Here is a 142,161-nt window from a genome sequence, read left to right as displayed (position 1 = left end):
CCTGAAATTTTGTCTCATATGAGGGGAGATGTATATTGACCATTCTGTATAAAATGATCTTCCAGGGTGGTTGTGAAGTAAAGTTATGCCACAATCAATGTGCCTAATATGGGCACTTTTATAACAACGAGTGCTTGTGTTGGAACTGGTGCTGAGTGGTTCTGGTTGGTCCATTTACCCTGAAATTGTGTGTCATATGAGGGGAGATGTATATTGACCATTTTCTATAAAATAATCTTCCAGGGAGGTTCTGGGTGGATGTTAGGCAAGAATAAGTGCCCAAATTGGGGTAAATTGCGTCAAAAATAGTGGTTGTCTTGGAACTGGTCTTGGGTGGTTCTGGTTGGTCCATTTACCCTGAAATTTTGTCTTTTATGAGGGTAGACGTATATTGACCATTTTGTATAAAATAATCTTCCAGGGTGGTCGTGAAGTAAAGTTATGCCACAATCAATGTACCTAATATGGGCACCTTTATGACAACGAGTGCTTGTATTGGAACTGGTCCTGGGTGGTTCTGGTTGGTCCATTTACCCAGGAATTGTGTCTTATTTGTGGGTAGATGTATTATTGACAAATTTGTGTAAAATTAGTCTTCCAGGGAGGTTCTGGAGGGATGTTAGGCCAGAAATAGTGCCCAAATTGGGGTAAATTTCGTTAAAAATAGTGGTTGCATTGGAACTGGTCCTGGGTGGTTCTGGTTGGTCCATTTACCCTGAAATTGTGTCTCATATGAGGGGAGATGTATATTGACCATTTTCTATAAAATAATCTTCCAGGGAGGTTCTGGGTAGATGTTAGGCAAGAATAAGTGCCCAAATTGGGGTAAATTGCGTCAAAAATAGTGGTGGTCTTGGAACTTGTCTTGGGTGGTTCTGGTTGGTCCATTTACCCTGAAACTTTGTCTCATATGAGGGGAGATGTATATTGACCATTCTGTATAAAATGATCTTCCAGGGTGGTTGTGAAGTAAAGTTATGCCACAATCAATGTGCCTAATATGGGCACTTTTATGACAACGAGTGCTTGTGTTGGAACTGGTCCTGAGTGGTTCTGGTTGGTCCATTTACCCTGAAATTGTGTCTCATATGAGGGGAGATGTATATTGACCATTTTCTATAAAATAATCTTCCAGGGAGGTTCTGGGTGGATGTTAGGCAAGAATAAGTGCCCAAATTGGGGTAAATTGCGTCAAAAATAGTGGTTGTCTTGGAACTTGTCTTGGGTGGTTCTGGTTGGTCCATTTACCCTGAAATTGTGTCTCATATGAGGGGAGATGTATATTGACCATAATGTATAAAACAATCTTCCAGGGTGGTTGTGAAGTAAAGTTATGCCACAATCAATGTGCCTAATATGGGCACTTTTATGACAACGAGTGCTTGTGTTGGAACTGGTCCTGAGTGGTTCTGGTTGGTCCATTTACCCTGAAATTGTGTCTCTTATGAGGGGAGATGTATATTGACCATTTTCTATAAAATAATCTTCCAGGGAGGTTCTGGGTGGATGTTAGGCAAGAATAAGTGCCCAAATTGGGGTAAATTGCGTCAAAAATAGTGGTTGTCTTGGAACTTGTCTTGGTTGGTTCTGGTTTGTCCATTTACCCTGAAATTTTGTCTCATATGAGGGTAGATGTATATTGACCATTTTGTATAAAATAATCTTCCAAGGATGTTGTGAAGTAAAGTTATGCCACAATCAATGTACCTAATATGGGCACTTTTATGACAACGAGTGCTTGTATTGGAACTGGTCCTGGGTGGTTCTGGTTGGTCCATTTACCCAGGAATTGTGTCTTATTTGTGGGTAGATGTATTATTGACAAATTTGTGTAAAATTAGTCTTCCAGGGAGGTTCTGGAGGGATGTTAGGCCAGAAATAGTGCCCAAATTGGGGTAAATTTTGTTAAAAATAGTGGTTGCATTGGAAGTGGTCTTGGGTGGTTCTGGTTGGTCCATTTACTTTGAAATTTTGTCTAATATGAGGGTAGATGTATATTGACCATTTTGTATAAAATAATCTTCCAGGGATGCTGTGAAGTAAAGTTATGCCACAATCAGTGTACCTAATATGGACACTTTTATGACAACGAGTGCTTGTATTGGAACTGGTCCTGAGCGGTTCTGGTTGGTCCATTTACCCAGAAATTGTGTCTCATTTGCGGGTAGATGTATAATTCACCATTTTGTATAAAATTAGTCTTCCAGGGAGGTTCTGGGGGGATGTTAGGCAAGAAATAGTGCCCAAAATGGGGTAATTTTCGTTAAAAATAGTGGTTGTCTTGGAACTTGTCTTGGGTGGTTCTGGTTGGTCCATTTACCCTGAAATTGTGTCTCATATGAGGGGAGATGTATATTGACCATAATGTATAAAATAATCTTCCAGGGTGGTTGTGAAGTAAAGTTATGCCACAATCAATGTGCCTAATATGGGCACTTTTATGACAACGAGTGCTTGTGTTGGAACTTTTCCTGAGTGGTTCTGGTTGGTCCATTTACCCTGAAATTGTGTCTCTTATGAGGGGAGATGTATATTGACCATTTTCTTTAAAATAATCTTCCAGGGAGGTTCTGGGTAGATGTTAGGCAAGAATAAGTGCCCAAATTGGGGTAAATTGCGTCAAAATTAGTGGTTGTCTTGGAACTGGTCTTGGGTGGTTCTGGTTGGTCCATTTACCCTGAAATTTTGTCTCATATGAGGGTAGACGTATATTGACCATTTTGTATAAAATAATCTTCCAGGGTGGTCGTGAAGTAAAGTTATGCCACAATCAATGTACCTAATATGGGCACTTTTATGACAACGAGTGCTTGTATTGGAACTGGTCCTGAGCGGTTCTGGTTGGTCCATTTACCCGGGAATTGTGTCTCATTTGTGGGTAGATGTATAATTCACAATTTTGTGTAAAATTGGTCTTCCAGGGAGGTTCTGGGGGGATGTTAGGCCAGAAATAGTGCCCAAATTGGGGTAAATTGCGTCAAAAATAGTGGTTGCATTGTAACTGGTCCTGGGTGGTTCTGGTTGGTCCATTTACCCTGAAATTTTGTCTCATATGAGGGTAGACGTATATTGACCATTTTGTATAAAATAATCTTCCAGGGTGGTTGTGAAGTAAAGTTATGCCACAATCAATGTGCCTAATATGGGCACTTTTATGACAACGAGTGCTTGTGTTGGAACTGGTCCTGAGTGGTTCTGGTTGGTCCATTTACCCTGAAATTGTGTCTCATATGAGGGGAGATGTATATTGACCATTTTCTATAAAATAATCTTCCAGGGAGGTTCTGGGTGGATGTTAGGCAAGAATAAGTGCCCAAATTGGGGTAAATTGCGTCAAAAATAGTGGTGGTCTTGGAACTTGTCTTGGGTGGTTCTGGTTGGTCCATTTACCCTGAAATTTTGTCTCCTATGAGGGGAGATGTATATTGACCATTCTGTATAAAATGATCTTCCAGGGTGGTTGTGAAGTAAAGTTATGCCACAATCAATGTGCCTAATATGGGCACTTTTATGACAACGAGTGCTTGTGTTGGAACTGGTCCTGAGTGGTTCTGGTTGGTCCATTTACCCTGAAATTGTGTCTCATATGAGGGGAGATGTATATTGACCATTTTCTATAAAATAATCTTCCAGGGAGGTTCTGGGTGGATGTTAGGCAAGAATAAGTGCCCAAATTGGGGTAAATTGCGTCAAAAATAGTGGTGGTCTTGGAACTTGTCTTGGGTGGTTCTGGTTGGTCCATTTACCCTGAAATTTTGTCTCATATGAGGGGAGATGTATATTGACCATTCTGTATAAAATGATCTTCCAGGGTGGTTGTGAAGTAAAGTTATGCCACAATCAATGTGCCTAATATGGGCACTTTTATAACAACGAGTGCTTGTGTTGGAACTGGTGCTGAGTGGTTCTGGTTGGTCCATTTACCCTGAAATTGTGTGTCATATGAGGGGAGATGTATATTGACCATTTTCTATAAAATAATCTTCCAGGGAGGTTCTGGGTGGATGTTAGGCAAGAATAAGTGCCCAAATTGGGGTAAATTGCGTCAAAAATAGTGGTTGTCTTGGAACTGGTCTTGGGTGGTTCTGGTTGGTCCATTTACCCTGAAATTTTGTCTTTTATGAGGGTAGACGTATATTGACCATTTTGTATAAAATAATCTTCCAGGGTGGTCGTGAAGTAAAGTTATGCCACAATCAATGTACCTAATATGGGCACTTTTATGACAACAAGTGCTTGTATTGGAACTGGTCCTGAGCGGTTCTGGTTGGTCCATTTACCCGGGAATTGTGTCTTATTTGTGGGTAGATGTATAATTCACAATTTTGTGTAAAATTGGTCTTCCAGGGAGGTTCTGGGGGGATGTTAGGCCAGAAATAGTGCCCAAATTGGGGTAAATTGCGTCAAAAATAGTGGTTGCATTGTAACTGGTCCTGGGTGGTTCTGGTTGGTCCATTTACCCTGAAATTTTGTCTCATATGAGAGTAGACGTATATTGACCATTTTGTATAAAATAATCTTCCAGGGTGGTTGTGAAGTAAAGTTATGCCACAATCAATGTGCCTAATATGGGCACTTTTATGACAACGAGTGCTTGTGTTGGAACTGGTCCTGAGTGGTTCTGGTTGGTCCATTTACCCTGAAATTGTGTCTCATATGAGGGGAGATGTATATTGACCATTTTCTATAAAATAATCTTCCAGGGAGGTTCTGGGTGGATGTTAGGCAAGAATAAGTGCCCAAATTGGGGTAAATTGCGTCAAAAATAGTGGTTGTCTTGGAACTGGTCTTGGGTGGTTCTGGTTGGTCCATTTACCCTAAAATTTTGTCTCATATGAGGGGAGATGTATATTGACCATTCTGTATAAAATGATCTTCCAGGGTGGTTGTGAAGTAAAGTTATGCCACAATCAATGTGCCTAATATGGGCACTTTTATGACAACGAGTGCTTGTGTTGGAACTGGTCCTGGGTGGTTCTGGTTGGTCCATTTACCCTGAAATTTTGTCTCATATGAGGGTAGACGTATATTGACCATTTTGTATAAAATAATCTTCCAGGGTGGTCGTGAAGTAAAGTTATGCCACAATCAATGTACCTAATATGGGCACTTTTATGACAATGAGTGCTTGTATTGGAACTGGTCCTGAGCGGTTCTGATTGGTCCATTTACCCAGGAATTGTGTCTCATATCTGGGTAAATGTATTATTGACAAATGTGTGTAAAATTAGTCTTCCAGGGAGATTCTGGGGGGATGTTAGGCAAGAAATAGTGCCCAAAATTGGGTAATTTTCGTTAAAAATAGTGGTTGTCTTGGAACTGGTCTTGGGTGGTTCTGGTTGGTCCATTTACCTTGAAATTTTGTCTCCTATGAGGGTAGATGTATATTGACCATTTTGTATAAAATAATCTTCCAGGGTGGTCGTGAAGTAAAGTTATGCCACAATCAATGTACCTAATATGGGCACTTTTGTGACAACGAGTGCTTGTATTGGAACTGGTCCTGAGCGGTTCTGGTTGGTCCATTTACCCGGGAATTGTGTCTTATTTGTGGGTAGATGTATAATTCACAATTTTGTGTAAAATTGGTCTTCCAGGGAGGTTCTGGGGGGATGTTAGGCCAGAAATAGTGCCCAAATTGGGGTAAATTGCGTCAAAAATAGTGGTTGCATTGTAACTGGTCCTGGGTGGTTCTGGTTGGTCCATTTACCCTGAAATTTTGTCTCATATGAGGGTAGACGTATATTGACCATTTTGTATAAAATAATCTTCCAAGGATGTTGTGAAGTAAAGTTATGCCACAATCAATGTACCTAATATGGGCACTTTTATGACAACGAGTGCTTGTATTGGAACTGGTCCTGAGCGGTTCTGGTTGGTCCATTTACCCGGGAATTGTGTCTTATTTGTGGGTAGATGTATAATTCACAATTTTGTGTAAAATTAGTCTTCCAGGGAGGTTCTGGGGGGATGTTAGGCCAGAAATAGTGCCCAAATTGGGGTAAATTGCGTCAAAAATAGTGGTTGCATTGTAACTGGTCCTGGGTGGTTCTGGTTGGTCCATTTACCCTGAAATTTTGTCTCATATGAGGGTAGACGTATATTGACCATTTTGTATAAAATAATCTTCCAGGGTGGTTGTGAAGTAAAGTTATGCCACAATCAATGTGCCTAATATGGGCACTTTTATGACAACGAGTGCTTGTGTTGGAACTGGTCCTGAGTGGTTCTGGTTGGTCCATTTACCCTGAAATTGTGTCTCATATGAGGGGAGATGTATATTGACCATTTTCTATAAAATAATCTTCCAGGGAGGTTCTGGGTGGATGTTAGGCAAGAATAAGTGCCCAAATTGGGGTAAATTTTGTTAAAAATAGTGGTGGTCTTGGAACTGGTCTTGGGTGGTTCTGGTTGGTCCATTTACCCTGAAATTTTGTCTCATATGAGGGTAGACGTATATTGACCATTCTGTATAAAATGATCTTCCAGGGTGGTTGTGAAGTAAAGTTATGCCACAATCAATGTGCCTAATATGGGCACTTTTATGACAACGAGTGCTTGTGTTGGAACTGGTCCTGAGTGGTTCTGGTTGGTCCATTTACCCTGAAATTGTGTCTCATATGAGGGGAGATGTATATTGACCATTTTCTATAAAATAATCTTCCAGGGAGGTTCTGGGTGGATGTTAGGCAAGAATAAGTGCCCAAATTGGGGTAAATTGCGTCAAAAATAGTGGTTGTCTTGGAACTTGTCTTGGGTGGTTCTGGTTGGTCCATTTACCCTGAAATTGTGTCTCATATGAGGGGAGATGTATATTGACCATAATATATAAAATAATCTTCCAGGGTGGTTGTGAAGTAAAGTTATGCCACAATCAATGTGCCTAATATGGGCACTTTTATGACAACGAGTGCTTGTGTTGGAACTGGTCCTGAGTGGTTCTGGTTGGTCCATTTACCCTGAAATTGTGTCTCATATGAGGGGAGATGTATATTGACCATTTTCTATAAAATAATCTTCCAGGAAGGTTCTGGGTGGATGTTAGGCAAGAATAAGTGCCCAAATTGGGGTAAATTGCGTCAAAAATAGTGGTTGTCTTGGAACTGGTCTTGGGTGGTTCTGGTTGGTCCATTTACCCTAAAATTTTGTCTCATATGAGGGGAGATGTATATTGACCATTCTGTATAAAATGATCTTCCAGGGTGGTTGTGAAGTAAAGTTATGCCACAATCAATGTGCCTAATATGGGCACTTTTATGACAACGAGTGCTTGTGTTGGAACTGGTCCTGGGTGGTTCTGGTTGGTCCATTTACCCTGAAATTTTGTCTCATATGAGGGTAGACGTATATTGACCATTTTGTATAAAATAATCTTCCAGTGTGGTCGTGAAGTAAAGTTATGCCACAATCAATGTACCTAATATGGGCACTTTTATGACAATGAGTGCTTGTATTGGAACTGGTCCTGAGCGGTTCTGATTGGTCCATTTACCCAGGAATTGTGTCTCATATCTGGGTAAATGTATTATTGACAAATTTGTGTAAAATTAGTCTTCCAGGGAGATTCTGGGGGGATGTTAGGCAAGAAATAGTGCCCAAAATTGGGTAATTTTCGTTAAAAATAGTGGTTGTCTTGGAACTGGTCTTGGGTGGTTCTGGTTGGTCCATTTACCTTGAAATTTTGTCTCCTATGAGGGTAGATGTATATTGACCATTTTGTATAAAATAATCTTCCAGGGTGGTCGTGAAGTAAAGTTATGCCACAATCAATGTACCTAATATGGGCACTTTTATGACAACGAGTGCTTGTATTGGAACTGGTCCTGAGCGGTTCTGGTTGGTCCATTTACCCAGAAATTGTGTTTCATTTGCGGGTAGATGTATATTGACCATTTTCTATAAAATAATCTTCCAGGGAGGTTCTGGGTGGATGTTAGGCAAGAATAAGTGCCCAAATTGGGGTAAATTTTGTTAAAAATAGTGGTTGTCTTGGAACTGGTCTTGGGTGGTTCTGGTTGGTCCATTTACCCTGAAATTTTGTCTCATATGAGGGTAGACGTATATTGACCATTTTGTATAAAATAATCTTCCAGGGTCGTCGTGAAGTAAAGTTATGCTACAATCAATGTACCTAATATGGGCACTTTTATGACAACGAGTGCTTGTAGTGGAACTGGTCCTGAGCGGTTCTGGTTGGTCCATTTACCCGGGAATTGTGTCTCATTTGTGGGTAGATGTATTATTGACAAATTTGTGTAAAATTAGTCTTCCAGGGAGGTTCTGGAGGGATGTTAGGCCAGAAATAGTGCCCAAATTGGGGTAAATTTCGTTAAAAATAGTGGTTGCATTGGAACTGGTCCTGGGTGGTTCTGGTTGGTCCATTTACCCTGAAATTTTGTCTCATATGAGAGTAGACGTATATTGACCATTTTGTATAAAATAATCTTCCAGGGTGGTTGTGAAGTAAAGTTATGCCACAATCAATGTGCCTAATATGGGCACTTTTATGACAACGAGTGCTTGTGTTGGAACTGGTCCTGAGTGGTTCTGGTTGGTCCATTTACCCTGAAATTGTGTCTCATATGAGGGGAGATGTATATTGACCATTTTCTATAAAAAAATCTTCCAGCGAGGTTCTGGGTGGATGTTAGGCAAGAATAAGTGCCCAAATTGGGGTAAATTTTGTTAAAAATAGTGGTTGTCTTTGAACTGGTCTTGGGTGGTTCTGGTTGGTCCATTTACCCTGAAATTTTGTCTCATATGAGGGTAGACGTATATTGACCATTTTGTATAAAATAATCTTCCAGGGTCGTCGTGAAGTAAAGTTATGCTACAATCAATGTACCTAATATGGGCACTTTTATGACAACGAGTGCTTGTAGTGGAACTGGTCCTGAGCGGTTCTGGTTGGTCCATTTACCCGGGAATTGTGTCTCATTTGTGGGTAGATGTATAATTCACAATTTTGTGTAAAATTGGTCTTCCAGGGAGGTTCTGGGGGGATGTTAGGCCAGAAATAGTGCCCAAATTGGGGTAAATTGCGTCAAAAATAGTGGTTGCATTGTAACTGGTCCTGGGTGGTTCTGGTTGGTCCATTAACCCTGAAATTTTGTCTCATATGAGGGTAGACGTATATTGACCATTTTGTATAAAATAATCTTCCAGGGTGGTCGTGAAGTAAAGTTATGCCACAATTAATGTACCTAATATGGGCACTTTTATGACAACGAGTGCTTGTATTGGAACTGGTCCTGAGCGGTTCTGATTGGTCCATTTACCCAGGAATTGTGTCTCATATCTGGGTAAATGTATTATTGACAAATTTGTGTAAAATTAGTCTTCCAGGGAGATTCTGGGGGGATGTTAGGCCAGAAATAGTGCCCAAATTGGGGTAAATTGCGTCAAAAATAGTGGTTGCATTGTAACTGGTCCTGGGTGGTTCTGGTTGGTCCATTTACCCTGAAATTTTGTCTCATATGAGGGTAGACGTATATTGACCATTTTGTATAAAATAATCTTCCAAGGATGTTGTGAAGTAAAGTTATGCCACAATCAATGTACCTAATATGGGCACCTTTATGACAACGAGTGCTTGTATTGGAACTGGTCCTGGGTGGTTCTGGTTGGTCCATTTACCCAGGAATTGTGTCTTATTTGTGGGTAGATGTATTATTGACAAATTTGTGTAAAATTAGTCTTCCAGGGAGGTTCTGGAGGGATGTTAGGCCAGAAATAGTGCCCAAATTGGGGTAAATTTCGTTAAAAATAGTGGTTGCATTGGAACTGGTCCTGGGTGGTTCTGGTTGGTCCATTTACCCTGAAATTTTGTCTCATATGAGAGTAGACGTATATTGACCATTTTGTATAAAATAATCTTCCAGGGTGGTTGTGAAGTAAAGTTATGCCACAATCAATGTGCCTAATATGGGCACTTTTATGACAACGAGTGCTTGTGTTGGAACTGGTCCTGAGTGGTTCTGGTTGGTCCATTTACCCTGAAATTGTGTCTCATATGAGGGGAGATGTATATTGACCATTTTCTATAAAATAATCTTCCAGGGAGGTTCTGGGTGGATGTTAGGCAAGAATAAGTGCCCAAATTGGGGTAAATTTTGTTAAAAATAGTGGTTGTCTTGGAACTGGTCTTGGGTGGTTCTGGTTGGTCCATTTACCCTGAAATTTTGTCTCATATGAGGGTAGACGTATATTGACCATTTTGTATAAAATAATCTTCCAGGGTCGTCGTGAAGTAAAGTTATGCTACAATCAATGTACCTAATATGGGCACTTTTATGACAACGAGTGCTTGTAGTGGAACTGGTCCTGAGCGGTTCTGGTTGGTCCATTTACCCGGGAATTGTGTCTCATTTGTGGGTAGATGTATAATTCACAATTTTGTGTAAAATTGGTCTTCCAGGGACGTTCTGGGGGGATGTTAGGCCAGAAATAGTGCCCAAATTGGGGTAAATTGCGTCAAAAATAGTGGTTGCATTGTAACTGGTCCTGGGTGGTTCTGGTTGGTCCATTTACCCTGAAATTTTGTCTCATATGAGGGTAGACGTATATTGACCATTTTGTATAAAATAATCTTCCAAGGATGTTGTGAAGTAAAGTTATGCCACAATCAATGTACCTAATATGGGCACCTTTATGACAACGAGTGCTTGTATTGGAACTGGTCCTGGGTGGTTCTGGTTGGTCCATTTACCCAGGAATTGTGTCTTATTTGTGGGTAGATGTATTATTGACAAATTTGTGTAAAATTAGTCTTCCAGGGAGGTTCTGGAGGGATGTTAGGCCAGAAATAGTGCCCAAATTGGGGTAAATTTCGTTAAAAATAGTGGTTGCATTGGAACTGGTCCTGGGTGGTTCTGGTTGGTCCATTTACCCTGAAATTTTGTCTCATATGAGAGTAGACGTATATTGACCATTTTGTATAAAATAATCTTCCAGGGTGGTTGTGAAGTAAAGTTATGCCACAATCAATGTGCCTAATATGGGCACTTTTATGACAACGAGTGCTTGTGTTGGAACTGGTCCTGAGTGGTTCTGGTTGGTCCATTTACCCTGAAATTGTGTCTCATATGAGGGGAGATGTATATTGACCATTTTCTATAAAATAATCTTCCAGGGAGGTTCTGGGTGGATGTTAGGCAAGAATAAGTGCCCAAATTGGGGTAAATTTTGTTAAAAATAGTGGTTGTCTTGGAACTGGTCTTGGGTGGTTCTGGTTGGTCCATTTACCCTGAAATTTTGTCTCATATGAGGGTAGACGTATATTGACCATTTTGTATAAAATAATCTTCCAGGGTCGTCGTGAAGTAAAGTTATGCTACAATCAATGTACCTAATATGGGCACTTTTATGACAACGAGTGCTTGTAGTGGAACTGGTCCTGAGCGGTTCTGGTTGGTCCATTTACCCGGGAATTGTGTCTCATTTGTGGGTAGATGTATAATTCACAATTTTGTGTAAAATTGGTCTTCCAGGGACGTTCTGGGGGGATGTTAGGCCAGAAATAGTGCCCAAATTGGGGTAAATTGCGTCAAAAATAGTGGTTGCATTGTAACTGGTCCTGGGTGGTTCTGGTTGGTCCATTTACCCTGAAATTTTGTCTCATATGAGGGTAGACGTATATTGACCATTTTGTATAAAATAATCTTCCAGGGTGGTCGTGAAGTAAAGTTATGCCACAATTAATGTACCTAATATGGGCACTTTTATGACAACGAGTGCTTGTATTGGAACTGGTCCTGAGCGGTTCTGATTGGTCCATTTACCCAGGAATTGTGTCTCATATCTGGGTAAATGTATTATTGACAAATTTGTGTAAAATTAGTCTTCCAGGGAGATTCTGGGGGGATGTTAGGCCAGAAATAGTGCCCAAATTGGGGTAAATTGCGTCAAAAATAGTGGTTGCATTGTAACTGGTCCTGGGTGGTTCTGGTTGGTCCATTTACCCTGAAATTTTGTCTCATATGAGGGTAGACGTATATTGACCATTTTGTATAAAATAATCTTCCAAGGATGTTGTGAAGTAAAGTTATGCCACAATCAATGTACCTAATATGGGCACCTTTATGACAACGAGTGCTTGTATTGGAACTGGTCCTGGGTGGTTCTGGTTGGTCCATTTACCCAGGAATTGTGTCTTATTTGTGGGTAGATGTATTATTGACAAATTTGTGTAAAATTAGTCTTCCAGGGAGGTTCTGGAGGGTAGTTAGGCCAGAAATAGTGCCCAAATTGGGGTAAATTTCGTTTAAAATAGTGGTTGCATTGGAACTGGTCCTGGGTGGTTCTGGTTGGTCCATTTACCCTGAAATTTTGTCTCATATGAGGGTAGACGTATATTGACCATTTTGTATAAAATAATCTTCCAGGGTGTTTGTGAAGTAAAGTTATGCCACAATCAATGTGCCTAATATGGGCACTTTTATGACAACGAGTGCTTGTGTTGGAACTGGTCCTGAGTGGTTCTGGTTGGTCCATTTACCCTGAAATTGTGTCTCATATGAGGGGAGATGTATATTGACCATTTTCTATAAAATAATCTTCCAGGGAGGTTCTGGGTGGATGTTAGGCAAGAATAAGTGCCCAAATTGGGGTAAATTGCGTCAAAAATAGTGGTTGTCTTGGAACTTGTCTTGGGTGGTTCTGGTTGGTCCATTTACCCTGAAATTGTGTCTCATATGAGGGGAGATGTATATTGACCATAATATATAAAACAATCTTCCAGGGTGGTTGTGAAGTAAAGTTATGCCACAATCAATGTGCCTAATATGGGCACTTTTATGACAACGAGTGCTTGTGTTGGAACTGGTCCTGAGTGGTTCTGGTTGGTCCATTTACCCTGAAATTGTGTCTCTTATGAGTGGAGATGTATATTGACCATTTTCTATAAAATAATCTTCCAGGGAGGTTCTGGGTGGATGTTAGGCAAGAATAAGTGCCCAAATTGGGGTAAATTGCGTCAAAAATAGTGGTTGTCTTGGAACTTGTCTTGGTTGGTTCTGGTTTGTCCATTTACCCTGAAATTTTGTCTCATATGAGGGTAGATGTATATTGACCATTTTGTATAAAATAATCTTCCAAGGATGTTGTGAAGTAAAGTTATGCCACAATCAATGTACCTAATATGGGCACTTTTATGACAACGAGTGCTTGTATTGGAACTGGTCCTGGGTGGTTCTGGTTGGTCCATTTACCCAGGAATTGTGACTTATTTGTGGGTAGATGTATTATTGACAAATTTGTGTAAAATTAGTCTTCCAGGGAGGTTCTGGAGGGATGTTAGGCCAGAAATAGTGCCCAAATTGGGGTAAATTTCGTTAAAAATAGTGGTTGCATTGGAACTGGTCCTGGGTGGTTCTGGTTGGTCCATTTACCCTGAAATTTTGTCTCATATGAGAGTAGACGTATATTGACCATTTTGTATAAAATAATCTTCCAGGGTGGTTGTGAAGTAAAGTTATGCCACAATCAATGTGCCTAATATGGGCACTTTTATGACAACGAGTGCTTGTGTTGGAACTGGTCCTGAGTGGTTCTGGTTGGTCCATTTACCCTGAAATTGTGTCTCATATGAGGGGAGATGTATATTGACCATTTTCTATAAAATAATCTTCCAGGGAGGTTCTGGGTGGATGTTAGGCAAGAATAAGTGCCCAAATTGGGGTAAATTTTGTTAAAAATAGTGGTTGTCTTGGAACTGGTCTTGGGTGGTTCTGGTTGGTCCATTTACCCTGAAATTTTGTCTCATATGAGGGTAGACGTATATTGACCATTTTGTATAAAATAATCTTCCAGGGTCGTCGTGAAGTAAAGTTATGCTACAATCAATGTACCTAATATGGGCACTTTTATGACAACGAGTGCTTGTAGTGGAACTGGTCCTGAGCGGTTCTGGTTGGTCCATTTACCCGGGAATTGTGTCTCATTTGTGGGTAGATGTATAATTCACAATTTTGTGTAAAATTGGTCTTCCAGGGAGGTTCTGGGGGGATGTTAGGCCAGAAATAGTGCCCAAATTGGGGTAAATTGCGTCAAAAATAGTGGTTGCATTGTAACTGGTCCTGGGTGGTTCTGGTTGGTCCATTTACCCTGAAATTTTGTCTCATGTGAGGGTAGACGTATATTGACCATTTTGTATAAAATAATCTTCCAGGGTGGTCGTGAAGTAAAGTTATGCCACAATTAATGTACCTAATATGGGCACTTTTATGACAACGAGTGCTTGTATTGGAACTGGTCCTGAGCGGTTCTGATTGGTCCATTTACCCAGGAATTGTGTCTCATATCTGGGTAAATGTATTATTGACAAATTTGTGTAAAATTAGTCTTCCAGGGAGATTCTGGGGGGATGTTAGGCCAGAAATAGTGCCCAAATTGGGGTAAATTGCGTCAAAAATAGTGGTTGCATTGTAACTGGTCCTGGGTGGTTCTGGTTGGTCCATTTACCCTGAAATTTTGTCTCATATGAGGGTAGACGTATATTGACCATTTTTTATAAAATAATCTTCCAAGGATGTTGTGAAGTAAAGTTATGCCACAATCAATGTACCTAATATGGGCACCTTTATGACAACGAGTGCTTGTATTGGAACTGGTCCTGGGTGGTTCTGGTTGGTCCATTTACCCAGGAATTGTGTCTCATTTGTGGGTAGATGTATAATTCACAATTTTGTGTAAAATTGGTCTTCCAGGGAGGTTCTGGGGGGATGTTAGGCCAGAAATAGTGCCCAAATTGGGGTAAATTTCGTCAAAAATAGTGGTTGCATTGTAACTGGTCCTGGGTGGTTCTGGTTGGTCCATTTACCCTGAAATTTTGTCACATATGAGGGTAGACGTATATTGACCATTTTGTATAAAATAATCTTCCAGGGTGGTCGTGAAGTAAAGTTATGCCACAATCAATGTACCTAATATGGGCACTTTTATGACAACGAGTGCTTGTATTGGAACTGGTCCTGAGCGGTTCTGATTGGTCCATTTACCCAGGAATTGTGTCTCATATCTGGGTAAATGTATTATTGACAAATTTGTGTAAAATTAGTCTTCCAGGGAGATTCTGGGGGGATGTTAGGCAAGAAATAGTGCCCAAAATTGGGTAATTTTCGTTAAAAATAGTTTGTTGTCTTGGAACTGGTCTTGGGTGGTTCTGGTTGGTCCATTTACCTTGAAATTTTGTCTCCTATGAGGGTAGATGTATATTGACCATTTTGTATAAAATAATCATCCAGGGTGGTTGTGAAGTAAAGTTATGCCACAATCAGTGTGCCTAATATGGACACTTTTATGACAACGAGTGCTTGTATTGGAACTGGTCCTGAGTGGTTCTGGTTGGTCCATTTACCCTGAAATTGTGTCTCATATGAGGGGAGATGTATATTGACCATTTTCTATAAAATAATCTTCCAGGGAGGTTCTGGGTGGATGTTAGGCAAGAATAAGTGTCCAAATTGGGGTAAATTGCGTCAAAAATAGTGGTGGTCTTGGAACTTGTCTTGGGTGGTTCTGGTTGGTCCATTTACCCTGAAATTTTGTCTCCTATGAGGGGAGATGTATATTGACCATTCTGTATAAAATGATCTTCCAGGGTGGTTGTGAAGTAAAGTTATGCCACAATCAATGTGCCTAATATGGGCACTTTTATGACAACGAGTGCTTGTGTTGGAACTGGTCCTGAGTGGTTCTGGTTGGTCCATTTACCCTGAAATTGTGTCTCATATGAGGGGAGATGTATATTGACCATTTTCTATAAAATAATCTTACAGGAAGGTTCTGGGTGGATGTTAGGCAAGAATAAGTGCCCAAATTGGGGTAAATTGCGTCAAAAATAGTGGTTGTCTTGGAACTGGTCTTGGGTGGTTCTGGTTGGTCCATTTACCCTAAAATTTTGTCTCATATGAGGGGAGATGTATATTGACCATTCTGTATAAAATGATCTTCCAGGGTGGTTGTGAAGTAAAGTTATGCCACAATCAATGTGCCTAATATGGGCACTTTTATGACAACGAGTGCTTGTGTTGGAACTGGTCCTGGGTGGTTCTGGTTGGTCCATTTACCCTGAAATTTTGTCTCATATGAGGGTAGACGTATATTGACCATTTTGTATAAAATAATCTTCCAGGGTGGTCGTGAAGTAAAGTTATGCCACAATCAATGTACCTAATATGGGCACTTTTATGACAATGAGTGCTTGTATTGGAACTGGTCCTGAGCGGTTCTGATTGGTCCATTTACCCAGGAATTGTGTCTCATATCTGGGTAAATGTATTATTGACAAATTTGTGTAAAATTAGTCTTCCAGGGAGATTCTGGGGGGATGTTAGGCAAGAAATAGTGCCCAAAATTGGGTAATTTTCGTTAAAAATAGTGGTTGTCTTGGAACTGGTCTTGGGTGGTTCTGGTTGGTCCATTTACCTTGAAATTTTGTCTCCTATGAGGGTAGATGTATATTGACCATTTTGTATAAAATAATCTTCCAGGGTGGTCGTGAAGTAAAGTTATGCCACAATCAATGTACCTAATATGGGCACTTTTATGACAACGAGTGCTTGTATTGGAACTGGTCCTGAGCGGTTCTGGTTGGTCCATTTACCCGGGAATTGTGTCTCATTTGTGGGTAGATGTATAATTCACAATTTTGTGTAAAATTGGTCTTCCAGGGAGGTTCTGGGGGGATGTTAGGCCAGAAATAGTGCCCAAATAGGGGTAAATTGCGTCAAAAATAGTGGTTGCATTGTAACTGGTCCTGGGTGGTTCTGGTTGGTCCATTTACCCTGAAATTTTGTCTCATATGAGGGTAGACGTATATTGACCATTTTGTATAAAATAATCTTCCAAGGATGTTGTGAAGTAAAGTTATGCCACAATCAATGTACCTAATATGGGCACCTTTATGACAACGAGTGCTTGTATTGGAACTGGTCCTGGGTGGTTCTGGTTGGTCCATTTACCCAGGAATTGTATCTTATTTGTGGGTAGATGTATTATTGACAAATTTGTGTAAAATGAGTCTTCCAGGGAGGTTCTGGAGGGATGTTAGGCCAGAAATAGTGCCCAAATTGGGGTAAATTTCGTTAAAAATAGTGGTTGCATTGGAACTGGTCCTGGGTGGTTCTGGTTGGTCCATTTACCCTGAAATTTTGTCTCATATGAGAGTAGACGTATATTGACCATTTTGTATAAAATAATCTTCCAGGGTGGTTGTGAAGTAAAGTTATGCCACAAACAGTGTGCCTTATATGGGCACTTTTATGACAACGAGTGCTTGTATTGGAACTGGTCCTGAGCGGTTCTGGTTGGTCCATTTACCCAGAAATTGTGTTTCATTTGCGGGTAGATGTATATTGACCATTTTCTATAAAATAATCTTCCAGGGAGGTTCTGGGTGGATGTTAGGCAAGAATAAGTGCCCAAATTGGGGTAAATTTTGTTAAAAATAGTGGTTGTCTTGGAACTGGTCTTGGGTGGTTCTGGTTGGTCCATTTACCCTGAAATTTTGTCTCATATGAGGGTAGACGTATATTGACCATTTTGTATAAAATAATCTTCCAGGGTCGTCGTGAAGTAAAGTTATGCTACAATCAATGTACCTAATATGGGCACTTTTATGACAACGAGTGCTTGTAGTGGAACTGGTCCTGAGCGGTTCTGGTTGGTCCATTTACCCGGGAATTGTGTCTCATTTGTGGGTAGATGTATTATTGACAAATTTGTGTAAAATTAGTCTTCCAGGGAGGTTCTGGAGGGATGTTAGGCCAGAAATAGTGCCCAAATTGGGGTAAATTTCGTTAAAAATAGTGGTTGCATTGGAACTGGTCCTGGGTGGTTCTGGTTGGTCCATTTACCCTGAAATTTTGTCTCATATGAGAGTAGACGTATATTGACCATTTTGTATAAAATAATCTTCCAGGGTGGTTGTGAAGTAAAGTTATGCCACAATCAATGTGCCTAATATGGGCACTTTTATGACAACGAGTGCTTGTGTTGGAACTGGTCCTGAGTGGTTCTGGTTGGTCCATTTACCCTGAAATTGTGTCTCATATGAGGGGAGATGTATATTGACCATTTTCTATAAAAAAATCTTCCAGCGAGGTTCTGGGTGGATGTTAGGCAAGAATAAGTGCCCAAATTGGGGTAAATTTTGTTAAAAATAGTGGTTGTCTTTGAACTGGTCTTGGGTGGTTCTGGTTGGTCCATTTACCCTGAAATTTTGTCTCATATGAGGGTAGACGTATATTGACCATTTTGTATAAAATAATCTTCCAGGGTCGTCGTGAAGTAAAGTTATGCTACAATCAATGTACCTAATATGGGCACTTTTATGACAACGAGTGCTTGTAGTGGAACTGGTCCTGAGCGGTTCTGGTTGGTCCATTTACCCGGGAATTGTGTCTCATTTGTGGGTAGATGTATAATTCACAATTTTGTGTAAAATTGGTCTTCCAGGGAGGTTCTGGGGGGATGTTAGGCCAGAAATAGTGCCCAAATTGGGGTAAATTGCGTCAAAAATAGTGGTTGCATTGTAACTGGTCCTGGGTGGTTCTGGTTGGTCCATTAACCCTGAAATTTTGTCTCATATGAGGGTAGACGTATATTGACCATTTTGTATAAAATAATCTTCCAGGGTGGTCGTGAAGTAAAGTTATGCCACAATTAATGTACCTAATATGGGCACTTTTATGACAACGAGTGCTTGTATTGGAACTGGTCCTGAGCGGTTCTGATTGGTCCATTTACCCAGGAATTGTGTCTCATATCTGGGTAAATGTATTATTGACAAATTTGTGTAAAATTAGTCTTCCAGGGAGATTCTGGGGGGATGTTAGGCCAGAAATAGTGCCCAAATTGGGGTAAATTGCGTCAAAAATAGTGGTTGCATTGTAACTGGTCCTGGGTGGTTCTGGTTGGTCCATTTACCCTGAAATTTTGTCTCATATGAGGGTAGACGTATATTGACCATTTTGTATAAAATAATCTTCCAAGGATGTTGTGAAGTAAAGTTATGCCACAATCAATGTACCTAATATGGGCACCTTTATGACAACGAGTGCTTGTATTGGAACTGGTCCTGGGTGGTTCTGGTTGGTCCATTTACCCAGGAATTGTGTCTTATTTGTGGGTAGATGTATTATTGACAAATTTGTGTAAAATTAGTCTTCCAGGGAGGTTCTGGAGGGATGTTAGGCCAGAAATAGTGCCCAAATTGGGGTAAATTTCGTTAAAAATAGTGGTTGCATTGGAACTGGTCCTGGGTGGTTCTGGTTGGTCCATTTACCCTGAAATTTTGTCTCATATGAGAGTAGACGTATATTGACCATTTTGTATAAAATAATCTTCCAGGGTGGTTGTGAAGTAAAGTTATGCCACAATCAATGTGCCTAATATGGGCACTTTTATGACAACGAGTGCTTGTGTTGGAACTGGTCCTGAGTGGTTCTGGTTGGTCCATTTACCCTGAAATTGTGTCTCATATGAGGGGAGATGTATATTGACCATTTTCTATAAAATAATCTTCCAGGGAGGTTCTGGGTGGATGTTAGGCAAGAATAAGTGCCCAAATTGGGGTAAATTTTGTTAAAAATAGTGGTTGTCTTGGAACTGGTCTTGGGTGGTTCTGGTTGGTCCATTTACCCTGAAATTTTGTCTCATATGAGGGTAGACGTATATTGACCATTTTGTATAAAATAATCTTCCAGGGTCGTCGTGAAGTAAAGTTATGCTACAATCAATGTACCTAATATGGGCACTTTTATGACAACGAGTGCTTGTAGTGGAACTGGTCCTGAGCGGTTCTGGTTGGTCCATTTACCCGGGAATTGTGTCTCATTTGTGGGTAGATGTATAATTCACAATTTTGTGTAAAATTGGTCTTCCAGGGACGTTCTGGGGGGATGTTAGGCCAGAAATAGTGCCCAAATTGGGGTAAATTGCGTCAAAAATAGTGGTTGCATTGTAACTGGTCCTGGGTGGTTCTGGTTGGTCCATTTACCCTGAAATTTTGTCTCATATGAGGGTAGACGTATATTGACCATTTTGTATAAAATAATCTTCCAAGGATGTTGTGAAGTAAAGTTATGCCACAATCAATGTACCTAATATGGGCACCTTTATGACAACGAGTGCTTGTATTGGAACTGGTCCTGGGTGGTTCTGGTTGGTCCATTTACCCAGGAATTGTGTCTTATTTGTGGGTAGATGTATTATTGACAAATTTGTGTAAAATTAGTCTTCCAGGGAGGTTCTGGAGGGATGTTAGGCCAGAAATAGTGCCCAAATTGGGGTAAATTTCGTTAAAAATAGTGGTTGCATTGGAACTGGTCCTGGGTGGTTCTGGTTGGTCCATTTACCCTGAAATTTTGTCTCATATGAGAGTAGACGTATATTGACCATTTTGTATAAAATAATCTTCCAGGGTGGTTGTGAAGTAAAGTTATGCCACAATCAATGTGCCTAATATGGGCACTTTTATGACAACGAGTGCTTGTGTTGGAACTGGTCCTGAGTGGTTCTGGTTGGTCCATTTACCCTGAAATTGTGTCTCATATGAGGGGAGATGTATATTGACCATTTTCTATAAAATAATCTTCCAGGGAGGTTCTGGGTGGATGTTAGGCAAGAATAAGTGCCCAAATTGGGGTAAATTTTGTTAAAAATAGTGGTTGTCTTGGAACTGGTCTTGGGTGGTTCTGGTTGGTCCATTTACCCTGAAATTTTGTCTCATATGAGGGTAGACGTATATTGACCATTTTGTATAAAATAATCTTCCAGGGTCGTCGTGAAGTAAAGTTATGCTACAATCAATGTACCTAATATGGGCACTTTTATGACAACGAGTGCTTGTAGTGGAACTGGTCCTGAGCGGTTCTGGTTGGTCCATTTACCCGGGAATTGTGTCTCATTTGTGGGTAGATGTATAATTCACAATTTTGTGTAAAATTGGTCTTCCAGGGACGTTCTGGGGGGATGTTAGGCCAGAAATAGTGCCCAAATTGGGGTAAATTGCGTCAAAAATAGTGGTTGCATTGTAACTGGTCCTGGGTGGTTCTGGTTGGTCCATTTACCCTGAAATTTTGTCTCATATGAGGGTAGACGTATATTGACCATTTTGTATAAAATAATCTTCCAGGGTGGTCGTGAAGTAAAGTTATGCCACAATTAATGTACCTAATATGGGCACTTTTATGACAACGAGTGCTTGTATTGGAACTGGTCCTGAGCGGTTCTGATTGGTCCATTTACCCAGGAATTGTGTCTCATATCTGGGTAAATGTATTATTGACAAATTTGTGTAAAATTAGTCTTCCAGGGAGATTCTGGGGGGATGTTAGGCCAGAAATAGTGCCCAAATTGGGGTAAATTGCGTCAAAAATAGTGGTTGCATTGTAACTGGTCCTGGGTGGTTCTGGTTGGTCCATTTACCCTGAAATTTTGTCTCATATGAGGGTAGACGTATATTGACCATTTTGTATAAAATAATCTTCCAAGGATGTTGTGAAGTAAAGTTATGCCACAATCAATGTACCTAATATGGGCACCTTTATGACAACGAGTGCTTGTATTGGAACTGGTCCTGGGTGGTTCTGGTTGGTCCATTTACCCAGGAATTGTGTCTTATTTGTGGGTAGATGTATTATTGACAAATTTGTGTAAAATTAGTCTTCCAGGGAGGTTCTGGAGGGTAGTTAGGCCAGAAATAGTGCCCAAATTGGGGTAAATTTCGTTTAAAATAGTGGTTGCATTGGAACTGGTCCTGGGTGGTTCTGGTTGGTCCATTTACCCTGAAATTTTGTCTCATATGAGGGTAGACGTATATTGACCATTTTGTATAAAATAATCTTCCAGGGTGTTTGTGAAGTAAAGTTATGCCACAATCAATGTGCCTAATATGGGCACTTTTATGACAACGAGTGCTTGTGTTGGAACTGGTCCTGAGTGGTTCTGGTTGGTCCATTTACCCTGAAATTGTGTCTCATATGAGGGGAGATGTATATTGACCATTTTCTATAAAATAATCTTCCAGGGAGGTTCTGGGTGGATGTTAGGCAAGAATAAGTGCCCAAATTGGGGTAAATTGCGTCAAAAATAGTGGTTGTCTTGGAACTTGTCTTGGGTGGTTCTGGTTGGTCCATTTACCCTGAAATTGTGTCTCATATGAGGGGAGATGTATATTGACCATAATATATAAAACAATCTTCCAGGGTGGTTGTGAAGTAAAGTTATGCCACAATCAATGTGCCTAATATGGGCACTTTTATGACAACGAGTGCTTGTGTTGGAACTGGTCCTGAGTGGTTCTGGTTGGTCCATTTACCCTGAAATTGTGTCTCTTATGAGTGGAGATGTATATTGACCATTTTCTATAAAATAATCTTCCAGGGAGGTTCTGGGTGGATGTTAGGCAAGAATAAGTGCCCAAATTGGGGTAAATTGCGTCAAAAATAGTGGTTGTCTTGGAACTTGTCTTGGTTGGTTCTGGTTTGTCCATTTACCCTGAAATTTTGTCTCATATGAGGGTAGATGTATATTGACCATTTTGTATAAAATAATCTTCCAAGGATGTTGTGAAGTAAAGTTATGCCACAATCAATGTACCTAATATGGGCACTTTTATGACAACGAGTGCTTGTATTGGAACTGGTCCTGGGTGGTTCTGGTTGGTCCATTTACCCAGGAATTGTGACTTATTTGTGGGTAGATGTATTATTGACAAATTTGTGTAAAATTAGTCTTCCAGGGAGGTTCTGGAGGGATGTTAGGCCAGAAATAGTGCCCAAATTGGGGTAAATTTCGTTAAAAATAGTGGTTGCATTGGAACTGGTCCTGGGTGGTTCTGGTTGGTCCATTTACCCTGAAATTTTGTCTCATATGAGAGTAGACGTATATTGACCATTTTGTATAAAATAATCTTCCAGGGTGGTTGTGAAGTAAAGTTATGCCACAATCAATGTGCCTAATATGGGCACTTTTATGACAACGAGTGCTTGTGTTGGAACTGGTCCTGAGTGGTTCTGGTTGGTCCATTTACCCTGAAATTGTGTCTCATATGAGGGGAGATGTATATTGACCATTTTCTATAAAATAATCTTCCAGGGAGGTTCTGGGTGGATGTTAGGCAAGAATAAGTGCCCAAATTGGGGTAAATTTTGTTAAAAATAGTGGTTGTCTTGGAACTGGTCTTGGGTGGTTCTGGTTGGTCCATTTACCCTGAAATTTTGTCTCATATGAGGGTAGACGTATATTGACCATTTTGTATAAAATAATCTTCCAGGGTCGTCGTGAAGTAAAGTTATGCTACAATCAATGTACCTAATATGGGCACTTTTATGACAACGAGTGCTTGTAGTGGAACTGGTCCTGAGCGGTTCTGGTTGGTCCATTTACCCGGGAATTGTGTCTCATTTGTGGGTAGATGTATAATTCACAATTTTGTGTAAAATTGGTCTTCCAGGGAGGTTCTGGGGGGATGTTAGGCCAGAAATAGTGCCCAAATTGGGGTAAATTGCGTCAAAAATAGTGGTTGCATTGTAACTGGTCCTGGGTGGTTCTGGTTGGTCCATTTACCCTGAAATTTTGTCTCATGTGAGGGTAGACGTATATTGACCATTTTGTATAAAATAATCTTCCAGGGTGGTCGTGAAGTAAAGTTATGCCACAATTAATGTACCTAATATGGGCACTTTTATGACAACGAGTGCTTGTATTGGAACTGGTCCTGAGCGGTTCTGATTGGTCCATTTACCCAGGAATTGTGTCTCATATCTGGGTAAATGTATTATTGACAAATTTGTGTAAAATTAGTCTTCCAGGGAGATTCTGGGGGGATGTTAGGCCAGAAATAGTGCCCAAATTGGGGTAAATTGCGTCAAAAATAGTGGTTGCATTGTAACTGGTCCTGGGTGGTTCTGGTTGGTCCATTTACCCTGAAATTTTGTCTCATATGAGGGTAGACGTATATTGACCATTTTTTATAAAATAATCTTCCAAGGATGTTGTGAAGTAAAGTTATGCCACAATCAATGTACCTAATATGGGCACCTTTATGACAACGAGTGCTTGTATTGGAACTGGTCCTGGGTGGTTCTGGTTGGTCCATTTACCCAGGAATTGTGTCTCATTTGTGGGTAGATGTATAATTCACAATTTTGTGTAAAATTGGTCTTCCAGGGAGGTTCTGGGGGGATGTTAGGCCAGAAATAGTGCCCAAATTGGGGTAAATTTCGTCAAAAATAGTGGTTGCATTGTAACTGGTCCTGGGTGGTTCTGGTTGGTCCATTTACCCTGAAATTTTGTCACATATGAGGGTAGACGTATATTGACCATTTTGTATAAAATAATCTTCCAGGGTGGTCGTGAAGTAAAGTTATGCCACAATCAATGTACCTAATATGGGCACTTTTATGACAACGAGTGCTTGTATTGGAACTGGTCCTGAGCGGTTCTGATTGGTCCATTTACCCAGGAATTGTGTCTCATATCTGGGTAAATGTATTATTGACAAATTTGTGTAAAATTAGTCTTCCAGGGAGATTCTGGGGGGATGTTAGGCAAGAAATAGTGCCCAAAATTGGGTAATTTTCGTTAAAAATAGTTTGTTGTCTTGGAACTGGTCTTGGGTGGTTCTGGTTGGTCCATTTACCTTGAAATTTTGTCTCCTATGAGGGTAGATGTATATTGACCATTTTGTATAAAATAATCATCCAGGGTGGTTGTGAAGTAAAGTTATGCCACAATCAGTGTGCCTAATATGGACACTTTTATGACAACGAGTGCTTGTATTGGAACTGGTCCTGAGTGGTTCTGGTTGGTCCATTTACCCTGAAATTGTGTCTCATATGAGGGGAGATGTATATTGACCATTTTCTATAAAATAATCTTCCAGGGAGGTTCTGGGTGGATGTTAGGCAAGAATAAGTGTCCAAATTGGGGTAAATTGCGTCAAAAATAGTGGTGGTCTTGGAACTTGTCTTGGGTGGTTCTGGTTGGTCCATTTACCCTGAAATTTTGTCTCCTATGAGGGGAGATGTATATTGACCATTCTGTATAAAATGATCTTCCAGGGTGGTTGTGAAGTAAAGTTATGCCACAATCAATGTGCCTAATATGGGCACTTTTATGACAACGAGTGCTTGTGTTGGAACTGGTCCTGAGTGGTTCTGGTTGGTCCATTTACCCTGAAATTGTGTCTCATATGAGGGGAGATGTATATTGACCATTTTCTATAAAATAATCTTACAGGAAGGTTCTGGGTGGATGTTAGGCAAGAATAAGTGCCCAAATTGGGGTAAATTGCGTCAAAAATAGTGGTTGTCTTGGAACTGGTCTTGGGTGGTTCTGGTTGGTCCATTTACCCTAAAATTTTGTCTCATATGAGGGGAGATGTATATTGACCATTCTGTATAAAATGATCTTCCAGGGTGGTTGTGAAGTAAAGTTATGCCACAATCAATGTGCCTAATATGGGCACTTTTATGACAACGAGTGCTTGTGTTGGAACTGGTCCTGGGTGGTTCTGGTTGGTCCATTTACCCTGAAATTTTGTCTCATATGAGGGTAGACGTATATTGACCATTTTGTATAAAATAATCTTCCAGGGTGGTCGTGAAGTAAAGTTATGCCACAATCAATGTACCTAATATGGGCACTTTTATGACAATGAGTGCTTGTATTGGAACTGGTCCTGAGCGGTTCTGATTGGTCCATTTACCCAGGAATTGTGTCTCATATCTGGGTAAATGTATTATTGACAAATTTGTGTAAAATTAGTCTTCCAGGGAGATTCTGGGGGGATGTTAGGCAAGAAATAGTGCCCAAAATTGGGTAATTTTCGTTAAAAATAGTGGTTGTCTTGGAACTGGTCTTGGGTGGTTCTGGTTGGTCCATTTACCTTGAAATTTTGTCTCCTATGAGGGTAGATGTATATTGACCATTTTGTATAAAATAATCTTCCAGGGTGGTCGTGAAGTAAAGTTATGCCACAATCAATGTACCTAATATGGGCACTTTTATGACAACGAGTGCTTGTATTGGAACTGGTCCTGAGCGGTTCTGGTTGGTCCATTTACCCGGGAATTGTGTCTCATTTGTGGGTAGATGTATAATTCACAATTTTGTGTAAAATTGGTCTTCCAGGGAGGTTCTGGGGGGATGTTAGGCCAGAAATAGTGCCCAAATAGGGGTAAATTGCGTCAAAAATAGTGGTTGCATTGTAACTGGTCCTGGGTGGTTCTGGTTGGTCCATTTACCCTGAAATTTTGTCTCATATGAGGGTAGACGTATATTGACCATTTTGTATAAAATAATCTTCCAAGGATGTTGTGAAGTAAAGTTATGCCACAATCAATGTACCTAATATGGGCACCTTTATGACAACGAGTGCTTGTATTGGAACTGGTCCTGGGTGGTTCTGGTTGGTCCATTTACCCAGGAATTGTATCTTATTTGTGGGTAGATGTATTATTGACAAATTTGTGTAAAATGAGTCTTCCAGGGAGGTTCTGGAGGGATGTTAGGCCAGAAATAGTGCCCAAATTGGGGTAAATTTCGTTAAAAATAGTGGTTGCATTGGAACTGGTCCTGGGTGGTTCTGGTTGGTCCATTTACCCTGAAATTTTGTCTCATATGAGAGTAGACGTATATTGACCATTTTGTATAAAATAATCTTCCAGGGTGGTTGTGAAGTAAAGTTATGCCACAATCAATGTGCCTAATATGGGCACTTTTATGACAACGAGTGCTTGTGTTGGAACTGGTCCTGAGTGGTTCTGGTTGGTCCATTTACCCTGAAATTGTGTCTCATATGAGGGGAGATGTATATTGACCATTTTCTATAAAATAATCTTCCAGGGAGGTTCTGGGTGGATGTTAGGCAAGAATAAGTGCCCAAATTGGGGTAAATTTTGTTAAAAATAGTGGTTGTCTTGGAACTGGTCTTGGGTGGTTCTGGTTGGTCCATTTACCCTGAAATTTTGTCTCATATGAGGGTAGACGTATATTGACCATTTTGTATAAAATAATCTTCCAGGGTCGTCGTGAAGTAAAGTTATGCTACAATCAATGTACCTAATATGGGCACTTTTATGACAACGAGTGCTTGTAGTGGAACTGGTCCTGAGCGGTTCTGGTTGGTCCATTTACCCGGGAATTGTGTCTCATTTGTGGGTAGATGTATAATTCACAATTTTGTGTAAAATTGGTCTTCCAGGGAGGTTCTGGGGGGATGTTAGGCCAGAAATAGTGCCCAAATTGGGGTAAATTGCGTCAAAAATAGTGGTTGCATTGTAACTGGTCTTGGGTGGTTCTGGTTGGTCCATTAACCCTGAAATTTTGTCTCATATGAGGGTAGACGTATATTGACCATTTTGTATAAAATAATCTTCCAGGGTGGTCGTGAAGTAAAGTTATGCCACAATTAATGTACCTAATATGGGCACTTTTATGACAACGAGTGCTTGTATTGGAACTGGTCCTGAGCGGTTCTGATTGGTCCATTTACCCAGGAATTGTGTCTCATATCTGGGTAAATGTATTATTGACAAATTTGTGTAAAATTAGTCTTCCAGGGAGATTCTGGGGGGATGTTAGGCCAGAAATAGTGCCCAAATTGGGGTAAATTGCGTCAAAAATAGTGGTTGCATTGTAACTGGTCCTGGGTGGTTCTGGTTGGTCCATTTACCCTGAAATTTTGTCTCATATGAGGGTAGACGTATATTGACCATTTTGTATAAAATAATCTTCCAAGGATGTTGTGAAGTAAAGTTATGCCACAATCAATGTACCTAATATGGGCACCTTTATAAAAACGAGTGCTTGTATTGGAACTGGTCCTGGGTGGTTCTGGTTGGTCCATTTACCCAGGAATTGTGTCTTATTTGTGGGTAGATGTATTATTGACAAATTTGTGTAAAATTAGTCTTCCAGGGAGGTTCTGGAGGGATGTTAGGCCAGAAATAGTGCCCAAATTGGGGTAAATTTCGTTAAAAATAGTGGTTGCATTGGAACTGGTCCTGGGTGGTTCTGGTTGGTCCATTTACCCTGAAATTTTGTCTCATATGAGAGTAGACGTATATTGACCATTTTGTATAAAATAATCTTCCAGGGTGGTTGTGAAGTAAAGTTATGCCACAATCAATGTGCCTAATATGGGCACTTTTATGACAACGAGTGCTTGTGTTGGAACTGGTCCTGAGTGGTTCTGGTTGGTCCATTTACCCTGAAATTGTGTCTCATATGAGGGGAGATGTATATTGACCATTTTCTATAAAATAATCTTCCAGGGAGGTTCTGGGTGGATGTTAGGCAAGAATAAGTGCCCAAATTGGGGTAAATTTTGTTAAAAATAGTGGTTGTCTTGGAACTGGTCTTGGGTGGTTCTGGTTGGTCCATTTACCCTGAAATTTTGTCTCATATGAGGGTAGACGTATATTGACCATTTTGTATAAAATAATCTTCCAGGGTCGTCGTGAAGTAAAGTTATGCTACAATCAATGTACCTAATATGGGCACTTTTATGACAACGAGTGCTTGTAGTGGAACTGGTCCTGAGCGGTTCTGGTTGGTCCATTTACCCGGGAATTGTGTCTCATTTGTGGGTAGATGTATATTTCACAATTTTGTGTAAAATTGGTCTTCCAGGGAGGTTCTGGGGGGATGTTAGGCCAGAAATAGTGCCCAAATTGGGGTAAATTGCGTCAAAAATAGTGGTTGCATTGTAACTGGTCCTGGGTGGTTCTGGTTGGTCCATTTACCCTGAAATTTTGTCTCATATGAGGGTAGACGTATATTGACCATTTTGTATAAAATAATCTTCCAGGGTGGTCGTGAAGTAAAGTTATGCCACAATTAATGTACCTAATATGGGCACTTTTATGACAACGAGTGCTTGTATTGGAACTGGTCCTGAGCGGTTCTGATTGGTCCATTTACCCAGGAATTGTGTCTCATATCTGGGTAAATGTATTATTGACAAATTTGTGTAAAATTAGTCTTCCAGGGAGATTCTGGGGGGATGTTAGGCCAGAAATAGTGCCCAAATTGGGGTAAATTGCGTCAAAAATAGTGGTTGCATTGTAACTGGTCCTGGGTGGTTCTGGTTGGTCCATTTACCCTGAAATTTTGTCTCATATGAGGGTAGACGTATATTGACCATTTTGTATAAAATAATCTTCCAAGGATGTTGTGAAGTAAAGTTATGCCACAATCAATGTACCTAATATGGGCACCTTTATGACAACGAGTGCTTGTATTGGAACTGGTCCTGGGTGGTTCTGGTTGGTCCATTTACCCAGGAATTGTGTATCATTTGTGGGTAGATGTATAATTCACAATTTTGTGTAAAATTGGTCTTCCAGGGAGGTTCTGGGGGGATGTTAGGCCAGAAATAGTGCCCAAATTGGGGTAAATTTCGTCAAAAATAGTGGTTGCATTGTAACTGGTCCTGGGTGGTTCTGGTTGGTCCATTTACCCTGAAATTTTGTCTCATATGAGGGTAGACGTATATTGACCATTTTTTATAAAATAATCTTCCAAGGATGTTGTGAAGTAAAGTTATGCCACAATCAATGTACCTAATATGGGCACCTTTATGACAACGAGTGCTTGTATTGGAACTGGTCCTGGGTGGTTCTGGTTGGTCCATTTACCCAGGAATTGTGTCTCATTTGTGGGTAGATGTATAATTCACAATTTTGTGTAAAATTGGTCTTCCAGGGAGGTTCTGGGGGGATGTTAGGCCAGAAATAGTGCCCAAATTGGGGTAAATTTCGTCAAAAATAGTGGTTGCATTGTAACTGGTCCTGGGTGGTTCTGGTTGGTCCATTTACCCTGAAATTTTGTCACATATGAGGGTAGACGTATATTGACCATTTTGTATAAAATAATCTTCCAGGGTGGTCGTGAAGTAAAGTTATGCCACAATCAATGTACCTAATATGGGCACTTTTATGACAACGAGTGCTTGTATTGGAACTGGTCCTGAGCGGTTCTGATTGGTCCATTTACCCAGGAATTGTGTCTCATATCTGGGTAAATGTATTATTGACAAATTTGTGTAAAATTAGTCTTCCAGGGAGATTCTGGGGGGATGTTAGGCAAGAAATAGTGCCCAAAATTGGGTAATTTTCGTTAAAAATAGTTTGTTGTCTTGGAACTGGTCTTGGGTGGTTCTGGTTGGTCCATTTACCTTGAAATTTTGTCTCCTATGAGGGTAGATGTATATTGACCATTTTGTATAAAATAATCATCCAGGGTGGTTGTGAAGTAAAGTTATGCCACAATCAGTGTGCCTAATATGGACACTTTTATGACAACGAGTGCTTGTATTGGAACTGGTCCTGAGTGGTTCTGGTTGGTCCATTTACCCTGAAATTGTGTCTCATATGAGGGGAGATGTATATTGACCATTTTCTATAAAATAATCTTCCAGGGAGGTTCTGGGTGGATGTTAGGCAAGAATAAGTGTCCAAATTGGGGTAAATTGCGTCAAAAATAGTGGTGGTCTTGGAACTTGTCTTGGGTGGTTCTGGTTGGTCCATTTACCCTGAAATTTTGTCTCCTATGAGGGGAGATGTATATTGACCATTCTGTATAAAATGATCTTCCAGGGTGGTTGTGAAGTAAAGTTATGCCACAATCAATGTGCCTAATATGGGCACTTTTATGACAACGAGTGCTTGTGTTGGAACTGGTCCTGAGTGGTTCTGGTTGGTCCATTTACCCTGAAATTGTGTCTCATATGAGGGGAGATGTATATTGACCATTTTCTATAAAATAATCTTACAGGAAGGTTCTGGGTGGATGTTAGGCAAGAATAAGTGCCCAAATTGGGGTAAATTGCGTCAAAAATAGTGGTTGTCTTGGAACTGGTCTTGGGTGGTTCTGGTTGGTCCATTTACCCTAAAATTTTGTCTCATATGAGGGGAGATGTATATTGACCATTCTGTATAAAATGATCTTCCAGGGTGGTTGTGAAGTAAAGTTATGCCACAATCAATGTGCCTAATATGGGCACTTTTATGACAACGAGTGCTTGTGTTGGAACTGGTCCTGGGTGGTTCTGGTTGGTCCATTTACCCTGAAATTTTGTCTCATATGAGGGTAGACGTATATTGACCATTTTGTATAAAATAATCTTCCAGGGTGGTCGTGAAGTAAAGTTATGCCACAATCAATGTACCTAATATGGGCACTTTTATGACAATGAGTGCTTGTATTGGAACTGGTCCTGAGCGGTTCTGATTGGTCCATTTACCCAGGAATTGTGTCTCATATCTGGGTAAATGTATTATTGACAAATTTGTGTAAAATTAGTCTTCCAGGGAGATTCTGGGGGGATGTTAGGCAAGAAATAGTGCCCAAAATTGGGTATTTTTCGTTAAAAATAGTGGTTGTCTTGGAACTGGTCTTGGGTGGTTCTGGTTGGTCCATTTACCTTGAAATTTTGTCTCCTATGAGGGTAGATGTATATTGACCATTTTGTATAAAATAATCTTCCAGGGTGGTCGTGAAGTAAAGTTATGCCACAATCAATGTACCTAATATGGGCACTTTTATGACAACGAGTGCTTGTATTGGAACTGGTCCTGAGCGGTTCTGGTTGGTCCATTTACCCGGGAATTGTGTCTCATTTGTGGGTAGATGTATAATTCACAATTTTGTGTAAAATTGGTCTTCCAGGGAGGTTCTGGGGGGATGTTAGGCCAGAAATAGTGCCCAAATAGGGGTAAATTGCGTCAAAAATAGTGGTTGCATTGTAACTGGTCCTGGGTGGTTCTGGTTGGTCCATTTACCCTGAAATTTTGTCTCATATGAGGGTAGACGTATATTGACCATTTTGTATAAAATAATCTTCCAAGGATGTTGTGAAGTAAAGTTATGCCACAATCAATGTACCTAATATGGGCACCTTTATGACAACGAGTGCTTGTATTGGAACTGGTCCTGGGTGGTTCTGGTTGGTCCATTTACCCAGGAATTGTATCTTATTTGTGGGTAGATGTATTATTGACAAATTTGTGTAAAATTAGTCTTCCAGGGAGGTTCTGGAGGGATGTTAGGCCAGAAATAGTGCCCAAATTGGGGTAAATTTCGTTAAAAATAGTGGTTGCATTGGAACTGGTCCTGGGTGGTTCTGGTTGGTCCATTTACCCTGAAATTTTGTCTCATATGAGAGTAGACGTATATTGACCATTTTGTATAAAATAATCTTCCAGGGTGGTTGTGAAGTAAAGTTATGCCACAATCAATGTGCCTAATATGGGCACTTTTATGACAACGAGTGCTTGTGTTGGAACTGGTCCTGAGTGGTTCTGGTTGGTCCATTTACCCTGAAATTGTGTCTCATATGAGGGGAGATGTATATTGACCATTTTCTATAAAATAATCTTCCAGGGAGGTTCTGGGTGGATGTTAGGCAAGAATAAGTGCCCAAATTGGGGTAAATTTTGTTAAAAATAGTGGTTGTCTTGGAACTGGTCTTGGGTGGTTCTGGTTGGTCCATTTACCCTGAAATTTTGTCTCATATGAGGGTAGACGTATATTGACCATTTTGTATAAAATAATCTTCCAGGGTCGTCGTGAAGTAAAGTTATGCTACAATCAATGTACCTAATATGGGCACTTTTATGACAACGAGTGCTTGTAGTGGAACTGGTCCTGAGCGGTTCTGGTTGGTCCATTTACCCGGGAATTGTGTCTCATTTGTGGGTAGATGTATAATTCACAATTTTGTGTAAAATTGGTCTTCCAGGGAGGTTCTGGGGGGATGTTAGGCCAGAAATAGTGCCCAAATTGGGGTAAATTGCGTCAAAAATAGTGGTTGCATTGTAACTGGTCTTGGGTGGTTCTGGTTGGTCCATTAACCCTGAAATTTTGTCTCATATGAGGGTAGACGTATATTGACCATTTTGTATAAAATAATCTTCCAGGGTGGTCGTGAAGTAAAGTTATGCCACAATTAATGTACCTAATATGGGCACTTTTATGACAACGAGTGCTTGTATTGGAACTGGTCCTGAGCGGTTCTGATTGGTCCATTTACCCAGGAATTGTGTCTCATATCTGGGTAAATGTATTATTGACAAATTTGTGTAAAATTAGTCTTCCAGGGAGATTCTGGGGGGATGTTAGGCCAGAAATAGTGCCCAAATTGGGGTAAATTGCGTCAAAAATAGTGGTTGCATTGTAACTGGTCCTGGGTGGTTCTGGTTGGTCCATTTACCCTGAAATTTTGTCTCATATGAGGGTAGACGTATATTGACCATTTTGTATAAAATAATCTTCCAAGGATGTTGTGAAGTAAAGTTATGCCACAATCAATGTACCTAATATGGGCACCTTTATAAAAACGAGTGCTTGTATTGGAACTGGTCCTGGGTGGTTCTGGTTGGTCCATTTACCCAGGAATTGTGTCTTATTTGTGGGTAGATGTATTATTGACAAATTTGTGTAAAATTAGTCTTCCAGGGAGGTTCTGGAGGGATGTTAGGCCAGAAATAGTGCCCAAATTGGGGTAAATTTCGTTTAAAATAGTGGTTGCATTGGAACTGGTCCTGGGTGGTTCTGGTTGGTCCATTTACCCTGAAATTTTGTCTCATATGAGAGTAGACGTATATTGACCATTTTGTATAAAATAATCTTCCAGGGTGGTTGTGAAGTAAAGTTATGCCACAATCAATGTGCCTAATATGGGCACTTTTATGACAACGAGTGCTTGTGTTGGAACTGGTCCTGAGTGGTTCTGGTTGGTCCATTTACCCTGAAATTGTGTCTCATATGAGGGGAGATGTATATTGACCATTTTCTATAAAATAATCTTCCAGGGAGGTTCTGGGTGGATGTTAGGCAAGAATAAGTGCCCAAATTGGGGTAAATTTTGTTAAAAATAGTGGTTGTCTTGGAACTGGTCTTGGGTGGTTCTGGTTGGTCCATTTACCCTGAAATTTTGTCTCATATGAGGGTAGACGTATATTGACCATTTTGTATAAAATAATCTTCCAGGGTCGTCGTGAAGTAAAGTTATGCTACAATCAATGTACCTAATATGGGCACTTTTATGACAACGAGTGCTTGTAGTGGAACTGGTCCTGAGCGGTTCTGGTTGGTCCATTTACCCGGGAATTGTGTCTCATTTGTGGGTAGATGTATATTTCACAATTTTGTGTAAAATTGGTCTTCCAGGGAGGTTCTGGGGGGATGTTAGGCCAGAAATAGTGCCCAAATTGGGGTAAATTGCGTCAAAAATAGTGGTTGCATTGTAACTGGTCCTGGGTGGTTCTGGTTGGTCCATTTACCCTGAAATTTTGTCTCATATGAGGGTAGACGTATATTGACCATTTTGTATAAAATAATCTTCCAGGGTGGTCGTGAAGTAAAGTTATGCCACAATTAATGTACCTAATATGGGCACTTTTATGACAACGAGTGCTTGTATTGGAACTGGTCCTGAGCGGTTCTGATTGGTCCATTTACCCAGGAATTGTGTCTCATATCTGGGTAAATGTATTATTGACAAATTTGTGTAAAATTAGTCTTCCAGGGAGATTCTGGGGGGATGTTAGGCCAGAAATAGTGCCCAAATTGGGGTAAATTGCGTCAAAAATAGTGGTTGCATTGTAACTGGTCCTGGGTGGTTCTGGTTGGTCCATTTACCCTGAAATTTTGTCTCATATGAGGGTAGACGTATATTGACCATTTTGTATAAAATAATCTTCCAAGGATGTTGTGAAGTAAAGTTATGCCACAATCAATGTACCTAATATGGGCACCTTTATGACAACGAGTGCTTGTATTGGAACTGGTCCTGGGTGGTTCTGGTTGGTCCATTTACCCAGGAATTGTGTCTCATTTGTGGGTAGATGTATAATTCACAATTTTGTGTAAAATTGGTCTTCCAGGGAGGTTCTGGGGGGATGTTAGGCCAGAAATAGTGCCCAAATTGGGGTAAATTTCGTCAAAAATAGTGGTTGCATTGTAACTGGTCCTGGGTGGTTCTGGTTGGTCCATTTACCCTGAAATTTTGTCACATATGAGGGTAGACGTATATTGACCATTTTGTATAAAATAATCTTCCAGGGTGGTCGTGAAGTAAAGTTATGCCACAATCAATGTACCTAATATGGGCACTTTTATGACAACGAGTGCTTGTATTGGAACTGGTCCTGAGCGGTTCTGATTGGTCCATTTACCCAGGAATTGTGTCTCATATCTGGGTAAATGTATTATTGACAAATTTGTGTAAAATTAGTCTTCCAGGGAGATTCTGGGGGGATGTTAGGCAAGAAATAGTGCCCAAAATTGGGTAATTTTCGTTAAAAATAGTTTGTTGTCTTGGAACTGGTCTTGGGTGGTTCTGGTTGGTCCATTTACCTTGAAATTTTGTCTCCTATGAGGGTAGATGTATATTGACCATTTTGTATAAAATAATCTTCCAGGGTGGTTGTGAAGTAAAGTTATGCCACAATCAGTGTGCCTAATATGGACACTTTTATGACAACGAGTGCTTGTATTGGAACTGGTCCTGAGTGGTTCTGGTTGGTCCATTTACCCTGAAATTGTGTCTCATATGAGGGGAGATGTATATTGACCATTTTCTATAAAATAATCTTCCAGGGAGGTTCTGGGTGGATGTTAGGCAAGAATAAGTGTCCAAATTGGGGTAAATTGCGTCAAAAATAGTGGTGGTCTTGGAACTTGTCTTGGGTGGTTCTGGTTGGTCCATTTACCCTGAAATTTTGTCTCCTATGAGGGGAGATGTATATTGACCATTCTGTATAAAATGATCTTCCAGGGTGGTTGTGAAGTAAAGTTATGCCACAATCAATGTGCCTAATATGGGCACTTTTATGACAACGAGTGCTTGTGTTGGAACTGGTCCTGAGTGGTTCTGGTTGGTCCATTTACCCTGAAATTGTGTCTCATATGAGGGGAGATGTATATTGACCATTTTCTATAAAATAATCTTCCAGGGAGGTTCTGGGTGGATGTTAGGCAAGAATAAGTGCCCAAATTGGGGTAAATTGCGTCAAAAATAGTGGTTGTCTTGGAACTTGTCTTGGGTGGTTCTGGTTGGTCCATTTACCCTGAAATTGTGTCTCATATGAGGGGAGATGTATATTGACCATAATATATAAAATAATCTTCCAGGGTGGTTGTGAAGTAAAGTTATGCCACAATCAATGTGCCTAATATGGGCACTTTTATGACAACGAGTGCTTGTGTTGGAACTGGTCCTGAGTGGTTCTGGTTGGTCCATTTACCCTGAAATTGTGTCTCATATGAGGGGAGATGTATATTGACCATTTTCTATAAAATAATCTTCCAGGAAGGTTCTGGGTGGATGTTAGGCAAGAATAAGTGCCCAAATTGGGGTAAATTGCGTCAAAAATAGTGGTTGTCTTGGAACTGGTCTTGGGTGGTTCTGGTTGGTCCATTTACCCTAAAATTTTGTCTCATATGAGGGGAGATGTATATTGACCATTCTGTATAAAATGATCTTCCAGGGTGGTTGTGAAGTAAAGTTATGCCACAATCAATGTGCCTAATATGGGCACTTTTATGACAACGAGTGCTTGTGTTGGAACTGGTCCTGGGTGGTTCTGGTTGGTCCATTTACCCTGAAATTTTGTCTCATATGAGGGTAGACGTATATTGACCATTTTGTATAAAATAATCTTCCAGGGTGGTCGTGAAGTAAAGTTATGCCACAATCAATGTACCTAATATGGGCACTTTTATGACAATGAGTGCTTGTATTGGAACTGGTCCTGAGCGGTTCTGATTGGTCCATTTACCCAGGAATTGTGTCTCATATCTGGGTAAATGTATTATTGACAAATTTGTGTAAAATTAGTCTTCCAGGGAGATTCTGGGGGGATGTTAGGCAAGAAATATTGCCCAAAATTGGGTAATTTTCGTTAAAAATAGTGGTTGTCTTGGAACTGGTCTTGGGTGGTTCTGGTTGGTCCATTTACCTTGAAATTTTGTCTCCTATGAGGGTAGATGTATATTGACCATTTTGTATAAAATAATCTTCCAGGGTGGTCGTGAAGTAAAGTTATGCCACAATCAATGTACCTAATATGGGCACTTTTATGACAACGAGTGCTTGTATTGGAACTGGTCCTGAGCGGTTCTGGTTGGTCCATTTACCCGGGAATTGTGTCTCATTTGTGGGTAGATGTATAATTCACAATTTTGTGTAAAATTGGTCTTCCAGGGAGGTTCTGGGGGGATGTTAGGCCAGAAATAGTGCCCAAATAGGGGTAAATTGCGTCAAAAATAGTGGTTGCATTGTAACTGGTCCTGGGTGGTTCTGGTTGGTCCATTTACCCTGAAATTTTGTCTCATATGAGGGTAGACGTATATTGACCATTTTGTATAAAATAATCTTCCAAGGATGTTGTGAAGTAAAGTTATGCCACAATCAATGTACCTAATATGGGCACCTTTATGACAACGAGTGCTTGTATTGGAACTGGTCCTGGGTGGTTCTGGTTGGTCCATTTACCCAGGAATTGTATCTTATTTGTGGGTAGATGTATTATTGACAAATTTGTGTAAAATTAGTCTTCCAGGGAGGTTCTGGAGGGATGTTAGGCCAGAAATAGTGCCCAAATTGGGGTAAATTTCGTTAAAAATAGTGGTTGCATTGGAACTGGTCCTGGGTGGTTCTGGTAGGTCCATTTACCCTGAAATTTTGTCTCATATGAGAGTAGACGTATATTGACCATTTTGTATAAAATAATCTTCCAGGGTGGTTGTGAAGTAAAGTTATGCCACAATCAATGTGCCTAATATGGGCACTTTTATGACAACGAGTGCTTGTGTTGGAACTGGTCCTGAGTGGTTCTGGTTGGTCCATTTACCCTGAAATTGTGTCTCATATGAGGGGAGATGTATATTGACCATTTTCTATAAAATAATCTTCCAGGGAGGTTCTGGGTGGATGTTAGGCAAGAATAAGTGCCCAAATTGGGGTAAATTTTGTTAAAAATAGTGGTTGTCTTGGAACTGGTCTTGGGTGGTTCTGGTTGGTCCATTTACCCTGAAATTTTGTCTCATATGAGGGTAGACGTATATTGACCATTTTGTATAAAATAATCTTCCAGGGTCGTCGTGAAGTAAAGTTATGCTACAATCAATGTACCTAATATGGGCACTTTTATGACAACGAGTGCTTGTAGTGGAACTGGTCCTGAGCGGTTCTGGTTGGTCCATTTACCCGGGAATTGTGTCTCATTTGTGGGTAGATGTATAATTCACAATTTTGTGTAAAATTGGTCTTCCAGGGAGGTTCTGGGGGGATGTTAGGCCAGAAATAGTGCCCAAATTGGGGTAAATTGCGTCAAAAATAGTGGTTGCATTGTAACTGGTCTTGGGTGGTTCTGGTTGGTCCATTAACCCTGAAATTTTGTCTCATATGAGGGTAGACGTATATTGACCATTTTGTATAAAATAATCTTCCAGGGTGGTCGTGAAGTAAAGTTATGCCACAATTAATGTACCTAATATGGGCACTTTTATGACAACGAGTGCTTGTATTGGAACTGGTCCTGAGCGGTTCTGATTGGTCCATTTACCCAGGAATTGTGTCTCATATCTGGGTAAATGTATTATTGACAAATTTGTGTAAAATTAGTCTTCCAGGGAGATTCTGGGGGGATGTTAGGCCAGAAATAGTGCCCAAATTGGGGTAAATTGCGTCAAAAATAGTGGTTGCATTGTAACTGGTCCTGGGTGGTTCTGGTTGGTCCATTTACCCTGAAATTTTGTCTCATATGAGGGTAGACGTATATTGACCATTTTGTATAAAATAATCTTCCAAGGATGTTGTGAAGTAAAGTTATGCCACAATCAATGTACCTAATATGGGCACCTTTATGACAACGAGTGCTTGTATTGGAACTGGTCCTGGGTGGTTCTGGTTGGTCCATTTACCCAGGAATTGTGTCTTATTTGTGGGTAGATGTATTATTGACAAATTTGTGTAAAATTAGTCTTCCAGGGAGGTTCTGGAGGGATGTTAGGCCAGAAATAGTGCCCAAATTGGGGTAAATTTCGTTAAAAATAGTGGTTGCATTGGAACTGGTCCTGGGTGGTTCTGGTTGGTCCATTTACCCTGAAATTTTGTCTCATATGAGAGTAGACGTATATTGACCATTTTGTATAAAATAATCTTCCAGGGTGGTTGTGAAGTAAAGTTATGCCACAATCAATGTGCCTAATATGGGCACTTTTATGACAACGAGTGCTTGTGTTGGAACTGGTCCTGAGTGGTTCTGGTTGGTCCATTTACCCTGAAATTGTGTCTCATATGAGGGGAGATGTATATTGACCATTTTCTATAAAATAATCTTCCAGGGAGGTTCTGGGTGGATGTTAGGCAAGAATAAGTGCCCAAATTGGGGTAAATTTTGTTAAAAATAGTGGTTGTCTTGGAACTGGTCTTGGGTGGTTCTGGTTGGTCCATTTACCCTGAAATTTTGTCTCATATGAGGGTAGACGTATATTGACCATTTTGTATAAAATAATCTTCCAGGGTCGTCGTGAAGTAAAGTTATGCTACAATCAATGTACCTAATATGGGCACTTTTATGACAACGAGTGCTTGTAGTGGAACTGGTCCTGAGCGGTTCTGGTTGGTCCATTTACCCGGGAATTGTGTCTCATTTGTGGGTAGATGTATAATTCACAATTTTGTGTAAAATTGGTCTTCCAGGGAGGTTCTGGGGGGATGTTAGGCCAGAAATAGTGCCCAAATTGGGGTAAATTGCGTCAAAAATAGTGGTTGCATTGTAACTGGTCCTGGGTGGTTCTGGTTGGTCCATTTACCCTGAAATTTTGTCTCATATGAGGGTAGACGTATATTGACCATTTTGTATAAAATAATCTTCCAGGGTGGTCGTGAAGTAAAGTTATGCCACAATTAATGTACCTAATATGGGCACTTTTATGACAACGAGTGCTTGTATTGGAACTGGTCCTGAGCGGTTCTGATTGGTCCATTTACCCAGGAATTGTGTCTCATATCTGGGTAAATGTATTATTGACAAATTTGTGTAAAATTAGTCTTCCAGGGAGATTCTGGGGGGATGTTAGGCCAGAAATAGTGCCCAAATTGGGGTAAATTGCGTCAAAAATAGTGGTTGCATTGTAACTGGTCCTGGGTGGTTCTGGTTGGTCCATTTACCCTGAAATTTTGTCTCATATGAGGGTAGACGTATATTGACCATTTTGTATAAAATAATCTTCCAAAGATGTTGTGAAGTAAAGTTATGCCACAATCAATGTACCTAATATGGGCACCTTTATGACAACGAGTGCTTGTATTGGAACTGGTCCTGGGTGGTTCTGGTTGGTCCATTTACCCAGAAATTGTGTCTTATTTGTGGGTAGATGTATTATTGACAAATTTGTGTAAAATTAGTCTTCCAGGGAGGTTCTGGAGGGTAGTTAGGCCAGAAATAGTGCCCAAATTGGGGTAAATTTCGTTTAAAATAGTGGTTGCATTGGAACTGGTCCTGGGTGGTTCTGGTTGGTCCATTTACCCTGAAATTTTGTCTCATATGAGGGTAGACGTATATTGACCATTTTGTATAAAATAATCTTCCAGGGTGGTTGTGAAGTAAAGTTATGCCACAATCAATGTGCCTAATATGGGCACTTTTATGACAACGAGTGCTTGTGTTGGAACTGGTCCTGAGTGGTTCTGGTTGGTCCATTTACCCTGAAATTGTGTCTCATATGAGGGGAGATGTATATTGACCATTTTCTATAAAATAATCTTCCAGGGAGGTTCTGGGTGGATGTTAGGCAAGAATAAGTGCCCAAAATGGGGTAAATTGCGTCAAAAATAGTGGTGGTCTTGGAACTTGTCTTGGGTGGTTCTGGTTGGTCCATTTACCCTGAAACTTTGTCTCATATGAGGGGAGATGTATATTGACCATTCTGTATAAAATGATCTTCCAGGGTGGTTGTGAAGTAAAGTTATGCCACAATCAATGTGCCTAATATGGGCACTTTTATGACAACGAGTGCTTGTGTTGGAACTGGTCCTGAGTGGTTCTGGTTGGTCCATTTACCCTGAAATTGGGTCTCATATGAGGGGAGATGTATATTGATCATTTTCTATAAAATAATCTTCCAGGGAGGTTCTGGGTGGATGTTAGGCAAGAATAAGTGCCCAAATTGGGGTAAATTGCGTCAAAAATAGTGGTTGTCTTGGAACTTGTCTTGGGTGGTTTTGGTTGGTCCATTTACCCTGAAATTGTGTCTCATATGAGGGGAGATGTATATTGACCATAATGTATAAAACAATCTTCCAGGGTGGTTGTGAAGTAAAGTTATGCCACAATCAATGTGCCTAATATGGGCACTTTTATGACAACGAGTGCTTGTGTTGGAACTGGTCCTGAGTGGTTCTGGTTGGTCCATTTACCCTGAAATTGTGTCTCTTATGAGTGGAGATGTATATTGACCATTTTCTATAAAATAATCTTCCAGGGAGGTTCTGGGTGGATGTTAGGCAAGAATAAGTGCCCAAATTGGGGTAAATTGCGTCAAAAATAGTGGTTGTCTTGGAACTTGTCTTGGTTGGTTCTGGTTTGTCCATTTACCCTGAAATTTTGTCTCATATGAGGGTAGATGTATATTGACCATTTTGTATAAAATAATCTTCCAAGGATGTTGTGAAGTAAAGTTATGCCACAATCAATGTACCTAATATGGGCACTTTTATGACAACGAGTGCTTGTATTGGAACTGGTCCTGGGTGGTTCTGGTTGGTCCATTTACCCAGGAATTGTGTCTTATTTGTGGGTAGATGTATTATTGACAAATTTGTGTAAAATTAGTCTTCCAGGGAGGTTCTGGAGGGATGTTAGGCCAGAAATAGTGCCCAAATTGGGCTAAATTTTGTTAAAAATAGTGGTTGCATTGGAAGTGGTCTTGGGTGGTTCTGGTTGGTCCATTTACTTTGAAATTTTGTCTAATATGAGGGTAGATGTATATTGACCATTTTGTATAAAATAATCTTCCAGGGATGCTGTGAAGTAAAGTTATGCCACAATCAGTGTACCTAATATGGACACTTTTATGACAACGAGTGCTTGTATTAGAACTGGTCCTGAGCAGTTCTGGTTGGTCCATTTGCCCAGAAATTGTGTCTCATTTGCGGATAGATGTATAATTCACCATTTTGTATAAAATTAGTCTTCCAGGGAGGTTCTGGGGGGATGTTAGGCAAGAAATAGTGCCCAAAATGGGGTAATTTTCGTTGAAAATAGTGGTTGTCTTGGAACTTGTCTTGGGTGGTTCTGGTTGGTCCATTTACCCTGAAATTGTGTCTCATATGAGGGGAGATGTATATTGACCATAATGTATAAAATAATCTTCCAGGGTGGTTGTGAAGTAAAGTTATGCCACAATCAATGTGCCTAATATGGGCACTTTTATGACAACGAGTGCTTGTGTTGGAACTTTTCCTGAGTGGTTCTGGTTGGTCCATTTACCCTGAAATTGTGTCTCTTATGAGGGGAGATGTATATTGACCATTTTCTTTAAAATAATCTTCCAGGGAGGTTCTGGGTGGATGTTAGGCAAGAATAAGTGCCCAAATTGGGGTAAATTGCGTCAAAATTAGTGGTTGTCTTGGAACTGGTCTTGGGTGGTTCTGGTTGGTCCATTTACCCTGAAATTTTGTCTCATATGAGGGTAGACGTATATTGACCATTTTGTATAAAATAATCTTCCAGGGTGGTCGTGAAGTAAAGTTATGCCACAATCAATGTACCTAATATGGGCACTTTTATGACAATGAGTGCTTGTATTGGAACTGGTCCTGAGCGGTTCTGGTTGGTCCATTTACCCGGGAATTGTGTCTCATTTGTGGGTAGATGTATAATTCACAATTTTGTGTAAAATTGGTCTTCCAGGGAGGTTCTGGGGAGATGTTAGGCCAGAAATAGTGCCCAAATTGGGGTAAATTGCGTCAAAAATAGTGGTTGTCTTGGAACTTGTCTTGGTTGGTTCTGGTTGGTCCATTTACCCTGAAATTTTGTCTTTTATGAGGGTAGACGTATATTGACCATTTTGTATAAAATAATCTTCCAGGGTGGTCGTGAAGTAAAGTTATGCCACAATCAATGTACCTAATATGGGCACTTTTATGACAACGAGTGCTTGTATTGGAACTGGTCCTGAGCGGTTCTGGTTGGTCCATTTACCCGGGAATTGTGTCTTATTTGTGGGTAGATGTATAATTCACAATTTTGTGTAAAATTGGTCTTCCAGGGAGGTTCTGGGGGGATGTTAGGCCAGAAATAGTGCCCAAATTGGGGTAAATTGCGTCAAAAATAGTGGTTGCATTGTAACTGGTCCTGGGTGGTTCTGGTTGGTCCATTTACCCTGAAATTTTGTCTCATATGAGAGTAGACGTATATTGACCATTTTGTATAAAATAATCTTCCAGGGTGGTTGTGAAGTAAAGTTATGCCACAATCAATGTGCCTAATATGGGCACTTTTATGACAACGAGTGCTTGTGTTGGAACTTGTCTTGGTTGGTTCTGGTTGGTCCATTTACCCTGAAATTTTGTCTTTTATGAGGGTAGACGTATATTGACCATTTTGTATAAAATAATCTTCCAGGGTGGTCGTGAAGTAAAGTTATATCACAATCAATGTACCTAATATGGGCACTTTTATGACAACGAGTGCTTGTATTGGAACTGGTCCTGAGCGGTTCTGGTTGGTCCATTTACCCGGGAATTGTGTCTTATTTGTGGGTAGATGTATAATTCACAATTTTGTGTAAAATTGGTCTTCCAGGGAGGTTCTGGGGGGATGTTAGGCCAGAAATAGTGCCCAAATTGGGGTAAATTGCGTCAAAAATAGTGGTTGCATTGTAACTGGTCCTGGGTGGTTCTGGTTGGTCCATTTACCCTTAAATTTTGTCTCATATGAGAGTAGACGTATATTGACCATTTTGTATAAAATAATCTTCCAGGGTGGTTGTGAAGTAAAGTTATGCCACAATCAATGTGCCTAATATGGGCACTTTTATGACAACGAGTGCTTGTGTTGGAACTGGTCCTGAGTGGTTCTGGTTGGTCCATTTACCCTGAAATTGTGTCTCATATGAGGGGAGATGTATATTGACCATTTTCTATAAAATAATCTTCCAGGGAGGTTCTGGGTGGATGTTAGGCAAGAATAAGTGCCCAAATTGGGGTAAATTGCGTCAAAAATAGTGGTGGTCTTGGAACTTGTCTTGGGTGGTTCTGGTTGGTCCATTTACCCTGAAATTTTGTCTCATATGAGGGGAGATGTATATTGACCATTCTGTATAAAATGATCTTCCAGGGTGGTTGTGAAGTAAAGTTATGCCACAATCAATGTGCCTAATATGGGCACTTTCATGACAACGAGTGCTTGTGTTGGAACTGGTCCTGAGTGGTTCTGGTTGGTCCATTTACCCTGAAATTGTGTCTCATATGAGAGGAGATGTATATTGACCATTTTCTATAAAATAATCTTCCAGGGAGGTTCTGGGTGGATGTTAGGCAAGAATAAGTGCCCAAATTGGGGTAAATTGCGTCAAAAATAGTGGTTGTCTTGGAACTTGTCTTGGGTGGTTCTGGTTGGTCCATTTACCCTGAAATTGTGTCTCATATGAGGGGAGATGTATATTGACCATAATGTATAAAATAATCTTCCAGGGTGGTTGTGAAGTAAAGTTATGCCACAATCAATGTGCCTAATATGGGCACTTTTATGACAACGAGTGCTTGTGTTGGAACTGGTCCTGAGTGGTTCTGGTTGGTCCATTTACCCTGAAATTGTGTCTCATATGAGGGGAGATGTATATTGACCATTTTCTATAAAATAATCTTCCAGGGAGGTTCTGGGTGGATGTTAGGCAAGAATAAGTGCCCAAATTGGGGTAAATTGCGTCAAAAATAGTGGTTGTCTTGGAACTGGTCTTGGGTGGTTCTGGTTGGTCCATTTACGCTGAAATTTTGTCTCATATGAGGGTAGACGTATATTGACCATTTTGTATAAAATAATCTTCTAGGGTGATCGTGAAGTAAAGTTATGCCACAATCAATGTACCTAATATGGGCACTTTTATGACAACGAGTGCTTGTATTGGAACTGGTCCTGAGCGGTTCTGGTTGGTCCATTTACCCTGAAATTGTGTCTGATTTGTGGGTAGATGTATAATTCACAATTTTGTTTAAAATTGGTCTTCCAGGGAGGTTCTGGGGGGATGTTAGGCCAGAAATAGTGCCCAAATTGGGGTAAATTGCGTCAAAAATAGTGGTTGCATTGTAACTGGTCCTGGGTGGTTCTGCTTGGTCCATTTACCCTGAAATTTTGTCTCATATGAGGGTAGACGTATATTGACCATTTTGTATAAAATAATCTTCCAGGGTGGTTGTAAAGTAAAGTTATGCCACAATCAATGTGCCTAATATGGGCACTTTTATGACAACGAGTGCTTGTATTGGAACTGGTCCTGAGTGGTTCTGGTTGATCCATTTACCCTGAAATTGGGTCTCATATGAGGGGAGATGTATATTGATCATTTTCTATAAAATAATCTTCCAGGGAGGTTCTGGGTGGATGTTAGGCAAGAATAAGTGCCCAAATTGGGGTAAATTGCGTCAAAAATAGTGGTTGTCTTGGAACTTGTCTTGGGTGGTTTTGGTTGGTCCATTTACCCTGAAATTGTGTCTCATATGAGGGGAGATGTATATTGACCATAATGTATAAAACAATCTTCCAGGGTGGTTGTGAAGTAAAGTTATGCCACAATCAATGTGCCTAATATGGGCACTTTTATGACAACGAGTGCTTGTGTTGGAACTGGTCCTGAGTGGTTCTGGTTGGTCCATTTACCCTGAAATTGTGTCTCTTATGAGTGGAGATGTATATTGACCATTTTCTATAAAATAATCTTCCAGGGAGGTTCTGGGTGGATGTTAGGCAAGAATAAGTGCCCAAATTGGGGTAAATTGCGTCAAAAATAGTGGTTGTCTTGGAACTTGTCTTGGTTGGTTCTGGTTTGTCCATTTACCCTGAAATTTTGTCTCATATGAGGGTAGATGTATATTGACCATTTTGTATAAAATAATCTTCCAAGGATGTTGTGAAGTAAAGTTATGCCACAATCAATGTACCTAATATGGGCACTTTTATGACAACGAGTGCTTGTATTGGAACTGGTCCTGGGTGGTTCTGGTTGGTCCATTTACCCAGGAATTGTGTCTTATTTGTGGGTAGATGTATTATTGACAAATTTGTGTAAAATTAGTCTTCCAGGGAGGTTCTGGAGGGATGTTAGGCCAGAAATAGTGCCCAAATTGGGCTAAATTTTGTTAAAAATAGTGGTTGCATTGGAAGTGGTCTTGGGTGGTTCTGGTTGGTCCATTTACTTTGAAATTTTGTCTAATATGAGGGTAGATGTATATTGACCATTTTGTATAAAATAATCTTCCAGGGATGCTGTGAAGTAAAGTTATGCCACAATCAGTGTACCTAATATGGACACTTTTATGACAACGAGTGCTTGTATTAGAACTGGTCCTGAGCAGTTCTGGTTGGTCCATTTGCCCAGAAATTGTGTCTCATTTGCGGATAGATGTATAATTCACCATTTTGTATAAAATTAGTCTTCCAGGGAGGTTCTGGGGGGATGTTAGGCAAGAAATAGTGCCCAAAATGGGGTAATTTTCGTTGAAAATAGTGGTTGTCTTGGAACTTGTCTTGGGTGGTTCTGGTTGGTCCATTTACCCTGAAATTGTGTCTCATATGAGGGGAGATGTATATTGACCATAATGTATAAAATAATCTTCCAGGGTGGTTGTGAAGTAAAGTTATGCCACAATCAATGTGCCTAATATGGGCACTTTTATGACAACGAGTGCTTGTGTTGGAACTTTTCCTGAGTGGTTCTGGTTGGTCCATTTACCCTGAAATTGTGTCTCTTATGAGGGGAGATGTATATTGACCATTTTCTTTAAAATAATCTTCCAGGGAGGTTCTGGGTGGATGTTAGGCAAGAATAAGTGCCCAAATTGGGGTAAATTGCGTCAAAATTAGTGGTTGTCTTGGAACTGGTCTTGGGTGGTTCTGGTTGGTCCATTTACCCTGAAATTTTGTCTCATATGAGGGTAGACGTATATTGACCATTTTGTATAAAATAATCTTCCAGGGTGGTCGTGAAGTAAAGTTATGCCACAATCAATGTACCTAATATGGGCACTTTTATGACAATGAGTGCTTGTATTGGAACTGGTCCTGAGCGGTTCTGGTTGGTCCATTTACCCGGGAATTGTGTCTCATTTGTGGGTAGATGTATAATTCACAATTTTGTGTAAAATTGGTCTTCCAGGGAGGTTCTGGGGAGATGTTAGGCCAGAAATAGTGCCCAAATTGGGGTAAATTGCGTCAAAAATAGTGGTTGTCTTGGAACTTGTCTTGGTTGGTTCTGGTTGGTCCATTTACCCTGAAATTTTGTCTTTTATGAGGGTAGACGTATATTGACCATTTTGTATAAAATAATCTTCCAGGGTGGTCGTGAAGTAAAGTTATGCCACAATCAATGTACCTAATATGGGCACTTTTATGACAACGAGTGCTTGTATTGGAACTGGTCCTGAGCGGTTCTGGTTGGTCCATTTACCCGGGAATTGTGTCTTATTTGTGGGTAGATGTATAATTCACAATTTTGTGTAAAATTGGTCTTCCAGGGAGGTTCTGGGGGGATGTTAGGCCAGAAATAGTGCCCAAATTGGGGTAAATTGCGTCAAAAATAGTGGTTGCATTGTAACTGGTCCTGGGTGGTTCTGGTTGGTCCATTTACCCTGAAATTTTGTCTCATATGAGAGTAGACGTATATTGACCATTTTGTATAAAATAATCTTCCAGGGTGGTTGTGAAGTAAAGTTATGCCACAATCAATGTGCCTAATATGGGCACTTTTATGACAACGAGTGCTTGTGTTGGAACTGGTCCTGAGTGGTTCTGGTTGGTCCATTTACCCTGAAATTGTGTCTCATATGAGGGGAGATGTATATTGACCATTTTCTATAAAATAATCTTCCAGGGAGGTTCTGGGTGGATGTTAGGCAAGAATAAGTGCCCAAATTGGGGTAAATTGCGTCAAAAATAGTGGTGGTCTTGGAACTTGTCTTGGGTGGTTCTGGTTGGTCCATTTACCCTGAAATTTTGTCTCATATGAGGAGAGATGTATATTGTCCATTCTGTATAAAATGATCTTCCAGGGTGGTTGTGAAGAAAAGTTATGCCACAATCAATGTGCCTAATATGGGCACTTTCATGACAACGAGTGCTTGTGTTGGAACTGGTCCTGAGTGGTTCTGGTTGGTCCATTTACCCTGAAATTGTGTCTCATATGAGAGGAGATGTATATTGACCATTTTCTATAAAATAATCTTCCAGGGAGGTTCTGGGTGGATGTTAGGCAAGAATAAGTGCCCAAATTGGGGTAAATTGCGTCAAAAATAGTGGTTGTCTTGGAACTTGTCTTGGGTGGTTCTGGTTGGTCCATTTACCCTGAAATTGTGTCTCATATGAGGGGAGATGTATATTGACCATAATGTATAAAATAATCTTCCAGGGTGGTTGTGAAGTAAAGTTATGCCACATTCAATGTGCCTAATATGGGCACTTTTATGACAACGAGTGCTTGTGTTGGAACTGGTCCTGAGTGGTTCTGGTTGGTCCATTTACCCTGAAATTGTGTCTCATATGAGGGGAGATGTATATTGACCATTTTCTATAAAATAATCTTCCAGGGAGGTTCTGGGTGGATGTTAGGCAAGAATAAGTGCCCAAATTGGGGTAAATTGCGTCAAAAATAGTGGTTGTCTTGGAACTGGTCTTGGGTGGTTCTGGTTGGTCCATTTACGCTGAAATTTTGTCTCATATGAGGGTAGACGTATATTGACCATTTTGTATAAAATAATCTTCTAGGGTGATCGTGAAGTAAAGTTATGCCACAATCAATGTACATAATATGGGCACTTTTATGACAACGAGTGCTTGTATTGGAACTGGTCCTGAGCGGTTCTGGTTGGTCCATTTACCCTGAAATTGTGTCTGATTTGTGGGTAGATGTATAATTCACAATTTTGTTTAAAATTGGTCTTCCAGGGAGGTTCTGGGGGGATGTTAGGCCAGAAATAGTGCCCAAATTGGGGTAAATTGCGTCAAATATAGTGGTTGCATTGTAACTGGTCCTGGGTGGTTCTGCTTGGTCCATTTACCCTGAAATTTTGTCTCATATGAGGGTAGACGTATATTGACCATTTTGTATAAAATAATCTTCCAGGGTGGTTGTAAAGTAAAGTTATGCCACAATCAATGTGCCTAATATGGGCACTTTTATGACAACGACTGCTTGTGTTGGAACTGGTCCTGAGTGGTTCTGGTTGGTCCATTTACCCTGAAATTGTGTCTCATATGAGGGGAGATGTATATTGACCATTTTCTATAAAATAATCTTCCAGGGAGGTTCTGGGTGGATGTTAGGCAAGAATAAGTGCCCAAATTGGGGTAAATTGCGTCAAAAATAGTGGTGGTCTTGGAACTTGTCTTGGGTGGTTCTGGTTGGTCCATTTACCCTGAAATTTTGTCTCATATGAGGGGAGATGTATATTGACGATTCTGTATAAAATGATCTTCCAGGGTGGTTGTGAAGTAAAGTTATGCCACAATCAATGTGCCTAATATGGGCACTTTTATGACAACGAGTGCTTGTGTTGGAACTTGTCTTGGTTGGTTCTGGTTGGTCCATTTACCCTGAAATTTTGTCTTTTATGAGGGTAGACGTATATTGACCATTTTGTATAAAATAATCTTCCAGGGTGGTCGTGAAGTAAAGTTATATCACAATCAATGTACCTAATATGGGCACTTTTATGACAACGAGTGCTTGTATTGGAACTGGTCCTGAGCGGTTCTGGTTGGTCCATTTACCCGGGAATTGTGTCTTATTTGTGGGTAGATGTATGGGTCATTTTCACATAATTCAGCAAATAACGGTAAAGACACTTTCAGAAAATGAATAATTTACAAAATGCAATTCAAGCATTCTGATTATCTCTAATTAGCAACACTAGCACTGCCTGGAAATATCTTAGCTGGAACTTTAATGAAAACATAATTAATTAAAATTTAAAAAATATGGATTGGTCTTTCCCGTTATTCCAAAAACGGTAAAGACCAAGCATAACGGAAAAGACAGTATGGTGAAACTTCAGTCTATGTCAGGGAAAAACTAAGACCTTTATGTGTTTTGTTGTGGGTATCAGTAGTGTGGAAAAGGCCATTAAGAACTAGTGGCAATTATATAAAGTACTCTTAGTTGCAATTTCAGTAAAATGATGGTAACAGTGTACCCCAGCCCTTATATTGGGATATCTGCCGGGGAAACTTTGAAGTCAAATTCAATAAAAAAAATTTGTTTTTTTTTTTCTTTTTTCTTAAAGCCCTGCAAAAATAAAATATACACATTGATTAATATCTGTAAACTTTATTGTAATACAACTCGAACACATATATACGGTCTTACGGAAGAAATTGTAAATACAGATTTACTGTCAACAACATGAAATTGTCTTAAAGCCTAAACATCTTAAGCTAATACTGACAAATGATAAAGAAGTTGCCAATATAATCAAAGTTAGCAATGATCAAATGATAGGATACTTGAGTGCACAATCTTAACAGTTGTAGTTCCCTAGGTCTACATCAAAAACATGCTGCTTTCCAGTGCGTGAGGTTCCTCCTGTTGTTGTAGGAGGTGGCAATCTCATAACAATATTGTCTATGTGTATGTCATCCAAGTCATCCATTTCAGGATACACAAACAAAGGTTTTTTCATAACACTGGACTTGCGACGCATAAATTGCACCAGAGCTTCATCATCTTCATCAAAGTTTTGAATGATCTTTCCCACAAAATGTTGAACGGACTTTTTCCCGCAATACTTCACAAGAACAAAATCACCTAACTTCAGATTTGTGGTACTGACTTCATCTTCGATAGGAAAGATTTCAGTAGATTCTTCCAGGCTGTCATAATCAGAGAGTGCTGCCTTATTAGCGAAGGGCCTGATCTGGACAGGTGACAAATGTTCTCTGTCACAAGATACTGATGCTCCATGCTGAAAGAAAGCACAAATCATTATATATTATTATATTCACGTCAAATTGGTACAGTATTGACAAGAGACAAGGTGATTGAATTAAGCTGTTACATAGCCTTTCTTTCATTTTGTCGCTTTTTGCTGGCTAGTACCTTTGCTTTGAGATCATCTTTGATAGCATAGCAGAATGTTAGCTCCTTCCTTATCCTGTTGTTATTCCCGCTGGAAAGGAGGGAATATGCCTTCGATGCTGGAGAATCGCTGATCACGTTAACACTCAACTGCTGAGCATTCTGCATTCTGCTGATCTTTCTTTTCAATTTCCGTATTTCAGTTTGATATTGCTTGATCTGAGCATTATTCTTGGTAATTGTTCTGTATGCTTTGCGGTCCCGGGCTTGCGTCTTTCTCCTGCCAGCTTTCTTTTGTGTTGATGGTTGCGATGGTCCTGGTTGTGGTTCACCAAATTCATCAGCATCTGGGCTAGGTGGGGGAGTGCTTGGCAGATCCTCTTCCAGTTGTTGGAATTTCTTGCTCCTTTGCTTTCGTTGGTTGAGCTTCCATTTTCTTCTCAGTTGCCTTTGCTCCCTCTCTGAAAGCTTGTGAATATTTGGAATCTTTCCTTGTGCCTTTCTTTTCTGATATCGTTCCCTTTCTTTCTCTAAATATTTGTGATAGGCTCCAGGTTCATTTTTAATCTTCTCCCTGCATTTGCGCATCGCTGCAGCATTAGATTTTTTCGCAGGTGGCTTACCGCCTTTTTTCTTAAATGGATTCATGTTCTGGAAATTTTACAAATCAAAGCAGGAATTAGTATACACATAAACATAGCATAACATGTTAGCGTCATCTCTACATATCTGTTGTATATTTAAAAATATGTATTTCATCTCTACATATCTATTGTATACACCTTTTCTACTTAGTCTTTCCCGTTATATGATACGTCTTTCCCGTTATAACGGTAAAGACAAAATTTATTAACGGTAAAGACACAACATTCCACCTCAGCCTTTGACATTGGTAGATGGTATTTCTTGGCACTCAGTAAATGATAGTGTTCTGCATGCATACACCATGCCCAGTTCATTAAAAAGCAAAGTAATTATGTTCACCAAGTTTTTAGGACATCGGTAAAGACATGGAATTGTTACGACATTTCACAGGTATGGTCCTTACCTTGGTTTTAGTTTCATTCTCATGGCTTCTGCTTAGCTGGCGTTGACAATATGGCTGACAACATCCTGGTACTTCTCCCACACCAGCCACCTGGTGTATTTACTGTGAATTTTTTGGTGTATTTCTCATGTGATAACGGTAAAGACACACTAACTGATATGAAAGGTACATCAGTAAAACTGTTTGCAGTTGCAATTCTTTTGCATTTTTCTCAAAGACAACTTGAGTGAAAATACTATTGAAACAAATCTAAACAACACATTCTAAATAGAGACAAACAAATAAATCATAACCCGACTTTTCATTCCTATAAACTGTGACACTAGATTCTGGACATCTAACGGAGTGGACAAATTCAACATAAACTGGCTCTCAATGTATTTGTGTCTCAAATAGATTTCTCTTAAAATTGGTGCCAAATGTAGTATAATATGTGGCAAACAAAGCAGTAGTAATTAATTTTTATAACTTTGTAACACATAAAGGGAAAGTCCAGGGCCATATCTTTACCGTTATTTGCTGAATTATGTGAAAATGACCCGTATAATTCACAATTTTGTGTAAAATTGGTCTTCCAGGGAGGTTCTGGGGGGATGTTAGGCCAGAAATAGTGCCCAAATTGGGGTAAATTGCGTCAAAAATAGTGGTTGCATTGTAACTGGTCCTGGGTGGTTCTGGTTGGTCCATTTACCCTTAAATTTTGTCTCATATGAGAGTAGACGTATATTGACCATTTTGTATAAAATAATCTTCCAGGGTGGTTGTGAAGTAAAGTTATGCCACAATCAATGTGCCTAATATGGGCACTTTTATGACAACGAGTGCTTGTGTTGGAACTGGTCCTGAGTGGTTCTGGTTGGTCCATTTACCCTGAAATTGTGTCTCATATGAGGGGAGATGTATATTGACCATTTTCTATAAAATAATCTTCCAGGGAGGTTCTGGGTGGATGTTAGGCAAGAATAAGTGCCCAAATTGGGGTAAATTGCGTCAAAAATAGTGGTGGTCTTGGAACTTGTCTTGGGTGGTTCTGGTTGGTCCATTTACCCTGAAATTTTGTCTCATATGAGGGGAGATGTATATTGACCATTCTGTATAAAATGATCTTCCAGGGTGGTTGTGAAGTAAAGTTATGCCACAATCAATGTGCCTAATATGGGCACTTTCATGACAACGAGTGCTTGTGTTGGAACTGGTCCTGAGTGGTTCTGGTTGGTCCATTTACCCTGAAATTGTGTCTCATATGAGAGGAGATGTATATTGACCATTTTCTATAAAATAATCTTCCAGGGAGGTTCTGGGTGGATGTTAGGCAAGAATAAGTGCCCAAATTGGGGTAAATTGCGTCAAAAATAGTGGTTGTCTTGGAACTTGTCTTGGGTGGTTCTGGTTGGTCCATTTACCCTGAAATTGTGTCTCATATGAGGGGAGATGTATATTGACCATAATGTATAAAATAATCTTCCAGGGTGGTTGTGAAGTAAAGTTATGCCACAATCAATGTGCCTAATATGGGCACTTTTATGACAACGAGTGCTTGTGTTGGAACTGGTCCTGAGTGGTTCTGGTTGGTCCATTTACCCTGAAATTGTGTCTCATATGAGGGGAGATGTATATTGACCATTTTCTATAAAATAATCTTCCAGGGAGGTTCTGGGTGGATGTTAGGCAAGAATAAGTGCCCAAATTGGGGTAAATTGCGTCAAAAATAGTGGTTGTCTTGGAACTGGTCTTGGGTGGTTCTGGTTGGTCCATTTACGCTGAAATTTTGTCTCATATGAGGGTAGACGTATATTGACCATTTTGTATAAAATAATCTTCTAGGGTGATCGTGAAGTAAAGTTATGCCACAATCAATGTACCTAATATGGGCACTTTTATGACAACGAGTGCTTGTATTGGAACTGGTCCTGAGCGGTTCTGGTTGGTCCATTTACCCTGAAATTGTGTCTGATTTGTGGGTAGATGTATAATTCACAATTTTGTTTAAAATTGGTCTTCCAGGGAGGTTCTGGGGGGATGTTAGGCCAGAAATAGTGCCCAAATTGGGGTAAATTGCGTCAAAAATAGTGGTTGCATTGTAACTGGTCCTGGGTGGTTCTGCTTGGTCCATTTACCCTGAAATTTTGTCTCATATGAGGGTAGACGTATATTGACCATTTTGTATAAAATAATCTTCCAGGGTGGTTGTAAAGTAAAGTTATGCCACAATCAATGTGCCTAATATGGGCACTTTTATGACAACGAGTGCTTGTGTTGGAACTGGTCCTGAGTGGTTCTGGTTGGTCCATTTACCCTGAAATTGTGTCTCATATGAGGGGAGATGTATATTGACCATTTTCTATAAAATAATCTTCCAGGGAGGTTCTGGGTGGATGTTAGGCAAGAATAAGTGCCCAAATTGGGGTAAATTGCGTCAAAAATAGTGGTGGTCTTGGAACTTGTCTTGGGTGGTTCTGGTTGGTCCATTTACCCTGAAATTTTGTCTCATATGAGGGGAGATGTATATTGACGATTCTGTATAAAATGATCTTCCAGGGTGGTTGTGAAGTAAAGTTATGCCACAATCAATGTGCCTAATATGGGCACTTTTATGACAACGAGTGCTTGTGTTGGAACTGGTCCTGAGTGGTTCTGGTTGGTCCATTTACCCAGGAATTGTGTCTCATATGAGGGGAGATGTATATTGACCATTTTCTATAAAATAATCTTCCAGGGAGGTTCTGGGTGGATGTTAGGCAAGAATAAGTGCCCAAATTGGGGTAAATTGCGTCAAAAATAGTGGTTGTCTTGGAACTGGTCTTGGGTGGTTCTGGTTGGTCCATTTACCCTGAAATTTTGTCTCATATGAGGGGAGATGTATATTGACAATTCTGTATAAAATAATCTTCCAGGGTGGTTGTGAAGTAAAGTTATGCCACAAACAGTGTGCCTTATATGGGCACTTTTATGACAACGAGTGCTTGTATTGGAACTGGTCCTGGGTGGTTCTGGTTGGTCCATTTACCCAGGAATGGTGTCTCATTTGTGGGTAGATGTATAATTGACAAATTTGCGTAAAATTAGTCTTCCAGGGAGGTTCTGGAGGGATGTTAGGCCAGAAATAGTGCCCAAATTGGGGTAAATTTCGTTAAAAATAGTGGTTGCATTGGAACTGGTCTTGGGTGGTTCTGGTTGGTCCATTTACCCTGAAATTTTGTCTCATATGAGGGTAGATGTATATTGATCATTTTGTATAAAATAATCTTCCAGGGATGCTGTGAAGTAAAGTTATGCCACAATCAGTGTACCTAATATGAACACTTTTATGACAACGAGTGCTTGAATTGGAACTGGTCCTGAGCGGTTCTGGTTGGTCCATTTACCCAGAAATTGTGTCTCATTTGCGGGTAGATGTATAATTCACAATTTTGTGTAAAATTGGTCTTCCAGGGAGGTTCTGGGGGGATGTTAGGCCAGAAATAGTGCCCAAATTGGGGTAAATTGCGTCAAAAATAGTGGTTGCATTGTAACTGGTCCTGGGTGATTTTGGTTGGTCCATTTACCCTGAAATTTTGTCTCATATGAAGGTAGACGTATATTGACCATTTTGTATAAAATAATCTTCCAGGGTGGTTGTGAAGTAAAGTTATGCCACAATCAATGTGCCTAATATGGGCACTTTTATGACAACGAGTGCTTGTGTTGGAACTGGTCCTGAGTGGTTCTGGTTGGTCCATTTACCCTGAAATTGTGTCTCATATGAGGGGAGATGTACATTGACCATTTTCTATAAAATAATCTTCCAGGGAGGTTCTGGGTGGATGTTAGGCAAGAATAAGTGCCCAAATTGGGGTAAATTGCGTCAAAAATAGTGGTGGTCTTGGAACTTGTCTTGGGTGGTTCTGGTTGGTCCATTTACCCTGAAATTTTGTCTCCTATGAGGGGAGATGTATATTGACCATTCTGTATAAAATGATCTTCCAGGGTGGTTGTGAAGTAAAGTTATGCCACAATAAATGTGCCTAATATGGGCACTTTTATGACAACGAGTGCTTGTGTTGGAACTGGTCCTGAGTGGTTCTGGTTGGTCCATTTACCCTGAAATTGTGTCTCATATGAGGGGAGATGTATATTGACCATTTTCTATAAAATAATCTTCCAGGGAGGTTCTGGGTGGATGTTAGGCAAGAATAAGTGCCCAAATTGGGGTAAATTTCGTTAAAAATAGTGGTTGTCTTGGAACTGGTCTTGGGTGGTTCTGGTTGGTCCATTTACCCTGAAATTTTGTCTCATATGAGGGTAGACGTATATTGACCATTTTGTATAAAATAATCTTCCAGGGTGGTCGTGAAGTAAAGTTATGCTACAATCAATGTACCTAATATGGGCACTTTTATGACAACGAGTGCTTGTATTGGAACTGGTCCTGAGCGGTTCTGGTTGGTCCATTTACCCGGGAATTGTGTCTCATTTGTGGGTAGATGTATAATTCACAATTTTGTGTAAAATTGGTCTTCCAGGGAGGTTCTGGGGGGATGTTAGGCCAGAAATAGTGCCCAAATTGGGGTAAATTGCGTCAAAAATAGTGGTTGCATTGTAACTGGTCCTGGGTGGTTCTGGTTGGTCCATTTACCCTGAAATTTTGTCTCATATGAGGGTAGACGTATATTGACCATTTTCTATAAAATAATCTTCCAGGGAGGTTCTGGGTGGATGTTAGGCAAGAATAAGTGCCCAAATTGGGGTAAATTGCGTCAAAAATAGTGGTTGTCTTGGAACTGGTCTTGGGTGGTTCTGGTTGGTCCATTTACGCTGAAATTTTGTCTCATATGAGGGTAGACGTATATTGACCATTTTGTATAAAATAATCTTCTAGGGTGATCGTGAAGTAAAGTTATGCCACAATCAATGTACCTAATATGGGCACTTTTATGACAACGAGTGCTTGTATTGGAACTGGTCCTGAGCGGTTCTGGTTGGTCCATTTACCCTGAAATTGTGTCTGATTTGTGGGTAGATGTATAATTCACAATTTTGTTTAAAATTGGTCTTCCAGGGAGGTTCTGGGGGGATGTTAGGCCAGAAATAGTGCCCAAATTGGGGTAAATTGCGTCAAAAATAGTGGTTGCATTGTAACTGGTCCTGGGTGGTTCTGCTTGGTCCATTTACCCTGAAATTTTGTCTCATATGAGGGTAGACGTATATTGACCATTTTGTATAAAATAATCTTCCAGGGTGGTTGTAAAGTAAAGTTATGCCACAATCAATGTGCCTAATATGGGCACTTTTATGACAACGAGTGCTTGTGTTGGAACTGGTCCTGAGTGGTTCTGGTTGGTCCATTTACCCTGAAATTGTGTCTCATATGAGGGGAGATGTATATTGACCATTTTCTATAAAATAATCTTCCAGGGAGGTTCTGGGTGGATGTTAGGCAAGAATAAGTGCCCAAATTGGGGTAAATTGCGTCAAAAATAGTGGTGGTCTTGGAACTTGTCTTGGGTGGTTCTGGTTGGTCCATTTACCCTGAAATTTTGTCTCATATGAGGGGAGATGTATATTGACGATTCTGTATAAAATGATCTTCCAGGGTGGTTGTGAAGTAAAGTTATGCCACAATCAATGTGCCTAATATGGGCACTTTTATGACAACGAGTGCTTGTGTTGGAACTGGTCCTGAGTGGTTCTGGTTGGTCCATTTACCCAGGAATTGTGTCTCATATGAGGGGAGATGTATATTGACCATTTTCTATAAAATAATCTTCCAGGGAGGTTCTGGGTGGATGTTAGGCAAGAATAAGTGCCCAAATTGGGGTAAATTGCGTCAAAAATAGTGGTTGTCTTGGAACTGGTCTTGGGTGGTTCTGGTTGGTCCATTTACCCTGAAATTTTGTCTCATATGAGGGGAGATGTATATTGACAATTCTGTATAAAATAATCTTCCAGGGTGGTTGTGAAGTAAAGTTATGCCACAAACAGTGTGCCTTATATGGGCACTTTTATGACAACGAGTGCTTGTATTGGAACTGGTCCTGGGTGGTTCTGGTTGGTCCATTTACCCAGGAATGGTGTCTCATTTGTGGGTAGATGTATAATTGACAAATTTGCGTAAAATTAGTCTTCCAGGGAGGTTCTGGAGGGATGTTAGGCCAGAAATAGTGCCCAAATTGGGGTAAATTTCGTTAAAAATAGTGGTTGCATTGGAACTGGTCTTGGGTGGTTCTGGTTGGTCCATTTACCCTGAAATTTTGTCTCATATGAGGGTAGATGTATATTGATCATTTTGTATAAAATAATCTTCCAGGGATGCTGTGAAGTAAAGTTATGCCACAATCAGTGTACCTAATATGAACACTTTTATGACAACGAGTGCTTGAATTGGAACTGGTCCTGAGCGGTTCTGGTTGGTCCATTTACCCAGAAATTGTGTCTCATTTGCGGGTAGATGTATAATTCACAATTTTGTGTAAAATTGGTCTTCCAGGGAGGTTCTGGGGGGATGTTAGGCCAGAAATAGTGCCCAAATTGGGGTAAATTGCGTCAAAAATAGTGGTTGCATTGTAACTGGTCCTGGGTGATTTTGGTTGGTCCATTTACCCTGAAATTTTGTCTCATATGAAGGTAGACGTATATTGACCATTTTGTATAAAATAATCTTCCAGGGTGGTTGTGAAGTAAAGTTATGCCACAATCAATGTGCCTAATATGGGCACTTTTATGACAACGAGTGCTTGTGTTGGAACTGGTCCTGAGTGGTTCTGGTTGGTCCATTTACCCTGAAATTGTGTCTCATATGAGGGGAGATGTACATTGACCATTTTCTATAAAATAATCTTCCAGGGAGGTTCTGGGTGGATGTTAGGCAAGAATAAGTGCCCAAATTGGGGTAAATTGCGTCAAAAATAGTGGTGGTCTTGGAACTTGTCTTGGGTGGTTCTGGTTGGTCCATTTACCCTGAAATTTTGTCTCCTATGAGGGGAGATGTATATTGACCATTCTGTATAAAATGATCTTCCAGGGTGGTTGTGAAGTAAAGTTATGCCACAATAAATGTGCCTAATATGGGCACTTTTATGACAACGAGTGCTTGTGTTGGAACTGGTCCTGAGTGGTTCTGGTTGGTCCATTTACCCTGAAATTGTGTCTCATATGAGGGGAGATGTATATTGACCATTTTCTATAAAATAATCTTCCAGGGAGGTTCTGGGTGGATGTTAGGCAAGAATAAGTGCCCAAATTGGGGTAAATTTCGTTAAAAATAGTGGTTGTCTTGGAACTGGTCTTGGGTGGTTCTGGTTGGTCCATTTACCCTGAAATTTTGTCTCATATGAGGGTAGACGTATATTGACCATTTTGTATAAAATAATCTTCCAATGTGGTTGTGAAGTAAAGTTATGCCACAATCAATGTGCCTAATATGGGCACTTTTATGACAACGAGTGCTTGTGTTGGAACTGGTCCTGAGTGGTTCTGGTTGGTCCATTTACCCTGAAATTGTGTCTCATATGAGGGGAGATGTATATTGACCATTTTCTATAAAATAATCTTCCAGGGAGGTTCTGGGTGGATGTTAGGCAAGAATAAGTGCCCAAATTGGGGTAAATTGCGTCAAAAATAGTGGTTGTTTTGGAACTTGTCTTGGGTGGTTCTGGTTGGTCCATTTACCCTGAAATTGTGTCTCATATGAGGGGAGATGTATATTGACCATAATATATAAAATAATCTTCCAGGGTGGTTGTGAAGTAAAGTTATGCCACAATCAATGTGCCTAATATGGGCACTTTTATGACAACGAGTGCTTGTGTTGGAACTGGTCCTGAGTGGTTCTGGTTGGTCCATTTACCCTGAAATTGTGTCTCATATGAGAGGAGATGTATATTGACCATTTTCTATAAAATAATCTTCCAGGAAGGTTCTGGGTGGATGTTAGGCAAGAATAAGTGCCCAAATTGGGGTAAATTGCGTCAAAAATAGTGGTTGTCTTGGAACTGGTCTTGGGTGGTTCTGGTTGGTCCATTTACCCTAAAATTTTGTCTCATATGAGGGGAGATGTATATTGACCATTCTGTATAAAATGATCTTCCAGGGTGGTTGTGAAGTAAAGTTATGCCACAATCAATGTGCCTAATATGGGCACTTTTATGACAACGAGTGCTTGTGTTGGAACTGGTCCTGGGTGGTTCTGGTTGGTCCATTTACCCTGAAATTTTGTCTCATATGAGGGTAGACGTATATTGACCATTTTGTATAAAATAATCTTCCAGGGTGGTCGTGAAGTAAAGTTATGCCACAATCAATGTACCTAATATGGGCACTTTTATGACAATGAGTGCTTGTATTGGAACTGGTCCTGAGCGGTTCTGATTGGTCCATTTACCCAGGAATTGTGTCTCATATCTGGGTAAATGTATTATTGACAAATTTGTGTAAAATTAGTCTTCCAGGGAGATTCTGGGGGGATGTTAGGCAAGAAATAGTGCCCAAAATTGGGTAATTTTCGTTAAAAATAGTGGTTGTCTTGGAACTGGTCTTGGGTGGTTCTGGTTGGTCCATTTACCTTGAAATTTTGTCTCCTATGAGGGTAGATGTATATTGACCATTTTGTATAAAATAATCTTCCAGGGTGGTCGTGAAGTAAAGTTATGCCACAATCAATGTACCTAATATGGGCACTTTTATGACAACGAGTGCTTGTATTGGAACTGGTCCTGAGCGGTTCTGGTTGGTCCATTTACCCGGGAATTGTGTCTCATTTGTGGGTAGATGTATAATTCACAATTTTGTGTAAAATTGGTCTTCCAGGGAGGTTCTGGGGGGATGTTAGGCCAGAAATAGTGCCCAAATAGGGGTAAATTGCGTCAAAAATAGTGGTTGCATTGTAACTGGTCCTGGGTGGTTCTGGTTGGTCCATTTACCCTGAAATTTTGTCTCATATGAGGGTAGACGTATATTGACCATTTTGTATAAAATAATCTTCCAAGGATGTTGTGAAGTAAAGTTATGCCACAATCAATGTACCTAATATGGGCACCTTTATGACAACGAGTGCTTGTATTGGAACTGGTCCTGGGTGGTTCTGGTTGGTCCATTTACCCAGGAATTGTATCTTATTTGTGGGTAGATGTATTATTGACAAATTTGTGTAAAATTAGTCTTCCAGGGAGGTTCTGGAGGGATGTTAGGCCAGAAATAGTGCCCAAATTGGGGTAAATTTCGTTAAAAATAGTGGTTGCATTGGAACTGGTCCTGGGTGGTTCTGGTTGGTCCATTTACCCTGAAATTTTGTCTCATATGAGAGTAGACGTATATTGACCATTTTGTATAAAATAATCTTCCAGGGTGGTTGTGAAGTAAAGTTATGCCACAATCAATGTGCCTAATATGGGCACTTTTATGACAACGAGTGCTTGTGTTGGAACTGGTCCTGAGTGGTTCTGGTTGGTCCATTTACCCTGAAATTGTGTCTCATATGAGGGGAGATGTATATTGACCATTTTCTATAAAATAATCTTCCAGGGAGGTTCTGGGTGGATGTTAGGCAAGAATAAGTGCCCAAATTGGGGTAAATTTTGTTAAAAATAGTGGTTGTCTTGGAACTGGTCTTGGGTGGTTCTGGTTGGTCCATTTACCCTGAAATTTTGTCTCATATGAGGGTAGACGTATATTGACCATTTTGTATAAAATAATCTTCCAGGGTCGTCGTGAAGTAAAGTTATGCTACAATCAATGTACCTAATATGGGCACTTTTATGACAACGAGTGCTTGTAGTGGAACTGGTCCTGAGCGGTTCTGGTTGGTCCATTTACCCGGGAATTGTGTCTCATTTGTGGGTAGATGTATAATTCACAATTTTGTGTAAAATTGGTCTTCCAGGGAGGTTCTGGGGGGATGTTAGGCCAGAAATAGTGCCCAAATTGGGGTAAATTGCGTCAAAAATAGTGGTTGCATTGTAACTGGTCTTGGGTGGTTCTGGTTGGTCCATTAACCCTGAAATTTTGTCTCATATGAGGGTAGACGTATATTGACCATTTTCTATAAAATAATCTTCCAGGGTGGTCGTGAAGTAAAGTTATGCCACAATTAATGTACCTAATATGGGCACTTTTATGACAACGAGTGCTTGTATTGGAACTGGTCCTGAGCGGTTCTGATTGGTCCATTTACCCAGGAATTGTGTCTCATATCTGGGTAAATGTATTATTGACAAATTTGTGTAAAATTAGTCTTCCAGGGAGATTCTGGGGGGATGTTAGGCCAGAAATAGTGCCCAAATTGGGGTAAATTGCGTCAAAAATAGTGGTTGCATTGTAACTGGTCCTGGGTGGTTCTGGTTGGTCCATTTACCCTGAAATTTTGTCTCATATGAGGGTAGACGTATATTGACCATTTTGTATAAAATAATCTTCCAAGGATGTTGTGAAGTAAAGTTATGCCACAATCAATGTACCTAATATGGGCACCTTTATGACAACGAGTGCTTGTATTGGAACTGGTCCTGGGTGGTTCTGGTTGGTCCATTTACCCAGGAATTGTGTCTTATTTGTGGGTAGATGTATTATTGACAAATTTGTGTAAAATTAGTCTTCCAGGGAGGTTCTGGAGGGATGTTAGGCCAGAAATAGTGCCCAAATTGGGGTAAATTTCGTTAAAAATAGTGGTTGCATTGGAACTGGTCCTGGGTGGTTCTGGTTGGTCCATTTACCCTGAAATTTTGTCTCATATGAGAGTAGACGTATATTGACCATTTTGTATAAAATAATCTTCCAGGGTGGTTGTGAAGTAAAGTTATGCCACAATCAATGTGCCTAATATGGGCACTTTTATGACAACGAGTGCTTGTGTTGGAACTGGTCCTGAGTGGTTCTGGTTGGTCCATTTACCCTGAAATTGTGTCTCATATGAGGGGAGATGTATATTGACCATTTTCTATAAAATAATCTTCCAGGGAGGTTCTGGGTGGATGTTAGGCAAGAATAAGTGCCCAAATTGGGGTAAATTTTGTTAAAAATAGTGGTTGTCTTGGAACTGGTCTTGGGTGGTTCTGGTTGGTCCATTTACCCTGAAATTTTGTCTCATATGAGGGTAGACGTATATTGACCATTTTGTATAAAATAATCTTCCAGGGTCGTCGTGAAGTAAAGTTATGCTACAATCAATGTACCTAATATGGGCACTTTTATGACAACGAGTGCTTGTAGTGGAACTGGTCCTGAGCGGTTCTGGTTGGTCCATTTACCCGGGAATTGTGTCTCATTTGTGGGTAGATGTATAATTCACAATTTTGTGTAAAATTGGTCTTCCAGGGAGGTTCTGGGGGGATGTTAGGCCAGAAATAGTGCCCAAATTGGGGTAAATTGCGTCAAAAATAGTGGTTGCATTGTAACTGGTCCTGGGTGGTTCTGGTTGGTCCATTTACCCTGAAATTTTGTCTCATATGAGGGTAGACGTATATTGACCATTTTGTATAAAATAATCTTCCAGGGTGGTCGTGAAGTAAAGTTATGCCACAATTAATGTACCTAATATGGGCACTTTTATGACAACGAGTGCTTGTATTGGAACTGGTCCTGAGCGGTTCTGATTGGTCCATTTACCCAGGAATTGTGTCTCATATCTGGGAAAATGTATTATTGACAAATTTGTGTAAAATTAGTCTTCCAGGGAGATTCTGGGGGGATGTTAGGCCAGAAATAGTGCCCAAATTGGGGTAAATTGCGTCAAAAATAGTGGTTGCATTGTAACTGGTCCTGGGTGGTTCTGGTTGGTCCATTTACCCTGAAATTTTGTCTCATATGAGGGTAGACGTATATTGACCATTTTGTATAAAATAATCTTCCAAAGATGTTGTGAAGTAAAGTTATGCCACAATCAATGTACCTAATATGGGCACCTTTATGACAACGAGTGCTTGTATTGGAACTGGTCCTGGGTGGTTCTGGTTGGTCCATTTACCCAGAAATTGTGTCTTATTTGTGGGTAGATGTATTATTGACAAATTTGTGTAAAATTAGTCTTCCAGGGAGGTTCTGGAGGGTAGTTAGGCCAGAAATAGTGCCCAAATTGGGGTAAATTTCGTTTAAAATAGTGGTTGCATTGGAACTGGTCCTGGGTGGTTCTGGTTGGTCCATTTACCCTGAAATTTTGTCTCATATGAGGGTAGACGTATATTGACCATTTTGTATAAAATAATCTTCCAGGGTGGTTGTGAAGTAAAGTTATGCCACAATCAATGTGCCTAATATGGGCACTTTTATGACAACGAGTGCTTGTGTTGGAACTGGTCCTGAGTGGTTCTGGTTGGTCCATTTACCCTGAAATTGTGTCTCATATGAGGGGAGATGTATATTGACCATTTTCTATAAAATAATCTTCCAGGGAGGTTCTGGGTGGATGTTAGGCAAGAATAAGTGCCCAAAATGGGGTAAATTGCGTCAAAAATAGTGGTGGTCTTGGAACTTGTCTTGGGTGGTTCTGGTTGGTCCATTTACCCTGAAACTTTGTCTCATATGAGGGGAGATGTATATTGACCATTCTGTATAAAATGATCTTCCAGGGTGGTTGTGAAGTAAAGTTATGCCACAATCAATGTGCCTAATATGGGCACTTTTATGACAACGAGTGCTTGTGTTGGAACTGGTCCTGAGTGGTTCTGGTTGGTCCATTTACCCTGAAATTGGGTCTCATATGAGGGGAGATGTATATTGATCATTTTCTATAAAATAATCTTCCAGGGAGGTTCTGGGTGGATGTTAGGCAAGAATAAGTGCCCAAATTGGGGTAAATTGCGTCAAAAATAGTGGTTGTCTTGGAACTTGTCTTGGGTGGTTTTGGTTGGTCCATTTACCCTGAAATTGTGTCTCATATGAGGGGAGATGTATATTGACCATAATGTATAAAACAATCTTCCAGGGTGGTTGTGAAGTAAAGTTATGCCACAATCAATGTGCCTAATATGGGCACTTTTATGACAACGAGTGCTTGTGTTGGAACTGGTCCTGAGTGGTTCTGGTTGGTCCATTTACCCTGAAATTGTGTCTCTTATGAGTGGAGATGTATATTGACCATTTTCTATAAAATAATCTTCCAGGGAGGTTCTGGGTGGATGTTAGGCAAGAATAAGTGCCCAAATTGGGGTAAATTGCGTCAAAAATAGTGGTTGTCTTGGAACTTGTCTTGGTTGGTTCTGGTTTGTCCATTTACCCTGAAATTTTGTCTCATATGAGGGTAGATGTATATTGACCATTTTGTATAAAATAATCTTCCAAGGATGTTGTGAAGTAAAGTTATGCCACAATCAATGTACCTAATATGGGCACTTTTATGACAACGAGTGCTTGTATTGGAACTGGTCCTGGGTGGTTCTGGTTGGTCCATTTACCCAGGAATTGTGTCTTATTTGTGGGTAGATGTATTATTGACAAATTTGTGTAAAATTAGTCTTCCAGGGAGGTTCTGGAGGGATGTTAGGCCAGAAATAGTGCCCAAATTGGGCTAAATTTTGTTAAAAATAGTGGTTGCATTGGAAGTGGTCTTGGGTGGTTCTGGTTGGTCCATTTACTTTGAAATTTTGTCTAATATGAGGGTAGATGTATATTGACCATTTTGTATAAAATAATCTTCCAGGGATGCTGTGAAGTAAAGTTATGCCACAATCAGTGTACCTAATATGGACACTTTTATGACAACGAGTGCTTGTATTAGAACTGGTCCTGAGCAGTTCTGGTTGGTCCATTTGCCCAGAAATTGTGTCTCATTTGCGGATAGATGTATAATTCACCATTTTGTATAAAATTAGTCTTCCAGGGAGGTTCTGGGGGGATGTTAGGCAAGAAATAGTGCCCAAAATGGGGTAATTTTCGTTGAAAATAGTGGTTGTCTTGGAACTTGTCTTGGGTGGTTCTGGTTGGTCCATTTACCCTGAAATTGTGTCTCATATGAGGGGAGATGTATATTGACCATAATGTATAAAATAATCTTCCAGGGTGGTTGTGAAGTAAAGTTATGCCACAATCAATGTGCCTAATATGGGCACTTTTATGACAACGAGTGCTTGTGTTGGAACTTTTCCTGAGTGGTTCTGGTTGGTCCATTTACCCTGAAATTGTGTCTCTTATGAGGGGAGATGTATATTGACCATTTTCTTTAAAATAATCTTCCAGGGAGGTTCTGGGTGGATGTTAGGCAAGAATAAGTGCCCAAATTGGGGTAAATTGCGTCAAAATTAGTGGTTGTCTTGGAACTGGTCTTGGGTGGTTCTGGTTGGTCCATTTACCCTGAAATTTTGTCTCATATGAGGGTAGACGTATATTGACCATTTTGTATAAAATAATCTTCCAGGGTGGTCGTGAAGTAAAGTTATGCCACAATCAATGTACCTAATATGGGCACTTTTATGACAATGAGTGCTTGTATTGGAACTGGTCCTGAGCGGTTCTGGTTGGTCCATTTACCCGGGAATTGTGTCTCATTTGTGGGTAGATGTATAATTCACAATTTTGTGTAAAATTGGTCTTCCAGGGAGGTTCTGGGGAGATGTTAGGCCAGAAATAGTGCCCAAATTGGGGTAAATTGCGTCAAAAATAGTGGTTGTCTTGGAACTTGTCTTGGTTGGTTCTGGTTGGTCCATTTACCCTGAAATTTTGTCTTTTATGAGGGTAGACGTATATTGACCATTTTGTATAAAATAATCTTCCAGGGTGGTCGTGAAGTAAAGTTATGCCACAATCAATGTACCTAATATGGGCACTTTTATGACAACGAGTGCTTGTATTGGAACTGGTCCTGAGCGGTTCTGGTTGGTCCATTTACCCGGGAATTGTGTCTTATTTGTGGGTAGATGTATAATTCACAATTTTGTGTAAAATTGGTCTTCCAGGGAGGTTCTGGGGGGATGTTAGGCCAGAAATAGTGCCCAAATTGGGGTAAATTGCGTCAAAAATAGTGGTTGCATTGTAACTGGTCCTGGGTGGTTCTGGTTGGTCCATTTACCCTGAAATTTTGTCTCATATGAGAGTAGACGTATATTGACCATTTTGTATAAAATAATCTTCCAGGGTGGTTGTGAAGAAAAGTTATGCCACAATCAATGTGCCTAATATGGGCACTTTTATGACAACGAGTGCTTGTGTTGGAACTGGTCCTGAGTGGTTCTGGTTGGTCCATTTACCCTGAAATTGTGTCTCATATGAGGGGAGATGTATATTGACCATTTTCTATAAAATAATCTTCCAGGGAGGTTCTGGGTGGATGTTAGGCAAGAATAAGTGCCCAAATTGGGGTAAATTGCGTCAAAAATAGTGGTGGTCTTGGAACTTGTCTTGGGTGGTTCTGGTTGGTCCATTTACCCTGAAATTGTGTCTCATATGAGGGGAGATGTATATTGACCATAATGTATAAAATAATCTTCCAGGGTGGTTGTGAAGTAAAGTTATGCCACATTCAATGTGCCTAATATGGGCACTTTTATGACAACGAGTGCTTGTGTTGGAACTGGTCCTGAGTGGTTCTGGTTGGTCCATTTACCCTGAAATTGTGTCTCATATGAGGGGAGATGTATATTGACCATTTTCTATAAAATAATCTTCCAGGGAGGTTCTGGGTGGATGTTAGGCAAGAATAAGTGCCCAAATTGGGGTAAATTGCGTCAAAAATAGTGGTTGTCTTGGAACTGGTCTTGGGTGGTTCTGGTTGGTCCATTTACGCTGAAATTTTGTCTCATATGAGGGTAGACGTATATTGACCATTTTGTATAAAATAATCTTCTAGGGTGATCGTGAAGTAAAGTTATGCCACAATCAATGTACATAATATGGGCACTTTTATGACAACGAGTGCTTGTATTGGAACTGGTCCTGAGCGGTTCTGGTTGGTCCATTTACCCTGAAATTGTGTCTGATTTGTGGGTAGATGTATAATTCACAATTTTGTTTAAAATTGGTCTTCCAGGGAGGTTCTGGGGGGATGTTAGGCCAGAAATAGTGCCCAAATTGGGGTAAATTGCGTCAAATATAGTGGTTGCATTGTAACTGGTCCTGGGTGGTTCTGCTTGGTCCATTTACCCTGAAATTTTGTCTCATATGAGGGTAGACGTATATTGACCATTTTGTATAAAATAATCTTCCAGGGTGGTTGTAAAGTAAAGTTATGCCACAATCAATGTGCCTAATATGGGCACTTTTATGACAACGACTGCTTGTGTTGGAACTGGTCCTGAGTGGTTCTGGTTGGTCCATTTACCCTGAAATTGTGTCTCATATGAGGGGAGATGTATATTGACCATTTTCTATAAAATAATCTTCCAGGGAGGTTCTGGGTGGATGTTAGGCAAGAATAAGTGCCCAAATTGGGGTAAATTGCGTCAAAAATAGTGGTGGTCTTGGAACTTGTCTTGGGTGGTTCTGGTTGGTCCATTTACCCTGAAATTTTGTCTCATATGAGGGGAGATGTATATTGACGATTCTGTATAAAATGATCTTCCAGGGTGGTTGTGAAGTAAAGTTATGCCACAATCAATGTGCCTAATATGGGCACTTTTATGACAACGAGTGCTTGTGTTGGAACTTGTCTTGGTTGGTTCTGGTTGGTCCATTTACCCTGAAATTTTGTCTTTTATGAGGGTAGACGTATATTGACCATTTTGTATAAAATAATCTTCCAGGGTGGTCGTGAAGTAAAGTTATATCACAATCAATGTACCTAATATGGGCACTTTTATGACAACGAGTGCTTGTATTGGAACTGGTCCTGAGCGGTTCTGGTTGGTCCATTTACCCGGGAATTGTGTCTTATTTGTGGGTAGATGTATAATTCACAATTTTGTGTAAAATTGGTCTTCCAGGGAGGTTCTGGGGGGATGTTAGGCCAGAAATAGTGCCCAAATTGGGGTAAATTGCGTCAAAAATAGTGGTTGCATTGTAACTGGTCCTGGGTGGTTCTGGTTGGTCCATTTACCCTTAAATTTTGTCTCATATGAGAGTAGACGTATATTGACCATTTTGTATAAAATAATCTTCCAGGGTGGTTGTGAAGTAAAGTTATGCCACAATCAATGTGCCTAATATGGGCACTTTTATGACAACGAGTGCTTGTGTTGGAACTGGTCCTGAGTGGTTCTGGTTGGTCCATTTACCCTGAAATTGTGTCTCATATGAGGGGAGATGTATATTGACCATTTTCTATAAAATAATCTTCCAGGGAGGTTCTGGGTGGATGTTAGGCAAGAATAAGTGCCCAAATTGGGGTAAATTGCGTCAAAAATAGTGGTGGTCTTGGAACTTGTCTTGGGTGGTTCTGGTTGGTCCATTTACCCTGAAATTTTGTCTCATATGAGGGGAGATGTATATTGACCATTCTGTATAAAATGATCTTCCAGGGTGGTTGTGAAGTAAAGTTATGCCACAATCAATGTGCCTAATATGGGCACTTTCATGACAACGAGTGCTTGTGTTGGAACTGGTCCTGAGTGGTTCTGGTTGGTCCATTTACCCTGAAATTGTGTCTCATATGAGAGGAGATGTATATTGACCATTTTCTATAAAATAATCTTCCAGGGAGGTTCTGGGTGGATGTTAGGCAAGAATAAGTGCCCAAATTGGGGTAAATTGCGTCAAAAATAGTGGTTGTCTTGGAACTTGTCTTGGGTGGTTCTGGTTGGTCCATTTACCCTGAAATTGTGTCTCATATGAGGGGAGATGTATATTGACCATAATGTATAAAATAATCTTCCAGGGTGGTTGTGAAGTAAAGTTATGCCACAATCAATGTGCCTAATATGGGCACTTTTATGACAACGAGTGCTTGTGTTGGAACTGGTCCTGAGTGGTTCTGGTTGGTCCATTTACCCTGAAATTGTGTCTCATATGAGGGGAGATGTATATTGACCATTTTCTATAAAATAATCTTCCAGGGAGGTTCTGGGTGGATGTTAGGCAAGAATAAGTGCCCAAATTGGGGTAAATTGCGTCAAAAATAGTGGTTGTCTTGGAACTGGTCTTGGGTGGTTCTGGTTGGTCCATTTACGCTGAAATTTTGTCTCATATGAGGGTAGACGTATATTGACCATTTTGTATAAAATAATCTTCTAGGGTGATCGTGAAGTAAAGTTATGCCACAATCAATGTACCTAATATGGGCACTTTTATGACAACGAGTGCTTGTATTGGAACTGGTCCTGAGCGGTTCTGGTTGGTCCATTTACCCTGAAATTGTGTCTGATTTGTGGGTAGATGTATAATTCACAATTTTGTTTAAAATTGGTCTTCCAGGGAGGTTCTGGGGGGATGTTAGGCCAGAAATAGTGCCCAAATTGGGGTAAATTGCGTCAAAAATAGTGGTTGCATTGTAACTGGTCCTGGGTGGTTCTGCTTGGTCCATTTACCCTGAAATTTTGTCTCATATGAGGGTAGACGTATATTGACCATTTTGTATAAAATAATCTTCCAGGGTGGTTGTAAAGTAAAGTTATGCCACAATCAATGTGCCTAATATGGGCACTTTTATGACAACGAGTGCTTGTGTTGGAACTGGTCCTGAGTGGTTCTGGTTGGTCCATTTACCCTGAAATTGTGTCTCATATGAGGGGAGATGTATATTGACCATTTTCTATAAAATAATCTTCCAGGGAGGTTCTGGGTGGATGTTAGGCAAGAATAAGTGCCCAAATTGGGGTAAATTGCGTCAAAAATAGTGGTGGTCTTGGAACTTGTCTTGGGTGGTTCTGGTTGGTCCATTTACCCTGAAATTTTGTCTCATATGAGGGGAGATGTATATTGACGATTCTGTATAAAATGATCTTCCAGGGTGGTTGTGAAGTAAAGTTATGCCACAATCAATGTGCCTAATATGGGCACTTTTATGACAACGAGTGCTTGTGTTGGAACTGGTCCTGAGTGGTTCTGGTTGGTCCATTTACCCAGGAATTGTGTCTCATATGAGGGGAGATGTATATTGACCATTTTCTATAAAATAATCTTCCAGGGAGGTTCTGGGTGGATGTTAGGCAAGAATAAGTGCCCAAATTGGGGTAAATTGCGTCAAAAATAGTGGTTGTCTTGGAACTGGTCTTGGGTGGTTCTGGTTGGTCCATTTACCCTGAAATTTTGTCTCATATGAGGGGAGATGTATATTGACAATTCTGTATAAAATAATCTTCCAGGGTGGTTGTGAAGTAAAGTTATGCCACAAACAGTGTGCCTTATATGGGCACTTTTATGACAACGAGTGCTTGTATTGGAACTGGTCCTGGGTGGTTCTGGTTGGTCCATTTACCCAGGAATGGTGTCTCATTTGTGGGTAGATGTATAATTGACAAATTTGCGTAAAATTAGTCTTCCAGGGAGGTTCTGGAGGGATGTTAGGCCAGAAATAGTGCCCAAATTGGGGTAAATTTCGTTAAAAATAGTGGTTGCATTGGAACTGGTCTTGGGTGGTTCTGGTTGGTCCATTTACCCTGAAATTTTGTCTCATATGAGGGTAGATGTATATTGATCATTTTGTATAAAATAATCTTCCAGGGATGCTGTGAAGTAAAGTTATGCCACAATCAGTGTACCTAATATGAACACTTTTATGACAACGAGTGCTTGAATTGGAACTGGTCCTGAGCGGTTCTGGTTGGTCCATTTACCCAGAAATTGTGTCTCATTTGCGGGTAGATGTATAATTCACAATTTTGTGTAAAATTGGTCTTCCAGGGAGGTTCTGGGGGGATGTTAGGCCAGAAATAGTGCCCAAATTGGGGTAAATTGCGTCAAAAATAGTGGTTGCATTGTAACTGGTCCTGGGTGATTTTGGTTGGTCCATTTACCCTGAAATTTTGTCTCATATGAAGGTAGACGTATATTGACCATTTTGTATAAAATAATCTTCCAGGGTGGTTGTGAAGTAAAGTTATGCCACAATCAATGTGCCTAATATGGGCACTTTTATGACAACGAGTGCTTGTGTTGGAACTGGTCCTGAGTGGTTCTGGTTGGTCCATTTACCCTGAAATTGTGTCTCATATGAGGGGAGATGTACATTGACCATTTTCTATAAAATAATCTTCCAGGGAGGTTCTGGGTGGATGTTAGGCAAGAATAAGTGCCCAAATTGGGGTAAATTGCGTCAAAAATAGTGGTGGTCTTGGAACTTGTCTTGGGTGGTTCTGGTTGGTCCATTTACCCTGAAATTTTGTCTCCTATGAGGGGAGATGTATATTGACCATTCTGTATAAAATGATCTTCCAGGGTGGTTGTGAAGTAAAGTTATGCCACAATAAATGTGCCTAATATGGGCACTTTTATGACAACGAGTGCTTGTGTTGGAACTGGTCCTGAGTGGTTCTGGTTGGTCCATTTACCCTGAAATTGTGTCTCATATGAGGGGAGATGTATATTGACCATTTTCTATAAAATAATCTTCCAGGGAGGTTCTGGGTGGATGTTAGGCAAGAATAAGTGCCCAAATTGGGGTAAATTTCGTTAAAAATAGTGGTTGTCTTGGAACTGGTCTTGGGTGGTTCTGGTTGGTCCATTTACCCTGAAATTTTGTCTCATATGAGGGTAGACGTATATTGACCATTTTGTATAAAATAATCTTCCAGGGTGGTCGTGAAGTAAAGTTATGCTACAATCAATGTACCTAATATGGGCACTTTTATGACAACGAGTGCTTGTATTGGAACTGGTCCTGAGCGGTTCTGGTTGGTCCATTTACCCGGGAATTGTGTCTCATTTGTGGGTAGATGTATAATTCACAATTTTGTGTAAAATTGGTCTTCCAGGGAGGTTCTGGGGGGATGTTAGGCCAGAAATAGTGCCCAAATTGGGGTAAATTGCGTCAAAAATAGTGGTTGCATTGTAACTGGTCCTGGGTGGTTCTGGTTGGTCCATTTACCCTGAAATTTTGTCTCATATGAGGGTAGACGTATATTGACCATTTTCTATAAAATAATCTTCCAGGGAGGTTCTGGGTGGATGTTAGGCAAGAATAAGTGCCCAAATTGGGGTAAATTGCGTCAAAAATAGTGGTTGTCTTGGAACTGGTCTTGGGTGGTTCTGGTTGGTCCATTTACGCTGAAATTTTGTCTCATATGAGGGTAGACGTATATTGACCATTTTGTATAAAATAATCTTCTAGGGTGATCGTGAAGTAAAGTTATGCCACAATCAATGTACCTAATATGGGCACTTTTATGACAACGAGTGCTTGTATTGGAACTGGTCCTGAGCGGTTCTGGTTGGTCCATTTACCCTGAAATTGTGTCTGATTTGTGGGTAGATGTATAATTCACAATTTTGTTTAAAATTGGTCTTCCAGGGAGGTTCTGGGGGGATGTTAGGCCAGAAATAGTGCCCAAATTGGGGTAAATTGCGTCAAAAATAGTGGTTGCATTGTAACTGGTCCTGGGTGGTTCTGCTTGGTCCATTTACCCTGAAATTTTGTCTCATATGAGGGTAGACGTATATTGACCATTTTGTATAAAATAATCTTCCAGGGTGGTTGTAAAGTAAAGTTATGCCACAATCAATGTGCCTAATATGGGCACTTTTATGACAACGAGTGCTTGTGTTGGAACTGGTCCTGAGTGGTTCTGGTTGGTCCATTTACCCTGAAATTGTGTCTCATATGAGGGGAGATGTATATTGACCATTTTCTATAAAATAATCTTCCAGGGAGGTTCTGGGTGGATGTTAGGCAAGAATAAGTGCCCAAATTGGGGTAAATTGCGTCAAAAATAGTGGTGGTCTTGGAACTTGTCTTGGGTGGTTCTGGTTGGTCCATTTACCCTGAAATTTTGTCTCATATGAGGGGAGATGTATATTGACGATTCTGTATAAAATGATCTTCCAGGGTGGTTGTGAAGTAAAGTTATGCCACAATCAATGTGCCTAATATGGGCACTTTTATGACAACGAGTGCTTGTGTTGGAACTGGTCCTGAGTGGTTCTGGTTGGTCCATTTACCCAGGAATTGTGTCTCATATGAGGGGAGATGTATATTGACCATTTTCTATAAAATAATCTTCCAGGGAGGTTCTGGGTGGATGTTAGGCAAGAATAAGTGCCCAAATTGGGGTAAATTGCGTCAAAAATAGTGGTTGTCTTGGAACTGGTCTTGGGTGGTTCTGGTTGGTCCATTTACCCTGAAATTTTGTCTCATATGAGGGGAGATGTATATTGACAATTCTGTATAAAATAATCTTCCAGGGTGGTTGTGAAGTAAAGTTATGCCACAAACAGTGTGCCTTATATGGGCACTTTTATGACAACGAGTGCTTGTATTGGAACTGGTCCTGGGTGGTTCTGGTTGGTCCATTTACCCAGGAATGGTGTCTCATTTGTGGGTAGATGTATAATTGACAAATTTGCGTAAAATTAGTCTTCCAGGGAGGTTCTGGAGGGATGTTAGGCCAGAAATAGTGCCCAAATTGGGGTAAATTTCGTTAAAAATAGTGGTTGCATTGGAACTGGTCTTGGGTGGTTCTGGTTGGTCCATTTACCCTGAAATTTTGTCTCATATGAGGGTAGATGTATATTGATCATTTTGTATAAAATAATCTTCCAGGGATGCTGTGAAGTAAAGTTATGCCACAATCAGTGTACCTAATATGAACACTTTTATGACAACGAGTGCTTGAATTGGAACTGGTCCTGAGCGGTTCTGGTTGGTCCATTTACCCAGAAATTGTGTCTCATTTGCGGGTAGATGTATAATTCACAATTTTGTGTAAAATTGGTCTTCCAGGGAGGTTCTGGGGGGATGTTAGGCCAGAAATAGTGCCCAAATTGGGGTAAATTGCGTCAAAAATAGTGGTTGCATTGTAACTGGTCCTGGGTGATTTTGGTTGGTCCATTTACCCTGAAATTTTGTCTCATATGAAGGTAGACGTATATTGACCATTTTGTATAAAATAATCTTCCAGGGTGGTTGTGAAGTAAAGTTATGCCACAATCAATGTGCCTAATATGGGCACTTTTATGACAACGAGTGCTTGTGTTGGAACTGGTCCTGAGTGGTTCTGGTTGGTCCATTTACCCTGAAATTGTGTCTCATATGAGGGGAGATGTACATTGACCATTTTCTATAAAATAATCTTCCAGGGAGGTTCTGGGTGGATGTTAGGCAAGAATAAGTGCCCAAATTGGGGTAAATTGCGTCAAAAATAGTGGTGGTCTTGGAACTTGTCTTGGGTGGTTCTGGTTGGTCCATTTACCCTGAAATTTTGTCTCCTATGAGGGGAGATGTATATTGACCATTCTGTATAAAATGATCTTCCAGGGTGGTTGTGAAGTAAAGTTATGCCACAATAAATGTGCCTAATATGGGCACTTTTATGACAACGAGTGCTTGTGTTGGAACTGGTCCTGAGTGGTTCTGGTTGGTCCATTTACCCTGAAATTGTGTCTCATATGAGGGGAGATGTATATTGACCATTTTCTATAAAATAATCTTCCAGGGAGGTTCTGGGTGGATGTTAGGCAAGAATAAGTGCCCAAATTGGGGTAAATTTCGTTAAAAATAGTGGTTGTCTTGGAACTGGTCTTGGGTGGTTCTGGTTGGTCCATTTACCCTGAAATTTTGTCTCATATGAGGGTAGACGTATATTGACCATTTTGTATAAAATAATCTTCCAGGGTGGTCGTGAAGTAAAGTTATGCTACAATCAATGTACCTAATATGGGCACTTTTATGACAACGAGTGCTTGTATTGGAACTGGTCCTGAGCGGTTCTGGTTGGTCCATTTACCCGGGAATTGTGTCTCATTTGTGGGTAGATGTATAATTCACAATTTTGTGTAAAATTGGTCTTCCAGGGAGGTTCTGGGGGGATGTTAGGCCAGAAATAGTGCCCAAATTGGGGTAAATTGCGTCAAAAATAGTGGTTGCATTGTAACTGGTCCTGGGTGGTTCTGGTTGGTCCATTTACCCTGAAATTTTGTCTCATATGAGGGTAGACGTATATTGACCATTTTGTATAAAATAATCTTCCAGGGTGGTCGTGAAGTAAAGTTATGCCACAATCAATGTACCTAATATGGGCACTTTTATGACAACGAGTGCTTGTATTGGAACTGGTCCTGAGCGGTTCTGATTGGTCCATTTACCCAGGAATTGTGTCTCATATCTGGGTAAATGTATTATTGACAAATTTGTGTAAAATTAGTCTTCCAGGGAGATTCTGGGGGGATGTTAGGCCAGAAATAGTGCCCAAATTGGGGTAAATTGCGTCAAAAATAGTGGTTGCATTGTAACTGGTCCTGGGTGGTTCTGGTTGGTCCATTTACCCTGAAATTTTGTCTCATATGAGGGTAGACGTATATTGACCATTTTGTATAAAATAATCTTCCAAGGATGTTGTGAAGTAAAGTTATGCCACAATCAATGTACCTAATATGGGCACCTTTATGACAACGAGTGCTTGTATTGGAACTGGTCCTGGGTGGTTCTGGTTGGTCCATTTACCCAGGAATTGTGTCTTATTTGTGGGTAGATGTATTATTGACAAATTTGTGTAAAATTAGTCTTCCAGGGAGGTTCTGGAGGGATGTTAGGCCAGAAATAGTGCCCAAATTGGGGTAAATTTCGTTAAAAATAGTGGTTGCATTGGAACTGGTCCTGGGTGGTTCTGGTTGGTCCATTTACCCTGAAATTTTGTCTCATATGAGGGTAGACGTATATTGACCATTTTGTATAAAATTATCTTCCAGGGTGGTTGTGAAGTAAAGTTATGCCACAATCAATGTGCCTAATATGGGCACTTTTATGACAACGAGTGCTTGTGTTGGAACTGGTCCTGAGTGGTTCTGGTTGGTCCATTTACCCTGAAATTGTGTCTCATATGAGGGGAGATGTATATTGACCATTTTCTATAAAATAATCTTCCAGGGAGGTTCTGGGTGGATGTTAGGCAAGAATAAGTGCCCAAATTGGGGTAAATTGCGTCAAAAATAGTGGTTGTCTTGGAACTGGTCTTGGGTGGTTCTGGTTGGTCCATTTTCGCTGAAATTTTGTCTCATATGAGGGTAGACGTATATTGACCATTTTGTATAAAATAATCTTCTAGGGTGATCGTGAAGTAAAGTTATGCCACAATCAATGTACCTAATATGGGCACTTTTATGACAACGAGTGCTTGTATTGGAACTGGTCCTGAGCGGTTCTGGTTGGTCCATTTACCCTGAAATTGTGTCTGATTTGTGGGTAGATGTATAATTCACAATTTTGTTTAAAATTGGTCTTCCAGGGAGGTTCTGGGGGGATGTTAGGCCAGAAATAGTGCCCAAATTGGGGTAAATTGCGTCAAAAATAGTGGTTGCATTGTAACTGGTCCTGGGTGGTTCTGCTTGGTCCATTTACCCTGAAATTTTGTCTCATATGAGGGTAGACGTATATTGACCATTTTGTATAAAATAATCTTCCAGGGTGGTTGTAAAGTAAAGTTATGCCACAATCAATGTGCCTAATATGGGCACTTTTATGACAACGAGTGCTTGTGTTGGAACTGGTCCTGAGTGGTTCTGGTTGGTCCATTTACCCTGAAATTGTGTCTCATATGAGGGGAGATGTATATTGACCATTTTCTATAAAATAATCTTCCAGGGAGGTTCTGGGTGGATGTTAGGCAAGAATAAGTGCCCAAATTGGGGTAAATTGCGTCAAAAATAGTGGTTGTCTTGGAACTTGTCTTGGTTGGTTCTGGTTTGTCCATTTACCCTGAAATTTTGTCTCATATGAGGGTAGATGTATATTGACCATTTTGTATAAAATAATCTTCCAGGGTGGTTGTGAAGTAAAGTTATGCCACAAACAGTGTGCCTAATTTGGGCACTTTTATGACAACGAGTGCTTGTGTTGGAACTGGTCCTGAGCGGTTCTGTTTGGTCCATTTACCCTGAAATTGTGTCTCATATGAGGGGAGATGTATATTGACCATTTCCTATAAAATAATCTTCCAGGGAGGTTCTGGGTGGATGTTAGGCAAGAAATAGTGCCCAAATTGGGGTAAATTTCGTTAAAAATAGTCGTTGTCTTGGAACTGGTCTTGGGTGGTTCTGGTTGGTCCATTTACCCTGAAATTTTGTCTCATATGAGGGTAGACGTATATTGACCATTTTGTATAAAATAATCTTCCAGGGTGGTCGTGAAGTAAAGTTATGCCACAATCAATGTACCTAATATGGGCACTTTTATGACAACGAGTGCTTGTATTGGAACTGGTCCTGAGCGGTTCTGGTTGGTCAATTTACCCGGGAATTGTGTCTTATTTGTGGGTAGATGTATAATTCACAATTTTGTGTAAAATTGGTCTTCCAGGGAGGTTCTGGGGGGATGTTAGGCCAGAAATAGTGCCCAAATTGGGGTAAATTGCGTCAAAAATAGTGGTTGCATTGTAACTGGTCCTGGGTGGTTCTGGTTGGTCCATTTACCCTGAAATTTTGTCTCATATGAGGGTAGACGTATATTGACCATTTTCTATAAAATAATCTTCCAAGGATGTTGTGAAGTAAAGTTATGCCACAATCAATGTACCTAATATGGGCACCTTTATGACAACGAGTGCTTGTATTGGAACTGGTCCTGGGTGGTTCTGGTTAGTCCATTTACCCAGGAATTGTGTCTTATTTGTGGGTAGATGTATTATTGACAAATTTGTGTAAAATTAGTCTTCCAGGGAGGTTCTGGAGGGATGTTAGGCCAGAAATAGTGCCCAAATTGGGGTAAATTTCGTTAAAAATAGTGGTTGCATTGGAACTGGTCCTGGGTGGTTCTGGTTGGTCCATTTACCCTGAAATTTTGTCTCATATGAGAGTAGACGTATATTGACCATTTTGTATAAAATAATCTTCCAGGGTGGTTGTGAAGTAAAGTTATGCCACAATCAATGTGCCTAATATGGGCACTTTTATGACAACGAGTGCTTGTGTTGGAACTGGTCCTGAGTGGTTCTGGTTGGTCCATTTACCCTGAAATTGTGTCTCATATGTGGGGAGATGTATATTGACCATTTTCTATAAAATAATCTTCCAGGGAGGTTCTGGGTGGATGTTAGGCAAGAATAAGTGCCCAAATTGGGGTAAATTGCGTCAAAAATAGTGGTTGCATTGTAACTGGTCCTGGGTGGTTCTGGTTGGTCCATTTACCCTGAAATTTTGTCTCATATGAGGGTAGACGTATATTGACCATTTTGTATAAAATAATCTTCCAGGGTGGTCGTGAAGTAAAGTTATGCCACAATCAATGTACCTAATATGGGCACTTTTATGACAACGAGTGCTTGTATTGGAACTGGTCCTGAGCGGTTCTGGTTGGTCCATTTACCCGGGAATTGTGTCTCATTTGTGGGTAGATGTATACTTCACAATTTTGTGTAAAATTGGTCTTCCAGGGAGGTTCTGGGGGGATGTTAGGCCAGAAATAGTGCCCAAATTGGGGTAAATTGCGTCAAAAATAGTGGTTGCATTGTAACTGGTCCTGGGTGGTTCTGGTTGGTCCATTTACCCTGAAATTTTGTCTCATATGAGGGTAGACGTATATTGACCATTTTATATAAAATAATCTTCCAGGGTATTTGTGAAGTAAAGTTATGCCACAATCAATGTGCCTAATATGGGCACTTTTATGACAACGAGTGCTTGTGTTGGAACTGGTCCTGAGTGGTTCTGGTTGGTCCATTTACCCTGAAATTGTGTCTCATATGAGGGGAGATGTATATTGACCATTTTCTATAAAATAATCTTCCAGGGAGGTTCTGGGTGGATGTTAGGCAAGAATAAGTGCCCAAATTGGGGTAAATTGCGTCAAAAATAGTGGTGGTCTTGGAACTTGTCTTGGGTGGTTCTGGTTGGTCCATTTACCCTGAAATTTTGTCTCCTATGAGGGGAGATGTATATTGACCATTCTGTATAAAATGATCTTCCAGGGTGGTTGTGAAGTAAAGTTATGCCACAATCAATGTGCCTAATATGGGCACTTTTATGACAACGAGTGCTTGTGTTGGAACTGGTCCTGAGTGGTTCTGGTTGGTCCATTTACCCTGAAATTGTGTCTCATATGAGGGGAGATGTATATTGACCATTTTCTATAAAATAATCTTCCAGGGAGGTTCTGGGTGGATGTTAGGCAAGAATAAGTGCCCAAATTGGGGTAAATTGCGTCAAAAATAGTGGTTGTCTTGGAACTTGTCTTGGGTGGTTCTGGTTGGTCCATTTACCCTGAAATTGTGTCTCATATGAGGGGAGATGTATATTGACCATAATGTATAAAATAATCTTCCAGGGTGGTTGTGAAGTAAAGTTATGCCACAATCAATGTGCCTAATATGGGCACTTTTATGACAACGAGTGCTTGTGTTGGAACTGGTCCTGAGTGGTTCTGGTTGGTCCATTTACCCTGAAATTGTGTCTCATATGAGGGGAGATGTATATTGACCATTTTCTATAAAATAATCTTCCAGGGAGGTTCTGGGTGGATGTTAGGCAAGAATAAGTGCCCAAATTGGGGTAAATTGCGTCAAAAATAGTGGTGGTCTTGGAACTTGTCTTGGGTGGTTCTGGTTGGTCCATTTACCCTGAAATTTTGTCTCATATGAGGGGAGATGTATATTGACCATTCTGTATAAAATGATCTTCCAGGGTGGTTGTGAAGTAAAGTTATGCCACAATCAATGTGCCTAATATGGGCACTTTTATGACAACGAGTGCTTGTGTTGGAACTGGTCCTGAGTGGTTCTGGTTGGTCCATTTACCCTGAAATTGTGTCTCATATGAGGGGAGATGTATATTGACCATTTTCTATAAAATAATCTTCCAGGGAGGTTCTGGGTGGATGTTAGGCAAGAATAAGTGCCCAAATTGGGGTAAATTGCGTCAAAAATAGTGGTGGTCTTGGAACTTGTCTTGGGTGGTTCTGGTTGGTCCATTTACCCTGAAATTTTGTCTCCTATGAGGGGAGATGTATATTGACCATTCTGTATAAAATGATCTTCCAGGGTGGTTGTGAAGTAAAGTTATGCCACAATCAATGTGCCTAATATGGGCACTTTTATGACAACGAGTGCTTGTGTTGGAACTGGTCCTGAGTGGTTCTGGTTGGTCCATTTACCCTGAAATTGTGTCTCATATGAGGGGAGATGTATATTGACCATTTTCTATAAAATAATCTTCCAGGGAGGTTCTGGGTGGATGTTAGGCAAGAATAAGTGCCCAAATTGGGGTAAATTGCGTCAAAAATAGTGGTTGTCTTGGAACTTGTCTTGGGTGGTTCTGGTTGGTCCATTTACCCTGAAATTGTGTCTCATATGAGGGGAGATGTATATTGACCATAATGTATAAAATAATCTTCCAGGGTGGTTGTGAAGTAAAGTTATGCCACAATCAATGTGCCTAATATGGGCACTTTTATGACAACGAGTGCTTGTGTTGGAACTGGTCCTGAGTGGTTCTGGTTGGTCCATTTACCCTGAAATTGTGTCTCATATGAGGGGAGATGTATATTGACCATTTTCTATAAAATAATCTTCCAGGGAGGTTCTGGGTGGATGTTAGGCAAGAATAAGTGCCCAAATTGGGGTAAATTGCGTCAAAAATAGTGGTGGTCTTGGAACTTGTCTTGGGTGGTTCTGGTTGGTCCATTTACCCTGAAATTTTGTCTCATATGAGGGGAGATGTATATTGACCATTCTGTATAAAATGATCTTCCAGGGTGGTTGTGAAGTAAAGTTATGCCACAATCAATGTGCCTAATATGGGCACTTTTATGACAACGAGTGCTTGTGTTGGAACTGGTCCTGAGTGGTTCTGGTTGGTCCATTTACCCTGAAATTGTGTCTCATATGAGGGGAGATGTATATTGACCATTTTCTATAAAATTATCTTCCAGGGAGGTTCTGGGTGGATGTTAGGCAAGAATAAGTGCCCAAATTGGGGTAAATTGCGTCAAAAATAGTGGTTGTCTTGGAACTGGTCTTGGGTGGTTCTGGTTGGTCCATTTACCCTGAAATTTTGTCTCATATGAGGGTAGACGTATATTGACCATTTTGTATAAAATAATCTTCCAGGGTGGTCGTGAAGTAAAGTTATGCCACAATCAATGTACCTAATATGGGCACTTTTATGACAACGAGTGCTTGTATTGGAACTGGTCCTGAGCGGTTCTGGTTGGTCCATTTACCCGGGAATTGTGTCTCATTTGTGGGTAGATGTATAATTCACAATTTTGTGTAAAATTGGTCTTCCAGTGAGGTTCTGGGGGGATGTTAGGCCAGAAATAGTGCCCAAATTGGGGTAAATTGCGTCAAAAATAGTGGTTGCATTGTAACTGGTCCTGGGTGGTTCTGGTTGGTCCATTTACCCTGAAATTTTGTCTCATATGAGGGTAGACGTATATTGACCATTTTGTATAAAATAATCTTCCAAGGATGTTGTGAAGTAAAGTTATGCCACAATCAATGTACCTAATATGGGCACCTTTATGACAACGAGTGCTTGTATTGGAACTGGTCCTGGGTCGTTCTGGTTGGTCCATTTACCCAGGAATTGTGTCTTATTTGTGGGTAGATGTATTATTGACAAATTTGTGTAAAATTAGTCTTCCAGGGAGGTTCTGGAGGGATGTTAGGCCAGAAATAGTGCCCAAATTGGGGTAAATTTCGTTAAAAATAGTGGTTGCATTGGAACTGGTCCTGGGTGGTTCTGGTTGGTCCATTTACCCTGAAATTTTGTCTCATATGAGGGGAGATGTATATTGACCATTCTGTATAAAATGATCTTCCAGGGTGGTTGTGAAGTAAAGTTATGCCACAATCAATGTGCCTAATATGGGCACTTTTATGACAACGAGTGCTTGTGTTGGAACTGGTCCTGAGTGGTTCTGGTTGGTCCATTTACCCTGAAATTGTGTCTCATATGAGGGGAGATGTATATTGACCATTTTCTATAAAATAATCTTCCAGGGAGGTTCTGGGTGGATGTTAGGCAAGAATAAGTGCCCAAATTGGGGTAAATTGCGTCAAAAATAGTGGTTGTCTTGGAACTTGTCTTGGGTGGTTCTGGTTGGTCCATTTACCCTGAAATTGTGTCTCATATGAGGGGAGATGTATATTGACCATAATGTATAAAATAATCTTCCAGGGTGGTTGTGAAGTAAAGTTATGCCACAATCAATGTGCCTAATATGGGCACTTTTATGACAACGAGTGCTTGTGTTGGAACTGGTCCTGAGTGGTTCTGGTTGGTCCATTTACCCTGAAATTGTGTCTCATATGAGGGGAGATGTATATTGACCATTTTCTATAAAATTATCTTCCAGGGAGGTTCTGGGTGGATGTTAGGCAAGAATAAGTGCCCAAATTGGGGTAAATTGCGTCAAAAATAGTGGTTGTCTTGGAACTGGTCTTGGGTGGTTCTGGTTGGTCCATTTACCCTGAAATTTTGTCTCATATGAGGGTAGACGTATATTGACCATTTTGTATAAAATAATCTTCCAGGGTGGTCGTGAAGTAAAGTTATGCCACAATCAATGTACCTAATATGGGCACTTTTATGACAACGAGTGCTTGTATTGGAACTGGTCCTGAGCGGTTCTGGTTGGTCCATTTACCCGGGAATTGTGTCTCATTTGTGGGTAGATGTATAATTCACAATTTTGTGTAAAATTGGTCTTCCAGGGAGGTTCTGGGGGGATGTTAGGCCAGAAATAGTGCCCAAATTGGGGTAAATTGCGTCAAAAATAGTGGTTGCATTGTAACTGGTCCTGGGTGGTTCTGGTTGGTCCATTTACCCTGAAATTTTGTCTCATATGAGGGTAGACGTATATTGACCATTTTGTATAAAATAATCTTCCAGGGTGGTTGTGAAGTAAAGTTATGCCACAATCAATGTGCCTACTCGATCCACATGCATTTCCAAATGGGATTTGTTCAGCGACAATGTCGCTCACGGCCATACTACCCTGAAAACGCCCAATCTCGTCTGATCTTGGAAGCTGAGCAGGGTTGGGCCTGGTTAGTGCCTGGATGGGAGACCACTTGGGAATACAAGGTGTTGTAAGCATCTTGGCAAAACCATTTTCAACATTTCATGGATGTTCATCTCCTTTTGACCTTCTAAATCATGAAAGACTTCCCCCCTCTATACATCTCGCAACATTTTATTGAAGCTATCCTTCTGATAATCTACATTCCTGTAGTTGTAGAAGTAATAAACCAAAAGAAGAGCAAGCGGCAACAAAGTCGACTCCTTCAACGAAGGATTCTCCAAAGAGGACCCTTCGCCCTCCACACCGGATCCAAATATCCAAATACACGATCCACATGCAAGACTATGGCCCGTTCCGATTTCCAAAGGGGGATTTGTTCAGGGATAATGTTGCTAACGGCCATACTACCCTGAAAACGCCTGATCTCGTCTGATCTTGGAAGCTAAGACGGTTTGGGCCTGGTTAGTACCTGGATGGGAGACCGCTTGGGAATACCAGGTGCTGTAAGCATGTTGTCAAAACCCGTTTTGACATTTCATGGATGTTCATCTCCTTTTGACCTCCTAAATCATGAAAGACTTCCCTCCTCTGCACATCTCACAACATTTTATTGAAGCTCTCCTTCTGATAATCTTCATTCCTGTAGTTGTAGAAGTAATAAAGCAAAAGAAGAGCAAGCGGCAACAAAGTCGACACCTTTAACGAAGGGTTCTCAAAAGAGGACCCCTCACCCTCCACACCGGATCCAAATATCCAAATACACAATCCACATGCAAGACTATGGACCGTTCGGCTTTCCAAAGGGGATTTGTTCAATGACAATGTCGCTCACGGCCATACTACCCAGAAAACGCCCGGTCTCGTCTGATCACGGAAGCTAAGCAGGGTTGGGCCTTGTTAGTACCTGGATGGGAGACCGCTTGGGAATACCAGGTGCTGTAAGCATCTTGTCAAAACCATTTTCGACATTTCATGGATGTTCATCTCCTTTTGACCTCCTAAATCATGAAAGACTTCCCTCCTCTATACATCTCGCAACATTTTATTGAAGCTATCCTTCTGATAATCTACATTCCTGTAGTTGTAGAAGTAATAAAGCAAAAGAATAGCAAGCGGCAACAAAGTCGACTCCTTCAACGAAGGGCTTTCCAAAGAGGACCCCTCGCCCTCCACACCGGATACAAATATCCAAATACACGATCCACATGCAAGACTATTGACCGTTCAACTTTCCAAAGGGGATTTGTTCAGAGACAATGTCGCTCACGGCCATACTACCCTGAAAACGCCAGGTCTCGTCTGACCTCGGAAGGTAAGCAGGGTTGGGCCTGGTTAGTACCTGGATGGGAGACTGCTTGGGAATAACAGGTGTTGTAAGCATCTTGGCAAAACCATTTTCAACATTCCATGGATGTTCATCTCCTTTTGACCTCCTAAATCATGAAAGACTTCCCTCCTCTATACATCTCGCAACATTTTATTGAAGCTATCCTTCTGATAATCTACATTCCTGTAGTTGTAGAAGTAATAAAGCAAAAGAATAGCAAGCGGCAACAAAGTCGACTCCTTTAACGAAGGGTTCTCCAAAGAGGACCCCTCACCCTCCACACTGGATCCAAATATCCAAATACACGATCCACATGCAAGACTATGGACCGTTCGGCTTTCCAAAGGGGATTTGTTCAGCGATAATGTCGCTCACGGCCATACTACCCTGAAAACGCCCGATCTCGTCTGATCTCAGAAGCTAAGTAGGGTTGGGCCTGGTTAGTACCTGGATGGGAGACCGCTTGGGAATACCAGGTGCTGAAAGCATCTTGTCAAAACCATTTTCGACAATTCATGGATGTTCATCTCCTTTTGACCTCCTAAATCATGAAAGACTTCCCTCCTCTGCACATCTCACAACATTTTATTGAAGCTCTCCTTCTGATAATCTTCATTCCTGTAGTTGTAGAAGTAATAAAGCAAAAGAAGAGCAAGCGGCAACAAAGTCGACACCTTTAACGAAGGGTTCTCAAAAGAGGACCCCTCACCCTCCACACCGGATCCAAATATCCAAATACACGATCCACATGCAAGACTATGGACCGTTCGGATTTCCAAAGGGGATTTGTTCAGTGACGATGTCGCTCACGGCCATACTACCCTGAAAACGCCCGGTCTCGTCTGATCACGGAAGATAAGCAGGGTTGGGCCTTGTTAGTACCTGGATGGGAGACCGCTTGGGAATACCAGGTGCTGTAAGCATCTTGTCAAAACCATTTTCGACATTTCATGGATGTTCATCTCCTTTTGACCTCCTAAATCATGAAAGACTTCCCTCCTCTATACATCTCGCAACATTTTATTGAAGCTATCCTTCTGATAATCTTCATTCCCGTAGTTGTAGAAGTAATAAAGCAAAAGAAGAGCAAGCGGCAACAAAGTCGACTCTTTTAACGAAGGATTCTCCAAAGAGGACCCTTCGCCCTCCACACCGGATCCAAATATCCAAATACACGATCCACATGCAAGACTATTGACCGTTCAACTTTCCAAAGGGGATTTGTTCAGAAACAATGTCGCTCACGGCCATACTACCCTGAAAACGCCCGATCTCGTCTGATCTCGGAAACTAAGCAGGGTTGGGCCTGGTTAGTACCTGAATGGGAGACCGCTTGGGAATACCAGGTGCTGTAAGCATCTTGTCAAAACCATTTTCGACATTTCGTGGATGTTTATCTCCTTTTGACCTCCTAAATCATGAAAGACTTCCCTCCTCTGCACATTTCGCAACATTTTATTGAAGCTCTCCTTCTGATAATCTTCATTCCCGTAGTTGTAGAAGTAATAAAGCAAAAGAAGAGCAAGCGGCAACAAAGTCGACTCCTTTAACGAAGGATTCTCCAAAGAGGACCCTTCGCCCTCCACACCGGATCCAAATATCCAAATAAACGATCAACATGCAAGACTATGGACCGTTCGGATTTCCAAAGGGGATTTGTTCAGCGACAATGTCGCTCACGGCCATACTACCCTGAAAACGCCCGATCTCGTCTGATCTCGGAAGCTGAGCAGGGTTGGGCCTGGTTAGTGCCTGGATGGGAGACCGCTTGGGAATACCAGGTGCTGTAAGCATCTTGTCAAAACCATTTTCGACATTTCATGGATGTTCATCTCCTTTTGACCTCCTAAATCATGAAAGACTTCCCTCGTCTGCACATTTCGCAACATTTTATTGAAGCTCTCCTTCTGATAATCTACATTCCTGTAGTTGTAGAAGTAATAAAGCAAAAGAATAGCGGCAACAAAGTCGACTCCTTCAACGAAGGGCTTTCCAAAGAGGACCCCTCACCCTCCACACCGGATCCAAATATCCAAATACTCGATCCACATGCAAGACTATGGCCCGTTCGGCTTTCCAAAGGGGATTTGTTCAGCAACAATGTCGCTCTCGGCCATGCTACGCTGAAAACGCCCGATCTCGTCTGATCTCGGAAGCTAAGCAAGGTTGGGCCTTGTTAATACCTGGATGGGAGACCGCTTGGGAATACCAGGTGCTGTAGGCATCTTGTCAAAACCATTTTCGACATTTCATGGATGTTCATCTCCTTTTGACCTCCTAAATCATGAAAGGCTTCCCTCCTCTATACATCTCGCAACATTTTATTGAAGCTATCCTTCTGATAATCTACATTCCTGTAGTTGTAGAAAAAATAAAGCAAAAGAAGAGCAAGCGGCAACAAAGTCGACTCCTTCAACGAAGGATTCTCCAAAGAGGACCCTTCGCCCTCCACACCGGATCCAAATATCCAAATACTCGATCCACATGCCAGACTATGGCCCGTTCCGATTTCCAAATGGGATTTGTTCAGCGACAATGTCGCTCACGGCCATACTACCCTGAAAACGCCCGATCTCGTCTGATCTCGGAAGCTAAGCAGGGTTGGGCCTGGCTAGTACCTGGATGGGAGACCGCTTGGGAATACCAGGTGCTGTAAGCATCTTGTCAAACACATTTTCGACAATTCATGGATGTTCATCTCCTTTTGACCACCTAAATCATGAAAGACGTCCCTCCTCTGCACATCTCACAACATTTTATTGAAGCTCTCCTTCTGATAATCTTCATTCCTGTAGTTGTAGAAGTAATAAAGCAAAAGAAGAGCAAGCGGCAACAAAGTCGACTCCTTTAACGAAGGGTTCTCCAAAGAGGACCCCTCACCCTCCACACCGGATCCAAATATCCAAATACACGATCCACATGCAAGACTATGGACCGTTCGAATTTCCAAAGGGGATTTGTTCAGCGACAATGCTGCTCACGGCCATACTACCCTGAAAACGCCCGGTCTCGTCTGATCTCGGAAGCTAAACAGGGTTGGGCCTGGTCAGTACCTGGATGGGAGACTGCTTGGGAATACCAGGTGTTGTAAGCATCTTGCCAAAACCATTTTCAACATTTCATGGATGTTCATCTCCTTTTGACGTTCTAAATCATGAAAGACTTCCCCCCCTCTATACGTCTTGCAACATTTTATTGAAGCTATCCTTCTGATAATCTACATTCCTGTAGTTGTAGAAGTAATAAAGCAAAAGAATAGCAAGCGGCAACAAAGTCGACTCCTTCAACGAAGGGCTTTCCAAAGAGGACCCCTCGCCCTCCACACCGGATACAAATATCCAAATACACGATCCACATGCAAGACTATTGACCGTTCAACTTTCCAAAGGGGATTTGTTCAGCAACAATGTCGCTCACGTCCATACTACCCTGAAAACGCCCCATCTCGTCTGATCTCGGAAGTTAAGCAGGGTTGGGCCTGGTTAGTACCTGGATGGGAGACCGCTTGGGAATACCAGGTGCTGTAAGCATCTTGTCAAAACCATTTTCGACATGTCATGGATGTTCATCTCCTTTGACCTCCTAAATCATGTAAGACTTCCCTCCTCTATACATCTCACAACATTTTATTGAAGCTCTCCTTCTGATAATCTTCATTCCCGTAGTTGTAGAAGTAATAAAGCAAAAGAATAGCAAGCGGCAACAAAGTCGACTCCTTTAACGAAGGGTTCTCCAAAGAGGACCCCTCACCCTCCACACCGGATCCAAATATCCAAATACACGATCCACATGCAAGACTATGGACCGTTCGGTTTTCCAAAGGGGATTTGTTCAGCGACAATGTCACTCACGGCCATTCTACCCTGAAAACGCCCGATCTCGTCTGATCTCGGAAACTAAGCAGGGTTGGGCCTGGTTAATACCTGAATGGGAGACTGCTTGGGAATACCAGGTGCTGTAAGCATCTTGTCAAAACCATTTTCGACATTTCGTGGATGTTTATCTCCTTTTGACCTCCTAAATCATGAAAGACTTCCCTCCTCTGCACATTTAGCAACATTTTATTGAAGCTCTCCTTCTGATAATCTTCATTCCCGTAGTTGTAGAAGTAATAAAGCAAAAGAAGAGCAAGCGGCAACATAGTCGACTCCTTTAACGAAGGATTCTCCAAAGAGGACCCTTCGCCCTCCACACCGGATCCAAATATCCAAATACACGATCTAGATGCAAGACTATGGAATGTTCGGATTTCCAAAGTGGATTTGTTCAGGGACAATGTTGCTCACGGCCATACTACCCTGAAAACGCCCCATCTCGTCTGATCTCGGAAGTTAAGCAGGGTTGGGCCTGGTCAGTACCTGGATGGGAGACTGCTTGGGAATACCAGGTGTTGTAAGCATCTTGGCAAAACCGTTTTCAACATTTCATGGATGTTCATCTCCTTTTGACCTTCTAAATCATGAAAGACTTCCCCCTCTATACATCTCGCAACATTTTATTGAAGCTATCCTTCTGATAATCTACATTCCTGTAGTTGTAGAAGTAATAAAGCAAAAGAATAGCAAGCGGCAACAAAGTCGACTCCTTCAACGAAGGGCTTTCCAAAGAGGACCCCTCGCCCTCCACACCGGATACAAATATCCAAATACACGATCCACATGCAAGACTATGGACCGTTCGGATTTCCAAAAGGGATTTGTTCAGCGACAATGTCGCTCACGGCCATACTACCCTGAAAACACCCGGTCTCGTCTGATCACAGAAGCTAAGCAGGGTTGGGCCTTGTTAGTACCAGGATGGGAGACCGCTTGGGAATACCAGGTGCTGTAAGCATCTTGTCAAAACCATTTTCGACAATTCATGGATGTTCATCTCCTTTTGACCTCCTAAATCATGAAAGACTTCCCTCCTCTGCACATTTCGCAACATTTTATTGAAGCTATCCTTCTGATAATCTACATTCCTGTAGTTGTAGAAGTAATAAAGCAAAAGAAGAGCAAGCGGCAACAAAGTCGACTCCTTTAACGAAGGATTCTCCAAAGAGGACCCTTCGCCCTCCACACCGGATCCAAATATCCAAATACCCGATCCACATGCAAGACTATGGACCGTTCGGGTTTCCAAATGGGATTTGTTCAGCGACAATGTCGCTCACGGCCATACTACCCTGAAAACGCCCGATCTCGTCTGATCTCGGAAGCTAAGCAGGGTTGGGCCTGTTTAGTACCTGGATGGGAGACCGCTTGGGAATACCAGGTGCTGTAAGCATCTTGTCAAAACCATTTTCGACAATTCATGGATGTTCATCTCCTTTTGACCACCTAAATCATGAAAGACTTCCCTCCTCTGCAGATCTCACAACATTTTATTGAAGCTCTCCTTCTGATAATCTTCATTCCTGTAGTTGTAGAAGTAATAAAGCAAAAGAAGAGCAAGCGGCAACAAAGTCGACTCCTTCAACGAAGGATTCTCCAAAGAGGACCCTTCGCCCTCCACACCGGATCCAAATATCCAAATACACGATCTAGATGCAAGACTATGGAATGTTCGGATTTCCAAAGTGGATTTGTTCAGGGACAATGTTGCTCACGGCCATACTACCCTGAAAATGCCCCATCTCGTCTGGTCTCGGAAGTTAAGCAGGGTTGGGCCTGGTTAGTACCTGGATGGGAGACCGCTTGGGAATACCAGGTGTTGTAAGCATCTTGTCAAAACAATTTTCAACATTTCATGGATGTTCATCTCCTTTTGACCTTCTAAATCATGAAAGACTTCCCCCCTCTTTACATCTCGCAACATTTTATTGAAGCTATCCTTCTGATAATCTACATTCCTGTAGTTGTAGAAGTAATAAAGCAAAAGAATAGCAAGCGGCAACAAAGTCGACTCCTTCAACGAAGGGCTTTCCAAAGAGGACCCCTCGCCCTCCACACCTGATCCAAATATCCAAATACACGATCCACATGCAAGACTATGGACCGTTCGGCTTTCCAAAGGGGATTTGTTCAGCGACAATGTCGCTCACGGCCATACTACCCTGAAAACACCCGGTCTCGTCTGATCACAGAAGCTAAGCAGGGTTGGGCCTTGTTAGTACCAGGATGGGAGACCGCTTGGGAATACCAGGTGCTGTAAGCATCTTGTCAAAACCATTTTCGACAATTCATGGATGTTCATCTCCTTTTGACCACCTAAATCATGAAAGACTTCCCTCCTCTGCAGATCTCACAACATTTTATTGAAGCTCTCCTTCTGATAATCTTCATTCCTGTAGTTGTAGAAGTAATAAAGCAAAAGAAGAGCAAGCGGCAACAAAGTCGACTCCTTTAACGAAGGGTTCTCCAAAGAGGACCCCTCACCCTCCACACCGGATCCAAATATCCAAATACACGATCCACATGCAAGACTATGGACCGTTCGGCTTTCCAAAGGGGATTTGTTCAGCGGCAATGTCGCTCACGGCCATACTACCCTGAAAACGCCCGGTCTCGTCTGATCACGGAAGCTAAGCAGGGTTTGGCCTTGTTAGTACCTGGATGGGAGACCGCTTGGGAATACCAGGTGCTGTAAGCATCTTGTCAAAACCATTTTCGACATTTCATGGATGTTCATCTCCTTTGACCTCCTATATAATAAATTGAAATTGAAATTGAAATCATGTAAGACGTCCCTCCTCTGTACATCTCACAACATTTTATTGAAGCTCTCCTTCTAATAATCTTCATTCCCGTAGTTGTAGAAGTAATAAAGCAAAAGAAGAGCAAGCGGCAACAAAGTCGACTCCTTTAACGAAGGGTTCTCCAAAGAGGACCCCTCACCCTCCACACCGGATCCAAATATCCAAATACACGATCCACATGCAAGACTATGGAGCGTTCGGCTTTCCAAAGGGGATTTGTTCAGCGACAATGTCACTCACGGCCATAATTCCCTGAAAATGCCCGGTCTCGTCTGATCACGGAAGCTAAGCAGGGTTGGGCCTTGTTAGTACCTGGATGGGAGACCGCTTGGGAATACCAGGTGCTGTAAGCATCTTGTCAAAACCATTTTCGACAATTCATGGATGTTCATCTCCTTTTGACCTCCTAAATCATGAAAGACTTCCCTCCTCTGCACATCTCACAACATTTTATTGAAGCTCTCCTTCTGATAATCTTCATTCCTGTAGTTGTAGAAGTAATAAAGCAAAAAAAGAGCAAGCGGCAACAAAGTCGACTCCTTTAACGAAGGGTTCTCCAAAGAGGACCCCTCACCCTCCACACCGGATCCAAATATCCAAATACACGATCCACATGCAAGACTATGGACCGTTCGGCTTTCCAAAGGGGATTTGTTCAGCGACAATGTCGCTCACGGCCATACTACCCTGAAAACGCCCGGTCTCGTCTGATCACGGAAGCTAAGCAGGGTTGGGCCTTGTTAGTACCTGGATGGGAGACCGCTTGGGAATACCAGGTGCTGTAAGCATCTTGTCAAAACCATTTTCGACATTTCATGGATGTTCATCTCCTTTTGACCTCCTAAATCATGAAAGACTTCCCTCCTCTGCACATTTCGCAACATTTTATTGAAGCTCTCCTTCTGATAATCTACATTCCTGTAGTTGTAGAAGTAATAAAGCAAAAGAATAGAGAGCGGCAACAAAGTTGACTCCTTCAACAAAGGGCTTTCCAAAGAGTACCCCTCGCCCTCCACACCGGATACAAATATCCAAATACACGATCCACATGCAAGACTATGGACCGTTCGGCTTTCCAAAGGGGGATTTGTTCAGGGATAATGTTGCTCACGGCCATACTACCCTGAAAACGCCCGATCTCGTCTGATCTTGGAAGCTAAGAAGGTTTGGGCCTGGTTAGTACCTGGATGGGAGACCGCTTGGGAATACCAGGTGCTGTAAGCATGTTGTCAAAACCAGTTTTGACATTTCATGGATGTTCATCTCCTTTTGACCTCCTAAATCATGAAAGACTTCCCTCCTCTGCACATCTCACAACATTTTATTGAAGCTCTCCTTCTGATAATCTTCATTCCCGTAGTTGTAGAAGTAATAAAGCAAAAGAAGAGCAAGCGGAAACAAAGTCGACTCCTTTAACGAAGGGTTCTCCAAAGAGGACCCCTCACCCTCCACACTGGATCCAAATATCCAAATACACGATCCACATGCAAGACTATGGACCGTTCGGCTTTCCAAAGGGGATTTGTTCAGCGACAATGTCGCTCACGGCCATACTACCCTGAAAACGCCCGATCTTGTCTGATCTCAGAAGCTAAGTAGGGTTGGGCCTGGTTAGTACCTGGATGGGAGACCGCTTGGGAATACCAGGTGCTGTAAGCATCTTGTCAAAACCATTTTCGACAATTCATGGATATTCATCTCCTTTTGACCTCCTAAATCATGTAAGACTTCCCTCCTCTATACATCTCGCAACATTTTATTGAAGCTATCCTTCTGATAATCTACATTCCTGTAGTTGTAGAAGTAATAAAGCAAAAGAATAGCAAGCGGCAACAAAGTCGACTCCTTCAACGAGGGGCTTTCCAAAGAGGACCCTTCGCCCTCCACACCGGATCCAAATATCCAAATACACGATCCACATGCAAGACTATGGACCGTTCGGCTTTCCAAAGGGGATTTGTTCAGCGACAATGTCACTCACGGCCATTCTACCCTGAAAACGCCCGATCTCGTCTGATCTCGGAAGCTAAGCAGGGTCGGGCCGGGTTAGTACCTGGATGGGAGACTGCTTGGGAATACCAGGTGCTGTAAGCATCTTGTCAAAACCATTTTCAACATTTCATGGATGTTCATCTCCTTTTGACATCCTAAATCATGAAAGACTTCCCTCCTCTGCACATCTCGCAACATTTTATTGAAGCTCTCCTTCTGATAATCTACATTCCTGTAGTTGTGAAGTAATAAAGCAAAAGAATAGCAAGCGGCAACAAAGTCGACTCCTTCAACAAAGAGCTTTCCAAAGAGGACCCCTCGCCCTCCACACCGGATACAAATATCCAAATACACGATCCACATGCAAGACTATGGACTGTTCGGATTTCCAAAGGGGGATTTGTTCAGCAACAATGTCGCTCACGGCCATACTACCCTGAAAACGCCCGATCTCATCTGATCTCGGAAACTAAGCAGGGTTGGGCCTGGTTCGTACCTGAATGGGAGACCGCTTGGGAATACCAGGTGCTGTAAGCATCTTGTCAAAACCATTTTCGACATTTCGTGGATGTTTATCTCCTTTTGACCTCCTAAATCATGAAAGACTTCCCTCCTCTGCACATTTCGCAACATTTTATTGAAGCTATCCTTCTGATAATCTTCATTCCCGTAGTTGTAGAAGTAATAAAGCAAAAGAAGAGCAAGCGGCAACAAAGTCGACTCCTTTAACGAAGGATTCTCCAAAGAGGACCCTTCGCCCTCCACACCGGATCCAAATATCCAAATACACGATCCACATGCAAGACAATGGACCGTTCGGCTTTCCAAAGGGGATTTGTTCAGCGACAATGTCGCTCTCGGCCATGCTACGCTGAAAACGCCGATCTCGTCTGATCTCGGAAGCTAAGCAAGGTTGGGCCTTGTTAATACCTGGATGCGAGACCGCTTGGGAATACCAGGTGCTGTAGGCATCTTGTCAAAACCATTTTCGACATTTCATGGATGTTCATCTCCTTTTGACCTCCTAAATCATGAAAGGCTTCCCTCCTCTATACATCTCGCAACATTTTATTGAAGCTATCCTTCTGATAATCTACATTCCTGTAGTTGTAGAAGTAATAAAGCAAAAGAAGAGCAAGCGGCAACAAAGTCGACTCCTTCAACGAAGGATTCTCCAAAGAGGACCCTTCGCCCTCCACACCGGATCCAAATATCCAAATACACGATCCACATGCAAGACTATGGCCCGTTCCGATTTCCAAAGGGGGATTTGTTCAGGGATAATGTTGCTCACGGCCATACTACCCTGAAAACGCCCGATCTCGTCTGATCTTGGAAGCTAAGACGGTTTGGGCCTGGTTAGTACCTGGTTGGGAGACTGCTTGGGAATACCAGGTGCTGTAAGCATGTTGTCAAAACCAGTTTTGACATTTCATGGATGTTCATCTCCTTTTGACCTCCTAAATCATGAAAGACTTCCCTCCTCTGCACATCTCACAACATTTTATTGAAGCTCTCCTTCTGATAATCTTCATTCCCGTAGTTGTAGAAGTAATAAAGCAAAAGAAGAGCATGCGGAAACAAAGTCGACTCCTTTAACGAAGGGTTCTCCAAAGAGGACACCTCACCCTCCACACTGGATCCAAATATCCAAATACACGCTCCACATGCAAGACTATGGACCGTTCGGCTTTCCAAAGGGGATTTGTTCAGCGACAATGTCGCTCACGGCCATACTACCCTGAAAACGCCCGATCTCGTCTGATCTCAGAAGCTAAGAAGGGTTGGGCCTGGTTAGTACCTGGATGGGAGACCGCTTGGGAATACCAGGTGCTGAAAGCATCTTGTCAAAACCATTTTCGACAATTCATGGATGTTCATCTCCTTTTGACCTCCTAAATCATGAAAGACTTCCCTCCTCTGCACATCTCACAACATTTTATTGAAGCTCTCCTTCTGATAATCTTCATTCCTGTAGTTGTAGAAGTAATAAAGCAAAAGAAGAGCAAGCGGCAACAAAGTCGACACCTTTAACGAAGGGTTCTCCAAAGAGGACCCCTCACGCTCCACACCGGATCCAAATATCCAAATACACGATCCACATGCAAGACTATGGACCGTTCGGCTTTCCAAAGGGGATTTGTTCAGTGACAATGTCGCTCACGGCCATACTACCCTGAAAATGCCCGGTCTTGTCTGATCACGGAAGCTAAGCAGGGTTGGGCCTTGTTAGTACCTGGATGGGAGACCGCTTGGGAATACCAGGTGCTGTAAGCATCTTGTCAAAACCATTTTCGACATTTCATGGATGTTCATCTCCTTTTGACCTCCTAAATCATGAAAGACTTCCCTCCTCTATACATCTCGCAACATTTTATTGAAGCTATCCTTCTGATAATCTACATTCCTGTAGTTGTAGAAGTAATAAAGCAAAATAATAGCAAGCGGCAACAAAGTCGACTCCTTCAACGAAGGGCTTTCCAAAGAGGACCCCTCGCCCTCCACACCGGATACAAATATCCAAATACACGATCCACATGCAAGACTATTGACCGTTCAACTTTCCAAAGGGGATTTGTTCAGCAACAATGTCGCTCACGGCCATACTACCCTGAAAACGCCAGGTCTCGTCTGATCTCAGAAGCTAAGTAGGGTTGGGCCTGGTTAGTACCTGGATGGGAGACTGCTTGGGAATAACAGGTGTTGTAAGCATCTTGGCAAAACCATTTTCAACATTCCATGGATGTTCATCTCCTTTTGACCTCCTAAATCATGAAAAACTTCCCTCCTCTATACATCTCGCAACATTTTATTGAAGCTATCCTTCTGATAATCTACATTCCTGTAGTTGTAGAAGTAATAAAGCAAAAGAATAGCAAGCGGCAACAAAGTCGACTCCTTCAACGAGGGGCTTTCCAAAGAGGACCCTTCGCCCTCCACACCGGATCCAAATATCCAAATACACGATCTAGATACAAGACTATGGACCGTTCGGCTTTCCAAAGGGGATTTGTTCAGGGACAATGTTGCTCACGGCCATACTACCCTGAAAACGTCCGATCTTGTCTGATCTCGGAAGCTAAGCAGGGTTGGGCCTGGTTAGTACCTGGATGGGAGACCGCTTGGGAATTCCAGGTGCTGTAAGCATCTTGTCAAAACAATTTTCGACATTTCATGGACGTTCATCTCTTTTTGACCTCCTAAATCATGAAAGACCTCCCTCCTCTGCACATCTCGCAACATTTTATTGAAGCTCTCCTTCTGATAATCTACATTCCTGTAGTTGTAGAAGTAATAAAGCAAAAGAATAGCAAGCGGCAACAAAGTCGACTCCTTCAACGAAGGGCTTTCCAAAGAGGACCCCTCACCCTCCACACCGGATCCAAATATCCAAATACACGATCCACATGCAAGACTATGGACCGTTCGGCTTTCCAAAGGGGATTTGTTCAGCGACAATGTCTCTCACGGCCATTCTACCCTGAAAACGCCCGATCTCCTCTGATCTTGGAAGCTAAGCAGGGTCGGGCCTGGTTATTACCTGGATGGGAGACCGCTTGGGAATACCAGGTGCTGTAAGCATGTTATCAAAACCGGTTTCGACATTTCATGGATGTTCATCTCCTTTTGACCTCCTAAATCATGAAAGACTTCCCACCTCTGCACATCTCACAACATTTTATTGAAGCTCTCCTTCTGATAATCTTCATTCCCGTAGTTGTAGAAGTAATAAAGCAAAAGAAGAGCAAGCGGAAACAAAGTCGACTCCTTTAACGAAGGGTTCTCCAAAGAGGACCCCTCACCCTCCACACTGGATCCAAATATCCAAATACACGATCCACATGCAAGACTATGGACCGTTCGGCTTTCCAAAGGGGATTTGTTCAGCGACAATGTCGCTCACGGCCATACTACCCTGAAAACGCCTGATCTCGTCTGATCTCGGAAGCTAAGCAGGGTTGGGCCTGGTTAGTACCTGGATGGGAGACCGCGTGGGAATACCAGGTGCTGTAAGCATCTTGTAAAAAACATTTTCGACATTTCATGGATGTTCATCTCCTTTTGACCTCCTAAATCATGAAAGACCTAACTCCTCTGCACATCTCGCAACATTTTATTGAAGCTCTCCTTCTGATAATCTACATTCCTGTAGTTGTAGAAGTAATAAAGCAAATGAATAGCAAGCGGCAACAAAGTCGACTCCTTCAACGAAGGGCTTTTTAAAGAGGACCCCTCACCCTCCACACCGGATCCAAATATCCAAATACACGATCCACATGCAAGACTATGGACTGTTCGGATTTCCAAAGGGGGATTTGTTCAGGGACAATGTTGTTCACAGCCATACTACCCTGAAAACGCCCGATCTCGTCTGATCTCGGAAGCTAAGCAGGGTTGGGCCGGGTTAGTACCTGGATGGGAGACCGCTTGGGAATACCAGGTGCTGTAAGCATCTTGTAAAAACCATTTTCCACATTTCATGGATGTTCATCTCCTTTTGAACTCCTAAATCATGAAAGACTTCCCTCCTCTGCACATCTCGCAACATTTTCTTGAAGCTCTCCTTCTGATAATCTACATTCCTGTAGTTGTAGAAGTAATAAAGCAAAAGAATAGCAAGCGGCAACAAAGTCGACTCCTTCAACAATGGGCTTTCAAAGAGGACCCCTCACCCTCCACACCGGATCCAAATATCCAAATACACGATCCACATGCAAGACTATGGACTGTTCGGATTTCCAAAGGGGATTTGTTCAGCGACAATGTCGCTCACGGCCATACTACCCTGAAAACGCCCGATCTTGTCTGATCTCGGTAGCTAAGCAGGGTTGGGTCTGGTTAGTACCTGGATGGGAGACCGCTTGGGAATACCAGGTGCTGTAAGCATCTTGTAAAAACCATTTTCGACATTTCATAGATGTTCATCTCCTTTTGACCTCCCAAATCATGAAAGACTTCCCTCCTCTGCACATCTCACAACATTTTGCAACCTTTTATCTTGAAAAACGAAGGGCACAAAAGTCGGAACGTTTCCCTCTGGAGGCAACATTTTCAGCACTAAATCGAATAAAAACATAAGCCAGAAATACGACAGGACAGGCTTGACTTTCAGCATTAGCTTCGATGGCGATAGAAAAGAAGGAGGAAAGAAAGGAGGATGGATATTCTGTACGGTTAAAAAGGATTTTTGGTGAGTAAAATTTGGCTATATTCCTAAATAATATTTCAATTGTATGAGGTTATTATTGATTTTTTATGTGTTGCAGCTGTAGCTGCAGTAGAGGTTTTATAGCCATAAAATAGTTTTTGAGGGTTGGATTGATTCCGATAGCTGAAGGCGTCACTAGGAAATTCACGGACCGCCACTGCCTTAAATGTATTCTATTGACATGACACTATAGTAGCGTACGTACATTTTCATGAATTTGCACTAGCACCATTCAAAGAAAGACGTAATAAATTATATTTCTATTTAAATGTAACCAGTATAGGAGGGAAATAATGAGTCTCAGCGCGTGTTAATACTTAACTACTCACCCTCCATTTTGGCTACATGCTTGAGTGACATAACACTTACTTGCATGCTGTAAATTGAAAATTCAAAAAATAGAGATGTAGATGCACTAAACAACAACGAGAGCAGCGGTCAAACATTGGTGTCAAAGTTGCGGCTCGAGGGCCAAATCTGGCCCACTGCCACTCCGTGGTGCGGCCTGCGAAAGTACTTCATATCTAATGCTAAAATTCAAATGCAGCTTATAAATAAATAGAATAATAACTATCATCAGAGATCATCACTACATCACTCCGCACAGACATTGAGATATGGTCCTCCAAGGCAAGAGCGCTTCACCTCATAGAACTAACGTTCAATTGGTACCCGGACGTTTCGTTAAACGGACGTTTGGTCGCCGGACTGTTCGTCAACCGGACACTTTGTCGCCAGAGAGTTCGCCTAACCTTAACCACTAACCTTAACCACTATTAAAGAAGACAAAGGAAATTCACATATTCTTTATATTTATTAAAGAAAATAAAACAATAAAAACTCGCTTGACAACACAAACACATCAACATTTGTGCGTGTGCGTACTAAATGGACTCATCTCTAAACACACTACGCACGTTAAACGGTTCCTACGTTGAGCGCTCCATTTTTAAAATAAAAGGCAATAAATAAAATAATTTTATTAAACATTTTATTAAAAAGAAGACAAAGGAAATTTGGTTCCCCGGGGGCACTGATTGACTCCACTAAATTACTATTAACTGTTTGGTTTTTAATCGTGAATTGATGTGGCTACGATTCTGACTGGATGCTGATATTTGTTATGAAGTAAATACCAAAAATACTGCATCTCTGACTTTGATATAGACGTACACGATTGATTTTAAATCAAGCAATCTATTGTCCTTTCAAAAAGCAAATTCTATTGACTCTATCAATAGGAGACGAATGGGCCTGTTCTTAAGATGGCCGACAAGCGACGACGTCTAGCTCCGTTGCCTCACAATGCGCATCGGAAATCTAGTCTGGATACACGATACCTATGGGAATACCAAGCAAAAAAAAGAAGACGACGAAGAATTTGTGAATTTCCTTTGTCTTCTTTTTAATATATTTTTTAATAAAATAATTTTATTTATTGCCTTTTATTTTAAAAATGGATCGCTCAACATAGGAACCGTTTAATCTAAACAAATATTAGATTTTAAAAATTCAAAAGTGTGAATTTGAAAGATTGGTCAGAAGTCTACAGAATACAATTAATTATCTTTCATGCAAGAAGCCAACAATGATGACAGACAAAAAGCGTCATTGGCCAACCCATCTCACAACATATTTGTGTCTTATAGGAATCCTTACGACTAAATCTTTGGCAACAGGCTGAGTAGAAAAAGGGTTTCTGACCAGTCCGAGTTGTTAAGTCTCCTTTTGAAGTTACCGTCTGTGAAACAGTTTGACCACAAACTGACCAGGAAAAAGGTTTTTCACCAATGCGAGTTTTCGTGTGTACTTTTTTCGTTGTAGCTTTGGCCACAAAGTGAGCTAGTCAAAATAATTTCACCAATTTGTGGGTTTTTGTGTGGCTTTTAATTTGGTTGTGGTAGCAATTCTGATGAGACCAAACCTTTTTTTTCAGTGTGGGTTATTAAGTGTTCTTTTAAGCTTATCTTATGGGAAAATGTTTGACCACAAACTGAGCACGAAGATGTTTTTTCCCCAGTGTGGGTTCTCGTGTGATTATTTAAATTTCCTTTCTCTGCGAATGCTTTACCACAAACTGAGCAGGAAAATGGTTTTTCACCAGTGTGGGTTCTAGTGTGGGTTTTTAAATGTTGCTGTTGGGAAAAGGCTTGACCACAAACTGAGCACGAAAATGGTTTTTCACCAGTGTGCATTCTTATGTGCCTTTTTAATTTGGTTTTGGTAGCAATTCTGTGGCCACAAACTGAGCAGACGAAACCCCTTTCTCCAGTGTGGGTTATTAAATGTTCATTTAAGCTTTTCTTATGGGAAAATGTTCTACCACAAACTGAGCACGAAAATGGTTTTTCACCTGTGTGGGTTCTTGTATGTTCTTTTAAGGTTCCCTGATGTGAAAATGTTCGACCACAAACTGAGCACGAAAATGGTTTTTCACCAGTGTGGGTTCTTGTATGCCTTTTCAAAGATTTCATGTCTGTGAAGCTTCTACCACAAATTGAGCACGAAAATGGTTTTTCACCAGCATGGGTTCTTGTGTGTGTTTTCAAAGATTTCCTTTCTTTGAAGCTACTGCCACAAACTGAGCAGGAAAATGGTTTTTCACCAGTGTGGGTTCTCATGTGTACATTTAAGTTATTCCTCGCTGTGAAGCCACGACCACAAACTGAGCACAAAAATGGTTTTTCACCAGTGTGGATCATTAAGTGGTTATTCAAGGATTTTTTTGCTGTGAAGCCACGCCCACAAACTGAGCACAGAAATGGTTTTTCACCAGTGTGGATCATTAAATGGTTATTCAAGGATTTTTTCACCGTGAAGCTACGGTTACAAACTGAGCAGGAAAATGCTTTTTCACAAGTGTGGGTTTTTGTGTCTATTTTAAAGTATTGTGGTTTTTTGGAGCTTTGCCCACAAAGTGAGGTGGTCAACCTTTTTTCACCAATTTGGATTCTTGTGTGCTTTTTTAAGTTTGCTTTCTGTGTAAATGTTTTACCACAAATTGAGCATGAAAACAGTCTCTCCCCAATGTGGGTCACCATATGTCTTTTCAAAGTATACTTTTTCCCAAAGGTTTTTCCACACTGGGAGCATTTGCAGAGTTTGTTGGAACTGGGATTTTTCTTAAGACCATCATCATCGTCATATAGCAAGCCATCGCTTTTTGATAAAGGAGCAATTACATTTTCTGCTTGGCATTCTTCTGCTGAGTTGCTACCATGTGGAGGCTCCGCCCCTCTGCAGGCCACGCGCAGATCTTGCCTCTTCAAGGGCTCACTAATTGACCAGGTGACATCTTCCTGCATTTTGATTGAAGGTTGCTCTTCTCTTTTGTGCTGATCAAGGGGCTCTGGCTCCTTATTCTCTTTAATTTGGGGCCATGCTGAGGTGTTTGCAGGCTCCACCCCTTCACTGGCCCTGCCCAGATCATCTTCCTTCTTCAAGGACTCCCCAGGTGACCATGTGACATTTTCCTCCTTTTTAATTGGTAGTTGCACTTCTCTCATTTGTTGTTGAGGGAACTCTGACTCCTCCCCTTTGATTTGGGGGAGCTCAAGTTCTTCTTTAAAGCTAACAGACTCTTGCCCATCTGGACCAAGATATTTTCTGAAATCTGAAAAGACAAAGATAAGTTATATATTTTATGGACTGTTTCTCTAACTGGAAGTCATTTAGGTTAGACTGGAAATGTAAAGTCTGATACAGTCATATTTACATATGAAATTAATTGGTTCCAGAACTTTTTTCGTAAGTTGAATATTTTGTAAGTTGAGCAGCACTTTATATGTAAATTCTCTAATTCATTCCAGAGTCCTCCCACAACTACCAACTAAAGTTACTAAACCCTTTAAAAGTGGTCACACTCCCAATTTTGTGTGAAAGATGAGAAACACAAAAATGAGAGAACATGATAAGAAAATTATTTAGTCAAGTCTTAAAACAAATAACAAGCATGCAAAATCTCTCCGTGTTGAATCGCAGGTGAACAAGAGGAAGCTAACGGTAGGCAAGAGAGAGAGCACACAAACACATGAACACACATCTAATGAACACAAAATGAAGAATTCAAAAAAACTATCCAAAGACGATTGCGTCTGGATTGGATTGGATTGGATAACTTTATTCATCCCGTATTCAGGAAATTTCATTGTGACAGTAGCAAGAAAAGGCATAGTTATAAGTTAGACAGTACAGTCAAAGGCCGCAGAACAACAAAGCAAAAAGCAAAAAGCAAAAGCAAAAAGCAAAACGCACAAAGTAGAAAGCAAATCAAAGTCAATGGGATCATTAAGAATCACCAAATCATTAAGACAGAAAAGCAGCAAAAACACAAAACGATCTACGAGTTTCGGTAGCAAAAACGGATAGACTCAAAAAGACATAAAGTTGGACAAAAACTGGAACCACACACAGGAAGTCTTCTACGAGATGGGTAACTTCTGCAGACTGTGACTGAGGTAGAGAATATGCAGAGTCACTCTTCCAAGCTTATCCGCACAGTTCTTCAGTAGTCTGGAGTTGAAGAAAACAGCAGCATGGCAGAACTCCTCCACTCCGTTGCTGGTAAGCGCCGACAGCTCTTTTATCTTATCCCACGATGAAATGGTTGGTCAGAAGCGTTGCCCCTCCTCCCGGCACTTTTGTCCAGCTCCGAAACTCCGGCGGCACCGAGGTGTTGCTCCTTCTGCTGCGTATTGTAACAGCTAGTCCCATGTGTGTGACAGTGTAGGCATGGCTGAATGGTTCCAAAAAACAACTTTTAATAATGTTTCTATAATGCAACAGAAACATTGTCAAAGTAGTCGATCACACGACTCGTGTACATATTTTCTTGATGTTTTTTTCTACGAAGACAGAAAGTTAGTGAAATTTCTTGAGCATTTCTTTGATTTTTGCTGTTTGAATGCTCACTGCTTCCTCCTCGTCCACCTTCTTGTAATATTCCTCCTGTATTGCCAAGTGTTCAATTACTAAACGGTTCCTACGTTAAATGGTTTCTACGTTAAGCGGTTCCTACGTTAAGCGGTTCCTACGTTAAGCGGTTCCTACGTTAAACGGTTCCTACGTTAAACGGTTCCTACGTTAAACGGTTCCTACGTTAAACGGTTCCTACGTTAAACGGTTCCTACGTTAAACGGTACCTACATTGAGCGCTAATTTTTAAAATAAAAGGCAATAAATAAAATTATTTTATTAAAAATTTGATTAAAAAGAAGACAAAGGAAATTCACATTCTTCATCGTATTCCTTTTTTTTGCTTGGTATTCCCACAGGTATTGTGTATACAGACTAGATTTCCGATGCACGTTGTGAGGCAACGGAGCTAGACGTCATCGCTTGTTGTTTTTAAAATAAAAGGTAATAAATAAAATTATTTTATTAAAAATGTTATTAAAAAGGAAGACAAAGGAAATTCACATATTCTTCGCCGTCTTCCTTTTTTTTGCTTGGTATTCCCATAGGTATCGTGTATACAGACTAGATTTCAGCACTTGAACGGCGCCGTCTTGGTTGCGGTAGCAAAAATGGATGCAGACTCAAGAAAAAGACGTTGTAAAGTTGGATGAAACTGGAACCACACACAGGAAGTCTTCCACAAGATGGAGAACTTCTGCACACTGGGACCGAGGTAGAGAATATGCAGAGTAACTGTTCCAAGCTTATCCACACAGTTCCTCAGTAGTCTGGAGTTGAAGAAAACAGCAGCATGGCAGAACTCCTCCACTCCGTTGCTGGTTAGCGCCGACAGCTCTTTTATCTTATCCCACGATGAAATGGTTGGTCAGAAGCGTTGCCCCTCCTCCCGGCACTTTTGTCCAGCTCCGAAACTCCGGCGGCACCGAGGTGTTGCTCCTTCTGCTGCGTATTGTAACAGCTAGTCCCATGTGTGTGACAGTGTAGGCATGGCTGAATGGTTCCAAAAAACAACTTTTAATAATGTTTCTATAATGCAACAGAAACATTGTCAAAGTAATCGATCACACGACTCGTGTACATATTTTCTTGATGTTTTTTTCTACGAAGACAGAAAGTTAGTGAAATTTCTTGAGCATTTCTTTGATTTTTGCTGTTTGAATGCTCACTGCTTCCTCCTCGTCCACCTTCTTGTAATATTCCTCCTGTATTGCCAAGTGTTCAATTACACTAAACGGTTCATACGTTAAACGGTTCCTACGTTAAACGGTTCCTACGTTAAGCGGTTCCTACGTTAAGCGGTTCCTACGTTAAACGGTTCCTACGTTAAACGGTTCCTACGTTAAACGGTTCCTACGTTAAACGGTTCCTACGTTAAACGGTACCTACATTGAGCGCTCATTTTTAAAATAAAAGGCAATAAATAAAATTATTTTATTAAAAATTTGATTAAAAAGAAGACAAAGGAAATTCACATTCTTCATCGTCTTCCTTTTTTTTGCTTGGTATTCCCACAGGTATTGTGTATACAGACTAGATTTCCGATGCACGTTGTGAGGCAACGGAGCTAGACGTCATCGCTTGTTGTTTTTAAAATAAAAGGTAATAAATAAAATTATTTTATTAAAAATGTTATTAAAAAGGAAGACAAAGGAAATTCACATATTCTTCGCCGTCTTCCTTTTTTTTGCTTGGTATTCCCATAGGTATCGTGTATACAGACTAGATTTCAGCACTTGAACGGCGCCATCTTGGTTGCGGTAGCAAAAATGGATGCAGACTCAAGAAAAAGACGTTGTAAAGTTGGATGAAACTGGAACCACACACAGGAAGTCTTCCACAAGATGGAGAACTTCTGCACACTGGGACCGAGGTAGAGAATATGCAGAGTAACTGTTCCAAGCTTATCCACACAGTTCCTCAGTAGTCTGGAGCTGAAGACAACAGTGTTCCCAGCCTGGTGCAGCTCTACAATTTTGTTTCTGGTGTCCTTCGACAGCTCTTTGGTCTTGGCCATAGTGGAATTTGGAGTGTGAGAGACTGAGGTTGTGGACAGGTGTCTTTTATACCAATAACGAGTTAAAACTGATGCTATTAATACAGGTAACGAGTAGAGACCTCGTTACAAGTTGGACCTCTTTGACAGCCAGAAATCTTGCTTGTTTGTAGGTTACCAAATACTTAGTTCCCACTCTAATTTGGAAACAAATTCTTTAAAAATCAAACAATGTGATTTTCATTTTTTTTTTTTTCAATCAAATCTAAAAAACCAAAAAGCCTTTATTTTCAGCTGCGTATGACAAATTTGGTGGTGCTACTCCACAAAGTGGGTTTTTCCAGTAAAAACAAATAAGAAATATAAAAAGTCACGTCCGGGCAAGGTACATTCTAAAATATTGCACAATCTAAGATATTGCACATTGTTATTGCACACCCCGAAGTTATTGCACAGAGGGGATTGTGTGTCATGCGTCCACATTCTGTCTCTCATGGTTGAGGTTTACCCATGTTGACAATTACAGGCCTCTCTAATCTTTTCAAGTAGGAGAACTTGCACAATTGGTGGTTGACTAAATACTTATTTGCCCCACTGTGTTAGCTTGCTGCTTTCTTGAGCTATTGAAGATATTAGGTGCTAATAGTAATAAAGTAATAATTAATAAATGGAATGTGTTATTGAAAAACTAAAAGGTTTCCGTTAATCAGAAGGCAATTACCTATCTTTTCTATAAATTTGGTGCCAATACGTCAAATTCCTTGGGAGCTATTGAAGATGGTAAGGTGGTAATAACAGTAATAATTTAATTATTAATAAATGGAGTGGTTTTTGAAAAACTAAAAGGTGTTCATTAAACAGAATGTAATTACCTATCTTTTCTGTAAATTTCGTGTCAATCTGTCAAATGACTTGGGAGCTATTGAAAAAATAGGTGCTAATCACAATAATAAAAAAATCTATAATCCTTATAAAACGTGATTTATGTGTGTGTGTGAGTGTGTGTGATTGAATTTCTTTACCTTCTCCAAGTGTTTAAACTCAAGCTTTGAGCATTTGCAAGTATTATTGATGAGTATGCCTGAGCATAAGTGTTAGCTTGCGGTGATTTTAAGCATTACACTCTGGGACAATTCCAAAATCCATAGTGGTACCTCTACATACGAGCTTAATTCGTTCCGGGACTAACTCGAACGAACGTTTCCCATTGAAATGAACTAAAAACAAATTAATTCGTTCCAACCCTGTGAAAAAACACCAAAAACAGGATATTGGATTGGAAAAAAATGTTTTATTTTTTTCTAATTCGCCATCTATTAACAAAGTAACACATAACTAGTGGTTTAATAGTAATAAATTGTGTTTAATAGTACAGTGGTACCTCGACATACGATCTTAATCCGTTCCGGGACTGAGATCGTATGACGAGATTCTCGTAACTCGAGCGGACGTTTCCCATTGAAATGAATGGGAAACAAATTAATTCGTTCCAACCCACTGAAAAAAACACCAATAACAGGATATTGGATTGGAAAAAATGTTTTATTTCTTCTAATTCGCCATCTATTAACAAAGTAACACATAACTAGTGGTTTAATAGTAATAAAATGTGTTTAATCTAACTAAAATTGGGCAGATTTCGCCGACGGGAGACAGAGACGTTAGGGGGCGTGGGGGGGTGGGGTTCGTTTTTTTTTCCACGACAACGCACTCGTAAACGGAACAAAGAAATTTAAATTAACTTGGATTAATATATACAGACACTCAAACATACGTTTAATGTAACTTTACACAAAACTGAATTCTAATTTTGTTGTAATCTTTTGTTACCTTCGTTTTCCGGGTTGGCGGTTTCCCACGCTCCACCCTCACGTTCGCTATCGATGGGCTGTTTGCTGTTGTACTACGTATTCCCTTCAAAATATTCCGAAAATGATTCACACAAATGTCCTCACAATAGGATAACCCACGACCACTTGCCAACGAGAAATAGTCTTGTAGTACATTTTAGCGATCGCTCCGCTGCTCATAAAGACCGGCTCGCAACTCCCTTGTCGTAATGGCTCTGGTTGCAACCGCTTTGAACGGCGCCTATGAGAGAGAGTTGCGACCAGAAATATTACAAAGAGGGAATTGCGAGCCAGTGCCACTGATGTTCTTAGGAGCAGCGAACGAGAAGTAATATAATACTCCTCGTATTAGATAATAAAAATAACAGGAAATGCAACAGCTCAGCTTACCCACGTATTGATTGTGGGTAATGAAGTTTCATTCTGAGAAAGAGTGCCATTGCCTGTCGGCGTTGTGTGCACAAGTATACTTCATTACCCAGAAAGCCCTCTTTTTGCCCGCGCATGCGCGTTGTGCGTTTCCTGGTCGATGCTTAGGAGAAACTTGTCTGAATTAATCGTTCAGTGCTCGTAGATATTGTTATACACGAAAGATATGCAAAAAAGGCTTGGTCGCATCACGAAATTTTGATCGCATGACGGGCGAATTATTCGATCGAAATTTCCGTCGTAAGACGAGAATATTGTGTGACGAGCGGTCGTATGACGAGGTACCACTGTACTAAAATTATACGGATTTCGAAGGGGGGAAAGAGAGAGAGGACAGAGAGAGGGGGGCGGAGCGCTTTTTTGCACGGCAACACGCTCGTTTAATAACAAACAAATTAAATGAACTTGGATTACAATGCAGACACACTCAAAAATAAATTTAATCTAACTTTACACTAAATTTAAATCTAATTTTTGAAAGGCGGAAAGAGAGAGATTGGCGGACAGAGAGAGGGGGCGGAGAGGGGGGCGCTTTTTGCACGGCAACATGCTCGTTTAATAACAAACAAATTTAAATGAACTTGTATTACAATGCAGACACACTCAAAAATAAGTTTAATCTAACCTTACACTAAACTTAATTCTAATTTTGTATTGAAGTTTGATACCGGCCGGGTTGGCTGTATTTGCCCCGCCTCCACCCTGCTTTCTCTATCGATGTGCTGTTTGCTTTTGTATTCCCTTCAAAATATTCAGAAAATGATGCACACAAATGTCCTCACAATAGGATAACGCACGACCACTTGCCAACGAGAAGTAATATATGCTACTCCTCGTAACAGCGATCGCTCCGCCATTCGCGCTGAGTGACAGGAAAAAAAACACTGACAAAAATGCAACGCTCTGCCCAGTGCTCGTAGATATCTGTTTCTACATGAAAGAGATGCGGCAAAAAAGACAATAATAAATATTTTTCTGGTATCAGAGCTAATTATTTGCTCGAAATTTTCCTCGTATCTCGAGCATCTCGTAGGTAGAGCTGCTCGTATGTAGAGGTACTACTGTACTTTCTTCAGTTCACACTGGATTGCTTCCGCTTAATCATTTCCACTTGTGTGAACTAGGCAACAGCACTGCGATTGTGTGAGCATTTATTTTCGTCATATTTTCACTTTGGTTTACAATATTTTACCAAAAATAAACCAAGCATTGTTTCAATAGGTAAAATTTGTCAGCCTTTCTTTTGAAATTGACCGTCACTTTTCCATATTTATTCCTAAAAGGCATAATCCTGCGTCTGTATACATTATACATTCCTTTTTTGCATACTTTACATATGTTTGCACTGTAATTTTCACCAATTTTGCCAAAAAAGAGGAGTTTTCATTTCGTATTGAGTTAGGAAAGGCGTAAACAATTGAAGCGCACCAAGATGGCAGCACAATCTTCTGCATTCCAAATTGGTGGCGACGCTTCCACCTCGGCGGGAGCTCATGATTCTGCATCTATATCATGGTTACATAGCCCCGATCATGCTCAGATGCCTATTACTGAGAGTGTGGACTTAGCAGGGGCAATACCAGCCATGGGGCCCCGCATGCGTGTAACTGAAATTTTCCTTTCTCATCCAACCCATTTTTCAAAAGAGTTTTTTTTAATAGCGCAGCAATTGTCTTTTGGTTCTAAACGAGCAGGTGGGACCGGAGAAGCTTGTACCTCAAGAAAGCACTATAAAACTTAGTTTGCTCGTGCAGTCTTTAAAAAACACGCTAGCGGCTAGCATAACATACACTAGCCTAGCCTAGTGCCTTTTCCGATGAGGCGCCCTATGTATTAACAAAAAAAAAGAAAATATACCCGCAACTGAAACTGCGCCCTATCCGATGGCACGTTTTATAGGTGTGAAAATACGGTATTTCTCATCTCATTTTCTGAACCGCTTTATCCTCACTTGGGTCACGGGGGGTGCTGGAGCCTATCCCAGCTGTCTTTGGGCCAGAGGCGGAGGACACCCTGAAATGATGACCAGCCAATTGCAGGGCACGAGGAGATGGACAACCTGATGCCCCGTCGAAAGGAAAAGCTCCAGAATTTTTCCAAGTGTGAGCACCATCACACATTAGCAGGGTTTTCCCCTGAGCCTATCCGAGGATAGTGCAATTATTCACGCTCATATCCATACCTAGAGGCAATTTAGAGTGTCCAATCCGCCTACCATGCATGTTTTTGGAATGTGGGAGGAAACCGGAGTACCCTAAATAAACCCACGCAGGTGGACGTGACTTGATTTGACCCGAGAGCTGTGAGGCCGACGTGCTAACCACTCACACCACCGGGCTGCCGAATACGGTATTTATAATCTGTATTTGAACTTTAGCATTAAAAATTAAGTATTTCCATGGGCTGCACCAAGGAGTTGTGGCTGGCCAGATTTGGCCCCCGGGCCGCCGCTTTGATAGCGGTGTTTGAACGCGCCGCTCGTTGTTTAGTGCCTCTTGGGGTGCTTGCGCTTTGCGAAATCAAGAAAAATTACTTGTTTGTGATTAGTACTTAATAAAAGGAAAGCTCAGGGTTTTTTTTACTGTTGTTCAAGCATAAACAATACAATGTATTAATTGCCTTAAGTCTTTCTTAGAATGGTGTCAGTGCTAGGCTAGTGCAAATTCTTGAAAATTTACATACGCTTAAAAAGTCACGTCATTCGTAACGCAAATAGAATACCAGGAAGAAAGGGAATTCACCAATCCCTCGAATATCACGGATAATGTAGACCAGACAGGGCTGCGAAAACAGAAAAAAATCGAATAAGGATCACCTCTATTACTACTACCCTATTACATGTTTTTGTTTAGACCAGAAATGACTGCGATAATCGAAAAATGGCGAAGTAAGGTCAGCCATATTATAACTTCTTTTTCTTCAGTGCCGAGTCTTAGTAGCAAAAGTGGCTTCCGCTTACGAGTTTCAGCATGGATTTTCACATTTTTATGAACTTAAAAAAACCATTAATAATTAATAGCGGGGAAAAAAATCGCCAAGTAGTGAAGTCGTGATAAGTGAAAATGCGATAATCGAGGAATTACTGTACATTCTCTCCATTAAAAAGTAAATACTTTGAATACTGTAATCACAGTAAAAATAGTTCCTCTCCGCTTGATTTAAATAATTCAAGAAACAGGTTATTGTGGAGCGTGGATTATTGATGGAATCTTCAAGTGGCGCCATAGTAGAGCTTCTGCGAGAGGTTTTCGTGCACACGGAATATCTTGATGGGGAGTTGACACAGCCATTTCTTATTTAGTACAAATATGTTTTTGTACAAGGACAAGAAACTGTCAAGACGATTGCCACATTCCATGTCTATGACCGTGTTGTCATCAATCTCTGGGATACTTTGCTTCAAACTGAGCCATATTGAAAATTTATTTCAATTTCTGAAAGTACTAGGACCACGTTCTTCATCTTTATTGCCGTTATTGTCTCATCTCATTTTCGGAACCACTTTATCCTCATTAGGATCATGAGGGGTGCTGGAGCCAGTCCCAACTGTCTCCGGGCCAGAGGCGGGGGACACCCTGAATCCGTGGCCAGCCGATCGCAGGGCACAAGGAGACGGACAACCATGCACACTTACACCCATACATAGGGGCAATTTAGCATGTCCAAACAGCCTACCATGCATGTTTTTGGAATGTGGGAGGAAACCAGAGTACGCGGAGGAAACCCACGCAGGCCCGGGTAGAACATGCAAACTCCACACAGAAGGACATGACCTGGATTTGAACCCAGCACCCCAGAGCTGTGAGGCCGACGCGCCAACCACTTGCCCCACCGGGCAAAAGACGTGATCTTTATCGTGATAATTATTTATATGAATTGATTTTTATTCTTTTATCGTGATAACAATTTTTTTCATATCCCCCAGACCGCATGTGTGTGTGTATATATATATATATATATATATATATATATATATATATATATATATATATATATATATATATATATATATATATATATATACACACACATACACATATATATACACATATATACACATATATATACACATATATACCAGTGGCGGGCGGTGCATTTTCTGGTAGCGCCTTCAACGTATCAATCCAACCCTTTACACATGGCCATATTTCTTCTAATGTTGAAATACCTCGATTCTTTCGATGGTTCATATTACTGTCAAAGCGGTGTTGGAGTAATCATTATTATAAATGTGTTTGCAATGCTTATTTAGGAATATAAAGCCTTCTAATATACATGCTCACTATATTAATCAATATATTTGCTTATTAGGAATAGTAATGCTCATCCTAATATATATATATATATATATATATATATATATATATATATATATATATATATATATATATATATATATATATATATATATATATATATATATATATATATATATATATATTGTTGATCGCTTTTATGTTAGAGTTAGAATTAATATGTGTTTTCAACGAAGACAAACGCTTACTCCAAGGTCACTCTCCAGGACAGCTGGCTCCAGCTAGAGACTTAACAATTCACTGAGTCCTTGCTCCGAGGACTGATTACTGGAAGATACGCCTCAACCCTTTCCCCAGATACAAGTTCCAGGATCTACAAGGACTCTTAAACTGCTTTGCTCTGTTTACCTTATAAAGAAATTATTATGCTTACTGGTGCAAATTCTAATGCCGTTGTTTTGCTTATTGTGCAAATTCTTACGCAGGTGTTCCGATAAAAACAGATTGTTGTGACAGTTGTTTTTATAACCTTCATGATGTTATTCGGTTAAGCTCATGCAATTGTTTAAATCGGATTACCTTTGAATGTTTTGGTTATGTGCCGCTAAATGGACCGAAGAGTATGCCGCTCGTCAGAATGCCTTGTAGACTGAGACGACGTCACAAGGTATCTCCTTCGAAGTTGTAAGCAGTTATGTTGAAAGATGTTTTCCTTTTTTAATTAAATATTACTAATAATGATTTAAAAGGTTTGAATCATTATTCCAACAGCGGAATTTTGTTTTATTTGCTAATCACAAATATACAAGCATTTCCTTTCTGTGTTCCGAAAGGGTGTTGCCTGAACGTGGACAAATTCAAAAAAGAATTCACAGAAGCGGTACATCCAGGAAGTGAGTCCAAAGCAGTCTACTTTTCACCAAGTCTGTGGGTGCAATAATAGCATGAGATACACATTACACAGGTATCAAGGCTGATATTTTAACGATCGACCACAAAACCTTCGATCAGCCTTTACAACTATTGGGATGTGCTGACATGGTAAACGCTACAAACACATCTATCAAGGCTACTCGTGTCTGGCCAGTCAGAGGATGTTTAACTATGGTAAGATGGGGACGCCCTGAGCAAGCAGTGGCAAACAAGAGAGTTTTTTCACGATTTATGCAAGATACGTTTTTTTTCTTGAATTTCATTCACAGACGTCACAATAAATTTTATTTAGCGTTTTGTCTTGCAGTATGGCGTTTTGTCTTTGTCACCTTGCAGTTTCATGTATGTCAAGTCTAATTTATGTGCATTTACGTGGATCTTTCATCATTTTTTTAGGGAAAAAAACGGCTTATATGCAGTAAGCCTTTATTTTTTGTATTGGGTATTCGTAACGATGTAGGTCGAGACTGGCGTAACTCGAGGACTCCCTCTACTCGTCCACCAGCGCCACAGAATATTAAAACATTTTAAATAATATTATTGAAATTGTACACCCCTAGACTCCTCTCTGTTAGTGACTTGATACTCACGGAATTGCAAGTGTGATGTGGTGTCACGGCTATCTGGTGGTGGAGCCCTTAGGTTGTCTGCCTGGAAACTTGCTGTTGAGCTGCTGTCACTCGGAGGCTCCGCACATCTACTTGACTCACTCAGACCTTCATCTTCACTCCTCAAGAGCTCAACAGTCCACACGGGGACACCCATCCCCTCCTCTTTAACATGTAGAGGGACTGCCTCCACCTTTTTGAAGGTACCTTGCTGCTCCCCAATGAGGATTTTCCCAACTGAAATGAAATAATCCTCTTGTTCCCCTTTAATGCGTACAAATTCATCTTTTTCTTCTTCCACTATCGGAGAAGATTTCTGGCGCTCAGCACGATGCACTTGACTGACATCTGAAACACAAGGAGTAAATCTTATTTCTTCATTTGTAATCTTGTGTCCCCAAAATGATTCATTACATTAGAAATATTTCACCAGGACCATTTTGTAATCATTGGTATCTTGTCATCTACTACAACTCGAGATCATTTAAATCTCTCGCCATCACATTTCAATCAGCAGAGCACCAAGAAATACAGTCTATTAAACAGGGGAAAATGTTCTTATACGAGTGAGAGTAATGAGTAAGTTTTCTAATAATGCTAAGATTATTTGAACGTCTTGGCAAAAAAGAAGAGGCTATGTTGATTTAGCCTTTTCTGCTGTCAACTGAGTGAAAACCACACTCTAAATTAGTGGTATCAAACTCAGTTTGGTTCACGGGCCATATGCATGCCAACTAGACCTAATGTGGACGGACAAGTTCATTGTTGGCCCAAAAATTTAATTTACTGGCCACCATTGATGACGCTAAATGTCCATTCCATTTAAACTGGGAGCCCCCCTCAATCAAAACGAATTGGACTTTGAGCGCCGTTAATGGCAATGAAAGATGAGCATCCACAGCCACCTAAAGTGAATTGGACATCTGTTGATGTCAAAGGCAGACAATGAGTTCATTTTGCATCACTTGTTTGCCATTTTAGGGTACTACTTACGGGTCACTTCCTGTAAATGTTTGATTATTTTCTCTTAGTTTTGAGGGACTTTCCGGAAAGCTTCTTGTTTGTTTGTCGGTTCTTGATGATTTTTTGGGCATTTTCAGGCTACTTCCTGTTAGGGTTGAGGCATTTTAAGGTTCCTTGTTAACTCATTGGCCACCATTGATGGAGGTGTTTTGATTGCAGTGCAGGGGGCAAAAATAACGAATGTGACCCCGTGAAATTATGGTTTCACGACACCCGTGTCAAAAAACATAAAAGCGTCAACATGGGATATTTTGTCGTATAAGAAGCAATAAAGTTCTGCGAGTGTCTGATTTATAAATTTCCTGTTGCGTTTTCATTAAAAGGCAGGTGTCAATTGCTTGAAACTCACATAAAGGAAGCTGATCAATCATCTGTGTGCCTTCGTCTCACTATCTGACTGGAGTACTTGTGTAGATGGGGTGTCCCAGCGCTATCAACAAACACCTTGACGTTAAGTTAATTCGCTAATAGTCTGGATTTATTAAAAATTTCATCCAAATTGCGATCCATTTTGCGCTTATTTCGAGGAGGCGTATTGATAATTGCTGTCTACCACTACTTGAACTTCCTTTAGAACAACCCCGGAAATATTAGGATTTGTGTCAAAACAAAAGACTGGTGGTTTAGTCAGCCTTAATAATACTTACTTCCCTTATGAAAAAAACTAAAACTAAAATGTTAAAGTGATTGAGGCTATCTGATCAATCGATTCTGAATAGATTGCCACGCTGAAGTCACAAAAGACAAATCATTTGTCAGAACCTGTAACTCGGAAGATACACAATGCACTCGTCTTACTGAATTTTTCCGGTTTACAGTGCAGTTGAATCAAGATGGTGGAAGCCGTAGCGATGGTGTGAATTTCGAGGCATTTAAATTGGAAATTTGGTACTTTTCCGAAATGGATGCTTTAAAAAAGTGACAATTTCTATGGCTTTCCGGACTTTAGGGAGGCTGTCCAGGGTCTCGGAGTTTGCATTTCATTTCCGGGTAAACTCCGGGGTAGTTGGCAGCTCTGCATTTCATTCTTATGTGCCGTATGAATGAGCTTCAAAGTGCCTGTCAGTCAGAACAACGGCGCAGGTCAGATTTGACTCCCAAGCGGGCCGTATGTTTGACACCCCTGATTTAAACCTAACTAGTACCATTAGCGTAACATTCGTTAACTTTAGCTTTAGTATGGGGAGCGACATTTTTTTTACATTTTTCAAAATGTATGCTGACCACTATTAAATGTCATTTAATGTGCAAAAAGAAAAATACTTACTGAATAATATTTATTGTCAATAATTTATTAACAACTACATAGCATTAGTATTTAAAAACAAATCAAATACTCAATTAACTCGTGGGCTGCCATTGATGGTGCGAGACGTTTAATCCGTTTGAGCTGGGCAGGTTGGATGCAACAAACAGATGAACGTCTATCATTGTCATTGGCAGCTGCGTTAACGAGTTATTTAGTAAACAATATGTTTACTCTATTGTCCATAACAGCGCAAACTGCTACAACTTTTATTATTAACATTTTTTTTATTACTTACAGGCAGTGGATGCCCAAAATAACATCCAGTAGGGAAACATTTTTCCCAGCCAATGCCAGGAAAAGCCAAGTGCCATTCTGAAATATTTTGAATACAGTACTACCTTGAGATACGAGCTTAACGCGTTCAGGGACCGAGCTCGTATGTTGATTTACTCGTATCTCAAATCAACTTTTCCCATAGAAATGAACTAAATGCAAATTAATTCGTTCCAACCCTCTGAAAAAACACCAAAAGGCAGGATATTGGAATGGAAAAACATTTTTCTTTGTTCTAATTTGCCGTCTAATAACAGAGTAATGAATAACTTCTGGTTATGATGTTTAATAGTACTAAAATTAGACGGATTTTGCGGAGGGGTGAGAGAGAGGGATTGGATTGGATTGGATAACTTTATTCATCCCGTATTCGGGACTCGGACAGAGAGAGCAAGAGAGACTTTTTGCACAGCAACGTGCTCGTGACAAGAAAGACATTCATAAGCAGCATCTCGGCCACCTGACCGTCTCATATGCTCGCATCTCAAAAATTGTCTCATATCTCAAGGCAAATAGTTGCTTGGAATTTTACTCAAATTCCTCGTATGTCGGGGCACTCATATGTAAAGGTATTACTGTAATCTAAAGTAACTACAGTCATGCCTCTACTTACAAGTCCCTCGAGGTATGAATTTTAAGGTTACAATTTTTTTTATATGCAAATGAGTGACTAGGGATACGCATAAGATCCAAGTTACGAAATCACAGCAGGAATCCCAGGCTTTCCAGGATGTGTAGAGCATTCTGCCATGATCTGGGACCAGATCCAGAAGTCCCAGCGGGAGAAGACCAACCTGCACGTCATTTGGCTCGATCTCGCAAATGCATATGGATCTGTCCCACACCTGCTGATCAGTTATGCCTTGTAGTTCTTCCACATGCCTCCACGCATCAAGAAGCTGGTAGCACTGTATTTCACCGACATGCAGATGAGCTTTGCCCTCCAGGACTTTACCACCGGGTGGCAGCGGCTAGAAATGGGAATTGCAATGGGGTGCGCCATATCTCCAATCCTCTTTGTGGCAGCCTTTGAGGTAATCCTCATAGGAGCAAGAAAAATGGTTGGAGGAATCATTACCATTTGGCCAGAGATTACCCCCATTGAGGAGCTACATGGACGATGTCATTAGCCTCCTTCAGACAGCAGCATGCACATCTCGACTGCTAAAGAGGATGGACGAGTTGACATCGTGGGCCAGGATGAAGATCAAACCATCCAAATCCCGTAGTTTTTCACTCAGAAGAGGAGTCAGAAACGACAATACCACCTTAATTGTTGAGGGAGAAAGAATCCTCCTCCTCTCTGAGCAACCCATCAAAAGTCTAGGGCGGCACTACACTGCAGAGCTGGTAAACAGATGGAGAGCACCATCATGAGACAACTTAGTGAGGCCTGTCAAGGATTGACCAGAGCCAACTCCCCGGAAAGTTCAAGGTCTGGTGCTACCAGTTCATTCTCTACAGAAGGGTAATGTGGCCCTTGAAAATGAGCAAGATCTCCTCATCCACTGTGAGCAAGATGGATGAAAAGCCAATTCATTCATCAGTGTTAGGTTTATCATTATTATAGATGTGTATCAATACTATTATATTATATGTGCTTGCTATGAAGAGTTTTTGACATTAATACAAAGGGCATTTTGATACATCTCTTGCAAAAGTAATGACTGTGGTTCGCATCAAGAGGACTGTGAATTGCTTTGGACATCAAGATGGTTCACAACAAAATGTGGATTGTTTTGGAAAGCAAGAAGATGGTACTGTTGGAATAATGATTAAAACCTTTTGAATCATTATTAGTAATATTTAATTAAAATAGGAAAACATCTTTCAACATAACTGCTTACAACTTGCAAGGAAAATCGCTCCCAACGTGGCTTCGTTCGCAAGAGCATTCTGACGGGCGGCATAGTCTTCGGTCCATTTAGCGGCACATAACCAAAACATTCAAAGGTAATCTGATTTAAACAATTGCATAAGCAAAAACAACTGTCTCAACTGTTTTGAACAATTGTATAAGCTTAACCAAATAACATCATGAAGGTTATAAAAACAACTGTCACAACAATCTGTTTTTATCGGACAAGAAGCGGTCTTGGGAACGGTGGATTGCTTTGGGAAGCATCGGCTTCTCAGGATGGCTCACAACAAGAACTGTGGATTATTTTGGATCATCTTCTCAGGATGGTTCACATCAAAACTCTCTTGGGAAGATTCGACAGACATACAATTGTTTTGAGAACAGAGATAAATTGTTATGAGACTCTAAAAATGTTTAGACTTCTGTGGGGCATGGTGTGAAAATCTTATGAATAAGTTAGCGAGAGAGACATCGAGTTATTAGAATGATCTTGACCAGAAACGCGAGTGGAAGTATTCTCTTCTTGCAAGAATTAAAAGATGCGACTTCAGATGCCTCTTTTATTAAAAGGTGAATTTGGAAATACCTAAGGATAAACTTATCAATCAGGACGTGGCTAGGTCTACCACGGTGCCTTTCCGAAACGGGCCTCTTTGGAAGGAATGCACTGCAACTGCCACTGCAGTCTATCAGTCTGGGCTACAGGCAAGAGAAGTCTAGGCTGGTTCTCGAGCTAAGACAGTCCACTCACCAGTCAGTAAGGAATGCCAACATCACGGTTCCCACTGGCCAGAGTTGGAACGCCCAGGCCGAGGTTGACCAAGCCATCAATAAACTGCAGCATCAGGAGATCATGGGCAGAGTTCAGGCAGGAAGAGCAGGGCAAGGATGGGGAAAAGCACTGCGATTCTGGTCCAGATCTAACCGTAAGGAGAGAAAGGAGATGGTGGTGGCGGATGTGACAAAGATGGGGTAAGAGTGCCTCAAGATGAAGGCCGTGTTGCAGGGCCGATAAGGAAGCTGGATAACCTGGGAGGGAGTTGTCAACCGAAACATCAGTTGGTCCGACCTGTGGAAGATCCCACAGGCAAGGATCAGCTTCCTCATTCGCACAACCTACGACATGCTTCCCTGTCCTCATAACTTCCACCAATGGTTTGGGAAGGAGGAATGCTGCGCACTTTGCAACACTCCCAATGCTAGCCTCCAGCACATCTTGTCAGGCTGCAAGACTGCACTTTTTCTGGGACGCTACAGATGGCGCCATGATGAGGTCCTGAGGAAACTAGCTGAGGTGCTGGAGAGACGCCGACAGAGCAGTAAAAATTCACCACCAACAGAGATCCACGCCAACTTCGTCACGGAAAGGGGGAAAAGAGATACACCAGGCAAAGAGATACACTCAGGCCCTTTTCCCATGGTCAGGACTCAGGAGTGAGACATGAGGGTTGACCTCAGCAGGCAGCTCCGATTCCCCACGCGAAGATCATCACCACATTACTCCACCCAGACATTGTGGTATGCTCCTCCAAGGCAAGAGCAGTGCACCTCATAGAACTAACAGCACCATCAGAGGAGGGGATTGAGGTCGCCTTTGAGCGCAAGAAGGCCAAATACTTGGAGCCGGCAGCCAAATGCCAGGAAATTAGCTGGAAATGCACTATGTAACCTGTCGTGGTTGGCTGCCGAGGCTATGCCGGGCTGTCAATAACACGCCTCCTGAAGGAGGCAGGGGTGGATGGAGGCAGCTTGGGGAAGGCCATAAAAGAGCTGACAGGCAGAGAAAGGCAGCTTTTGGCTCTGGCTTAGGAGGAAGGACAGGACCTGGGGAAACAACAGCTAACCCCAACAACGGCTGCAGGAGACAACAGCTATCAGCTGCAGGGGGTGACAGGGAAACGTCTCTGTCACTGCTCCGCCACCAAGAGATCTTCCAGGATTAAAGGAGCGAAACATCAATGAACGGTGGCTCCTGGCTGATGACAGGCAGCAGTGCCAAGCAGGGAAAAACATCTACCTGTACATGAACTAAATGATGTTTAATAGTATACTAAAATAAGACAGATTTTGCGGAGGGGCAAGAGAGAAGGACAGAGAGCGAGAGAGACTTTTTGCACGGCAACGCGCTCGTGACGAGAAAGACAGACATAAGCAGCCGCTTGCGTCTCGGCCACCTGAGTGTCGTATGCACGTATCTCAAAAAATGTCTCATATCTCAAGGCAAATATTTGTTCGGAATTTTACCCGTATCTCAAATTCCTCGTATATCGGAGCACTCATATGTCAAGGGATTACTGTAATCTAAAGTAACTACAGTCTTACCTCTACTTACAAATGCCTCGAATTATGAATTTGAAGGTTACAATTTGTTTTATATGCAAATGAGTGACTAGGGATATGCATAATATTCAAGTCACGAAAACAACCAGGAAGTAAATGCATTTCCGTATCCATTTTTTATTTGTTATTTTGTTGCAGATGAATTGATTCTCACTTTAGAACATTGATACCCTCTACTGGGCTCTCATTTCATCGCTCCCATTCTATCTCATATAATGACAATAAAAGCAATCAATGTAGTTCAATTGGCTGTCTCTCAACAACCAATATTCATGTTTCAAGCTTCTCTCTTACATACCTGTCTACCTCGGCTAAATGCTCCCCATATTAATGCAGGGCTGCCAATCACTCCAGAATTTCAGGAGTTTAGCCGGAAATGCAACGCAAACTCCGGTACCAAATTTCCTATTTAAATGCCTCAAAATTCACACCATCGCTATGGCTTCTACCATCTTGATTCACCTCACCTTACCTAGACCCAGGGCAGCCATCTTACCTAGAGCGCTGACGTATAAACCTAGTTAAACGTGCTTTGACTGGCCAGATGCGAGTAGCCTTGATTTTGAAATAAACAAAGTTCCACTTTGATTGTTAGAAATATTCTATGTTTTCCGTTGTTTTCATTAAAAGAAAGGCAGGTTGTATCCTTCTTTACGTTCAGGCACCTAGGCGGACAGCTTGGGGTTCTATAGTTATAGTTTGAATTGTAGTCTTTAGTAGAGAGCACCGTGGGGTTAATGCAACAAAATGTTACAGATAATGATTGGCTAGGACAATCTTAGATAAGTGGGAAATGGACAATTCTCCAAGCTCCAAAATCTGGCTAAGAAACAGATTATGTTTGTCGCTTTGGGTTTGACAAAATGCGTTGGCGCATGAGCTTTGGAATATTTGGGGAAGGTGAATCCCATATCTAAAACAAATTTGAGGGAAATTTGGAAATGGGCTCTATTTGGCACTGGATGCCCAAAATCTGGTGGGGCCTTTCATGGTATGAAACAAGTGCTGGGATTATGGTCAAAGATAGCACATCCAAATTATGAAATAAAAAACCTCTGAGTAATGCTTTAAGTAGACGGGTTGTCTAAGAATAAATGGAATGGGCAAAACTCGAACGGATTACGAGATACATTGACGGCTAGTAAAACAAACTTTAGAGGCAAAACTATTGCCACCTCAATTCTACGTACAAACAACTAAACTGATAGCATTAACGGAAGTGTATAACTTGATGCAAAACAAGGTTATTTTTTTACAAACTGTTAATATACAGACGCTCCCCTACTTACGAACGAGTTAGGTTCCGAGCGATTGTTCATAAGTTGAATTTGTTTGTAAGTTGATTCAGTGCTATATTTTGTATTATAATTTATGTTTAAGGCCTATATAAGTATATTGAAGGTTTATACAAGTGCATTTGTATGTTTAAGGCTTGTATAAGTAACACGCATTGGTTTGTACTGAAAAAAACATTTAATAAAATTGAGAGAATATGTACAGTACTGTATAGAGAGAGAGAGATTTATGTATTAGAAACTGGCCGAAAGAAGCGATCTAACAACGATTGCAGTTTTCTTCTTTTTTTCATCATAAATGATGCGGTAGCACTGTAAGGCATCATTCAATTGATTTGCAAACTTTGTGCAACGTTCAATATTTGGGTCCTGCTGCTCGATCTTTCTGTTTAGAAATGGTACTGACGCTCGAACGATTCAAGTTGTTATATGTGCAACGCTCACCACTCTCACGCACATCAGGCTTCGTTATTATTGCCACTCATTTCAAATGAAATGGCTTGCCTCTTCCTTGCAACTCCCTCAATAGAAGCATTTCGCTTTTTACCAACCATATTCAATAATGGATGCACGAGATATTTAATGATACAAATGAAAAAGGTTCTTTGCCCACTGGAGCTACGTTCACGCACTTCCGCATTGCAACGAAGAAGGTAGATGCTGGTTAAGCTGAGCCCTCACAGCGCCAGGCGTCGGTATTAGCGGCGGAAAGAAGCACTACTCGGAAAAAAATACAAAATTGGACTGACGAACATTTTTTGACTTAAACGCAATTTGCAGACATGTTCGTATGTACCGTTGTTCGTAAGTTGAATGTTCGTAAGTAGGGGAGCGTCTGTACTTGTGTGGGGTTGCGTGTGTGTTTCAATGTGTCACAGTTTTTCCGTTATTGCATTATTGGCAAACAGAGAGTTAATCACAGCCACTCGCATGGCAGTCGCTCATGCTGACTGACTAGGGCGAAGGACGGCGGCAATTGAACTTCCAAGACAAATTTCTATTTGTAGATGTGTGGCACGCGAATCTAATAAATTAATTTTCCTTCTGGACAGCAAAAGAGGGGTTGAACTACCAAGAAGCCCCACTGGGGATGGTGGTTTCCACCTGTGATGAAAATGTACGGGCCACTGATGTATGGGCAAACGACACAAATAGAAAGACTAATGAAAGCCGGGTGGATCCAGACCATCCAGAGTGTGGAGCATTCATGGTGTCCTCGAGAATTTGTGGGTTTTCTCCGGGTACTCCAGTTTACTCCCACAAACCAAAATTATGGCTGCTTTTGATGTCAATAAAATGATGTTGACATATTTCCTTTGCTGCCAAGAAGCCCCAGACTGGGGATGGCGGTTTTCACCAGTGATGAAAATGTGCAGACGACTGATGTCTGATTAGGACTGTGAGCGCGAATGGTTGTCTTTCTTCTTGTGTTTTTGATTGGCTGGCCACCAAGATATAATCAATCAGACAGATATCAAGGTGGAAAAGGACCTGGAAATTTGAAATTGATTTCTGAAGTCGCCAATAAGCCTTTTCAGGGATGGCGGCGACAGATTATGGAAAAAAAAAGTTTCGTCAAATGAATTTTTTGATGAGAATGCAGCAGCAGTACTCGAAATGAGAAATTTGACGTGGAGGAACAATAATCTGCATTGCGATATGGGATATTTGGGTGCAGTGAGAAAAAATAATTGTACATCAGCTTACTTGGGTGAGCTGCTTTTAACAAAGCTGGCTTGAGTCATGGGAAGTCCTATGTCTCGACAGGGGGATGGTGGCCTTGGTACAGTACCACTACACAACTTATAGGTTGGTTGCAGAGCATGCTTAACTTGTGCTCGGCATATCAGTGCATGATTTGAAATTCCAAAGAACCATTGATTTATAGTGATAATGGCACCCAAATTGTGTTAACAAAATAATTGGCTGGATTGACAAAAGGTTCCATATCTCGTTTTGAAATCGGGAAGTGGGAACGTCCAACGTGTTGCTGACCAACCAGCAGACATGAAAATAGCCGAGAAGGGGATGTGGATCCACCTTTTGCAATGTAAGAAGGTTTTCTCAGTTGAAACGTTTGAGGAGACAGGTGAGAACAACTTTCTCACATGATAAAATGAAACGGTAACCACTCCAATATTGATTGGAAAGATTATTGCTCATCGAGCAATGCCATTCACCATAAGGAACTTTTTATCTTGTTTTTATTGTCTCCATGTGGAAAAAAGGTGAAAATGTTTCAATTGAGACTAAACCTTCTTACAAAGGGTTAAAACAAACGACCAGACGAGGGAAAATACGATTGGATATAACAACTCCCTCAATCACCATTCTCTGGGGAAAGTGCTTAAAAAAGTGTCCTGCTTGTAAAGAAAAGGAAAAATATTGAAACAGTGTCTATCCTGTTAAAGCAGTGAATGACAAGCCAATTCTTCCACTGTGCTAACTTAACCTGTTTGAACCTTACAGGGCATGGTCTGAATCGGGGTGCGGTAGATGAGACATGGTCTGCCCATTGTCCAAGACAAACTGCGCCACTGATTCCACGGTTTGGCTTATGGTGGTGAAGTGGGGCAAATAAATTATATACCTTCTGTCAAAAAAGAAACATGACTATGTGCTTTGATTTAACTGTTTTTACCAGTGTCTGTTTAGACTGGAGGAGATACAATTGGCAGCTCGGAATTTCGGTGCGGCGGCTGGCCTCTCTCGATGACGTTGAGCCTCATCGAGGGATGGCGATCCGACTTATGGGTTGGTTTGCCAAATTGCAGCAGGAGTGTATTTTTCTTTGGGTTACGCCAAATATGAAGGAACAGCTGGCCGCCACCAATCTCATGACTTTCCAGGACAGCAAAGCGGTTGATATACTTCTGACGGTTGATGTGCTCTTGATGGAGCAGGGGGCGTATGCAATGTTTGAAAATGTTGCACTCAACGACACGTCCCCCAATGAGTCCCTAACCAGAGCCGTTGAAGGTCTGCAGACCCTGAACCGGAAACGAAGAGGCACTCTGGAGTGGAACTGTCCACCTTCTGGCAGACTGGTAGGATAAGACCTTCGGCAAATGAAAAAAATGGCCTTCACCTAGGTGATATCAATGGCTGTATTGGCTTAATATTTTGTGTGGGTATTGTCTTATCCCCTGCTTATGCTCTTTGCTAGGCCGACTTATGGTTGGTGCAATTGCTCTAACAAATTCCAAATTATAAGAATTGTATGTGCTTATTAGACAGCCTACTGGTGATAACATTGATGTCCAGGATTATCAAAATGAGTTGGATGAAAATGATTTTGTTCTTCCTTTTCCAGGCCAGATATGCAAGTAAGGTGAATTCCGGTAAAGATCGAGACAACGGACTTCCCCCAAGTGTATTTGTATTTGTCATAAGTAAAAAAAAAAAAGATTATGGGATTATGTACAAATATATAATAACAGGGGGGAATGTTAGGATTATTAGTCTTACATTATATATTTACTTGCAATGAATGTTTTGAGAACCATCAACTTCTCACACTGTCCTTCACACCGCTCCCTTGGGAAGAGCCGGACGACTTTCAATTGTTTTGAGAACCACACTGTTCTTCACACCGCTCCCTTGGGAAGATCCATAGGACTTTCCATTTTTTGACTTCTCAGTGTGGTTCACACCGCTCCCTTGGGAAGATCCGGTAGACCTTCAATTGTTTTGAGAACTGAGATGCATGTTGAAAATCTAATGTAATAAACAGCGAGAGAGATGCGTCTAATGGCAGAATGATCTTGGACGAAGACGCATCAGGATCGATTCTCTCTTGCAAGAACACTACAGATGAGTCTGATGTCTCCCTTATTTGTGCGTGCATTTGGGAATACCTATTGGTGAACCTATCATAAACCGTGTCACATAAAAAAAAACAGTTGTTTATTCACTTTGGGAGTGAATGGAGTTGTCAGAAAGCTGATTTGCAATCTATTAATAAAGTTTGACTGACCTATCTGACTGTTTTATTGACATTCCCTTTAGCAGAGCACCATCTAATAGATGCATATTAACGTGACTCCAGTATCTACTGTAGCGCCTTATAATGCGGTGCGCCTTGTATATGGAAAATACGGTACTTGGATTTTATATAAAAGAAGCTGAAGATTCCTAGCCGGGATGTGACTTTTTATACTTTTAAAATACTATTTATGTTTTTTTTTTACTGGGAAAATGCATTTTGAAAAGCTTGGAGTAGCACCACCAATTTTGTTATATGCAGCTGTGTATGATGACAATAAAGGCTTTTGATTTTATTTGATCTGTGTGCGTTCATCTCACTCTCTGACCGTAGATGAGGTGTCCCAGAAGCAATCTGGCTGCCACAACATCTTTGACTTCTGTTAAGAAAATTGTAATTTCTGTAATTGGAAAGAATCAGGTTTTCATCAAGATAGACTTATTTCTTCTTTCAAATTGAATAATTTGATATTTTGCATTTACAAACAGGCATATTAACTTCCTTATGATATTGACCCTAATAATGTGGTTTTGATACATACAGTATCTCAGAAATACCGCTTGTGATGATTTTTCTTAAGATTTTCCCTTCAAAGTAACACATTTGTACTCCCTATTAAAACCATTATTATGGAGGTGAAAATTAGGAATCAGAGGAACGGGTTATACACGAGAAATTGTAAAATTTAAAAATTTCAAGGCAATTTCAAGGATGCGGCTTATACGCACGGGCGGCTTATATGCGAGTAAATATGGTAGTTATTATTAAGGCTGACTAAACCACCAGTCTTATGTTTTGAAACAAATCCTATAATTTCCGAGATTGTTCTGAAGAAGTGTTTCCCAACCACTGTGCCGCGGCACATTGGTGTGCCGTGAGCAATGGTCAGGTTTGGCGCGGTAAATTGCAAGAGGCCATACAATGTAATATTCAGAGAGAAAAATTAATATGAATATTAAACATTTAACAATAAATTATAGATCATACTATTACAAGATTCAATTCGTGAAACAGTCATTTTATTGCTTATTTTTCTCTACAATGAACCGGAAATTGTTTGGTTTCTAGAGCATCAACTTTTGGTGACGTAATGTCTGTGTGAGCCCAATTTTTTTTTGCGTAATATTAGGAGATTTAAGTAATTTGGAGAAAAGTCATAAAATGATGCGATTAAAAACATTACATTTACACTTATTTTTGCATCATTCGAACAGGATCTGCAGTTTTAAAGGAAGTAGGTGTACACAGCACTGGTCAATTTTATCAATATGCCCGTTCGGGTTAAGTACAAAATGGATGGCAATTTGGATGAACCGACATTTGCGCATTGCAGAACATGCAAGTGCAATTTCAGTGTGACACGTGTTGGAATTACTGACTGTAAAACGCACGTAGAAGGACCCAAACAAAAAATAAACTTGTTTTCGTTATGCTGTACTTTTACAATAGTTTACAAAAACAATATTTAAATTAATGTAAAAACATGATAACAACTGCTTGATTTATATTGTCCTACGCTTATTTTTTTCACATTTCATATCGATTTTGCGTGACTCGCATTCACTCCGGAAATACTCTGGAAATGGGACAAGGGTACCCTATTTTCACACCTGTAGGGCGCACTAAAAGTCTAAAATGTTCTCTAAAACAGTCGGTTCGCCCAATCGGTGGGTGCGCCTTGTTTATGCACTAAATTCAATTTTTGTATGGCCCTGACCCCTTGAGTGACTGTTTTTATTTCTTGCTGGCACGCTAATTATTGCGATCAACCCAGCGGACGTTCACCCTAAAAATAGCCTCTCGCGCATTCCAAACATTACGGTGAGTGGCAAGGCATTTGACTTCCCTGTGCTTTTAATCCTCAAAAACACTCAAATAAACAGCATATCAAAACTATAGAGGAAATGCCTGATGTGAATGACAACAGAATGCGGGTGTGAACGCTTGGAAAATGGACTGAAGCCATGGATCGAACACAATTTAACAGCTTTGCCAACGGATTGCTAACGGATGGCCAACATTGTAGTTCGGGCAGGCAGCGCCACATGAGTTACGTGACGATTTGGAAAGAATTGTCGATGCCGATATAACAGCAAGGAGAATCAAGGGCTTGGGAGGGATGCATGTCGCGAGTTAAAATGGATTGTGGATGACTGGGCTCAAGTGTCGGCCAGCACTGATGTTCAAGCTTTTGCCAAAAGTGGATACAACTTCCCGGAATAAACAACTCTGACTGACAGTGGAGCTTAGCATGTTGAATTCCGAACTCTTGATATCAGAGTGTACCTATTATCTCAATAAAGCATTATCAAACTTATTTTTGCTCCTGCTGTCTTTAAAAATTCGCTAGCTGCTAGCCTAACATAGGCATGCTAGCGGATAGCATAACATACGCTAGCCTAGTGTCATGCTAGCGCCTTTTCAAATTAGGCGCCCTATGAATTGACAAAAAAAAGAATATATAGCCGCAACTGAGACTGCGCCCTATCAGAAGATGTCCTTCATAGGTGTGAAAATACGGTACTCTTGAAATTGGGTCGACAGAGGTTGGCAGTTCTGTTAATGATTGCAATTCCCCTTATTAAGCGATTAAAAACCGTAAAAAATGCAACGTAGCACATATTTTCACACACACAGGGCACACGTAAAAGTCTAAAATTTAGAACAAAGTGGACGGCTTTTGGCCCTGATAAAATGGACTCTTGCCACAATCTGGTGGACATACAACGGTATTATGTCTCCCATAATAACGGCCCCGGAGGGAACTATTTCAGCGTTGCAGGGTACATTTTAAAATGCATTATTTATTTTAAGACATTAATAATCATTTTCTTATAATTCTCTCCCATTTTGTGTTTCCTCACATCTATCATAAAAAATGGGACACTTTGACAGATTATAAAGGGTTTAGTTGGTAGTTGTGTGAGGACCGTGGAAAGAATTTGAGATTTTACATATAAAGTACATCTCTACTTACAAAATTTTCAAGTTACAAAATGAGTTCTGGAACCAATTACATTCATACCTGGACATACGAGTGCCCCAACATGCGAGCGAGCAATCTGAGATACGAGTAAAATTTCGGGCAAATATTTATCTTGAGATACGAGAACAATTTTGATATACGAGCATACAGCGGACGTGAGAGGCTGCTCATAAGAACATCATGGGCACTGTCTTTCTGGTCGCAACTCCCTCGTGTAATGTCTCTACGAGCACTGGGCAGAGCGTTGCATTTTTTCAGTGTTTTTTTTTCGCGTTAGTCAGTGCGAATGGCGTATATACTACTTCTCGTTGGCAAGTGGTCGTCCGTTATTTTATTGTGAGGACATTTGTGTGCATCATTTGGGGAATATTTTGAAGCAAAAAGCAAATAACCCTCGATAGGTTGCATCTGAAAGTCAGGGTGGTGGCGGGGCAAATAGAGCCAACCCAAAATGTAAAACAAGCGTAAGGTTAGATTAAATTTATTTTTGAGTGTGCCTGCATCATAATCCAAGTTCATTTAAATTTCTTTGTTATGTTACGAGCGCGTTGCGGTGCAAAAGTCCCCCCCCTGTCTATGTCTCTCTTTCACTCCCCTCCGGGAAAACCGTCTAATTTTAGTACTCTTAAAAACATTTCAGTACTATTAAACCACTAGATATTTGTTACTTTGTTAATAGGTGGCGAATTAGAACAAATAAAAATGTTTTTCCAATCTAATATCCTGTTTTTGGTGTTTTTTTCAGATGGTTGGAACAAATTAATTTGTTTTTAGTTCATTCCCATGGGAAACGTTCATTTGAGTTACGAGTAAACCGACATACAAGCTCAGTCCTGGAACAAATTAACCTCATATCTCGAGTTACTACTGTTATTTCGTAAGTAGAGGTAAGACTGTACTTACACCAAAACTGTTTGGACCCCATTATATACTTTTTTTAACAAGTCCTACCTGTACTGTTTACTTAAGTGTTTTATGTAAAAATCAATACATGTTTATAATTCTTTTGGTGTGTTTTATTTCTAATACACATCTATGTAATGTGCTAAATTTGCCTTTATTAATAAAAATGATTTAGGGGTGTATGCATAGAGAAAACCGATGAGATGTGAGGTTTTTTTTTTTATTTGGGGGGTGAAAGGAATGGTGGTTTTGTTCCTGCGTGTTGAGAGAGGCATGGGAAGAACGCACCTTGTGTTGCCAATTCGTCTCCTTTTTCAGAAGGCTGGCTACAGACATGCCTTTTGTTAACACTTACTTGCAAAAAGGCAAGTTCTGGATTGGCAGAGACTGAATTGAAAGGGAGAAGGACACTGGGGGGACATGAAGGGTTTTTAAGTTTGTCTTGCTGAGGTTTTTTGGGGATGGGGGGGAATTACTGGGAAGAAACCAGACCAGTCCGTTTTAGTTGTTTAATTTTTTAATATTTTTTTTAGTTTGCATGATTTAGTTTGAATCAGTATATTGTCTTGGAATCAAGTTTGTACCTTCTTCTGTCCACTTGAGACAATCAAAGAATTTGCAATTAGAAGACGCTGACCTGGCTGTTTATTGTAGCACACAAAAATACCATCTTCTACAGAGCTATTCAAAACGAGAACATTTATACTCAATAACGTAAAATAATAAAAATAAAATAATAGAATCGCCTTGTATCTGTAGACATTGTAAAATATTTTCAAGACAAGTAGGTTAAACGTCAACTCACCTGCCATTTTGGGGCTTAATGATTGCTCACTATACGCGATGTGTTGCTGATAAGCCCCTTGTTTCTTCTATATATTAACAGCTAATTTAGGCTAGGCTAAGCCAAACAAGCCGTGAAGTTTAGTCCTCCCAAAAGACGTGTTCCCGGTATGCCCTAAGATTTCTGCTACATTTCACTGGTTAAGGGGAGATTAAAAAGTAGATCTTAAAACCGAGGAAAGATAAGCATATTGTAAGTTAAAGGCAGTTCTTGCCCGATTGGTACCGCTGTCGGGTTCCAACCAATCGTTACTGCGCATGCGCGATCAACGTAATTTCCTCTCAAGGATTGAGAGATACATAATTTGATTTATAATACAAACAAGATACTATACATGATCAGTGTGAGTCAAGTCAGAAATATTAGTGACGAATGAAAGTATAAATTTGAATACGTAACACGTAGCCAGTCTTTCGGATTTAATGGTTAATTTATGTTGGACTGTTTCGACACGCCTCTGCTCCATTTGGTCGAATCGGATTCGATCAGGAAGGCTCTAGCATAACATCATTCAAGTCCTCTGAACTTGTTAAAGCTTTGCCCCTTGGCTAACATCGGGCAAAGGAACAAGTCTTCAAATCGTCTCAGAGCTCATTTATAATTTGTGCCCTACTTTAGCTTAGCCTAGCTAGCATCTGGGTAAGGAACAAGTCTTCAAGTCGTCGAAGAACTTATTTGAAGCTTAGCGACCTACTTTAGCTTAGCCTAGCTAGCAGCTATCAAAGGCACCTCCATCAGAACTCACGTGTGGAAATGTCCGCAAGAACAAAACCGGCAAAGTTCCAGGAGGAAGTTTTTGATGTCAAACAGGAGCCTTCACCTCGACAGGACTCGACCGTTTGCGAAATAACGCACGAGAAAGCTGTTCTTCATAGACTAGAAGGTGGGTTGACTTTTTATTTTCATAATGGTTTCCTATTGACCTGTACGTTCATTTTTCATGAATTCGCACTTGCACCATTCGATGAATGGTGTGATACATTCTATTTATATTTAAATATAACCTCTCTAGGACGGAAAGAACCGTCTCGACGCGTCTTTCTGCTTAAACAACGGCAGAAAACAGTAGCTTTCCTTTTATTGAATCTTATCCTAACAATGTATTTTTCGTGGTAACGCAAAGCACGAAAAGACGCCCCCCAACACCACACCCCAGAGGCATTGAGTACTATTTAATGCTACACCCCCCCCCCCCCCCCCTACATTTTTGGCTGAATGCTTGAGTGACGTAACACTTATTTACATGCGCTAAATTATCTTATTTTCTGAACCGCTTGCTTTATCCTCAGTAGGGTCGCAGGGGATCTGGAGCCCATCCCAGCTGACTTTGGGCCAGAGGCCGAATTGGTGGCCAGCCAATCGCAGGGCACAAGGAGACAAACAACCATTCAATTCAAAAAATTAAATTAAAAAAAGATGAATATGTTGATGCACTAAACAACAACTAAAGGAGCGTTCAAACACGTGTCAAAGCAAAGACCCAGGGGCGAAATCTGACCTGCCACAAGTGCTTGGTGCAGCCCGTGAAAGTACTGTGCACATTATAAAAAAATAATATTTATTCTTTTACCCTCTTTTTTAGAAAAAAATATATTTTTAAATAAAAATAAATCTAATATTTATTTATTTTCGGTTTGGTATTAATAAAAACATTTAAAAAAATGTAAAAAATAAACGAATTAAACATATATATATATAAAATGTTTCATTCGTTTATTTTTTACTATATATATATATATATATATATATATACAGTAAAAAATAAACGAATGAAACATTTTATATAAAAGGAAAATGTTTCATTCGTTTATTTTTTACTGTATATATATATATATATATATATATATATATATATACATACAGTAAAAAATAAACGAATGAAACATTTTATATATATATATGTTTAATTCGTTTATTTTTTACATTTTTTTTAAATGTTTTTATTAATACCAAACCGTATATATATATATATATATATATATATATATATATATATATATATATATTCAGTTTTTCTGTGTTTTTACATTAATGCAAATAAAAAATAAGATTTTTCTCCTTAAATGAAAAACCAAAAAAAAGGAAATTTTCAATGTTTCCTTTTAAAAAGATTAAAATTTAACTCAATTTTTTCTCCCACTCTTTTAATCCAAATTTATTTTTCTAAAATTTTTAGGAAATTAGATTTCTTTTCTCTTTTTCCATTTGTATTTCAATGTCATTGATATGAAAAATAGATTACCGTAATTACTCGAATATAACACGCATATTTTTGCTATATAATTAATTCCAATAGTTGGGGGTGCGTGTTATAATCAATAACTATTTTTTTTTTTTTTTTTAATTTTTTTTTTATTTTTTTTTTGTGTCTTGTTACATGGCCCTTAGCCTGGTGCTTTTTCTTGCCAAATAAATTGAATTGAATAAAATAAATTACAAATTTTCGATCGAAAAAAGCATTGTCAAACTCACTTTGACGCACGGATTTTACGTCATCTCGTAGAGCCGACGCACGGATTTTACGTCATCTCGTGAAGCCGACGCACGGATTTTACGTCATCTCGTAAAGCCGAGACCACCACTGCCCCCCTCTAGCCTCGTACCCGTCTCAGTTCACCCTCTCTCAGTTCAGTGTTATAATCAATAACTAAAATAAATTACAAATTTTCGATCGAAAAAAGCATTGTCAAACTCACTTTGACGCACGGATTTTACGTCATCTCGTAAAGCCAATCGGATGATGTGTTGTGGGAGGAAGAGGAAGTGGATGAAGGAAGCGTGGACGTTGATAGGATTCTCAACGAAGAGATGTATGAGAGGACAGACAAAGAGAGAGAGGAACTCTTCATTTGAAGGATTCTAATGAATAAATTTGTTTGAACAAAACAATCGTGAAACGAAGAAAAAAAGGTAAGATTTCTGATTTTCGTCAGCGGGAAATTTTAGGTGCGCACTATATTCGAGTACTGCGTTTTTCCAGATTTTTTTGGCCCAAAATTACCTGCGTGTTATTTTCGAGTGCGCGTTATATTCGAGTAATTACGGTAGTTACTTATTAAAAGATGATACTTTGATTACCGTTTTTTTCACACCTATAAAATGCACCGTCTGAAAGGGCGCAGTCTCATTTACGGGTATATTTTCAGTTTTTTGTCAATAAATTGGGCGCTTACTCGGAAAAGGCGCTAGCACGACACTAGGCTAGCATATGTTATGCTAACCGCTAGTGTATGTTATGCTATCCGCTAGCGTATGTTGGGCTAGCCACTAGCGTTTCTTTTAAGACCGGACGAGCAAAACTAAGTTTGGTAATGCTTTATTGAGGTAAAAGCTACACTCTGATTGATATAAAGAGCTCCACTGTCAGTCAGAGTTGTGTATTCCGAGAACTTGATTCCAGCCTTTGCGAAATCTCGAATAACAGTGCTGGCCGACACTTGAGCCCAGTCATCCACAATCCATTGTAACTCGCGACATGCATCACTCCTCGGCCTTTGATTCTCCTCGCTGTTATATCGGCATCGACAATTCATTCCAAATCGTCACCTAACTCGTGCGACGCTGCCTGCCTGAACTACTATGTTGGTCATCCGTTAGCAAAGCTGTTAAATTGTGTTCGATCCATGGCTTCAGTCCATTTTCCAAGCGTTCACACCCGAATTGTGTTGTCATTCCCGCCAGGTATTTCCTCTGTATAGCTCTAATATGCTGTTTCTTTGAGTATTGAGAGTGTTTTTGAAGGTTAAAAGTGCTGCGAGCACACGGAAGTCAAATGCCTTGTCACTCCCCTGGGATGTTTTGAATTGATTTACCGTAACGCTTGGATTGCGCAGAGAAGCTATTTTTAGGGTGAATGTCTGCTGGGTTGATCGCAATAAGTAGCATCGGCATGCTACTTATTGCGATCAACCCAGCAGATATTCACCCTAAAAATAGCTTCTCTGCGCAATCCAAGTGTTACGGCAAGAGATAAAACCAGTCACTCAAGTGGTCAGGCTATACAAAAATTTAATTTAGTGCACAGACAAGGCGCACCGACTGATTGGACGCATCAACCATTTTCAAGAATTTTTTTGAAAAAATAAGGTAATTCCAACAGATCAACAAGGGCTGACTCTAGAGGTGACACTTGTGCCTTTCAGGAAAGGTGCATTTAGGCAAAGTACCTTCTCTGTTCGTGGCTCACATACCTGGAACTGAATACCAATTACCATACGCAAAATCCCGTCTCTGAACCTCTTTGCCAATCATCTTAAAGTCTCGCTGTTAGACGAACAAAATTGTGACAACAACGCTGCCTAGAACTGTGCTACTTGTGTGTCTCATCGTTCATCTTCAACCCGCACAAGGGACTAAAGATGGAAATTAGCCTTTAGCTATAATCTTACATATTTACATTTATATGTTCATTAGCATGGATATGTATATGTTCATTAATATGTATTGTTCCTTTATTAAATAAATCAAATCGAAACAAATGGTTACCGTATTTTGCTGTTTAATATACCTGGGTATATTAAATGATTTTTGCTTTTTTGAGCCTCTCTTTTGTGCGCCATTGAATATACCCATGCCGTTTAATATACTAAACGTCTATTAAACGGCAACTCAGCTTTTTGGGCAAGATTTGTGGGGGCATAATTATAAAGTTCATTAAAATTCCAAGTCAGACTTTATTCAGCAGTAAGTAGTTTTAACCTGAGCCGTAAGTAGTTTTAGTCTGCAAAATGTTGATGCACCCTGTTGCGGCATAAAGAGTGCGTAGTGGATCGTACCTTCCCGTTTGTGCGCCATTTAATATACCCCTGCCGTTTAATTTACCCGGGTATATTAAATGGGGGGTATATTAAACAGCAAAATACGGTAATCCGTGTTAAAAAAAATCGCTCCAGCATAAGCACTGCTGATATAAATGACTAAGTTTCCTTTCTTCATTCTATATTAGTACATCATTCCCATGTTATTGATAGAGAAAATGAAGCTGCTCTATCCCCCAGTCCAACCTAAAAGACTTCTAGTTAGAGAGACAGTTTATAAAATATATCATCCATCTTTGTGTCTTTGCAGGTTTCAGAACATTTCTTGATCCTTATAAGGAGGAGTCAGGGTTTCCTGGTGCCAAAGAGGATGTTGAGCTCCTCGAATTCAAAGAGGAGGAGCCAGAGTTCCCTCGACAAAAAATGAGAGACGAGCAACGTCTAATCAAAAAGGAAGCTCTCACCTGGTCACCTGGTGAGTCCTTGAAAAGAGAAGATGATCTGGGAAAGGCTAGCACAGGGGTAGAGCCTGCAAACACCTCAACATGGACCCAAATTAAAGAGGAGGAGCCAGGGAGCCCTCGACAGCAAAAGAGAGAAGAGCAACCTCCAATCAAAAAAGAGGAACAAGATGCCACGTGGTCAAATGGTGATGGTCTGGGCGTGGCCAGCAGAGGGGCGGAGCCTTCACACAGCAGCAGCACAACAGAAGGATGGCAAGCAGAACATTTAATTGCTCCCTTATCAGATAGCGACGATTTGCTTTGTGACAAAGATGACGACAAAGGTCTTAATAAATATCCCAATGGCGACAAACTCTTCAAATGCTCGCAGTGTGGGAAAACATTTCGCAATAAGTATATTTTAAAAACACATGTTTTGACCCACACTGGCGAGAAACCCTTTTCATGCTCAGTTTGTGGTCAAACATTCACAAGAAAGGGAAGCTTAAAAAAACATGTAAAAACCCACACTGGAGAAAAAGTTTTTGCCTGCGCGGTTTGTGACCAAACATTCGGCACCAAGTCCAAATTAAAAAGGCACACAAGAAACCACACTAGTGAAAAAATGTTGGCCAGCTCACTTGGCGGCCAAAGCGCCAAAGAAACACAATCCTTGAAAGTTAACATGATAACCCATAGTAGAGAAAACCCCTTTTCTTGCTCAATTTGTGATAAAACTTTCTCTCTAAACTCCCGCTTAAAAGGACACATGAGAACACACACGGGTGAAAAACCATTTTTGTGCTCAGTTTGTGGTGACACTTTCTCTCAAAGGCAACACTTAAAATCCCACACAAGAACCCACACTGGTGAAAAATCATTTTCCTGCTCAATTTGTGGGAAAGCCTTTTCTCAAAAGCAACACTTAAAAACCCACACAAGAACCCACACTGGTGAAAAACCATTTTCTTGCTCAATTTGTGGTAAAGCCTTTTCTCAAAAGCAAGTTTTAAAAACCCACACAAGAACCCATACTGGTGAAAAACCATTTCCATGCTCAGTTTGTGGTCAATCATTCACACACAAGGGAAGCTTAAATAATCACGCAAGAACCCACACTGGTGATAAACCATTTTTGTGCTCTGTTTGTGGTCAGGCTTTCTCTCGCAAGCACCAGTTAAAATGCCACATAACAACCCACACTGGTAAAAAACCTTTTTCGTGCTCAGTTTGTTGCAGAGGCTTCACAGAAAAAAAATCTTTAAAAATACACACAAGAACCCACACTGGTGAAAAACCGTTTTTGTGCTCAGTTTGTGGTCAGGCTTTTTCTCGGAAGGACCAGTTAAAAAGCCACACAAGAACCCACACTGGTGAGAACTCCTTTTTCATGGGCAGTTAATGTTTAAACATTTTCACAGAAGGGAACCTTAAACAAACACTTAACAAACCAGACTGGCGAAGAGCCCTTTTTTTTTCTTCATTTGCGGTTCAGCATTCTATCACAGGAATAGCTGCAGGATACCCGCATTGGTCAGAAACTTTTTTCCTGCTCAGTTAGTTGTCAAGGATTTTTTCAAAAGGAAAGACTTAAAAGGCACAAATGTGGGGGAAATTTGTTGAATCTGTTAATTCACAAAAATGACAAGAATCCCTCATATGTAATGTTTGGACTTGTGTTGATAAAATTAGTCTGCTGTGAATGAAAAAAAGAAAAGCACAAGTTATTTTTTTTTATTTCATTTGTCTTTTCAAATTTTTCAATTAGCTTTGTAAGCTACATCCATTTATTTTTTTTCTTCTTTTAAACTTTACAAAAACTTTGGGTTCATTTTATAGTTCTATTACACTTTTAGAAATATCCAAACTGATTTGATTTGCACGTAACTAACTAGACCTGGCAGTTGGTATATTTAGTCAGATGTAAATTGTTTTTATTTTGATGTTGAACAGACCATCAGTAAGCTTTACTCAATCTTTTTAGTTATGTATAACCATTCAGGGCTCAACATTAACAACTTTCCGAATGTCCAGGGCAGCCAAGTACTCTTTTCAGCTAGCTAATTACATTTTGACAACTGCCCAAAAGGGCAGGTAACGGTTTGATTATGTAACGTAAAATAAATGAGGAAAATCACAATCGCTTCGTATGTTTTATGTTTTGTTTCGTGCCATTGGCGTGGCCATTTTGTGACACATTTTCATCTTCTGCGCTGCAACGAATGTTAGTTTTTTTATGGGTTTTTTTGCGAGGCCCCATCGATTGGATTGGATAACTTTATTCATCCCGTGTTCGGGAAATTTCATTGTGACAGTAGCAAGAGGGTGGGAATACAGATACAGGAAAGGCATAGTTACACATAGTTTCAAGTTAGACAATACAGTTGCAAAGGCCACAGAACAACAAAGCACAAAGTACAAAGCAAAGTATATGGGATCATCATCAATCATGTTCCGCTTGTGATTTTGTCTGCTCATTGTCTTTGTACCGGTGTCAAAAAATAAAATATTTCTCCATATCTGTGTTCGGTATTTATTTATAAATTAAATTTGCACAACAGGCGGCCCAGTGGAGCGAGTGGTTAGCGCGTCAGCCTCACAGCTCTGGGGTCCTGGGTTCAAATCCAGGTCATGTCCATCTGTGTAGAGTTTGCATGTTCTCACTGGGCCTGCGTGGGTATCCTCTGGGTACTCTGGTTTTCTCTCACATTCCAAAAACATGCATGGTAGGCTGATTGGACACTCTAAATTGCCCCTAGGTATGGGTGTGCCCTGCGATTGGCTGTCTCCCCCGCCTCTGGCCCGGAGACAGCTGTGATTGGCTCCAGCACCCCCCACAACTCTAATGAGAATAAAGCAGCTCAGAAAATGAAATGAGAATTTACACAATAGTATTCTGCCTAATTCTGTCTTTTTTCCCCAAATGGCGCCGCTCAATCAGCAGTCAGTGGCAATAGCTCCATCCGCTCTTCCTTTCTAGATTTTTTTTAATTACATTTTAATATTTCTTAATACTACCTTTTTAATTACATTTTAATATTTCTTAATACTACCTTTTTAATTATATTTTAATATTTCTTAATATCTTCCTTTATCCCCACCGACAAGTCATTACCTTAACGTGGTCGTGGGTTTTGTGTGTCCCAATGATCCTTGGAGCCATGTCTGGGGCCTTGTGCCTCTGGTAGGGTCATCCAAGGCAAATTGGTCTAAGGTGAGGGACCAGCATGATCAGAAGACCTCTTATGATGAAAAACATAATTGGACGACATCTTCCCTCGCCCGGACGCGGTTAACCAGGGCCCCACTCTGGACACAGGCCCGGAGGAGGGGCGCAAAGGCGAGCGCCTGGTGGCTGGGCCTACACCCAAGTTGCCCGGCCGGGCACAGCCTGAAGAGGCGACGTGGGTTCCCCCTCACATGGACTCACCACCTGTGAGAGAGGCCAAAATGGTCGGGTGCGTCGACAGTTGAGCGGCATGCAAAGGAGGGATCCTTGGCTGCAGAAACTGGCTCTTGGGACGTGGAATATCACCTCTCTGGTTGTGAAAGAGCCTGAAATAGTGCGTGAGGTTGAGAAATTCGGGCTCACCTCCACACACAGCTTGGGTTCCGGTACCACTTCTCTCGAGGGGGGTTGGACACTCTTCCACTCTGGAATTGCCCCGAGCGAGCGGCACAGAGCGGGTGTGGGCATACTTGTTGCTCCCCAGCTCGATCCCGGTATGTTGGGGTTTACCCCGGTGGATGAGAGGGTACATCCCTCCCCCTTCTGGTGGGGGGACGGGACCTGACTGTTGTTTGTGCATATACACCAAACAGCAGTTCAGAGTCCCCACCCTTTTTGGAGTCCTTGGAGAGAGTGCCCCTTTGGGGGACTCTCATTCTGCTGGGTGACTTAAATGCTCACGTGGGCAATGACAGTGTGACCTGGAGGGGAGTGATTGGGAAAAAATGCGGGCATGGGACGAATTCTGTGTGGCAGTGGAGAACAACTTCCGGGTTGCTACAAGGAAATTTTGTTCCACCATCTGACGTCTCAGAAGAGGGAAGAAGCGCACCATCAACATAGTGCATAGTGGGGATGGGGCGCTGCTGACCTCGACTCGGGATATTGTGAGTCGGTGGGCCGAATATTTTGAAGACCTCCTCAATCCCACCGACACACCTTCCCATGAGGAAGCAGAGCTGGGGTACTCTGGGGCGGACTCTCTTAGCTCTGGGGTTGAAGTCACCAGTTCGCCATGGGAGTTCCCCCCAACCAGTCTCCATGTGCTTTGTGGACTTGAAGGTGTTCGACCATGTCCCCCGGGCAGTCTTGTGGGGGTACTCCGGGAGTATGGGTTTCCGGAACCCCTGTTACGCGGGGTCCAGCCCCTTTATGACCAGAGTCAGAGTCTGGTCCGCATAGTGTGTCGGATCCATTTTCAGTGGAGAATAAGTGACGCTTCAGACCAAGCATTCCATCTAGTTTATGGGGAATGTGAGATCTCTCTCCAATAAGATGGAAGAGCTAACGACGCTTACCAGGCCGGAACGGGAGTATCGGGAGTGTTGTACTATGTATGTATCTGTTCTTGTTACTGCGACAGTGTTTTTTTTTCAAGATGGCTTCGCTCAAATGGCAGCCGGTGGCAGTAGCTCCGTCTGCTCTTACTCGTTTCTGTGTTTTTACACCTTTATCTTTTTTATTACATTTTAATATTTCCTAATACAGTGGTACCTCCCAACCATGCCAGGTGGCAATGGCACTGTCTTTTTTGCATCTCTTTCTTGTATGAAATATATCTACGAGGACTGGGCGGACTTTGCATTTCCCCACCTGTTTTTTTCCCCCACGTTGGTCTACATTTACATACAAAGTAAACAACTACTATAGATCGGCAGAGTTTTGCAAATAAAAGACGACCGTTGAAAATCGACATGAAACGCAAAATAATTGAAAAATATGAGTGGGGTACGTGTTACTGAGCTTGCTACGAGAGGAATGCGTCAACCATATCCACCATCCTTAAGCAGAAGCAATTAAGGAGAAGAGGCCTTCCAAGGGACTAACTATAATTTCCAACCGGCGCAGTGTCATTCACGACGAGATGGAGAGCCTTCTTTTATTGTGGATAAAATAAAAACAGTTAGCATGACCGAGTCAACCATATGTGAAAAAGCCAGCGGAATTTACATGGATTTGATAACAACGAAAGGAGAGCCTTCAATACCTTCAGAACCCTTTAAAGCGAGTCAAGGCTGGTTCAAAAATTTAAAAAAAGATCTGGAACACACTCGGTAATCAGACACGGGGAAGCGGGAAGTTCCAATTCGAAAGCTGTGGTGGAATTTATCAAGACATTTGCCTCGATTATCACCCAGGAAAGTTACATCCCCCAGCAAGTGTTCAACTGCGATGAAACTGGTCTTTTTTGGAAAAAGATGCCCAGGCGGAAATTCATCGTGGCAGAGGAAAAGGTATTACCGGGGCATAAACCTAAGAAGGACCGCTTAATTCTAGCTTTGTGTGCCAATGCCAGCGGTGACTGTAAAATTAAGCCGCTACTGGTCATTATCGAAATATTTTGAAGGGGAGGCAAAAACAAACAACTCTTGATGCGTTCGTTTTGAAGACTCCGGCAAAACGTCCGGGTGGGATTAACCCGTA

The 142,161-nt window shown here is 40.9% G+C and overlaps 3 protein-coding genes, 20 non-coding genes and 14 pseudogenes across 25 annotated transcripts; 35 read left to right on the top strand and 2 right to left on the bottom strand.

Annotated features, from left to right (window-relative positions):
- Positions 1–50,546: 50,546 nt before the first annotated feature.
- Positions 50,547–52,894, bottom strand: LOC144066311 (uncharacterized). Its single transcript, XM_077589753.1, has 2 exons — positions 51,331–52,894; positions 50,547–51,196 (listed from the first exon to the last, which is right to left on the bottom strand). The coding sequence occupies exons 1-2, from the start codon at positions 51,955–51,957 to the stop codon at positions 50,753–50,755; spliced, it is 1,071 nt and encodes a 356-aa protein (XP_077445879.1). The 5' UTR covers positions 51,958–52,894; the 3' UTR covers positions 50,547–50,752.
- A 31,357-nt stretch (positions 52,895–84,251) lies between these two features.
- On the top strand, positions 84,252–84,370 carry LOC144066497 (5S ribosomal RNA; annotated as a pseudogene).
- A 317-nt stretch (positions 84,371–84,687) lies between these two features.
- LOC144066493 (5S ribosomal RNA) lies at positions 84,688–84,806 on the top strand (annotated as a pseudogene).
- Positions 84,807–85,122: 316 nt separating this feature from the next.
- Positions 85,123–85,241, top strand: LOC144066489 (5S ribosomal RNA; annotated as a pseudogene).
- Positions 85,242–85,557: 316 nt separating this feature from the next.
- LOC144066495 (5S ribosomal RNA) lies at positions 85,558–85,676 on the top strand (annotated as a pseudogene).
- Positions 85,677–85,992: 316 nt separating this feature from the next.
- On the top strand, positions 85,993–86,111 carry LOC144066456 (5S ribosomal RNA). The gene has a single exon (XR_013297621.1). It is a non-coding gene; the product is annotated as a 5S ribosomal RNA (ribosomal RNA).
- A 316-nt stretch (positions 86,112–86,427) lies between these two features.
- LOC144066468 (5S ribosomal RNA) lies at positions 86,428–86,546 on the top strand. The gene has a single exon (XR_013297633.1). It is a non-coding gene; the product is annotated as a 5S ribosomal RNA (ribosomal RNA).
- A 316-nt stretch (positions 86,547–86,862) lies between these two features.
- On the top strand, positions 86,863–86,981 carry LOC144066513 (5S ribosomal RNA). The gene has a single exon (XR_013297663.1). It is a non-coding gene; the product is annotated as a 5S ribosomal RNA (ribosomal RNA).
- Positions 86,982–87,297: 316 nt separating this feature from the next.
- Positions 87,298–87,416, top strand: LOC144066400 (5S ribosomal RNA). Its single transcript, XR_013297572.1, has one exon. It is a non-coding gene; the product is annotated as a 5S ribosomal RNA (ribosomal RNA).
- A 312-nt stretch (positions 87,417–87,728) lies between these two features.
- LOC144066500 (5S ribosomal RNA) lies at positions 87,729–87,847 on the top strand (annotated as a pseudogene).
- A 316-nt stretch (positions 87,848–88,163) lies between these two features.
- On the top strand, positions 88,164–88,282 carry LOC144066348 (5S ribosomal RNA). The gene has a single exon (XR_013297523.1). It is a non-coding gene; the product is annotated as a 5S ribosomal RNA (ribosomal RNA).
- Positions 88,283–88,598: 316 nt separating this feature from the next.
- Positions 88,599–88,717, top strand: LOC144066445 (5S ribosomal RNA). The gene has a single exon (XR_013297610.1). It is a non-coding gene; the product is annotated as a 5S ribosomal RNA (ribosomal RNA).
- A 317-nt stretch (positions 88,718–89,034) lies between these two features.
- Positions 89,035–89,153, top strand: LOC144066411 (5S ribosomal RNA). Its single transcript, XR_013297580.1, has one exon. It is a non-coding gene; the product is annotated as a 5S ribosomal RNA (ribosomal RNA).
- A 315-nt stretch (positions 89,154–89,468) lies between these two features.
- LOC144066496 (5S ribosomal RNA) lies at positions 89,469–89,587 on the top strand (annotated as a pseudogene).
- Positions 89,588–89,903: 316 nt separating this feature from the next.
- Positions 89,904–90,022, top strand: LOC144066483 (5S ribosomal RNA). Its single transcript, XR_013297649.1, has one exon. It is a non-coding gene; the product is annotated as a 5S ribosomal RNA (ribosomal RNA).
- A 315-nt stretch (positions 90,023–90,337) lies between these two features.
- On the top strand, positions 90,338–90,456 carry LOC144066486 (5S ribosomal RNA; annotated as a pseudogene).
- Positions 90,457–90,772: 316 nt separating this feature from the next.
- On the top strand, positions 90,773–90,891 carry LOC144066491 (5S ribosomal RNA). The gene has a single exon (XR_013297651.1). It is a non-coding gene; the product is annotated as a 5S ribosomal RNA (ribosomal RNA).
- A 316-nt stretch (positions 90,892–91,207) lies between these two features.
- On the top strand, positions 91,208–91,326 carry LOC144066482 (5S ribosomal RNA). The gene has a single exon (XR_013297648.1). It is a non-coding gene; the product is annotated as a 5S ribosomal RNA (ribosomal RNA).
- Positions 91,327–91,642: 316 nt separating this feature from the next.
- On the top strand, positions 91,643–91,761 carry LOC144066485 (5S ribosomal RNA; annotated as a pseudogene).
- A 316-nt stretch (positions 91,762–92,077) lies between these two features.
- Positions 92,078–92,196, top strand: LOC144066487 (5S ribosomal RNA; annotated as a pseudogene).
- A 340-nt stretch (positions 92,197–92,536) lies between these two features.
- Positions 92,537–92,655, top strand: LOC144066499 (5S ribosomal RNA; annotated as a pseudogene).
- Positions 92,656–92,971: 316 nt separating this feature from the next.
- On the top strand, positions 92,972–93,090 carry LOC144066434 (5S ribosomal RNA). The gene has a single exon (XR_013297599.1). It is a non-coding gene; the product is annotated as a 5S ribosomal RNA (ribosomal RNA).
- Positions 93,091–93,407: 317 nt separating this feature from the next.
- Positions 93,408–93,526, top strand: LOC144066480 (5S ribosomal RNA). The gene has a single exon (XR_013297645.1). It is a non-coding gene; the product is annotated as a 5S ribosomal RNA (ribosomal RNA).
- Positions 93,527–93,842: 316 nt separating this feature from the next.
- Positions 93,843–93,961, top strand: LOC144066423 (5S ribosomal RNA). Its single transcript, XR_013297588.1, has one exon. It is a non-coding gene; the product is annotated as a 5S ribosomal RNA (ribosomal RNA).
- Positions 93,962–94,277: 316 nt separating this feature from the next.
- LOC144066388 (5S ribosomal RNA) lies at positions 94,278–94,396 on the top strand. The gene has a single exon (XR_013297561.1). It is a non-coding gene; the product is annotated as a 5S ribosomal RNA (ribosomal RNA).
- Positions 94,397–94,712: 316 nt separating this feature from the next.
- LOC144066365 (5S ribosomal RNA) lies at positions 94,713–94,831 on the top strand. Its single transcript, XR_013297539.1, has one exon. It is a non-coding gene; the product is annotated as a 5S ribosomal RNA (ribosomal RNA).
- A 751-nt stretch (positions 94,832–95,582) lies between these two features.
- On the top strand, positions 95,583–95,701 carry LOC144066498 (5S ribosomal RNA; annotated as a pseudogene).
- Positions 95,702–96,017: 316 nt separating this feature from the next.
- On the top strand, positions 96,018–96,136 carry LOC144066484 (5S ribosomal RNA). The gene has a single exon (XR_013297650.1). It is a non-coding gene; the product is annotated as a 5S ribosomal RNA (ribosomal RNA).
- Positions 96,137–96,452: 316 nt separating this feature from the next.
- LOC144066492 (5S ribosomal RNA) lies at positions 96,453–96,571 on the top strand (annotated as a pseudogene).
- A 316-nt stretch (positions 96,572–96,887) lies between these two features.
- LOC144066494 (5S ribosomal RNA) lies at positions 96,888–97,006 on the top strand (annotated as a pseudogene).
- Positions 97,007–97,322: 316 nt separating this feature from the next.
- Positions 97,323–97,441, top strand: LOC144066354 (5S ribosomal RNA). The gene has a single exon (XR_013297529.1). It is a non-coding gene; the product is annotated as a 5S ribosomal RNA (ribosomal RNA).
- A 316-nt stretch (positions 97,442–97,757) lies between these two features.
- Positions 97,758–97,876, top strand: LOC144066490 (5S ribosomal RNA; annotated as a pseudogene).
- A 316-nt stretch (positions 97,877–98,192) lies between these two features.
- LOC144066501 (5S ribosomal RNA) lies at positions 98,193–98,311 on the top strand. Its single transcript, XR_013297652.1, has one exon. It is a non-coding gene; the product is annotated as a 5S ribosomal RNA (ribosomal RNA).
- A 317-nt stretch (positions 98,312–98,628) lies between these two features.
- Positions 98,629–98,747, top strand: LOC144066462 (5S ribosomal RNA). The gene has a single exon (XR_013297627.1). It is a non-coding gene; the product is annotated as a 5S ribosomal RNA (ribosomal RNA).
- A 315-nt stretch (positions 98,748–99,062) lies between these two features.
- On the top strand, positions 99,063–99,181 carry LOC144066377 (5S ribosomal RNA). Its single transcript, XR_013297550.1, has one exon. It is a non-coding gene; the product is annotated as a 5S ribosomal RNA (ribosomal RNA).
- Positions 99,182–100,298: 1,117 nt separating this feature from the next.
- LOC144065315 (uncharacterized) lies at positions 100,299–131,545 on the bottom strand. Of its 3 annotated transcripts, none has more exons than XM_077588050.1 (3): positions 131,270–131,545; positions 114,472–114,837; positions 100,299–103,116 (listed from the first exon to the last, which is right to left on the bottom strand). In XM_077588050.1, the coding sequence occupies exons 1-3, from the start codon at positions 131,274–131,276 to the stop codon at positions 101,390–101,392; spliced, it is 2,100 nt and encodes a 699-aa protein (XP_077444176.1). In that variant the 5' UTR covers positions 131,277–131,545; the 3' UTR covers positions 100,299–101,389. The 3 variants fall into 3 exon arrangements, with proteins under 3 accessions (XP_077444176.1, XP_077444177.1, XP_077444175.1); XM_077588051.1 differs by lacking the exon at positions 131,270–131,545 and adding an exon at positions 116,311–116,446; XM_077588049.1 differs by lacking the exon at positions 131,270–131,545 and adding an exon at positions 115,862–116,092.
- Positions 131,546–131,743: 198 nt separating this feature from the next.
- On the top strand, positions 131,744–139,027 carry LOC144065317 (uncharacterized). The gene is made up of 2 exons (XM_077588054.1): positions 131,744–132,191; positions 136,376–139,027. The coding sequence occupies exons 1-2, from the start codon at positions 132,062–132,064 to the stop codon at positions 137,908–137,910; spliced, it is 1,665 nt and encodes a 554-aa protein (XP_077444180.1). The 5' UTR covers positions 131,744–132,061; the 3' UTR covers positions 137,911–139,027.
- The last annotated feature ends 3,134 nt before the right edge of the window (positions 139,028–142,161 follow it).

Source organism: Stigmatopora argus, chromosome 20 (genome assembly GCF_051989625.1).
Source record: "Stigmatopora argus isolate UIUO_Sarg chromosome 20, RoL_Sarg_1.0, whole genome shotgun sequence".
In the NCBI taxonomy this organism is placed as follows: Eukaryota; Metazoa; Chordata; class Actinopteri; order Syngnathiformes; family Syngnathidae; genus Stigmatopora; species Stigmatopora argus.
This window is presented reverse-complemented; position numbering and strand designations above follow the sequence as displayed.

Bases quoted from the DNA above. Each gene is read 5' to 3' on its own strand.
- LOC144066311 (XM_077589753.1), bottom strand. From the start codon at position 51,957: ATGAATCCATTTAAGAAAAAAGGCGGTAAGCCACCTGCGAAAAAATCT. The intron at 51,197-51,330 runs GTACTAGCCAGC...GCTTTCTTTCAG, and splicing joins AAGATGATCTCAAAGCAAAG to CATGGAGCATCAGTATCTTG.
- LOC144065315 (XM_077588049.1), bottom strand. From the start codon at position 115,883: ATGATTGATCAGCTTCCTTTAT. The intron at 114,838-115,861 runs GTGAGTTTCAAG...CTTGTGTTTCAG, and splicing joins GATTGATCAGCTTCCTTTAT to ATGTCAGTCAAGTGCATCGT. The intron at 103,117-114,471 runs GTGAGTATCAAG...TTGTCTTTTCAG, and splicing joins CACATCACACTTGCAATTCC to ATTTCAGAAAATATCTTGGT.
- LOC144065317 (XM_077588054.1), top strand. From the start codon at position 132,062: ATGTCCGCAAGAACAAAACCGGCAAAGTTCCAGGAGGAAGTTTTTGAT. The intron at 132,192-136,375 runs GTGGGTTGACTT...GTGTCTTTGCAG, and splicing joins TGTTCTTCATAGACTAGAAG to GTTTCAGAACATTTCTTGAT.